The 144,179-nt window shown below is 34.0% G+C and overlaps 2 long non-coding RNA genes across 3 annotated transcripts; both read left to right on the top strand.

Annotated features, from left to right (window-relative positions):
- Positions 1-62,012: 62,012 nt before the first annotated feature.
- LOC109120543 (uncharacterized) lies at positions 62,013-65,039 on the top strand. The gene is made up of 2 exons (XR_003247143.2): positions 62,013-62,709; positions 64,580-65,039. It is a non-coding gene; the product is annotated as an uncharacterized lncRNA (long non-coding RNA).
- Positions 65,040-88,842: 23,803 nt separating this feature from the next.
- Positions 88,843-121,230, top strand: LOC138349115 (uncharacterized). Of its 2 annotated transcripts, none has more exons than XR_011221685.1 (3): positions 88,843-88,922; positions 97,953-98,031; positions 120,912-121,230. It is a non-coding gene; the product is annotated as an uncharacterized lncRNA (long non-coding RNA). The 2 variants fall into 2 exon arrangements; XR_011221684.1 differs by lacking the exon at positions 88,843-88,922 and adding an exon at positions 95,080-95,137.
- Positions 121,231-144,179: the final 22,949 nt, after the last annotated feature.

Raw genomic sequence — 144,179 nt, 5'->3', positions numbered from 1 at the left:
TATTAATGTTAAGGCTTATTTATTATAAATACTTGTAACAAACCTCGTTTTTGGCGTTAGACTTTTTGGTATTTTTCAGTTTTATTATTCTAGTTGTTGAACTTGAGATTTTGGGAAATATTCAACATTCCAAAATCGTTTAATTCCAAGACTTTGATTTGTTCAAGTAATTTTTTGGATTTTCTTCAATATCATCAAAGTAAGTACATGAATTCTTGTCTAATCAATATGTATTGTGTGATTGTTAACATGGGTAACTAAATCCATAACTAGGGTTGTGAGAACCATGGGTAAATAACAAGGTAAAAACTAGCTAAAATAACAATTCTAGAATAGTGTCTTGCATGTATTGACAATTCTTTCGTTTAGAAGTATTTTTAACGAACAAACGCATTATAAATCTCCTTGTTGCTACTTGCCAAACAAAGGAGGTAGATAATAAGAAAAGAATTATCAACGTAGATTTAGTATACACTATCTAATAAGCTAGTGTCAATTGGTGTGAAGTAACAACTAAGCCATACGTTGATTATAATGTTAAATGTGAGGTAAAGGTGAGGTTTAGTAAAGAATACACACGTATCCAAACCAAGGTGTGGAGTGAAATTCCCTAGTTGCCAGACCAAGGAATTAGTGATACATAACTTACCACTTTGCTCTAAGATACTAAGAAAGGATTGTTATAGCTAGAATTACCGTGTTATGAACCAGTGGGGAACACTTATGTCCTAGTTACTCTCATCACTTGATAAATATCAAATATTCATACTTTCTACTTATTTACATAGAAATATTCAATTCCTTTTTTTATTTAAAACCCCTCTTTTATTACCTATTTTCGAAAAGGACTTGATTAAATAGAAGTAATTGTAGGTTAAACCTAAGTCTAAAACATTTTCCTCGTGGGATCGACCCCAACCTCATAGTTGGGTTCTTTACTTGATACGACCACTTTTACTTATTTTCAAGAAGTAAATTTTGGCGTATAAACACCCCCGTCACAAAATACTCATTTCTTCTCTTGGATCAGAAACCAAAGAAGGAGAATATTTAGTCAATGTAGTGAACTTCTATGAGTAGTCATGAACACACATACCTCCTTGGAGAAGGTTTATGAACTCCACCACTTTAGCTTCCCTCTTCTTCCTAGGAAAGAACTGATCAAGAAAAGCCTTCTTGAACACTTCCCAAGTTATGGGTCCACCTCTTAAAGGCCTATTGTCCCTCCATTGGACGTATCATCCTTGAGCCAAATCCTTGAGTTGATAGTTGGCTAACTCGTCCTTCTAACTAGTAGATAACCCCATAAGATAGAGGATCTTGTAGATTTCATCGATGAACTTGTGGGGGTATTTTTTAACCATTGACCCATGAAAGTAGGAGTATTCTTCCTAGTAAAATCCCTTAGACGGGAGACCATGGTAGCAACTTGTTGATGAGCTCGGGGTACACCATCCCTATTAGCTTTGGCCATCATGGCTTGTTCTTGAGTAGTGGCGGCTTGTGCTTGGGTAGTAATGGATTGGGCCATTTGGAAGGGAGCAGCCCTTATATCCTACTCTATCAAAGGAGAAGGATTAATCAAGGCTTGGTCATCATTCACATTTTCCTCACGAGCAGGAACCTTATCACCAAGTGTAGGAACTCCCGTATTGGAAATCTCTTCTTCAAGTCATCCTGCCGCATTCCTTTGAGTATTCATATAGATTCCTCAGCATCATATATATTCCTATTCAATAGTGTGGCGTACTTCACAATTATGAATAAGAACCTACATAGACGTGGTCGAGAGAGAGACATCGACTCAAAGATATTTAACCTCATGCTTTAATACCAAGTTTGTCACTTCCAGGAACAGCCCCTAGACGTAACCAGCGGCATCGTCCTCTTTGAGGACTAAGACTAGCCTCTTAGCTTACATGATTACATTCACAGGTCAAATTTAGAAAAAAATCTAAAACTTTTCATTAATTCTACTAGGAGGTTTACATTAGACCTCTACATACACATAGTATATATATATATATATATATATATATATATATATATCGAGTATACATACACCCTTCGTATATGAATATTACTTAGTCTTCTCTTTTTATTGTACATAAGTTTATACAATATAACATAGTCATAATTGTCGTCTCATCTCATAAAAATCTAATAGCGGTATATCAAATTGGGCCTAGCCCATACATCAATTCAATAAGACCACATATAGGTCATACAAATGTTTATTACTCAATTGAAAGGAAATAAACATAAGAGTCTTAAACTCTTAACAACTCCATTAGCTAGATAGTGGCATCTCCCTCAGAAAGTGAGGACCCTACCATACTTGGATGATCAAAAGATCCAAGTCTTCTTCAAGTAATATTCCAAAGCACTTCAAAGAATGGAACCTAAATTTTTGGGAAAAAGGAAGAAATGGGGTTAGTACGCCACTTGTACTAAGTATGAGACCATATGCACACATACTTTGAAATCATGTTAAGAAAAAGGGAAATTTCATAAAGTATGCACTTTTCAATAAAAACCTTTATGCACATTCAACAAGATCATACCAACCAATAGGACATGTTCATTAAGTCATAGGCATGTACATCACAAGAACAATAACATAATGTCTAGTCAAGTCAACATGCATAGCATATAGTTGAATACATAACCAAGTAACTCTATCATCAAGTCATAATAGAAACAATCATAAATAAGAGTACATTTTAACATCACTAATGCAAGACAATTACCCATGAACATCTATCAAGTCAAAAAGTGCAATGAGTAAGCAAAACCACATAACCTTATTCAGTAAAGTAACCCAACAAGAATCATGACTAAACTCCTACTCTCATAACATAGCATTTCACAGTACATAACATCATACTTTAATAATATAGACCAACACATACTCATAAGTGACACCAATCAATATATTGAATCAACAACGTGCAAGTTCATGATATATATAACATATAGAATTATAAGCATATTCATACATAAGAACATCCTCCTAAGACTCCCTTCAAGGCTAAATAGAGAAATGTTTAGGTAGAGTGGCATAACCCTACCTAGACTAAGCTAAACCCCTTAGGTTATGTTAGTTAGAGTTCAATATTTTTGTTCAATTTACCTTTTGAGATCATCTTACCCTAACCGACATGGACCACATGAGCTGATGTGGAATCCGGTGTCAAGGAACCCTACACTGAAATAAGACGGACTACTTGCCAAGGTAGTACCAGAACATGAAAATAGCAACGTAGATCCACTAGATAGTAATCCTATGGGGCCACTTACTTCAAGAAATAGGAGATATAGTTGGGACCCTCTTAATGCTATATGAATTGTAGTATACACTCACAAGAGTACATTAGTGATCCTACCTTCCCTATGAGGGAAGGGGCACTCCTCACTCTAGTTCACTCGGTGCTAAGCTAGAGTCCCTTTTGAAATATCTTTAATGTCTTTATTAATCATCATAGATTATTGTACATCGTAGGGTCTAACCCTTGTATAACATCATTATCATCATAGATCAATAAGAATTGAATGAGTATTGTCCACTCATTATAATTCATATAGGTGAGCTTAGCACATTAACATCTTCATAAAATGACAAGGCACATTGGTAAATCATTTACCATCCTTTTAACATTTACATCTCAAGCCAACATCTCACAAATCATAGTCAAGAAATTTTAATTCAACATCATACAATCCTATAAATCCTAATACAAAGCATACTACAATACAACATCATTACTTATTCACAATTAACCATAATTTGATGTAAAGGATAGGTATCATAAGACTTACCAAGTCTCCTTCATAGTTCATTATCAAGGTCTTACTAGAAATCCTCAATTCAACCCATTTTGGGTTTACATCATGATAAGTCAATAACTAATATCATCACAAGGCTAAACGAATAAGTACATCACAATTCAATACTAGATCATAGCTTAAGATAAGATACTTAGGTTAATTCAAAACATATTTCATAACCTAGATCATCTTATCAAGAACTAGCATGAATGTTTAAAATTTACCATAATTCACTCATGATTAGTACAACAACATAATCTTGTAGTAATTCAACTAATAACCAAGTCAATTCAACCAATATAACCTAGACGATCTAAAGATCATAACCTAGGGTTAAGGGGTAAAGGTCATCTTCTACAAACTAGACAAAACCATAAGGATATATCATAATTAGGTTATAATACGTGTTAATCTATTCATAATATCCAAAAGAAATCATAAAACAATCAATTCATAGCATCAATTTCTTATTGGATGAAAATCCACTTAAAAACTCAACTTTGAAAATCAATTTAATGGAACCATTTGAGTAAAGTGGTTTCAAAGGTGAATTATATTCCATACCTCACTAATTTATGAACATTAATGAAGGAAATTTATCCTTTAAAGCCTTTAAACCCTCCCATTGATTGGTCTTCAGTGGAGTCTTCACTAGAGAGAGAGAGAAGGGAGAAGGAACAGAGTTTGGGTTTTGTGAGTTATGATCTTAGGTTAGGGTATTTATATAGGTCATTAATTAACCTAATTAGAAATCAATTAACCCACAACTAACCACCTATAAACCCTTATTTAATTAATTGGAACTAATTAAAAAATTGCAGGAAATTAGAGGACCTATCAATGAGACCACAATCGACGGATTGTTAGTCCATCGACGGTCAGTCCCTCTCTCTGTGCTGCACATCCATAGTCTTTGTTAGAAAATATGGAAATGTGTCCCTCTAATTATTTGGATACGTTTTGCCTCCGTTTGTGAACACTACCCAAGCAGTCATGACCCCAAAATGCAAGGGTCCTCCTCAAGGGACTTTGGTTAGTCCTCTGGGAGTCAACCCAGACATTTTGACCATGAATCAACATAAACACATTTTAGACACCCTTCCACTGATTTTCATCATTTTTAAACTAAAAAAAGTTAGTCAAATAGGCTAAGGCACGCTAATACCTCCTTGAACAAGTTTTCAGACGTCATGGACGCTTTGGTTTCTAGACTTCCTAAATGACTTATAATCATTATAATGGACCTTATAATAGTTTCTAGACCTTATGACACTTATGTTTGCCTCTACAAAAAACATCTTGGATTTTTGAAGTGTTACATGATCAACTATCTGAATTTCACAACCTTCCTTATCATTGATCTCAAGGATAAATTCTTCGAGAAGCAATATCCACTGATTCAACCTCATTTTACCATCTGTTTTAGTTAATAGGTACGTAATAGCTGCATGGTCAGTAAAAACAATCACTTCAGTACCTACCAAAAATGATCTGAACTTGTTGAAGGCAAACACTAGAGCTAGCATCTCTTCTTAGTCACTCTGTAATTAGCTTGTGTAGAGTCCAGGGTCTTTCTTACATAATAGATGGAGTGGAACACTTAATTCTTTTGTTATCCCAACACTGCACCTATTGCTATGTAGCTTGCATCACACATGAGCTCAAATGCTACTTCTCAAAAGCTTTCAGACACATCTCATAAAAGTAAAACTTCACCTCCTTATCAAAAATATTGTACATAGGTCTTGTAATCATGGATAAATCCTTGATGAAACGGCAATAGAAACCGGCATGCCCAAGAAAATTTCGTTCCCCTTTTATACAAATAGGAGGGAGAAATGTCTCAATAACTTTTACCTTGGCCTTATAAACCTATAAAGAAAACATATACACCTGGTCCCAAAATTATCCCGTCTCTAACAAAAAAAATGACATTTTTCTCAATTTATAACTAAGGGTCCTCACATCTAGCAAGTACTTTATCAAGATTAAGGAGACATACCTCAAAAGACTTCCCAAAGACAAAGAAATCATTTATGAACACCTCAACAAAGTATTCCACCATGTAATAAAAAATGGCCATCATACACCTTTGAAAAGTCATCGCTACAATGCAATGTCCGAATTTCATGCGTTTTAAAAGCATATGTACCATCAGATTTAGTGAACGTGGTCTTTTCTTGGTCCACTGGAACATTCAAGATCTGGTTTTAACTCGAATACCTATCTAAGAAACAATTGTACTCCTACTCTTCTAGTTAGTCAGGCATTTGATTAATGAAGGAAATGGGATAGTGATCTTTTCATGTGGCATCATTTAGTTGTAGGTAATCAATAGAAATTCTCCAAGTGGTCACTATTCTACTAGGAATCAACTCATTTTTCTCGTTCCTTACCACTTTCATACCTCCCTTCTTGGGAACACACTAAATTGGACTCACCCACTTACTATCATATTGGGTACATAATTCTATAATCTAGCCATTTTTTTATTTCATTCATTACCACTTCTTTCATCAAAGGATTTAGCCGAAATTGATGTTGTGCACTTGGTTTGTGATTATATTCCAAATAGATTTTGTGCATACATAACTTCGGCATAATCCTATTAATGTCAATCATCTTTTATCCAATTTCTTTCTTCCTCCGCTACAAGATACTCACTACTACCTGAACGTGTATTTTAGACAACTCTAAATAAATTATAGTAGGAAAAATATTGTTACTAACCAAATAATCATACTTGAGAAGATAATGTAGTGTTTTCAGTTCCAGCGTGGGATCTTTTTCGATGAAGGGATCCGATGGTTTCCCTAACTCACGATCTAATGGCTCCACTCTATTCTTGTGAACCTCTATGAGTGTCGGGTTCAAACATATATCTATCACTTGGGCCTCAATATCTCCATCTACATCATGATCCATTAACACTCGTTTTAGGCTTATTCTGGCACAGATAATTATGATTCTACTATTTTATCTACCACCGCAATAGAAGACAACTCTTCATAGAAGGAAGGCAATTATAATGCGCGGTAAATATCAAATACCTCAACCTTATCATATGCCCTCATAGTTAATTAATGCCCTAATCATGGCCAAGCACGGATGTTCCAAAATGAATGGAACTCCACAATCAGGTCCAAAATCTAAGACCACAAAATCTACATGAAGAATCAATGATCCTACTTGGACTAACACATCTTTTACCACCCTCTCATGCCTAGCTATGGATATATCTGTGAGTTAGATAATAATAATGGTTCATTTTGGACTAACAAACCCAAGATTTTGTGCAATGATAGAGGCATCAGATTTATACTTGCCCCTAAATTGCACAACCCACGGGCATGAACATTTTGCTCTATTGTAATCTACAAGTAAAACTACCCTGATCTTTTAACTTTTTGGGTAGTCTATTCTGGATTTTAGAGTTGCACTCCTCACTAAGTGCTATAGTTTCATCTGTAAGCCTCATCTTGCTGGACACAATATCCTTCATGTATTCAACATACTTTGGGATACCTTGCAAAATGTCAACCAAAGAAAGATTAATGTGAACTTATTTAATAAGATACAGAAACTTATTGAAGCATTCCTTCTCATTTTTATTTTTGGGCCTTTGTACAAATGGAGGTGATAGTTTATTTTGACGAACAGGTACCTCAACATTGGAGCATTTTACTACCCCTTCCACTTTCTTTTTTTTGGTACTTTCCTTGGCATCTCCCTTCTTTGGAGCTAGTTCCTTTAATTGCAACCCACTTCTAGTAATTACTGCATGCAATTGTTTTGGGTTTGTTTTGTATCACTAAGCAGCCCTGTTTGGGGACGCAAGTTCAAAGAATTAGCTACTTGCAAAACTTGTTTATCAAAAATCATTTGGCACATTCGGATGCTTCTGATGTTCTCTTCCTTATTATCTATTCTAGAATTAATTTATGTCCCTAATTTAGTCATGAGATTTTTGAGTAGCCATATTCCCTTTTGGTGCATTAGGATTTTCGGCTTATTTAGGATTTTGGTATTGTTGCTCAGCCCCTTTAGAACAGTATTGGTTAACCCCTTGCACCTGATTTTGTCTTTGATTTCCACCCTATAACAATTTACCATGATTCCTCCAACTAGGGTTGTAAGTGTTACAACAATTTTGCTGCACTCCACCCTTTTACCCATTACGCACATAGTTTATGAAATCTGGCTTTGCCTTACATTGTTCGATTTCATGAGCTCCAGTACTACATACCTCACACCAATGAGCTTTCTGTTGTACAACGTTTACTGGTTCATGGTTTAAAGCATGGTATTGAAAACGTAAGGTCATATTATGTTGCATTGCATCTAATTTGGCATTTACAGTAGTAGCATAATCTACATCTAAGAATTGGGTTGTAGATCTAAGAATTTCCCCTCATATCCTGGGTTCCTTCAGAGAGTCTATCGAGTAATTCCAACAAATCTTCACATATTTTACGTAGGTCATGTCCATCTGCTGCATTATTAAGCAGCACACGAGCATTATAACCTAAATCTACAAAAAGAGAGTGAGCAAGTACCTCATTAGTTTGAATGTGGTGCAGGAAAGCATTGAACATTTGTTTGAGATGAGACCATGCTTGTTACATGTCCTCCCCTTGATTTTGCTTAAAGCATAATATTTCCCACCTTAATGATGCACTTCGCTTGGATGGAAAGAATCTACTCAAGAACTTCCTTGCTAGGTAATCCCATGTAGTGATGCAATTTTGTGGCTCATTATCCGGCTAATGTTTTGCAGCTCCTTACAATGAGCATGGAAACAATGCCAGGATTAGACTCAAGATGGGAAGTATGTATCAATAATCTCTATAAATTTCCTAACATGTGTGTTGGGGATCCTCATGAATGAGACCAGTGCATCGCCCATAGGAATGGAGTAGTTGTACCATGCCATGTTTTAGTTCAAACTTACCTCTAGTGGAGGTTTCCTAATAATAGATGACACATTGTCTATGAGTGGGAATATCAAATAACAAACTAGTCTTCGGGGTAAGACGGGGGTACTTTTTGGTTATTTGGATTCTGTGAGATATTGATGTTGTCTTGGTTATTCTTATAATTTTTCCCCATAAAACCTAACACTGATTTTCCTTAACCTCGATTCATTTTTCTACGTTGTGTAGAATTCATTTGGGTTCTAAGTAAGCTTCGAGAAGTTCTCTTTTCCGAGTCAAACCTGAAAGTGAAGTGCCTGCAATAAAGAAGCTAAGATCAACTAATTAATACCTGAATATTTCAACTGTTGACTTAAGAAGATCGAATATGAATCAATTTCTAAGTCCACGGCAACGGCACAAAAATTTTCTTTCTCCCCGATATACACGCAAGTTTAGGAGGTTACGCAAGTAATATAGATTCATAAAGAAATGAGTTATCACTCTCAAGGGACTTATGATCAATTTATATTAGAGACTCAATTCTAAAAATAAAAGTAGAAACAACCTTTTAAACAACTAGTGATTGATTGTTAACCACTACTATTTTGCAATAAATAAAAGTAATAAAGATTGAACATGTGTTGAATCTCATGTACCATATTATCGACTTTAGAACTAATTTCAATTGTCAAGTTACTTATTTATAGGGTTAATTGTATGATTTTGGTTATAAACCTCTCACCGCCTACTCCAATTATTTATCGTACTATATCGTTGAGCGGGTATAAATAGACTACCTAGCGAGCATTAAAATATCATTCTATTTTGCAACCAAGCAAGTTGGTATGGGCGTCACTCATAAAAACAAATCACCTCAATCAAATGTGTCGATCAAGATGTTTATATTCTTTGGTATATCTAACATCTCCTCTCTAATTTTTATGATTAGACAAAGTATTTATCTGTAGATGACCAGTCAGGCAATACTAAAACAAGAAAATAGAAATAACTTATAATGACAATCAAGACTTAATTCAAAACGCCGTTAATAATCATCATTTAATTCGTAGCTACAACCTCAAAACAAGAGTGTTTAGCCACTCATGCTATTAGAAAACCATAAAATAAAATTGTTCATGCAATCTACGAAAAAATAGAAGAGTTTAGAAGAGAAAAACCTATTAAAAATGATAATACTTGATCTTGCACACCAAAGAAAAGTCTAATCCTAACAATGGAGCCGTAAAGGGTCTATTTATAAGAGTTGGGGACAATAGGGTCCAACTCTATTACAATTAGGAATCGTATTTAATCATGTTATTTTTGAGAAGTTAGCATAAGAGTAGAGCATCGCACCCGATTCACACAAGAATTGGGTCTCTGATAACACTGTCCTAGCGCGACACGCTTCCTGTGCGCCAACATTGTTCCTCAGTTTTAGGCCTCGCGCCTAGCGTCCTTGTTGAGACATGGTTGTTGGGGAGCCGCACTGGCTTGTTTCCTAACGTCATTTGTCATTTTCAACTCCTTTTCCTTCCTAAAATCGATCACTTCCCTTTGTATCCTGCAAAATTACTAATCATTTAGAGTAGTATGAAATCATCGCAATCTTCAGACACAACATGCTAGTTAGATTAGTGAATGTCCAAAAACTTACGTTAAAGATGGGTAGTTCGTAGTAATTGGACATATAAATATGTCTAAGATCAATGGTAACTCAACCTATGTGATTGAAGATCCCATGAAGTATGTTCATATGGGTAATGACAAGTCGACATTAGCTTTACCACTAACTAAGAGTGCTCAAATATCTATTTAAATTGAGGGATTAGTTATTTACTATTAATTTCCATCTTTAACGTAAGTTTTAGTACATTCACTAATCTAACTACGAATTACCCATCATTATCGTAAGTTTTAGGACATTCACTAATCTAACAAAGAATTACCCATCTTTTAGGACATTCACTAATCTAACTAGCATGTTGTGACATAAGATTGCGATGATTATATACTAATATACATGATTATTTATTTTGCAGGTCACAAAGGGAAGTTAGTGTTCAGTGGTGCTCGTACATTCACTATTAACTTAGTGATAATTTCCTTTAGATCACCGTTTAACTGATTTCATGTGTTGGATACATGAATACACTTGCAAGATTTGATTATAAGTTTCTCAAAATCAGTATGAATCAATCTTTATAATGAGAGATGAATTCTATAAATTTACTTAATATTTCACCAATACATATTATATCTTTCAACTTACCAGGTATATTGACCCATCTGAGAATCTGACGTTTTAATAAATCAAAATGATAATATATATAAATATATATATATATATATATATATATATATATAGATACAGAAAAATCATAATAGTTATATCAAGACTAAGAATATAAGTACATTTAATGGTTTAGAAAATATTTTTTTGTCAGTCAATCTATAACAACTATCTCTACTCGGTCCTATTCAATACATATAAAACATACTAGCACAAGAAGTTGTAACTGTACAACTCCCATAATATGGATAGATTATATATAATCTTTTTCTACAATCCTAACCAATGATATGTCCAATTTAAATCCTAGATTGTGAACAAAAAATATTATAGTTATAAGAATCGATGATTTAATCCTATGTATAAGATAAAACTCTATACACCAAATCATCTACTATATATCTAAATAGAAACTATTAACGAATATATGATCTATTAAAATTGAGAAAATATTTATTCTCTAATAAATATTATGTATTAACATTTGGTTAATAGTATATATCCCAACAATCTCCCACTTAGACTTGTAACCATCACAATTTTTCTAATGTACTATATCTAAATGCATGGTTAATAGTATAAAACCTAACAATCTCCCATTTAGATATTTAATCTTTAAAGTTGTTAGAATACTATGCCTAAATATAGGATTAACAGTATATACCCTAACAATCTCTCACTTCAACTCTTAATTATGAATTTTCAACTTTCACAGGCATTCCTTTATTTCTTATCAAAATAAAAATTACCAAGCTATTTTCTCAAGCAATTTTGTCTAGTAGTGCTTCGTCTTAACAAACTGATTTTGTACTATATCTTGAGATACCTTGTCATAAGACCCTCCAAGAGTATGATTCTTTTCAGGAGCTCAATCATAAAAGTTCTCTCAGGTATATACAAAACAAATCAATCTTCGTTATGATTCTCCCACTAAGACTAAGTACTACTATTGTAATCGCAAGTTCATATTCTTGAGCTTTAATATTTGCTTCAAGATCTTTCAATATTTAAAAATTAATAACTATTCATGAAGTGTTCTTTTAATATGCTCAACATCACTCCCACGACTTGGGATAGTATTTTTGTTACGTCTAGTAACGTTTCCCCCACTACTTAAATGCAATGGAACATTGATTCTCACATACCCATTAGATATTTTTCAACGTTTGAATTTATAATTGACTTATTTGTTATTTGTTTGTTTAATTCCTATAAAACTAGTTACTTCTAGGAACATGGTTTACTAAATAATCATTTTCAAAAAAGAAGACAATTGTGTTAACATCCTTATTTTCTTTAGAACAGTGTCTTTCAGTCTTTAGGTATCCAATTAACACACACATTCTGTTCTTAATTTCAATTTTCTTATTTCCCACTTAGCACATGTGCTGGATAATCTTATATATGAACGTGTCACAGATTAGACTTATGTCAAATCTAACTAGTTCTATAGTTGTTCAAGGTACTGAAAGACAAAATAACAAAATAACTAATAATAATTCAATGGTTAATCTTATCATTCTCGTAAGTGTCTATTTTTTTTTCTACACCAATCTATTATAGATTGTCTAGCGTACACAATTGAAAAACAACTAATGTATAAGATAAGTGGTTTATGAGCTCTACAGAGAGGTTTAGGTCACAACAATCTGATTGTAGTGACTTTATATATTTTTCATGATAATACTTTCATGTGTCTTAAATATTTTGAGTTTATCAACACATTTAGACATAAAACACATAAAAAACATATTCATTTCACGGGTAACCTTCTTGAAACTCAGAAAACTCAAATTCACCTCTTGCCATATGCTTATTTATTATACAAATCAGAATCGATTAATTATAACTTATAACTACCTTTTTTCCCTTTAAGAGGAAATATAAGGTCTATTATTCATTTTTCCTTCTAAACAAAACATACATGTTGGTAGTGACTTCACTTTTAATGAACAATAATGTCCATCCATTAAGCAACGTCAAAATTATATTCAGAATAAATGACTTAGACGCTAATGTACAAATAAGTTTCACTCAATTTAAAAGATATTTTCCCTTATGAGATAGATTAATCAATTCATGAGAGATAATACTAATAAACGAATCCTGAATCAATATACCACAAGAAATAAAATAATTATGAAACTCAATGATTGGCGAGTTGGAAATAAATATATTAAATACTCATCTCTTATTAGGTAGAAACTGAAAATAATTTCTTCTAACGTAAGGTACATGTACAATGCATTCTTTGAATTAATATTTTCTCTACCAAAAGAAAAACTTAAGTAGTACTAAGTGAGTGCGTAAAGTCTATTGAAAATATGAGACACAATACTTTAAATAGTTCATAATATTTCAAATAATTCCAAATAAAAAATTCAGGGCTCATACATATATATTCATGCATCTCGAATAGTCAATCGTTGGGATTGAAAAACTACTCATGCAATACACATGTACATGACCAATTATTCACTCCATAAATTTATACAGACCTAACTCAGTTGGAGAGTCTAATGTTAGCTTAAGTCAAGTGAAAATTCTCTAGCTACATTGATCCAGTCTTGTATTACTCAGTTTAAGAGATTTAATATAGATTATCGAAACTAGACAATTAAATACATAGTGACTTTATCAATTTCATCCGATGGGGAGGAAGGTGTAGGACAACATATAAAAGTAATATTTTACTACTATCTAATCAAATATGACCAAAAACTCACATGTCGATCCAAAAAGTAATTAATTTCTTACTAGGCATTCTTATTAATCTACTAAATTTCAGATCAATCAGAGTTTCCCTTTTCTTACCAAAACTATGATCAATTTGGTTGGAAACGTTAGTTGGCTAAAATAGAATTCAATATTTTCGCGCCCAGTATTTCTTATCATATATCATTATTTTGTGAAATAGATACACGAATAAAGAATGAAGAACGGAATTCTAAAATTTCGAAAATAAATGATTATGTATACATTGAATATTAAAATTCAAATACACGCATCATAGATATCAATGCATCTTGAACAATAAATTTTGATGAAAAACTTTTTGGGTTATGGGTCTTTTTCCCTTACTATGTGGATAAATAAAAGCCCAATTTTGATCAACCCATTTTTTGCTCATAGGCCCATTCTTATGAGGCAAATATAAGCCTATTTAGGTCTTATTTTCAAATACACAGAGAGTTCTTTCAGCAGCCAAAAAGAGAGAAAAAGAGCAGTTTTTCGCAGTCAAAATTCAGCCCTAACAGCCAACTTCAAATTGCGATTCCCGCTTCGTTTCTTGTCCGATTGAGCTGATTTTTGGACAGCATTTTATATTCATCTCAATCTTTTATTAGGAACTGACAGAGTTGCATTTGGTGGCCTGCAGCTTCAATTTTTATGTCGTGAACAGTAGCTGCGAAATTGGTGATTTTGCTCCTTTAATTCTCTAGATCTGGTGCAATCTTATTTTGTTGCTGCTCGTTGTTTGGCACTTGTTTTGTGGCCAATTTTGGAGAACAATATTGTAACTCTTCGTGATTATAGTGAAGGTTTTGGTCCCATGGTTTTTTACACTTCACATCGAAGGGTTTTCCACGTAAATTTTGGTGTCTTGTGTGATTGGTTTATTATTGTCTTGTTATATTTGTTTGGTTGAATTATTTGCTGCCTTACTATTGTAACGACCTGTTTAGTCGTTTTGAGCAGCAGATTTTATTTCTGGAAAAACTGGCTAAGTCGACGGATCCCACGACGAACCGTCATGGGCACGACGGACCGTCGTGGGGGTCTCGTTCCAAAACACTTACGATTTCTGAAATTTGGGTACTGAAATCGACTCTCTGAACTTCGTGACGGAATGGCAGGACGGACCATCACAGGCGTGACGGGCCGTCATAGATCCTTCAGTAAATTTCAGTCTCTAAACTCTGTGACGACTCTGCAGGACAGACCGTCGCAGGCACGACGGCCCGTCATAGGCTGCGTAATCCCAGACTGGGTCGAATTTCTTTAAATGTTTTATGGGACGTTTTGGACTATTCCTGCTATAATTATAAATTTAGTGGGTTAATGTTAATAATTTAACTACTTGAAGGTTAAAAGGGGTAACCTTGAATTAATTAATGGGTTAAATTCATCATCTTTCATACTTAATTATATTTCTAATTAGGGTAAAAGAAAGAGGGTTTGAATAAGAAAAAGAAAAGAACAGAAAAAGAGGGAGAAACGATCGAGAGAGATAGGAACGAAGAGGAAAGCCAAGATCTTGGGGAAATTACTTGCTTGATCACGAATCTTCGGTGGAGGTAGGTTATGTTTTTTATACTATTCGTAGTTAACTTTTAATAGGGAATGATAAGTGTTGGGTTGTATTGTAAGGTCTTCTATATGCTTAAGTGTATGTTTGCATGAATGTGATTATATAATTGTGATGAAATAAGCATGATGAAGCTATTGAATCCCAAATCTTGAAAATCCCTTGTTGATGATGATGCCTTGGTATAAAAGAAGGCTTGATGAACTAAAGTAATGAGATTGATGATGCCTTGGTATAAACGAAGGCTTGATGAATTAATAGAATGAGATTAGTGGAGCGGGTGTCACGAACCGACATGTAGAATGAGGGGATCGGGTGTCACGAACCGACACGTAGAATTAGGGGATCGGGTGTCACGAACCGACACGTAGAATTAGGGAATCGGGTGTCACGAACCGACACGTAGAATTAGGGAATCGGGTGTAACGAACTGACACATAGAATTAGGGGATCAGGTGTCACGAACCGACACGTAGAACTAGGAGACGAATGATGGGTAAATTGGTATTTATTGTAACGACCTGTTTAGTCGTTTTGAGCAGCAGATTTTATTTCTGGAAAAACTGGCTAAGTCGACGGATCCCACGACGAACCGTCATGGGCACGACGGACCGTCGTGGGGGTCTCGTTCCAAAACACTTAGATTTCTGAAATTTGGGTACTGAAATCGACTCTCTGAACTCCGTGACGGAATGGCAGGACGGACCGTCACAGTGGCATACGGGCTGTCACAGATCCTTCAGTAAATTTCAGTCTCTAAACTCTGTGACGACTCAGCAGGACGAACCGTCGCAGGCATGACGGCCCGTCACAGGCTGCGTAATCCCAGGCTGGGTCCGATTTCTTTAAATGTTTTAAGGGACGTTTTGGACTATTCCTACTATAATTATATATTTAGTGGGTTAATGTTAATAATTTAACTACTTGAGGGTTAAAAGGGATAACCTTGAATTACTTAATAGGTTAAATTCATCATCTTTCATACTTAATTATATGCTAATTAGGGTAAAAGAAAGAGTGTTTGAATAAGAAAAAGAAAAGAACAGAAAAAGAGGGAGAAACGATCGAGAGAGAGAGGAACGAAGAGGAAAGCCAAGATCTTGGGGAAATTGCTTGCTTGATCACGAATCTTCGGTGGAGGTAGGTTATGCTTTTATACTATTCGTAGTTAACTCTTAATAGCGAATGATATGTGTTGGGTTGTTTTGTAAGGTCTTCTATATGCTTAATTGTATGCTTGCATGAATGTGATTATATAATTGTGATGAAATAAGCATGATGAAGCTATTGAATCCCAAATCTTGAAAACCCCTTGTTAATGATGATGCCTTGGTATAAAAGAAGGCTTGATGAACTAAAGTAATGAGATTGATGATGCCTTGGTATAAAAGAAGGCTTGATGAATTAATAGAATAAGATTAGTGGAGCGGGTGTCACGAACCGACACGTAGAATTAGGGGATCGGGTGTCATGAACCGACACGTAGAATTAGGGGATCGGGTGTCACGAACCGACACGTAGAACTAGGGGATCAGAGTGTCACGTTCCGACACATAGTAGTAGGGGAGCGGAGTGTCATGTACCGACACAAGAATAAAGGTGATGAATCTTGAAAGATATTAATATACTCAATCTAATGAACCTAATTCCCAAATGAGTATGGTATTGAGGCTTGAGTCCTCATGTGTGAACTTGGCAGTACTTATTAACGATCATAGTACTTGTTGTTGCTACATGTTGAGTAATGTAGTTGATTTTATATTATTACTTGATATATATTGTTTTCTATTTTGAATTGGCCGATGAAATCTACTCAGTACCCGTGTTTTGTACTGACCCCTACTTGTATGTTTCTTTTGTTAAATTGTGGAGTGCAGCAAACGTGCCGTCGTCTTCAACTCAACCGCAACTCTAGCCAGTCTTCATTACTCCGGATTTCAGGGTGAGCTAATTCTTCTAGCTTGGAGTGGATCTTCCCCTTCATGTCTTGATGCCTTGAAGTTCCGGCATGGACTAGCTTTTTGGTGTATTTTAGCTTCTTAGATACTCTTAGATTAGTAATTTGAGGATAGATGTTCTTGTGATGATGACTTCAAGATTTTGGGGATAATAATAAATGTTTGAGTTTTAGAAGTTATTTGATTTATTTTGTTAATGAGTTTTTAAGTCTTCCGCAATGTATTTAGTTCATTATGTTTGAAATGATGGGGTTTAGACTGGTTGGTTCGCTCACATAGGAGGATAAATGTGGGTGCCACTCGCGACCTGTTTTGGGTCGTGACAACTATCATATTGCTTGTGGTTTTTTATCTTCTCTTGGTTGAAATCAAGAAGGGAAAGTATAGACTTGGGTATTCTTCTGCTGTTATCCTGTCAGACATTCTTTGTTAGTGCCTTGTCTTTCCCAACAAAGTGGTATCAGAGCATTGGTTATTGTTGATTGTCGTTTTGAATGATGGAGGCAAATATGAGCAAAATAGGTTGTTTAAATGGTAGTAAATATAATATTTGGAAAGGCAAGATGAAAGATCTTCTATTTGTCAAGAAGATTCATTTACCTGTGTTTGCTTCTAATAAGCCTTAGTATTTGGATGATGAAGAATGGGAATTTGAGCATCTGCAGGTTTGTGGCTATATTAGACAATGGGTTGAAGATAATGTTAGAAATCATATTGTGAATGAGACACATGCCAAAAGTTTTTGGGACAAGCTCGAGACACTTTATGCTTCAAAGACTGGCAACAACAAGTTGTTCCTATTGAAACAATTAATGAATATTAGGTATAAAGAGGGCACTTCTATTTCTGATCATATTAATGATTTTCAGGGTGTTCTTGACAAGCTGTCCGGAATGGGTGTAATGTTTGATGATGAGATACAGGGACTTTGGCTTCTTAATACTCTGCCAGACTCTTGGGAAACTCTTCGAGTTTCTTTGACTAATTCTGCTCCCAGTGGTGTTGTAACCATGGAATATACTAAGAGTGGTGTCTTGAATGAAGAAATGAGAAGAAGATCTCAAGCTTCATCTTCTTCAGCTTCACACTCCGATGTTTTGGTTACTGAAGATAGGGGGAGAAACAAGTCCAGAGGTCAGAATGATAGAGGTAAAAGTAGAAGCAAGTCAAAGTCTAAATACAAGAATATCACATGTGACTATTGCCACAAGAATGGGCATATCATGAAATATTGTTACAAGCACAAGAGAGATATGAGACAACAAAAGAGAGACGACGATAATGAAAATCGTGTTGCTGTTGTTGCTAATGATGATCTTCTTGTTTCTTGTGATGCAAATGTCATTAATCTTGTTCGTGCTGAGTCTAGCTGGTTTGTGGATTCTGGTGCTACTTCTCATGTCACGCCAAAGAAGGAATTATTTTCTTCTTATACTCCAGGTAATTTTGGAACGTTGAAAATGGGCAATAATCATGAAGTTGAAGTTATTGGCATTGGGACAGTTTGTTTGGAAAGTAACAATGGTTCCAAACTAGTTCTCAATAATGTCAAGCATGCTCCAGATGTTCGCTTGAATTTGATTTCTGTGGGATATCTTGATGATGAGGGTTATGTTAATACACTTGGTGTTGGCCAGTGGAAGCTTACTAGAGGTTTGATGGTTGTGGCCCGTGGTGACAAGTTGTCTAACTTGTATGTATTTCAGGGCTCCATGTCCAGAGACTTAGTAAATTTGGTGGAGAATGATACTTCATCAGATTTATGGCATAGAAGGCTGAGTCATATAAGCGAGAAGCGGATTGATAGTTTGGCAAAGAAAAATTTGCTTTCTGGAGTGAAACAAGCAAAGTTGAAGAAATGTGTTCATTGCTTAGCCGGTAAACAGAAAAGAGTTTCTTTTCAGAGTCATCCGCCTTCAAGAAAGCTTGATTTGCTGGAGTTGGTACATTCTGATTTGTGTGGTCCTTTTAAGGTAAGATCTCATGGTGGTGCACTTTACTTTGTGACATTTATTGATGATCATTATCGCAAACTCTAGGTATTTCCTTTGAAGTTCAAGGATCAAGTACTTGATGTGTTCAAGAGTTTTCAGGCCTTGGTTGAAAGACAAACAGGGAAGACATTGAAATGCATCTGCTCAGATAATGGTGGTGAGTATATTGGTCCTTTTGATAGATATTGCAGAGAGCAAGGCATTAGGCATCAGAAAACTCCTCTAAAGACCCCTCAGTTAAATGGTTTAGCAGAGAGGATGAACAGAACTCTAGTTGAGAGGGTTAGATGTATGCTTTCAGATGCTAAGCTGTCAGATTCCTTTTGGGCAGAAGCACTTAATACTGCTGCTTATGTTATCAATTATCTCCTGTTGTTGCTTTAGATGGTGATGTCCCTGACAGAGTTTGGACTGGTAAGAAGGTTTCTTATGATCATCTTAGAGTCTTTGGGTGTAAAGCCTTTGTACATGTTCCTAAGGATGAAAGGTCAAAGTTGGATGTTAAAACTTGGCAGTGTATCTTCGTTGGTTATGGTCAAGATGAATTTGGCTATCGTTTCTATGATCCTGTAGAGAAGAAACTTGTTAGAAGCCGTGACGTTGTGTTCTTTGAAGACCAAACAATTGAAGATTTTGACAAAGCTGACAAGGCTGATTTTCAGAGTAGTGAGAGCTTAGTTGATATTGATCCAGTTCCTTTAACTATTGCACCGGAACAAAATCTTCATAATGATGAAAATCAAGTTGATAATGAAGATGGTGATCATGTTCAGAATGACCGGTATGATGTTGTTGATGCTCTAGTGAAAGATGATGTGGTTGTCCAACAACCAATTATAGATGCTCCAGAGAGTTCTCTCAGACGATCAAGTAGAGAGAGAATTCCTTCATCTCGTTATTCTCCCAATGAGTATGTACTCTTGACTGACGGGGGAGAACCTGAGAGTCTTGATGAGGCCATGGAAAGTGAAGAAAAATAAAGGTGGTTTGATGCTATGGAAGATGAGATTAAATCCTTGCATGCTAATCATACCTTTGATTTGGTTAAGTTACCTAAAGACAGAAAAGCTTTGAAAAACAGGTGGGTTTTTTGGGTGAAACGTGAAGATGGTAATCCAGTTCCATGGTACAAAGCTAGATTAGTTGTCAAGGGATTTAATCAGAAAAGGGGAGTTGATTTTGATGAGATATTCTCTCTAGTTGTGAAGATGCCATCCATTCGTGTGGTTCTAGGCTTGGCTGCAAGTCTAGATTTAGAGGTTGAGCAAATGGATGTTAAAACTGCTTTCCTCCATGGTGACTTAGATGAAGAAATTTATATGGAGCAACCGGAAGGTTTTGAAGTCAAGGGTAAAGAGTATTATGTTTGCAAATTGAAGAAGAACTTGTATGGTTTGAAACAAGCTCCCAGGCAGTGGTACAGGAAGTTTGGTTCTTTTATGAGTCAGCAGGACTTCAAGAAGACTTCTTCAGACCATTGTGTTTTTGTGCAAAAGTTCTCTGATGGTGACTTTATTATTGTGTTGCTTTATGTTGATGACATGCTTGTTGTTGGTCATAATACTTGTAGGATTCAGAAGTTGAAGCAAGAGTTGAGTAAGTCTTTTGCTATGAAAGACTTAGGACCAGCAAGGCAGATTCTTGGCATGCAGATTGTCCGTGATAGAAAGGCCAAGAAATTGGTATTATCACAAGAGAAGTACATTCAGAAAGTAATTTGCAGATTCAGCATAGACAAAGCTAAGGTTGTCAGTACACCTTTAGCTATGCACTTCAAATTGAGCACGAAACAGTGTCCTTCTAGTGATGATGAGAAGGAAGATATGAAGAAAGTTCCTTATGCTTCAGCAGTTGGTAGTTTGATGTATGCGATGGTTTGTACAAGACCAGATATTGCTCACACTGTTGGAGTTGTTAGTCGTTTTCTTTCTAATCCGGGAAGAGAACATTGGAATGCTGTGAAGTGGGTTATGAGATATCTCTGTGGCTTTTCTAGTCTGAGTTTGTGTTTTGGTACAGGGAAGCCTATTCTTTGTGGTTATACTGATTCAGACATGGCTGGTGATTTTAATACTCGCAAGTCTACTTCAGGGTACTTGGTTATTTTTGCAGGGGGGGTTGTGTCTTGGCAATCTAGGTTGCAAAAATGTGTTGCTCTATCTACTACAGAAGCTAAGCTTATTCCTGTCGTTGAAGCTTGTAAAGAATTGCTTTGGATGAAGAGATTCTTGGGGGAACTTGGTTGTGCTCAAGAGGTATGTGCTTTATTGTGACAGTCAAAGTACTATACATCTTGGCAAGAATTCTACGTTCCATGGTCGGTCTAAACACATTGATGTGAGATACCATTGGATTCGAGATGTGTTGGATTCTAAGTTGCTTGAGCTTGAAAAGATTCATACAAATGACAATGGTTCCGATATGATGACGAAAGCTTTGCCAAGAGGGATGTTTGAATATTGTTGCATGGTCGCCGGGATGGCGGTCTCCTCCACATAGTCGTGAGGGGGAGAATTGTTGGGTTATGGGTCTTTTTCCCTTCCTATGTGGATAAATAAAAGCCCAATTTGGACCAACCCATTTTTTGCTCATAGGCCCATTCTTATGAGGCAAATATAAGCCTATTTAGGTCTTATTTTCAAATACACAAAGAGTTTTTTCAGCAGCCAAAAAGAGAGAAAAAGAGCAGTTGTTCGCAGTCAAAATTCAGCCCTAATAGCCAACTTCAAATTGCGATTCCCGCTTCGTTTCTTGTCCGATTGAGCTGATTTTTGAACAGCATATTATCTTCATCTCAATCTTTGATTAGGAGCTGACAGAGTTGGATTTGGTGGCCTGCAGCTTCAGTTTTTCTGTCGTGAATAGTAGCTGCGAAATTGGTGATTTTGCTCCTTTAATTCTCTAGATCAGGTGCAATCTTATTTTGTTGTTGCTCGTTATTTCGCACTTGTTTTGTGGCCAATTTTGGAGAACAATATTGTAACTCTTGGTTATTATAGCGGAGCTTTTGGTCCCGTGGTTTTTTACTCTTCACATCGAAAGGTTTTCCACGTAAATTTTGGTGTCTTGTGTGATTGGTTTATTATTGTCTTGTTATATTTGTTTGGTTGAATTATTTGCTGCCTTACTATCATATTGCTTGTGGTTGTTTGTCTTCTCTTGGTTCAAATCGAGAAGGGAAAGTATAGACTTGAGTATTCTTCCGCTGTTATCCTGTCAGACATTCTTTATTAGTGTCTTGTCTTTCCCAACAAAACTGACTACTCATGCAACATACATATATGATGTCAGATATACACTTTAACAAATTTTAAAGAAAAGTCAACTCAGATGGAGAGTATATGTTAATTTAAGTTAAGTGAATATCATTATCCCTAGATTCATTGATCCGATCAAATGGTGCTTTTTTTAGGAGTATTAATATAGCTAATCAAAACTAGAGATTAAATTTTAATGACTTGTATTAATATCATCCATTATCGAGGAAGGTCTAAGACAACATATGAACTTAATACTTCACTATAATACAGTCATCAAGACTGTAGAGAACAAACTCTATCACCACTATATCATAGTTGATTAATTTTTTGGTAAAATTAAATTTTCAAGGTACAAAAATTATCTAAAACATCATCTAAACATCTCAAATTACCAAATGATTATATAACAATGAGTGCTTTAAATTTGATCATTTTTTATGAACCTACCGAATTTTAGATCAATCAGAGTTCAAAATTAATATTTATCGCCAAAACTATGACCAAATTCATATTGAAAACGATTAGAGGAAAAATAACTAGATCTACATTCTTATCATATATCCATTCATGTTAACTCGTTACGTGTAATCATGTACCACATATAACATAAATAAAATCAATATAAAGAATATCATTCATACTAAATCGCATTTAATTCCAAAGAACAACTTTAAAATTATTTTTTAACGACCTCAAAAAAATAACTAGGTAACTTATCAAATTTCAGATCAATTGAAGTCTATAAAAAATATTTATTTCTAAATTTATGACAAGTAAAATTCAAGTTCAATGACCTACATTCTTATGTCAATTCATGTTAACTAAAATCAAATTTAATCCCAAAAACTACCTAAATCAATCTAAAAGATTTTCGATGGAACAATCAAATTTCAAGTAAATCAAAGAGCTCAAAAAGTTCATAACCTTCCAACTATGACCAAATACGAAAATTAACCATTTTAGGAATAGGTAAAAGATTAAAATAACATGATTCTAAATTTCATTCACTTTCATTAATTTTCTCATGAGCATAAGACATAGTGTATGTCTTTACATGGACTAAGAAATCACTAACCTTCTTACAACAAATTGTTTTTAATTAATACACTTGAAAATCCAAGATATACATTTTCTCCTTTTTATACCGGCGAAAAATATTGATATCTCTTCTCATGAATTAATAGTCATTACGAGCATCATAACTTAACTCTCCATTCATTTAAACAAATATTTACCACTAGTATTCCCTTGGAACAATTTATACATGATACATTCAAAATATTCTAATGACTCATATAAATAAATCACTTTAATAAATCTTATTTATTAATTATAATTCTCAATTCATACATTGACATAATTTGATATGTATAAACCTTAAGAATTTTCAGTGATTTGAAATAAATAAACCAATTTAGCAAAATACTATTTGCTTATCACTAAATCTTATTTTATACAATATTTATATGTATATCGGGTAATTAAAAATGTTCAATGTTCATATAATTATAATCTTTCTAATGAAAGCACAGTAAAAGATGTTCAACAAAATACAAAACAACTGACCTTGTAGTGGAATAAATCCAATTATTCAATACCACATTTCTATGGATATTTTGAAAAAGAAATAATTCCTAGACACACAATAATGTGCAGCCATCCTTCCTTGGTCTTTTATATATATATATATAAAAATGAAAAAAAAAAATAGAAACAAAACAGATTGTTTCTGTCACCAGTTAACGTGGCAATAACTTAATTTGCCATCATACAACAAAGAAAACAATACCACCAGGCAATCCAATTGCCATTCACTGTAGCCCACAAACTAATGTTAGCTTAATCAATCAGTAAAATCACACACGAGTCGAACATTACATGTCACTTACATGACATTTCGGAACAGCGGACAACAATTTTACTTTACGTATGATTTAAAACAAAGCTTTTAAATCGTGAAAGATATATGCAATTTGATATACATATATCATCTAGGTTATACATTTAGATTGTCAATTGTTGGAAAACTATATATGCTTAGCGGAAGCATATTAGGATCTTTAGTGCTTATAACATGAATAATAGATAACTAATACCATTTATGCTAGACCACATAATCATGTTATAACACATAAATTTGCTGAAATTTAATTCGATAAATATCTCTTGAAGTGTGAACAAATACCTTCAAGTGAATCCCCAAATTAGACAGATCTTCAAGAGAATCTACAAGAAAACTATGGTCGTTTATATAGTGATCGAAAGTCACATCTGAACTCTCTCAATACTTGGGTGGACAACTATCGCATAGAAAACTAATAATCTATCTAGGGTTAGAAGAATCCCTAATTATAGAGATTTATTCCAATCAAAAGAGGATAATAAAATCCACCTTATTTTTGTTGAACCGAAAAATACACGCAATTTTCATTTAATAAGAAAACTAACGCCTCCGCCTTTTCCCTTTAGAATTAGAAATCTGAGTCCTAGTTAAATATGGGCACTATAGTGACTACAAAATTAATTATTAAGGCTTCATATTATGGAAATAATTCCAAATATTTAATTTGAATTATTCATACCATATTAAATTACAAATCATTCCACTAGAAATTTGTAATTGGACTCCTCTATTTCATAATTCCCCATTAAACACTTGTGTTATTCCCTATGTTATGATTTCAGATGCTAATCAACAAACTAAATAACTGACGAATTTAACTGAATTATTAATTTTCTTTAGAGCACTGCTTAACTTATTTCATGTGTCGGATTCATGAATCAACTTGCAAGATTTGATACGATGAAAACTCATGAGTTTCTCAGAAAGGCATATCAATCAATATCAATAACGAGACATAGATTCTATCAACTGACTTATTATTTCACCAATATATATAACTATCATTAAACTTATCAGGCATATTGACTCATCTGAGAATGTCACCTTCTAATAAATCAAAAAGATAATAAGTATATACAGATCATAATAGTTATATCAAGATTAAGAATCTAAGTGCATTTAATAGTTTGGAGAATATTTTTTTTGTCAGTCAGTCTAAAACAACTATTTCTACTCTGTCTCATTCAATGCATACAAAATGTACTAGCACAAAAAATTAGAACTATATCGATCCCATAATCAAGATAAATTACATATAATCTTGTGCTACAATCGTACCCGATGTCATGTCCAATTTCCATCCTAGATTCTGAACAAAATACTTTATACTTATAAGAACCGATGATTTAATCCTCTGTTCATAAAATAAAACTCTACACACTAAATCATCATCTTTAGAAATAAATAGATACCATAAAGCAATATATGATCTATTAAAATTGAGCAACTATTTATTCTCTAATAAATATTATCTCTTAACATATGGTTAATAGTATACATCCCAACAGAATATCCTATTAAGAAGCTATTAAATATATCGGGCAAGTTTGTGAATTGGAAACTTTATTGGGTTACTCATGGCCCTATTTGTTTGATATGTATAAAGACGGAAACATCATTTCTATTGATTTGGCTGATGAGAAATGGGAAAAGATGGGGCAGCCCTTGTATGGATCGAAATAGGACATTTTCTTTGAGTTTTGGAGTGTTTGGAAGTGATTTTTCTGTCTTTTGTGATAATATGGTTGGTCATGTAGATGTTTGGGTTATGAAGGTGTATGAGATTAAAGAATCTTGGACAAAGATGTTAACTATCAAGCATCCTGATGATCTTTTCGTGGATTATGATTAACAAATGACTTGTAAGAGTTACACTTTGTGCATTTCGTCACATTCTATTGAATTCTCTTTGTTATCTCAAATATAAACAAGGAAAAATTACTAGAATATACACACTTAGCTAACATATTTTCAATATTTTCCAAGTATTTTGTAAAAAAATTACAAAAATCCCTTTTTTTTAAAAACCAAAACTCGAGATACATTTTTCTTGAAGAAATCCCAACCTTAGTTTCCCATCCATATATTTACTCCTCTAATTTCTCCCCAGATTCAGTATTGTTCAGAAATCTACAACTCACGATTCCCACTCTCAAATTTACTCCCACTTTTCTCCATAAACTCTTTTCAGTTATCACATACTTCCTCTCCATTCAACCAACTAATAGGGTAGTCTCTTCCTCTTCAATTTTTTTCGCTATTTTCTTATATTGCCTGATAATTTATGAATCCTCCATCTTTTAGTATTAGGATTACCCAAACAGTCACATCCAGGGGAAAACTCAAGTTGGGTCTAGTGTGTTCACCCGAACACCCTCGGTAAAAAAATACACGATATATATACGGTAAATCTTACGCATTTGTTTAGATGCATATATTTTTAAATACCTCAATAACAAATAAAAATAGATGGCTCAATCGTAAGACCCTTGAATATTAAGTTGCATGCCCCACGTTTGAATCTTCGCAACAATATGTTTTTATTTTTTTTATTGTTTTAGTTTATTTCTGTTTTAAAAAAAAGTTTTATTTTTCAAGCATTTTTTATTCTAAAAACGTGCCAAAAGTGTTGTTTTAAACCCAGAAAAAATTCAAATGTCCTATTTCGAAAGACTTATTTACAAGTTTATATTTTTATTTTCGAACCCCCTGAATGATAATTCTGGGTCGCCCACTCGCCACACCCACTTACCCCAACACTAAGCGACTCTTTGATTAAGAAATTCCCGACAGGGTATAAAACACTAATCCTATCTTCTTCAATTTTATTTTTTTTCTTCATCATTTCCTGATATAGTACATCACCTACACAGTCTTTTCTTCTATTTTATTTTATTTCTTCTTTATTTCATGATACATAAGGATCAGGATCCTTATTTTAGACGGTGTAAAAAATGTTCAAAATGCGGATGAAAGCGATCTACTGGTGGCTTTGGTAAGGACTTTGGATCGAGATACATGGATGACGTTTATGTTAATAACTAAAAAAAACTTGAGTAAACGTAGAAATAATGGATGTACATTCGTCTTCTAAATTGAATGTTTAGACGGAGACGTCAAAATAATTAGATTGTTGATTTTTTTTTCTCATTTTTCTTGTTCATCTTTTTCAGACATATATTAATTCAAATTTATAATGTATTTAGATGTTTTAATTTCTTAAATTAATGTATAATACCTTCATTCAAACATTATGATATATTACAATTTAATCATGTATAATGTATCGTGTTCAAATTACTAAACTATCTTACGGTTATTGTGACGATTCGAGAGCACCCCCTAGTCATAACCGGTGTATTCACCTCTTAGAGGTTTCATAAAAGTCACATGGATCATTCATTGCATACGATACTTAAAATAAATAAGAATTTTAAACTTTCTTCACACACGAAGAATACTTTCATTAATAAGCAAGAGGAACACTTTAAAACAGCTAACTTTACAATATGTCTCATTAAACCGTCTAAATACTTTTGGAGTACATCATTTGGGACTAAGCCCATACATGACTTCAAATAAATACTAACAAGACCTTAAAAGGAATATGTGGGTCTTGTTCTCGAATATATGAGGACGAGCCAAACCTTCATCTTTAAATCATAGAAACCTATCCATCATCCAAAGCATACCAAACCTCCAATCCCTAAATTTAGTCAAAAAGTGCAAAATAAGGGGTTACTACATTTAAGGACTAAGTATGGAGCCATGCAAAAATATGCAAAAACGAATATTTAGTATAGAAACATGCTTTCATGACATTTTGATAAAAACCTTCATCATAAGAGTTTAAGAGACATGAAGAGACTGGCTATACACCCTATTCAAGTACACTTAAGTGTTCCTCAAAGCCACCCTAGATAAGAACCTTTCTATTCGATATTCTATCACTAAGTAAACATTATTCATTTAAGCCATTTAGGAGATAACTAACAAAACAGAGGACTTCACGTAATTTTCTTGCAAGACCTTGGAAACTCACTTTTGCTTCTTCAAAACTTACTCCTGTCCTGTGTAGATAGCATCCCATTCAACTATTTCAACATCTTATAACACATTCAATAACTAGAGTACACATACCACATGATGAGAATAAACATTCAGCAACATAGACCTTACTAGCTAGGTATTGAATTTAGTGTCATAAGACCCCCACACTGTGGAAGGTGTTCTACATGCCAAACTAGGACACATCCCATGTAGCCACATGTTTTAGGGGATACTGAACAACTTATTTGTACTCTTGTCTCAAAACGTAAGTAGAGCTACAGCCTTAAGCGAATCCACTCGGTTCTTTGTCTTGGTTCTCATAGAGTAAGTTCATTCACATAAGTGTATTAGAGAAGGTACCATCACTAAGCCTACCAAATTAAATACCATTTCCAATAAGGGATCAACAAAGGTCTAGAGATCAAGGTTCATTAGGATAGCTCATTCATGAAACGGGTACCATGTTAGGTCTATCTGATTTACTTCAACTTTTCATATTCAAGTCTTGCACATTCATTCAGGATTTCAGACTAATATAAAAAGAACGCCTTTCTTAGGTCCACTGGCTCAAGACATACTTTAGAATACCTCATTTATCATTAAAAGAAGGTCATCAACATAGGTGTACTGATCCAAGACTTTCATTTATTCATTCTCAAGAAAGGATGTTTACAATTTCAAGTAGTCACATTCAACATAAATTTCACGTATCAAGTAGGTACAACTAGGTCTACCTAAGACGCCATATAAACATGTAAAGACTCTTCATAGTCAATCATCATCACACAGGAACATTTAGATGATTCATGCCTTTCATCACAATTAACTCGCATTATCAAAGACCACCTTCACATTAAAATCACATTATACAAGACCACACATATATTACATCACCCTTCACTTCATACCTTCATATATGCCATAACTTCTTTATACAAGGTCACATTGACTTCACATTACAAACTTCACATCATAAATTCACATATATCAGAACATGATAACACTATAATTCACATAATAATGTCGACAAGGAAATGATCACAATAAGAACAAGAAGTAACACCGCCACCATAAGTGGACCATACCAGACAAGAACAATTCTATATCAGTTCTACATTAGTAAGGGAATTAGGTCAAGTTACCATCTTCCAAAATCCAAGAACAACATTCCTTAAAATATCCAACAATTCACAATATAATTGTATAGTTAACAATTAAACTCAATTATACAACTCATTATAATCACAATTCCATCAACATTAGATGATGAGCAATAACCCAATTCTTTAGCCAAATTTGGAGATTTTGTGAGAATCAATGGTTCACCGATATTTTCATTATAAAACATAATTTAACATCAATAACATCATATACAATGATTTGAAATCATTCCATGCAAGAACCCTTGAGCTAGAGTAGAAATTGGACCTTTTCATAAACTTTAAAATCTTTGAAATACCTTTGAAATTGGATCTAAGGTGATAGCTAACCTTAGATAAAGAACTAACATACCTTGTTATAATAAATACCTTTAAAATTAAAGAAGAAATCCATTGGAATCCAAAACCTGAGCTCCGTCTTCACCTCAAGGTTCGATGGAGTTCTAGACAAAACTCTTTTAGGAGGGAAGGGTTTTGATTTTAGTAAAACTGAATAATGAATTCTAGTTGAGGCTTAAAGGTTTTAACACTCTTAAAATATATGAAAAACATAAAATGATTACCCTTCCCTTTAAAAGACTTTGGCGAACTACTGCAGAAATTGCAGGTCCATTTGACAATCACCAGACCATGGACTGTGGCCTAGTCCAGCCCTGTCAATGGGGTCTGTTGTTCTGGTTAGAGGCTCCAAAACCTGTAGGCCTTATTGACACCAAAGACTGACGTGCCACCAATGAATTGATGGTCTGTCGATTGGAGCCACCAATCATGCTGCCTGACAGTTTCTTGGCCATGAGACGGGGTACTCCTCAAGGGCCCCTTGTGGTTCCTTGGGGAGTCATACCTGGAAGTTTAACTACTAAACTTGATGTTCAACTAATATGGGTAATCTCCACATGACTTAGACCTCAAACAACACACTAACTTTAACCAAAACACATAAGAACACACTAGCACATAAACGACTAGTCTCCGAACGTCTTAGTCGTTCCTTGACGTTTGACGTCAAATACAACCAAACTAAAGAATAAAATAATTTTAATTTTAAATCAACAAGTTATGAACTCAGAAAACATATGCGTAGCTCTAGTTCGTTCTATTTCATTTTGAGGGTCGTAATATTTATTGTTTGGGATACATTAACTTAGTTTCGTGTATCTAGTTAATTTTTTTTCTTAAATTAATGTATAATATATTTTTTTCAAAACTCTGATACATTAAAATATAATCATTCACAATATATTGTGTTTAAATGTTAGTTTGATACATAAACTTAATTAGTTTTGATACTTGATATAAAACTTCAATTAAATATATCACGTATCTAGGTGTTGCTATGCGTCTTTTTATCTTGTTCAAATTTAAAAGTATATATATTTGTATACAATACCTTATGCATTAAAATGTCATACAAGTTGTGTATTATAAGCATAAATGGTGATATGTAAATGTTATTATGAGAAGTTTATTTAGTTTGAGGCAAAATGTGAAGATCTTGGAGGTATACAGATGATTCAATAAATATGAATCACACTAATACATATAGTAAATCATATATAAGATACACAACATAATGAAGAATCGTATACACAACATTCTATCATTTAAACAGTGTTAATATCAAATACAACTTTTTACCAAACATAATTGTACAAATTGTGTGTTAGATAAATAATTTTATGGAACACAATATTACATCTTTTAAACCACATAACTGATACATAATATAATGCATCAGACACAAAACATTCTATTCATGCATAAACCTAATATGTTTTGAATAACATTTACTTATTTAATGTATCTAGTATAAATACAACACTTATCAATTTAAACGAGATACATAAATAGTAATGTATTATAAATCTATTCATATCGGAAATAACTCGAAAAAGGAAAACACAATATAATAAAACGTATGAATGATCCATCAAAGCTATGCATCTCTTAAACCTTTTTGTTTGTTATATAAATGCATAAAGGTTAAATTAAAAATTCATACTCTTGTTTCATCACCTCAACGATGTATCAGATCTCCAAATTTTCATCAACTCATCAATCTTTCATTCAACTACAATGGTTGATTAGAGATTCACAAATCAACATTTTGACCAACAACAATTTCATCACTTTTTTATCGTTCATACATCAACTTACATTCTAAAATTATCGAATGTCTGAACAAGATCGATATGTTCATGTTGTATCAGTATATTTTGTCGACAATTTATATTGAAAAATTGAGTCTAATTTAGAAAGAATTGGAAAAAGAAATTTGGGATACATTAACTAGATTTTAATGCATTTTAAAATTTAAATTAGTTAGTAGCTTCTTTGATCATATACTACTATGGTGTCCACTAGGGATGTTCAAAATCAAATCGAAACTGATAAGCCGAACCAATAAAGATGTTATTCGTTTATAGTATTGGGTTATAGGTTTAGTGGTTTTGATAACAGTTTTGATTTTTTTTGTTATAGGGTTATCGGTTCTTAAGGGTTTACTATTTTTTCTTAAAGGGTTAACCGATAACCTGATATTAAATTAAATAGATATATTTATACCATTTTGTTTATAAAATCCTTGAATTAGAGTTTAACTTCCTACTTTAATTTTTGGTTATCTCAAACACTTGATTATTCTACAATGTAAAAATGTTTGCTTTTGAGCAAGATGTAACTTGTGAACTCAAGTGCATGGTTTATTTGGTTTGTCACCTTGTTTCTAAGTGATTTTCAATATTTTTTTGTGATAAATCTTAACGGTTAAACCGATAACCAAACCAATAACGATCAAAAACCTATAAACCAATAACCGATAAGTCAATATCTTAATGGTTCTATAATGGTTTAGCATCTTTACAAACCTATAACTAATAAGCCAACCCAATAAACTTCAAAATCGAACCGAACTTGCCGATACACAACCCTACTCCCCATGATATAGATGGGATGAAGAGCAATCCAAGCAACATAATCCACATTTTCCTATGATTTCCTTCTATTATATATTAGATTTTCAAGTTTTTACTCATCTCATCTATATACTGTAATGGTGGATTTGAGATTCACAAAAAATATTATTTGTCCAATAAATATTCATTATGTATATTATCAAATTTTTGATAAATTTGAATGATTATTCAATGAACATGAAACGATGAATAGAGAGAAAAAAATCAATTTTGAATATGTTGATTCCAAAAGAATTTGCATATTTAGAAGAGAACTGAGAGAAGAAAATTTAAATTTTGAATTGATTGAGGTTGTAACCATTTGGGAGAGTTTACATCAAATTGATTAGCATGATTAGGGGAACTCACATTCAAAATGGATTTTCTCTTTCCTTTATAAGTGTAACTCGATTTGTTTTGATGTATCGAAATTAATGTATCCAGCTTGTTTGCTAGGCATTTGGATAGCACTGATTATGAGGGACTTTTGTAAATTGAAAAAGAGTATGGATAAAATGTAATTTAGCTGCTTACACTATGGGATTTATGTATGCTATACTATAAACAATGCATGTGTAAAAGGTGTCTTCAAACCATATTGCTCGAGGATATTGTTAGTCATTTCCTGTAACGACCATTTTCGATCGTTTTGAGCACTAGAACTTTTATGTTAGAAAATACTTTCCGATTGATTTAAATAGGTGTTTTGGACTATTCATAATTATAACTATGAAATTAATGGGGTAGTATTATTAATTTATTTAGTTAGTGATTAAGAAAATAATATTAAAATTAATAGGGGTCACTTTTATCACTTTAATAATTGATTATATAAAAATTAGGGTTAAAAAAATAATCATAATTTGAAAAACAAAGAAGAAGGAAGAATCAGACGTGACAATAAAGAATTTTTATCTGCGGCGTCATTGAAAGAACAAATACAGGTAATATTATATCTATTAATGAATATGAAAAAAATGTCTTATGATTATTATAATTATGTTATTGTAATTATGAGATGAGAAATTGAAAAGAATGAGTTTCATTGGAAAGTAACGATTCAAACCTTCTGTGATTTGTTCGCAACTCACTTGTGGTGTCTTTTTACTATTAAATTATAATCAAATTTTGTACTATAAATTATACTTAGAATATGGGAGAAACAAATTAGAGTTATTACTTAATTCTTTTGTTGAATTTCTTTTTAAGTTTGATGGATAATATTGAGTAATAATGGTCAAAGTTTTTGATGGGAAATTAATAGATAATGATGACTATTTGAGGAATGATAATTGGCAGCATATGATAGATTTAAAGGTTAGGATATATGAGTGTTCATGCTCTTGGTGGTAACGTGATTGCACTTAGTTAATTATATTATATTATAGCATTATGATTATGCCTATTGCTATATAATCAAGATTAGGTGAATATGATTGGAAAATTAAAATCAAGTTATTATAGGAAGAAACTTAGGTGGTAAAATGGTTGATAACCAACATTAGGTTCTGGACGTGTTGTTAGTTGGCCACTGGTTTCGTAACCAGTGGCTTTCATCTTTGAATATTATAATAATTTGTTATCACATTATAGAATATATATTAATTATATTGAGATAGATAATTAAATATTAGGTGTATTGAGTTACTTGAATTTCATTAAGGTGATGTTAATGGAAGGAATTAAGATCTATCCTTAGGTTGAAATTTTGGGAAATTGATTATATAATTAGGTGAGTTTTTTGGTCTAAGCTAAACATAGACTAATCTGAGTGTTTATAGACTCGTTACCTTACAAATTGTGCATATATATACTTGATAGATTGAAAAGGTTCGGAGGCAATAAGGAAAGGAAAGACATTGGAGAAATAGTTACTTGACTTCAATTCTTCGGTGGAAGTAGGTTATGGTTTTTATACTATACGTAGTAAACTCTTAATAGCGAATGATATGTATGGGTAGTATTGTAAACCCTTCTATATGCTTAATTGTATGCTTGCATGAATGTGATTATGCAATTGTGATAAAATAAGCATGATGAAGCTATTGAATCCTAAATCTTGAGAAACCCTAATCTACTTTGTTAATGATGATGCCTTAGTGTAAAAGAAGGCTTGATGAACGAAAGTAGTGAGATTAGGGGATCCGGTGCCACGTTTTGGTACCAGGATAGTATATGAGGATCGGAGTGTCACGTTCCGACACCAGGATAGTATATGGATCGGGTGCCACGTTCTGGTACCAGGATAGTATATGAGGATCGGAGTGTCACATTCCGACACCAGGATAGTATATGGATCGGGTGCCACGTTCCGGTACCAGGATAGAATATGGATCGGTGTCACGTTTCGACACCAGGATAGAATGAGGATCGGAGTGTCACGTTCCGACACCAGGATAGTATATGAGGAGCGGAGTGTCACGTATCGACACGAGAGGAATAAAGATAATGAATCTTGAAAGATGTTAATATACTCAATCTAATGAACCTAATTCCCAAATGAGTATGATGAGGAGGCGTGAGTCCTCATTGATGTGCTTGGTGTTGTAACCAAGGGTTATGATAATTGTAAATGCTGCATGCTAAGGATATTAGTTGATTTTATGATGTTATCTGATATATACTGTTTTCTATTTTGAGTTGGCCGATGATACCTACTCAGTATTGGTGTTTGTACTGACCCCTACTTGTATTTGTTTTCTTTGTAAATTGTGGAGTGCAGCAAGCGTACCGTCGTCTTCAACTCAACCGCAACTCTAGCCAGTCTTCATTACTCCGGATATCAGGGTTAGCTAATGCTTCTAGCTTGGACTGGATCCTCCTCTTCATGTTTTGATGCCTTGAAGTTCCGGCATAGACTAGCTGTTTATGTATTTTAGCTTCTTAGATACTCCTAGATTTAGTAATTTGAAGTAGATGTTCTTGTGATGATGACTTCCAGATTTTGGGGATAATAATAGTTGTTGAGTTTTTAGAAGTTATTGAATTGGTTTTTATTAATGAGTTTAAGTCTTCCGCATTACTTTCTGTTGATATTATAATGAAATGTTAAGGTTTAGATTGATTGGTTCGCTCACATAGGAGGGTAAGTGTGGGTGCCAGTCGCGGCCCGATTTGGATCGTGACAAACTTGGTATCAGAGCATTAGGTTCGTTGATCTCATCACACAAGAACGAGTCTAGTAGAGTCTTGAGGAACTGTAGGGGGACGCCTTTACTTTTCTTTGAGAGGCTACAAGACTTTAGGAAAATTCCATTCTTTCTTTCATTCGTGCTACTACTTGAAGTCAATTGGTATCTAGGTGATACAAATTGGTATCTGAACTTCTTCACTCTATTTCAAATATGGGTACTACTAGAGTATTTGAAGTTGAAATAGCAACAACAGAAAGAAAAAAAATGTGTCCTTAGAAATAGATATATTTTCTCGATCGCAAAATGTGGTGGTAGTCTCATGTCGAGTGTCGGTTAATAAAGACACTACTATGACTTCATCGAGTGAGGGTATATTAGAGAAAGTCATCGATGCTTACTTGGTTAGAGTTAGGAAGTGTGTTATTTTTTTGCTATTGAATTGATCTAAGAAGTAAAACAAATTGTTTGGTCTAGAGAGAGAACATATTTGATAATGTTTTGCAATTATTCAATGGTTAGAAATATGTGGGCTATTTGGGTACGATATTATGGATTGGTATGATGTGTTCTAGTGAGGTATCCAACGGACTTTCACGGTGTGGCAGTACTAGGGTTATGTGGAAACAGGTACGTCGATTGTCAAGTATGAATACTAATTACTAAAGGAGTTACAAGTTGTATGACATCGTCAGATAATAAGATTTAGTGTTGCATTTACATTTGAGAAACCAACTAGTTTATTACTACACAAACTTAGATTGAGCATTATTTTGAAGGAAAATTTTAGTGGTTGAGCATTATTTTAAAGAAAATCTTCAGTGGTGGATATTTGGTACAAATATTAACACAACTTAAACTGTGCAATGTATCTTGAGGGTTTTGAGTGAGGACTGGTGGTTTTATCTTAAGCTTCAAAAGGTAGATTGATACTAGCATGAAAGACTTATAGGGAAAGAAAATCCTAGTGGGTATACTTTGGGTGAAGTAAAATGTCATGGGTTGTTGGTAAAAGGATGAGATCGATGAGTGATCTAAAGAAACAAGAATATTGACATATTGAAGGGTCTAACAGAATTTTGCACCATGAGAAGAATTTGAGAAAAGTGAAAGAATAAGACCTCTCGCATAAACCCATGGGTTGTAGTTGATGGTTTTATTGATTTTTGCCTATGAGGTTAGAAGTAAATGTGAAGGGAGGATTTTTGGCCAGTGTGGAGGCGAGATCTTCTTTTCTTGACAAGATCAAGGGAAAACAGTTTGATGACGAGAAACTAAGCCGAATTCGGGATATGGTGTTGTGAAGAGGGGCTAAAGAAGCAATAATGGATGAGGAAGGTGTTTTGAGAATTAAGGGAAGAGTATGTGTGCCCCATGTTGATGATTTGATCCACACTATTCTTACAGAGGCTCATAGTTCTGGATATTCTATACATCCTGGTGCAACCAAGATGTATCGTGACCTAAAGCAACATTTTTGGTGGAGTAGGATGAAGCGTGACATTGTTGATTTTGTTTCTCAATGCCCGAATTGTCAGCAAGTAAAGTATGAACACCAGAGGCCTGGAGGGACACTTCGGAGAATGCTCATTCCTGAATGGAAGTGGGAGAGAATTGCAATGGACTTCGTGGTTGGTCTTCCAAAGACGATGGGTAAGTATGACTCTATTTGGGTGATTGTTGACAGATTAACTAAGTCTGCTTATTTCATTCCGGTCATGGTGACTTATAATGCAGAGAAGTTAGCCAAAATTTACATCTCAGAAATTGTTCGATTGCATGGAGTTCCACTCTCCATCATATCAGATAGAGGTACGCAGTTTACTTCTAAGTTTTGGAAAACATTGCATGTTGAATTAGGTATTAGATTGGATCTTAGTACTGCATTTCACCCTCAGACCGATGGTCAGTCTGAGCGAACGATTCAGGTTTTGGAGGATATGCTTCGTGCATGTGTGATAGAGTTTGGTGGTCATTGGGATAACTTCTTACCCTTAGCAGAGTTCTCATACAACAATAGCTATCACTCAAGTATTGATATGGCCCCATTTGAGGCATTGTATGGGAGAAGATGTAGGTCTCCCATTGGGTGGTTTGATGCATTTGAGGTTAGACCTTGGGGTACTCATCTTCTGAGGGAATCGTTAGATAAAGTGAAATGCATTCAAGAAAAGCTTTTAGCGGCTCAAAGTAGGTAGAAAGTATATGAAGATCGAAAGTTTAGAGACGTGGAGTTTATGGAGGGCGAGCAAGTTTTGCTGAAGGTTTCACCCATGAAAGGGGTGATGCGGTTTGGTAAGCGATGTAAGCTTAGTCCGAGATACATTGGCCCATTTGAAGTTCTGAAGCGCGTGGGGGAGGTAGCTTATGAATTAGCCTTGCCCCCAGGACTCTCAGGGGTGCACCCTGTATTTCATGTGTCCATGCTGAAAAAATACCATGGTGATGGAAACTACATTATTCGTTAGGATTCAGTTCTTCTTGATGAGAATTTTTCTTATGAGGAGGAGCCTGTTGCTATTCTAGATAGGGAGGTCCGCAAATTGAGATCAAAAGAGATTGCTTCTATCAAGGTTCAGTGGAAGAATCGGCCAGTTGAAGAGTCCACTTGGGAGAGTGAGGCCGATATGCATGAAAGATATCCACATCTTTTTGCCGATTCAGGTACTCTTTCTCGCCCTCGCCCTTCTTTTGATCGTTCGAGGACGAACGATGGGTAAATTGGTATCTATTGTAACGACCAATTTCGATCGTTTTGAGCACTAGAACTTTTATGTCAGAAAATACTTTCCGATTGATTTAAATAGGTTTTTTGGACTATTCATAATTATAACTATGAAATTAATGGGGTAGTTTTATTAATTTATTTAGTTAATGGTTAAGAAAATAATATTAAAACTAATAGGGGTCACTTTTATCACTTTAATAATTGATTATATAAAAACTATGGTTAAAAAAATAATCATAATCTGAAAAACAAAGAAGAAGGAAGAATCAGATGTGACAATAAAGAATTTTTATCTGCGGCGTCATTGAAAGAACAAATACAGGTAATATTATATCTATTATTGAATATGAAAAAAATGTCTTATGATTATTATAATTATGTTATTGTAATTAGGAGATGAGAAATTGAAAAGAATGAGTTTCATTGGAAAGTAACGATTCAAACCTTCTATGGTTTGTTCGCAACTCACTTGTGGTGTCTTTTTACTATTAAATTATTATCAAATTTTGTACTATAAATTATACTTAGGGCCTGTTTGGCCATAAATTTTTCAAATAATATTTGGGAAAATTTTGGGAAATAATGTTTGTCCATACAATTTGCTATTATTTGGCAAATATTTTTGGCAAATATCCCAAATTTCCAAATACTAGTTTTTTCTAGTATTTGGGCCAAATCTCATTATTTGGGATATTTTAAAAATTAAAATTTACCCCAATCTTTTATCTTTTACAAAAGCACCCTCTCTAGTAGTTGCTTGCATTGTATTACATCATTTTTTACGTGAACACCGAAATAGTGATGAAATATGTAGTGAATATTAAATAATGATATGATTGTTGATGAAAAATATTAAAAATTGGCTTTAGGTAAAAAAGTCATGTACTTTGTCTACTTCACGATGTATGGAATAATTCTTGTTGCACTCACTCCGAATTACCACATTGCTTTAGTATCATGGACATTATTTGTTATTGTTGTAACGAACATTCATTGACTTGTAATACAAACTTTTAGTTAATTTTGATAGTTTTTAAAACTTGTGTGTATAAATCATATTTTTCTAATACGGTGAAATATATTTCCCAAATTTTATGGCCAAACACATGGTGAAATTTCACCCAAATTTTCACTCAAATAATATTTCCCAAGAATATTTGGAAATCTATGGCCAAACGCTAGCTTAGAATATGGGAGAAACAAATTAGAGTTATTACTTAATTCTTTTGTTGAATTTCTTTTTAAGTTTGATGGATAATATTGAGTAATAATGGTCAAAGTTTTGGATGGGAAATTAATAGATAATGATGACTATTTGAGGAATGATAATTGGCAGCATATGATAGATTTAAAGGTTAGGATATATGGGTGTTCATGCTCTTGGTGGTAACGTGATTTCACTTAGTTAATTATATTATATTATAGCATTATGATTATGCCTATTGCTATATAATCAAGATTAGGTGAATATGATTGGAAAATTAAAATCAAGTCATTATAGGAAGAAACTTAGGTGGTAAAATGGTTGATAACCAACATTAGGTTCTGGACGTGGTGTTAGTTGGCCACTGGTTTCGTAACCAGTGGCTTTCATCTTTGAATATTATAATAATTTGTTATCACACTATAGAATATATATTAATTATATTGAGATAGATAATTAAATATTAGGTGTATTGAGTTACTTGAATTTCATTAAGGTGATGTTAATGGAAGGAATTAAGATCTATCCTTAGGTTGAAATTTTGGGAAATTGATTATATAATTAGGTGAGTTTTTGGGTCTAAGCTAAACATAGTGTCACGACCCAAAACCGGGCCGCGACTGGCACCCACACTTACCCTCCTATGTGAGCGAACCAACCAATCTAAACCTTAACATTTCAATGTAATATCAACATAAAGTAATGCGGAAGACTTAAACTCATTAATAAAAACCAATTCAGTAACTATTATTTACCCAAAATCTAGAAGTCATCACCACAAGAACATCTATCTCAAATTACGAAATCTAAGAGTATCTAAGAAACTAAACATAAATAGAAAGCTAGTCCATGCCGAAGCTTCAAGGCATTAAGACATGAAGAAGAAGGTCCAGTCCAAGCTAGAAACATTAGCTCACCCTGAAGATCCGATGTGACGAAGACTGGCTAGAATTGCGGTTGAGTTGAAGACGACGGTACGTTTGCTGCACTCCACAAATAACAAGAAGAAAACAATAAAAGTAGGGGTCAGTACAAAACACGGGTACTGAGTAGATATCATCGGCCAACTCAAAATAGAAAACAATATATACCAAGTAATATCATAAAATCAACTATGATACTCAACATGTAGCAACAGCAAGTACTATATCATTAACAATTACCGTCAAGTTCACACATGAGGACTCAAGCCTCAATACCATACTCATTTAGGAATTATGTTCATTAGATTGAGTATATTAACATCTTTCAAGATTCATTATCTTTATTTCTCTTATGTCGGTACGTGACACTCCGCTCCCTCAATATTCATTAATCCTCTTGTGTCGGTACGTGACACTCCGATCCCCTACTACTATGTGTCGGAACGTGACACTCCGATCCCCTAAATCTACGTGTCGGTTCGTGACACTCGATCTCCTAAATCTACGTGTCGATTCGTGACACCCGATCCCCTAAATCTACGTGTCGGTTCGTGACACCCGATCCCCTAAATCTACGTGTCGGTTCGTGACATCCAATCCCCTAAATCTACGTGTAGGTTCGTGACACCCGATCCCCTAAATCTACGTGTCGGTTTGTGACACCCGATCCCCTAATCTCATTCTATCAACTCATCAAGCCTTCTTCCTTACCAAGGCATCATCAATCTCATTACTTTAGTTCATCAAGCCTTCTCCCTTACCAAGGCATCATCATTAACAAGAGATTAGGTTTTTATCAAGATTTGGGATTCAATAGCTTCATCATGCTTAATATAATCACAATTATATAATCACGTTCATGCAAGCATAAAATTAAGCACATAGCAGGGTTTACAATACTATCAATACATATCATTCACTATTAAGAGTTTACTACTAATAGCATGAAAACCATAACCTACCTCCACCGAAGATTCGTGATCAAGCAAGCGATTTCCCAAGCTTTGTGTTTTTCCTCTTTGTTTCTCCTCTCTCGATCAATCCTCTCTCTCTCTCTTTGTTCTTTCTATTTTCTTTATTCAAACCCTCTTTCTTTTACCCTAATTAGTATATAATTGAGAATAAAAGATGGCAATAATAACCCACTAATTAACTTAAGGTTACCTCTTTTAACCCCCAAGTAATTAGACTTATTAATATTAACCCACTAACTTTATAATTAAAGCAGTAATAGTCAAAAACGTCCCTTAAAACGTATAAAGAAATCCGACCCAGACTAGAATTACGTAGTCTGTGACGGCCCGTAGCGCCTGCGATGGTCCGTCCTGCTGCTCCGTCACAGACTTCAGAGACTCAATTTCTCTGAAGAGTCTGTGACGGTCCGTCCTGCCATTCCATTACGAAGTTCAGAGAGTTGATTTCAGTACCCAATTTTCAGATTTTCTAAGTGTTTTGAAACGAGACGCTGCGACGGTCCGTCGTACCCATGACGGTCCGTCGTGGGGTCCATCGCCTCATCCTGTTTTTTTTCAGAAATTAAATCTGCTGCTCAAAACGACTAAACAGGTCGTTACACATAGACTAATCTGAGTGTTTATAGACTCGTTAACTTACAAATTGTGCATATATATACTTGATAGATTGGAAAGGTTCGGAGGCAATAAGGAAAGTAAAGGCATTGGAGAAGTAGTTACTTGACTTCAATTCTTCGGTGGAGGTAGGTTATGGTTTTTATACTATATGTAGTAAACTCTTAATAGCGAATGATATGTATGGGTAGTATTGTAAACCCTTCTATATGCTTAATTGTATGCTTGCATGAATGTGATTATGTAATTGTTATAAAATAAGCATGATGAAGCTATTGAATCCTAAATCTTGAGAAACCCTAATCTACTTTGTTAATGATGATGCCTTAGTGTAAAAGAAGGCTTGATGAACGAAAGTAGTGATATTAGGAGATCGGGTGCCACGTTCCGGTACCAGGATAGTATATGAGAATCGGAGTGTCACGTTCCGACACCAGGATAGTATATGGATCGGGTGCCACGTTCCTGTACCAGGATAGTATATGAGGATCGGAGTGTCACGTTCCGACACCAGGATAGTATATGGATCGGGTGCCACGTTCCGGTACCAGGATAGAATATGGATCGGGTGTCACATTCCGACACCAGGATAGAATGAGGATTGGAGTGTCACGTTCCGATACCAGGATAGTATATGAGGAGTGGAGTGTCACGTACCGACACGAGAGGAATAAAGATAATGAATCTTGAAAGATGTTAATATACTCAATCTAATGAACCTAATTCCCAAATGAGTATGATGAGGAGGCGTGAGTCCTCATTGATGTGCTTGGTGTTGTAACCAAGGGTTATGGTAATTGTAAATGCTGCATGCTAAGGATATTAGTTGATTTTATGATGTTATCTGATATATACTGTTTTCTATTTTGAGTTGGCCGATGATACCTACTCAGTACTTGTGTTTGTACTGACCCCTACTTGTATTTATTTTCTTTGTAAATTGTGGAGTGCAGCAAACGTACCGTCGTCTTCAACTCAACCGCAACTCTAGCCAGTCTTCATTACTCCGGATATCAGGGTGAGCTAATGCTTCTAGCTTGGACTGGATCCTCCTCTTCATGTCTTGATGCCTTGAAGTTCTGGCATAGACTAGCTGTTTATGTATTGTAGCTTCTTAGATACTTTTAGATTTAGTAATTTGAAGTAGATTTTCTTGTGATGATGACTTCCAGATTTTGGGGATAATAATAGTTGTTGAGTTTTTAGAAGTTATTGAATTGATTTTTATTAATGAGTTTAAGTCTTCCACATTACTTTCTGTTGATATTATATTGAAATATTAAGGTTTAGATTGGTTGGTTCGCTCACATAGGAGGGTAAGTGTGGGTGCCAGTCGTGGCCCGATTTGGGTCGTGACATTTCCCTTTCATGCTCTACTTTTATGGAGCAATAATTTTGTCTTCTACTCAAAAGGGTGTAATAGATATTTAAAATATTAGGTCTGGTGGGGTGATAGGCATGGGGATGCAGATGAAATGTGTTGGAGTACGGTGAGGACACAATCAATGTGGAATGACAATTAGACCTTGTATTCAAGCTTCAACTAGTGAAGTCATTTTCACAGAACATTTTCTGAAAACGTGGATTGTCATAAGTTGTGCTTGTGGATTATTGTTATCACGTCCCATATGCATTTTGTAGGTAAACAAATCTTATCTATTTGCTACTGGAGTATACTAATATGTCTAGTCATTTCTTTTTTCTTGTAATATGAGATACTGCATAATAAATCCCAAAATGCACCATCAAATTTATGAAATTATGGATTCACAAAACCATATCTTGAGTATGTGCGTGGTATTTGATCCACATTTCCATGTTTTGAAGTTACTTGATTTTATTGTTTTTGATTTTTCTATAAAGTCGAACGGTTATTAGGTTGTTGATATTTTAAATGAAGAAAATATCTATTCTTGGTGACCCCTAATTAACTTGCCTTGGTAAAGCCAAGGAGAAAACAGAATGTGCAATAAACGGTGTAATCGAATAAAAGTTCTCTTTGGACGGAAATTGGTTACATCATGTGAGGCACAACAAATTCCGGGTATAGGAATTGATATTTTTCTTCATTTGGTTTACTATTTTTCCTACGAGTTACTACACAGTAACTTGAAATAAGAATGAATCCTTTATAATAGAAGCTTATCATTTGCCAAAATAGGAAAAGAGGAGCTTGATGTAGGTACTCTGCTAAAGGGACACAAACCTTCTGTTAAGTCATAATTTACAAATGTGTTATTTAACTTGACCTCATGAAATATTTATGTCCAGTAACTTTGGGTGTGCTAAAATTAACACTTCAACTTATATAAAGTAAACGAGTTGTCACATGAGTCCTATATATATTAATACACGTACGACATCATGTAAGAGTCAGATTTTCATGTAGGATGTCATGTAGGATATGTGTGTTATCTGTTCGATTCTATATAAGTTTAAGTGTTTACTTCTGCACACTCAAATTTCGAGGGCTTGTATGTGAAATGAGGACAAGTTAAAGGGCATATTTATGCCTTCTATAAAAAGGTTTAACTTTAAACTTTAAATCAACTTACTACTCATTTTCAACATCAAAATAAGTTTGACGCCTATCGATGCGTACGACCTGTGACTTCATCATTAATCTTAATTTCCTTTTGTTTTAAATGATAGACTACATATATAACTTAAAGTTGCACCATCCTGCCATCAAATTAGTTAACTATCTTTTTATATTTGTTACTATTGTTCACTGCATCGAAGTTGAATGGATGAACCTTAAACATGCATGCCTCAATTATATTTTGTAAGTGAATCGGTATGAAACTTATCTTTTTTACTTTTAAAGGTAGAAAATTTCTGATGAAAATAACTTTTTCTGCGTTATAAATGTAGACCATGCATAGGAATGGCACTTCATGTCGTGCCTTCTACATATAAGTTGTTTCAATTATGTCATGTGATGTATCCATGTGAATTTTTTATTAACTGTTGCGTATTATTGAGATTTCAGGAAGTGAAAGTTGCTCACGCCGACTGCTTGAATCAAAATGGTGAAGAATGAATTTTTCGAGCTCTGGATGTTCATCAAAGGTACTCTTGCTTTGTTGTAGCTTTGGTGGGTCATGAACAACGTCAAAAAATCTTCTCCTTCCCCTGTATTACTTTTCTATTTTGAGATTCGTTAGAACTACAATATGAATCTCCCCTGAAATTGAATTGACCACTAATTTTGAAGGAACTGAAGTAACATCTCTTTTCCATTCAAGAATTCTTATGCATTTTCAACTCTTTAAGACCCCGAGAAATGTACAGATTCCTTAAAAAAGACATACTTAAAAGATTCTTCACAACAAATTGGAAGCAGAAATTGAAATAATCATAAAATCATTCAAATTATATAGAGAAGTAACAAGTCTATCAATGTCTGCATTTTCAATATTTGTGGTTCATATTAACTATTTCATCACCTAGTCGATCTACATCTTTAATCAGTTCATAGGCGCGCCTTGAAATTGAAATAATCATAAAGTCATTCAAAAGAAAAATAGAAGTAACAAAGTCTATCAATGTCTGCATTTTCATCATTTGTTGGTTCATTTATTTATTCCATCACTTTGTTGATCTACATCTTCATTCAATTTGTGGGTGCGCCTGCATCTTCATCATCATTCCGTTCATTAACTCCTTATATTGAACATCATTTTACTCATTAGCACCTAAATCTTGTTTATTAGTGCTTCTATCTTGATCATTAGCATCTAAATCTTGTTCATTGACACCATATTCTTGATCATCATGATTTTTACAAGAACTAGTTAATTGAACGCCGTTTACATGTGTGCACCTTTAATTAATGATAAATATACATAAGAAGAACAAATTATGACTTATTTGGTACTTCTAAAAATATTTAAGCTTTTGAAGTAATATTATGTCACATTTCGGTCTTAAAAATTATTTGAGAAATAAGCAATTAATAATAAGGATAATATATAGAAAAAATAATTGGTTTGCTTATGTTGGAATTCTTACCCCCAAATTTGACCAAGGAACAAATATATATTATATGTTCCTTTGCAGACAACAACAATTACATTTAGTAAAGCAAATAAAATAATGTCACAATATTTTATCTGGAAAAACCCCAACTCATAAAGGGTAAAAATCATGACCTCCACCTCTATAGGATTTAACTCCACTACAGTAAATCTGAGCCTCAACAAAAAATATAAACTTATGTAACCTAAGGAATTATAAATTCTAATTATGTTACCAAATTAGAAACTCTATTCCTAGCTACCCGTTTAAGACTCATACTGTCTTTCAAGTTTTTCAAACTTGTTAGATGAATTTTACACATTCTTGAATGTAACCAAAACTCATAATTATCATCATACAACTTTTTACTCACAAACTGGCAATACTCCCCAAGTAAATCTCAAACTCTTGATCGTGTTTTGATCTTCTCTCTATGTAAGTGCACAAACTTCATTGAAGAATTTATTGCCCTATTTATTGAATAAATCTCCAGCAAGTCCTTGTTCGTCTAAAATTTTTCTTTGTCACTACCACTCCTTGTTAAACTCAACTTGGAATCCGATTTGTCTTTACCATTAGAAAGTAAACTTCTTTAACTCAACTGCTACTCAAACTTCTTATTCGACATAGTTTAGGTAATATGTTATTTCCCAAAGCAGCTTGGATTAGCTGGAATGTGGTGTTACTGCTACAACTCCTTAACATTGCCATTGTTACTTCAACCTTTCCTTAACTTTGCTATACATAAAAACAACGAGACTTTAACTGATTCACCCTTTTTAACTATGACAAATTTAATCTTCCTTCATTGAATAGGCAAGTAAATACTTAAGGCGTAACTCATATGCACATAACTCATATACACGCTGCTTCCCCCTTTTGACATTAGGCAAAAACTTACAATATATGCATATTCATGCCACAAGTCATTATAGAACATCAATCATAAAAAACACCAAACTAAGTCGTTAGTTATGTCATGAATAAGACATAAGACCATTATCCACACAAAAACAGAAATGTCTACTAAAGAATTATCAAGTAATAACACAAAACATAATATCCTGCACAAAGGATTGGTGTTTAGTCAGAGGGTGGCATAAAAGTGGAAGAATATGAGAGGAACCCTTAGTGAGAAAATTAAATACACTTTTTATATGCCCAAAATTAACGTCTCTTTCATGTTGCAAAGCATCTCGGTCTGGACTAGTTCTGTAATACTTCAAAAGTCTAATGTCTAATATAGAGACTAACATGAGATTCTAAGAGGGTAAAACTAATTCTAAGTTAAACATAATATATATAAGTCATTTAGGAGGTTTTATAATCAAAACGTCAAGGAACGTCCACGACATCCGGAAACTAGTTCAAAGGGGTGCTAGTGTGCCTTCGCCTATTTTACTAAATTATAGGAGTCTGAATTCAATGAAATTTGGTGATAAGGTGTATAACACGTAGTAGAGTTATTTTATAGTCAAAAATTCCAGGTACGGATCTCCAGGGACTAACCAAGGTTCCTTGAGGAGGACCCTTGAAGAATGACTAAAATTTGTCTAGGACAATAGCCATCGGCGCGGGCCAACCCACGAGGCGTGGTCCAATCGACAGGGTGTCGATGGCCATTGTCGATGGAAAATTAGACAATTTCTTGGGAAGTCATTTTGTTCAGTCTCAGTTACAAATGATGACTGCACATGACGGCCATGAACAATGCCCGTCGATTGACAAACGGCTAGTTTGTCGGGGTTTCATCCGTCAAGACATTATTTTGCTGCACGTTCTAAAGTTGATTAAGTTAATTTAATTAAGTGTTTAGTTATTATGTTGGGGGTTAAGGGATTCCTATTGAAATTAGATAATGACCCCTATAAATACCCCAAACCTAATTAGACTAAACCCAACTATTATAATTCCAAAAATCAAATGGCTCTTCTTTCTATCTTCTTTCTCTCTCTCAAAGAAACTCCATTGAAGACCAAGCAAAGGAGGTTTCTAGGTCTTAAAAAGATCAAGTTTTATCCATAAAACTTCATGAATTAGTAAGGTATGAGATTTGTTTCACCTTTGGGATTCTTTCCCCAAAGGGTTCCTTCAAATTGATTTTAAAAAAAAAGAGTTTTCATGTGGGTTTTCTTCTATTATGAAATTGATCGTCTAATTGACTTTGCTTTTGATTCTTGTAGATAATTATGAGCATAATATAATGTATTGTAATCCAAGTATTATAGTTATTGATTAATTAGCCTAGGTTATGAAGTAGATCATGAATTTTACCTAAGTCTCTAACCCTAGGCTATGAACTAGTGATGAATTATTGTGTAGTGATTTAATTGACTTCATTATTGTATTGATTACCATTGAGTTATGAAATTACACACATTTTTTGGGTTGAATTGGATTATTGATGATAAAATCGTGATGATGGCTCATGAAGGAGATCGGGGTAAGTCTTATGATCTCAAACCTTTACTTCAATTATGATTACTTGTGTATAGTGATGATGTTATATTGAAGTATATCTTAAGATAATATTGATTAGGGTTGGTATGATGTTGAATTGTAATGTCTTGATTATGTGATTGTGAGATTATGCTTAAGATCTATTGATATAAGGTTAGTGATAGAGTACCTATTTGCCTTACTATGACATAATGATGTTAATGTGATAATCTCACATGTGATGGTTTTAATGAAAGGTGTTCTCATGCAATTTCTATTGAGATATGACTATGACTATATAAGGGATAGACCCTATGACCTAAACCATGTTATGATTATTAATGAAAGTCATTTCAAAAGGGACTCTGGATTAGCACCGAGTGAACTAGAGTAAGGAGTAGTATCCCTTCCCACATAGGGAAGGTAGGATCACTAATGTACTCATGATATTGGAGACTATAATGTATGTAGCATTAAGAGTGTCACAACTATATCTCCTAGTTCTTGATCTATGTTGCCCCCATAGGAATACTAGCTAGTGGATCCACATAAATTCTATGTTCATGTTTTAGTGCTACCTTGGCAAGTAGTCCACCATCCTTCGGCTCATGTGTTCTTCGTCGGTTAAGGAAAGATGTTCCCGAAAATAAAATGAAGTAATAATGTGCAACCTAACTAGGATAACTTCAGGGGTTTGACTTAGTCTAGGTAGGGGTATGAGACTCTACCTATACATTACACTAGTTAGCCATGAGGGAAGTCATAGATGGTTGTTCCTATATGATTATACGTTTATAAATGTAAATGATATGTATATGTTTATATAACATGTTAGTGATACTATGTGATGTTGTTGTCACTTCTGAACATGTGGTTAGTCTATATTGCTAAAGTATGATAATATTTACTCCTAAATGATATAGTGTGTGAAGTTGGGAATCGCTCAATGTTCTTGTTGATTTTACTTGCTTGAGTGAGGTTATGGGTCCTTACTTGACCATTGCACTAGTGGACTTAATAGGGGTGTGGACTGATGGTCTTTCTTTGGTTATGACTCTATGAACTCTTATACATTCTTGTTGATATTATGACTTGATGATAGAGTTATATTGATTATGTACTTAATTATGATGCAATGCATGTTTGACTTAGTATTGTTGTTCTTTGAATTACATGGTCTTGACTTAACGAAGATGTGCTATTAACTTGTATTGGTGTTTCATTGTGCATAAGGTTTTTCCAAAGTAAATTATCATGTTTTAATTAAATTTCCCTTTTTGGCATGACTATTATGTTGAATGTGCATTTGGTTCTATACTCAGTACAAGTGATGTGCTAACCCCGTTTCTCCCTTATTCCCTAATATTTTAGGTTCCGGTCATTGAAGGGTTCGTGATGACATTTGAAGAAGACTTGCATCCTTATTCTCCAAGTTGGGTAGGTCCTCAACACTTCGAGGACAATGCAACTTCTACCATTGGATGTTGATTACTCTTAAAGACACTATGTTCATTCTCTTTCATTTGAGCACATGATTGTATATCCTATATGTGGATTTATTGGTATTGATGTATGGGCTAGGCCCAATTGTTATACTCTTGTTTAGATGATTTAATATGAGACATACGTTTTAAGACTATATATATATATGTGTGTGTGTGTGTGTGTGTATGTGTGTGTGTGTGTTTGTGTGTGTGCCATAAAAGTAGAAAACTATGTATTCTTACTATACGAAGGGTCTATGTATACTCGCTATAGTATATTATGCATAAGCGATAGGTGTAAGTAAGCCTCAATGTAGAAGTAGTTAAATTTTTTAAAATTTTCCGCTAATTTAACCTATGAATGCAAATGATGAATGTGAATAGGTTAGTGTTAGTCCTCTTCGAGGACGATGAAAACCAGTTACTTCTAGAGGGTGCTCTCCGGATGTGACAAACTTCGTATAAGTACATGAGGTTGAATATCACTAGAAAAGATGTGTCATTAAACAACGTCTATGTATATTTTTATTTATAATTGTGAAGTGCGCCACGCTTATGAATGAGAGACTATGTGATGCTTAAAAACTCTCATCTTCTTGTATTCCTATATCGTGCCTCTAGAGTATTATTATATGCTTTCACCTAAACCTTGTATCATTGTTAGAGGTATGAATACTTGAAGGGCAGATTGTACAAGGACCTAGGAAGAAATGTATAATATGGGGGTATCAATACAACCAAGTGCCTCCACAAGACAACAAATTGCCTCCACTTGAAGAACTTGCAATGGGTGATCAAGTTCAAAATGCTCCTCCACCGATGACCGATAGAGATATAAAGGCAATTTTTCTCACTTTAACTCAACCCATGACCTCTCAAGCTAATTCCATCACTTCTCAAGTCCAAGCCATGAAGACCCAAATGAATAGGGAGGTTGGAGCTAGAGTTCCTCAGCATACTAATAACATGGCCTCTCGTTTGAGAGACTTTATTAGAATGAACCCACCTATGTTCGTTGGGTTGAAGTTGAATGAGAACCCTCAAGATTTATTCAATGAGGTCTATAAGATTCTATATTCTATGGGTGTGACCTAAATTGAGAAGGCCGAGTTGGCGGCCTATCAACTCAAGAATGTTGCCCCAACTTGGTATGTGCAATGGAGGGATAATAGGGCACTAAGCGGTGGCCCGGTGTCTTTGGAGATCTTCAAGAAGGATTTCATCGATAGGTTATTTCCTAGAGAGATGAGGGAAGCTAAGGTGGAAGAATTTATCAACCTTGTTCAAGGAGATCTTAGTGTTCTTGACTACTCTTTGAACTTTACTAAGTTGTCCAAGTACGATCCATCCTTGGTTTCAAACCCAAGGGATGAGATGAGTCATTTTCTTATGGGGTGTACGATGACATGGTTGAATAATGTCATTCGGCTTTGCTTCATGATAATATGAATATCTATCGTCTCATAGTTTATTCTAAACAAGTGGAAGGAACTAGGTTAAAGAGAAAGAGTAAGGAGGGAAAAAAGGCAAAGTCTTATGAAGGTTGTTCCTATAAGGGTAGGCTTGACATTCGAGACAAGCCTAGGTTCAAGAAGAGGTTGAGGTTTTATAGTATAGTTCCTACAAATTTCCCGAGGATCATGATGATAGGGTGTGTAACCGTAAGTCTCACAATGGAAGAGGTAGTAGTTCACAAACTAAGAAGCCAACTTGAAGAAAGTGTGGCAAGAAGTATTATGGTGATTACCTAGTTGGGACGGACAATTTCTTTAGGTGTGTCAATAGTGGCCACAATGTCAAGGATTGCCAAAATTTGAAAGGGAAAGACAAAGGAAGCGGAAAAGCTGAAGCTAGTGGTTCTAATGTGGATCCTCCAAAGAAGAATCACTTTTATGCACTTAAGAGAGTTCTCCCGATGTGGTGACCGATATGTTACAAGACTTCTATATTGATGTCTATTGTTTACTTGATCTTGGTGCTACATTATATTTTGTTACTCCCTTGATGGCTAGAAAGTTTGATATTTTACCCAATATCCAAAATGAACAATTCATGATAACTACCCCTGTAGGTGAGTCGGTGATTGCAAAGAAGGTATATAGAAATTGTTCGATAATGTTGCCCAATAGAGTTACTTATGTTTAATTTGTAGAACTTGATATGGTCAATTTTTATTTAATCTTGGGGATGGATTAGTTGCATAATATTTTTTTTCTTCCATTGATTGTGGAATAATAGTTGTCAAGTTCAATTTTTCACATGAACCCATTTTAGAGTGGAAGGGGGGAAATTCTATTCCTAGAGGTCGTATAATCTCTTGTCTAAAGGCTTGTAAAATGATCTCAAACGGTTGTTTATATCATATTGTAGGAGTCAAAGATTTAGACTCGTAAAATCCTCCCATTGAGTTAGTCCCCTTAGTAAAGGAATTTTCGGAGGTCTTTCCTAATGATCTTCCCGTATCCCTCCCAAACAGGAAATTGATTTTGGTACTGATTTGCTACCGAATACCAACCCCATTTCAATTCCTACTTATCGTATGGCTTCAGCAGAATTGAAAGAGTTGAAGGCTCAACTCAAAGACGTACTAGACATAGGCTTCATTAGACCTAGTTTTCACATCCTAAGACCAAACCTATAAGATATGGCCCCCTCAGAGCGCAACTAGCGTACTTTACCTCTCGGAGGTTTTGTACAAGCCCTTCCGTATCATTCATCACATATAAACATACGAAAAGTAGTGCAGAATCAAAACATTTCACAGGAATATCTTAAAATATCTTTCATATTAAAATCATAAAAACTCTATGTCTCAAGATATGTCATTCTTAGACTCAAGAATACTTGGGACACGACCCATACAATAAGAATCTAAGAATACTTAGTCTACTACAGTAATTTGAAATAAAAGACATACATATGCCATCAAGTTAATTGAGGACATACTTCACTTTGCTTGAACGATATCTAGACTTTAATCTTTCCTTCATGATCCTTCTCACCTTCCACCTACACCTTTAGATATAACAAAATGTATGAAATTTGTACAAAAATTTATTAAAACATCATATAATACTCATAAGAATAACATATATAACCTTAGAAACACTTTAGAATAGGCAATTATGCACAATTTAAGGAACATTATAGTGAACTCATGTCAAAATATAGTGAACTACCTTAATCCTTACAGTGAACTATTATAATGTTACATTAAGGTTCTTTAACCTCACTTAGGATACTTTCTAGCATGTAATCCTCTCACCAAGAGCAATCCTAAGACTCACTTAATTAAGACAAAGGGAGACCGCCCATAAACCCTCTCAAGGCGCACCATAATGATCCTTAAGATCACCAATAATGAGATACACACAATTACAATATACAAAGCACATGAACATGATATCCTCCTGCCAAAGGTGATTCTAAGTCTCACTTGAGTGAGTTGTGAAGCGACAACCCATACAATTCCTTTACACACATTTAATAGATCTTTTAGACTACCTAGGATAGAATCATTCTCACTTAATACAATAACATACAGATGATATGTCATTCTCCTTCAAAAGTATATCAAAAGACTTACTCAAATAAATCAAGAAGATAACGTCCATGATTGACCTCTTCAAGATTACTTAAAAAATACATAAGACTACCTAAGGCTTACATAATGTCTAAATAATCAACCATCTTCCCTAAATAGAATCATTCTTAAGACTTATCTAGGTAAGATATGAAGTGACCATTCCTATACCCCCTTCAAACCTTAACTAGAAAACCCTTACCTACTCTAGATAAGTACTTATTCATTTAACATACTTTATTAACTTAATTCATTACATTCCTTATTAACATAAGTAATTACACTGCTTATCTCATTTAAGAGACATCCATCACATAAAGGATATTCAAGTAATGGTCTTGGACAAGACTTAGGGACTCTCACTAACATCTTCAGCCTATTGTATAATATCTAGATAGCGTCCCATACCGCCACCTAAACTTCACAGAACTTCTCCAATACTATTAGGTATCACATATAATGAGAATAGGCAATAACCAACATAGATCATGGTAGCTAAACATGGTATCCGTAGTTGTAACCTACTACAATGAGGGTGTTCATGTTGCCAAGGGTAGAATTAGTACACATCCTATGTAGGCACATGGTTAAGGAATATGAAGGGATTTTATGTACTCTGGTTTCATTCTCAAGTAGAGGTACATTGTACTATAGTCTCCATCTCAAGTAGAACTACTTCCCGTAACATACTCACTCGGTTATAGACTTTTTTCTCATAGAGTAATTGACATTAAAGGATAAGATGAAGAGGTTCCTTATCTAGTTCATAACCTAATCATATTCACCCTACCAAAGAGGACCACTGGGATACCTTTCAATGGAAAAGAGGATAGCTCATCATGACATTCCTAAGGAGTATATGACGCCATTCAAGCTAATCAAACGTAAGTCCATCATTCATTACATGAAGGATACAATTACGGCTTTCAACTTCAATGTTCATAACCTTGCCACTAGGTTCAAAGTTTCACATAAATACCCTCTTAATATCATTCAAGGTCATATGTAATTCATACATCCAAGACTAAGAGGATTTATCATCCTAATTCAAGACATTACATATTCACATTCATAAATGTATCAAGTAAGGGACACAAGTCTACTAACACAAGACACAACATACTTTACATATAACTTTTAGCATATCATTGTAGAAGCACATAGGCACAACCACCATCATCTTTAGGTCATCCTATTCACTACTATAAAATCATAAATATAACCATTATTTAATCATATAGTCAAGTAGTAACAACCATGGATCAACTCTAAAACTATACACATAAAGACATAGTCATAGTCTAACATGATCACCTAACAACATCCATAGAAGAACACATACTTTCACATAACTAACATGTAGGTAGATATGATCATACATCACATAATCAACCACGCAAATCATTAGAATACTTCAAGTAGTGCCAACAAGGGCATGATCAACATAATGCATAAAGTAACGTCGACGAGCCCACATCAATTGCAAGTAAAGCACATAGCACCGCCACCATATGTATAACATAACAATGACAATATAAATCAAGTATAATTAACATAAAATAAATAGAATTAGTCCATTCTACAACCAATCAAGTTTCGCCACTTCAATCCACAGATAAATCCTCGAATTCAATACCATAAGACCCTTACCCATGACCATCAACAACTATTCAATAAATAAACTATGATAATCAATGAATCTAAGTCAATTAAATATAGATTTATAAATCTAAGACCAATTATAAATCAATTAAATAAAACTTTTACATCATTCAATAGTCCATAGAAAACTATACTAGAATTCATAAGCATTAAGACAATATCACTTAACCCATTAAATAGTAAAAAACTAGGGTTCATCAATTACATGAGTTCATAGGTTATTTGAGTTAAAATAATATATTTTATAAAAGTTAAACCAATACTCAATGCGTTAAAACCTTTAATGCAAGAACCCATGGATAGATTTCAATTTAGAAAACTCATATTTTATAAACTCTTGGAAAATCACTTTGAAGATTTGCTTTTTTAGGAATAGAGTTTCAAGGATAAAAAACATACCTTATTGATTCCAATACACTAATTTTATGAAGAATCACTACTCAGATCTCCAATCCAAGCTCTTCCTTGAGTTTTTTGTTCAATGGAGTTCTAGAGAAGTTTTAGGGATTTCGGGTTTTGATTTTGAAGAATGAATTCCCCTAAGTGTTTAAGTCATAAAAACATGCTTAAAATAACCAAATTACCATTAATTAACCACCCAAAGTCTTATTTGGATTTCACCCCTTACATTACAATGAAGCTGCACAGGTAATGCAAACCAAATCGACGGACAACACCTACTGGGCGTCGTCCAATCAACGGCCTGTGCTGGTCATCGTCATTTTGGACTGAGCCTTGAAAATGGGGCTTAATCTCCCTAGGCTAATCACCCTTCGACTCCACCACTTACGGGGCGTCGACCAGGCCACTTGCCGTCGTTTGCCATCAGTAGGAGGGACTACATTGGGCTGTGTTGGCTACCAACATAGGTCCTTCCTCAAGGACCCTTGGATGGTCCTTGGGGATATTCACCCATACGTTTCCATACCGAGTATGATCCTATACGGGTTTAGTACCTCCCACATAAATTTTAACCAAAACGAACAAATAAAACTTGACAAAACATGCTAAAACACACAAGGCTATTTTGAGGCAAACCTTTCGAGCGTCCATGGATGTTCTTGGACATTTGATATCCAAAATTAATTATACTCAACAAACTTCCTATAAACACTATAATAAATCATATAAAACCCGCATAATCTCATGAAACACACATGTAGGAATATAACCACACATGAGGTACATAGGTGACTTAGTCGTCGAACGTCTTAGTAATCTCTTGACGTTTGACTTCAAATGCACCTAAAACTCTAGACACTACCTCAATACCAAACTATAGCCCAATTTAGTAACTTAGACCCTCATTACAAACATGTTAGTCTCTAGCTTTACCTTAGAAATTTTTGAGTTATTACACTACTATTTCTCCATGGGGTGCGCCGGTATTATTTTTGTAGATGAAGGATGGGTCCCTTAGAATGTGCATTGATTTTCGCCAAATTAATAAAGTCACTATAAAGAACGAGTATCCTCTACCTTGGATTGATGAATTGTTTGATCAACTCCAAGGGGCAAGCTATTTTTCTAAGATTGACTTGAGATGGGGTATAACCAACATAGGGTGACCAAAAATGGCATTTCAAACTAGATATGACCACTACGAGTTCTTTATAATGTCCTATAGTCATACTAATGCCCTGGAGACATTTATGGATATCATGAATTGCGTGTGTCAAAGTTACCTAGATTCACTTGTCATTGTTTCTATTGACGACATCTTAGTATATTCAAAAAAGGAGGGTGAACAGATGGATCCTTTAAGGATAGTGTTTTAAGTGCTTAAGGGGAACCAACTATTTACCAAGTATATTAAATGTGAGTTTTGGTTGATTTTATTAACATTCTTCATCATATCATCTCTAGTGAGGGGTTTAAGGTCGTTTTAAGGAAAACCAAGGCGGTCAAAAATTCACCTACAGCATTAACTACAACTGACATTACGAAATTTTTGGTTCTAGCGGGATAACATTGGAGGTTAGTGGATGGTTTTGCATTCATTGCATCTCCATTGACTATTTTGACTCAAAAGAGTGAAATTTTAGTGGTTGAAGGCATATGAAACAAGTTTCCAAAATGTTGAAAGAGCGGCTTACATACGCTTCTGCGTTGACTTTACCGGATGGTACTAATAGATTTGTGGTGTATTTTTATGCATCCCAAGTGGGCTTGGGTATGAAATTATGCAACATCGGAAGGTAGTGGCATATGCTTCTGGACAACTTAAGGTCCTAAGATGAATTATCAAACTCATGATCTTGAGTTAGCGTCCATGGAGTTTTCCTTAAATATATGGAGGAATTACTTGTATGGTGTCCATGTTAATATGTATACCGACCACAAAAGTCTCCAATATGTGTTTACTCAAAAGGAGTTAATTCTCTCACAAAGGAGGTGGTTGGAATTGTTGAAGGATTACGACATGAGTGCTCTTTACCAAGACGGAAACATCAATGTGGTTGTGGATGCTTTGAGTCGTATGACCATGTGTAGTGTGTCTCATGTAGAAAATCTAAGAAAGACCTAGTGAAAGACGTTCATAGGCTGGCTAGATTTGGTGTTAGATTGGAAGATTCTCCAAATGGTGGTTTTATGGTCCATCATAACTCTGAATCTTGAGGTGAAGTCTAAAAAAACCTTTATTAACCACTAATGGAGTTGAAGGAATCGATTCTTGGTAAGCTTAATTAGTCATTACCCTTAGCGGGGGATGGTGTCTTGAGGTATCAAAAAAGGTTGTGTGATCCCAATGTTCATTACTTGAGAAATCGGATCCTTGAGAAAGCTCATGGTTTGCGGTATTCCATACATCCAGTATCTATAAAGGTGTATCATGACCTTAGAGAATTGTTTTGGTGGAAAGGCTTGAAAGTAGATATAGTAGAATTCGTTGCAAAATGTCCAAATTTTCCAACAACTGAAATTTGAACAACAAAAGTTGAGTGGTTTATTTCAAGAAATCCAATTTCAGACTTGGAAGTGGGAAGACATTAATATGGATTTTGTGATATTATCATCAACTTTCGAGGGGGAACTACGTTTGACCTCATTCCTGCCTCAACATGGTACGTAGGCGCCACAAGAGTTCGGTCATATCTCCCGTGAGATTTCTATTCTTCTTTACAATAGAAACTGAGACAGAATTTTTGAGAGGGACTCAAAAATTCTCTAAAAGAAGATTTTTTTTCTCAACAAGCCAAAATTGAAGATATTTTGAGATCTGAAACCGGGACAAGATGTTTCAGAGAATCTCAAAAATTCTGTGACTTACTCATCGGAAGATAAAGATGAAGCTGAGACAGTTAACTGGCACAGTTTGAGGATCAACTATAGTTTGTCAACAGTCTAGGATGAATTTTAAAAATCTCCATTGAATAATCAGATATACCTCAAAGCATCACACTCGAAGAAGTTCATTAACCCTGACGTGGCAGTGACCCTTTTTCTCAACATACTTCTTTTGTAAAATTTATTTTTCTTAAAAATTTTCCTTTTATGTTTGATTTGTTTTAGCGTAAAATATTTTGTCTTATCCATCAAGACGTGGGAGATCAGGAAATCAACCGGATATAGTAAAACAAGGAGCAACCAACTGATGAAATTGACACAGATCAGTTCGTTTTAAAAACTTACAAATTTTTTATGGACGCAGGTTTATAACTTTGCCTTGAAATCAGCAAATTCCTCTGATTGAATGAATATGAAGAAGTCAAGGAAGGAGAAAGCTCTCCCAAAATTAAAGGTGTTCCTTTAGATGTAGGAATTATTTTATATTGCATATACTGGGAGCTTGGGAATATGGGGGTTTATTTCAGTCAATTTCCAATAACGTGAAGTCTAAAGACGTCCAGCTAGATTCAAAGACGAATCGAGCAAAAAATAACAAGAAAGAGTTCACAGTTTCCTAAAGGACGTCATCTGCATTAATATCAGATTTGATATTACTACTACCCGAAGGGTCATTTATTTGTATTGTTGGTTAAGATGATACACCACCTGAAGGGTCATTTAGTTATATTGTCGATTGAGATGATATACCGCCAAGAGATTTCATTTTATTTGTATTGTCAATCTTGATGATAAACTACCTGAAGGGTCATTTTATTGTATTGTCGGTCGAGACAATATCATTACCCAGAAGGCACCCAGAAGATAACTATGTTGATTGATTGAATCATTATCTTCATTTGGTACCAAGGATGGCATCAAGATTTAATATTCATGCATCGCAAAAGATCATGCATCGGGAGTCAATACTCATGCATCACGAAAGATCATGCAATGCGAGGTAATTAAATACATCGCGAGCCAATATTCATGCCTCGCGAAACATCATGCATTGCGAGTCAAAATTAATGCATCATGAAAGATCATGCATCGCGAGTCAATATTCATGCATCACAAAAGATCACGCATCGCGAGTTAATACTCATGCATCGTGGAAGATCATCCATCGTGAGTTAATATTCATGCATCGCGAGAAGATATTTATGCCTCACGTAATGTTATGCATCACGAGAAGATAGTCATGCCTCAAAGAAATTAATGCATCACAGGAAGATATTAATGTCCAACAGAAGATCATGCATCGCGAGTCAATATACATACTTCGCGGAAGATCATGCATCGCGAGTCAATATTCATACATCGCGGAAGATCATGCATCGTGAGTCAATATTCATACATCGCGGAAGATCATGCATCGCGAGTCAATAGTCATGCATCGCGAGTCAACATTCATGCATTGCAAGTTAATAATCATGCATCGCGAGTTAATACTTTATGCATCGCGAGAAGATATTCATGCCTCGCAGAAATTTATGCATCACGAGAAAATATTCACGCCTCACAAGAAATCACGCATCGCGGGAAGATATTCATACCCCTTAATAAATCATGCTCTGTTAGAGAAGGAATCGCGCATCTCTAGGGAAATAATTATCCATTGGTATTAACTGCATCCTTTTATTTTGATAAAAATAAACATCTGGAAGAGCATCAAAGACAACATCAAGAGAAAATATCAACAATGCATCAACTTTTATTTATTTCAACATCAAATGAGAAGTACATGGAATATTATATTGCAAACATAAGGCATGAGCTTTATTTGCTTTACGTCAAGCCAAATCGAGTTGACGTCAAATGCTGAAGGAGAGCAATTAAGTGTCAAAACGGTAAAAGACACTATATCCCATTTGAACCACATTTTTATACTGACGAGTTTTATCTCAGTCTCTGTTAAGAGAACCCGAAAGGGTGAATTCTCCTAAAAAAATGGTGCGGACGACATCAAAAAGGATGCAGCACAACATGAAACTATTTCTTAACAGCTAATCGGGACATAGTCCAAGAGGATTGTCAAACTCTTAGGACGCGAGCGAAGGGGTGACTTCCATCACAATCAAATCTCACCCCTATCAAAAGGCATGTGGTTTTCTACTTTGATTTTTATCATTTTCGATCTCGCATCTGGAAATTTCCGTGCCTGCCGGAAGTAAGTTTCCAATCTGAGTAACGATACACCAAGAGTTTTGGAAATTATGTCCATGTTAGTTCTTAATTATGGGTGTGAAGTGTACTACATTCATGGATAAGAGGTTACAAGCCTCTTTTTCATATTCGATTTAATTTGTCACTTGTCCATAGCCAAAGGTTATCTAGCATAACAAATTTTCTCTTCCACCAGTTGAGTCGAACTACAAGCAGCCTGATTCTAAGGTTCAATGATCTGTAGGCGGGCTCAATGTTGAAAACTTGGCTGTGTTCCAACATTCACTCTTAAATACCATTTCCGAGCATCTCAATCCCTTCATAGTCCGGTATCGAGATGACTTTCGAATTCTTTTAAAATCGTGCATTAAATATAGCGTATCTAACTATAGGTGGACTGAATTCTCATATAGCCTGAGATATGTAGGAAACACATTTCAAGGATTCAGCCATAATTCCTAAAGTACGTTCCCGAATCCTTTCCTAGAGACAGATATGTGGGTCGATCAAAATTGTATTACTCAATTTCATTTTCCTTGAATTCTTTTCATAAATCAAATTCAAACAAGGGACAGTTGTTGACACCCAATTTCGACCTCGACAATATAAATTTATTAGCGAATTTATTAATTCTAAACGGTTTTGAAATAATTAGTTTTATAAGGTTTAAAGTTTTTTCTAATTTTTTTTCACATTAGTCTTATCTTTTGTAACTTTTAGTTAATATATATGATTTACATAATTATCTATGCTTAGATGTATTCGAAAATCATCTCAAAAAGATTTTACTTTGTTTAAATATTTTACTAATAATTTAGTTATATAATAATTTCATTTCTTGGATTAGTTATTTATAGTTAAATCGATTACTTCTTTTGTTGAAATTAAGAAGCTCGTTTTAAACTAATTCATCGAGTTTAATGTTAACCATTTCCCCATTCAATTCCAAATTTGTTAAATTAATATTTGGTTGCAAAAAGACCAAATTTGGCCTCCCTAATGAATTTAAGCTAGCCCAAGCCAATGTTTTTTTTTAATCAAAATTAAGTAAATAAGTCAATTCTCAGCCCAATTCTCCAACCCATACCTCTTGACCCGGCCATATAAAGTTTTCCTTTGATTTCCACCAACATAGAACGCAATATCAAGGTCTACCTTTTCAAATGGTCGTCTTCACGGCGTCTTCACGCCCGGTCGAAACGACAACGGCAACTTCAGCAAAAAGACATTTGCTCGATCCAATGCACGGAATAGACGAAAATTAGTTGATGTTCATGCATCTTCAGCCTGGTACTGCCGCCGTACGACTCTCTACAATTCCAGTTCTTTTTTTTGGCTGGATAAAGCCACGCCAAATCGTTCTTGCTTGCACAAGATGATGCCACGTCAAGCCGCGAGGACGGAGGATTAACTATGGCCGTCCATGTTCCTTTCATCATTTCAAATTTTGGCCAAGAAATTCATTTTATTTATCAGAGCGGTTCTTTAGTGCAGAATTTTGAATTTTGAATCCTGGGAATGCCTTTTCTACCCTTTTCCCTCCAATCCCAAAACCTAATTTTTCAACTATAAGTAATCTTTTGCATTCATTTTTTTTTTTGGGTCTTCTTGGAGATATTTTTTATCTCAAGCATAGAAATTACACAGGTAAATAACCAAAAGGCATACCAGAATACCTTTCGAAAAGAAGGAAGAGTTAAATCCCGATCTTTAGCTTGGGGTGTGTTTAAGTTGCTGTCTGGGTTCCTCGATTACCTTCCATTTTGCGTTTGGTGTGATAGTTGTTGCCCTATCAGCTCGTCGTTGTCCTAGTTCCTGCCTCGAAAAGGTTAACTTACTTATCCCTTGCTAGTTCCCTTTTGCATCCTATTCGATTGTTTGAAGTTCTAAATTTGATTGTGTGACTGTAGTTTGATTTTTGTTCGATTTTCCATTAATGGGATACAGAGTTATTATTTTAACATACATGGACAAATGATAATCCTTTGTTGATAAGCATGCCATTGTATTATTAATATTGTTGGAGCTGTTTTTTTTTTCTATCGTTTTCTTTAGGTTAATTATCTCAGTCTACTGTTGATTTTTTATATATATATTTTTTATTTATGCTCGTTTGAGTAGCTGTTAGTATTTCTCTTGTTCCCGTTGTTCATCATTTGCTATAGGTACTCCCAGCGTTCTTTGTACTTTCGGTAGTGTCTCCATCTTGTCTCATTGCATTTTTTTAAAAAAAATGTGTTGTTTTTCAGTGTTTAATGGAAGAACATTCTTGTCTCTGCAATGTGCTTGGAAAGTGCGGAAATGCATTAGACAGTCGCATATTTGGGTCCCTCACGGATACAAGTCTCTCTGTGGGGTTTAGTATTACTTTGAAGCATGTTTAGGTTTATGACCATCACTAGTTTCTGGAAAAAATATTATTTTTCCTTTCTTTTGATCTATCGACTTCTATGATTGCAGCTTCTGGTTGTTCAATTGTTTCGAGGTAGCAGATTTTTGTGGAAGGAAAATGGTGTTGTTTTATATCTTTTAGCATTTATAGTTGTTGTATTCTTAGTTTCAATTTCGTTCTCTTTTAACTATTCTCTCCAACTTAGCTCTTTGGTAGCATATTTCTCTCATTAAAGAAGTTTGGATTGCCTGTTCGCTTGTCTTTTTCTGTTGTGTCAAGTTAGTGTTATTTAGCGTTATTCATGTGTCGTGTTAGCGATTGCTTTGAATCCCATGTATCACATTTCTGATTCGTCTGATTGATTTCGTGGTTTCTAGAAAATTTAAATTCGGTTTATTGAAAACATATCATGTTTTGCACTAAAAATCATATATATCATTTTGCTCCTCTATAGAATGAATGCCATAAAATCTGGGTTCCTTTTTCTTTCAAACACTCTGCTGACTGAAATCTAGGAGAAAACTTTGTTATCGAAGTATATCGATTTTAAACTTGAATTGCTTTAAGAATCTGTTTGTTGTGATCCTAATGGAAGTTCATGAATAGTTTTATTCCCCCCCCCCCCCCCACCCACACACACACACACTTTCACCTTAATTTTGATCAAAAATGCTTATAAATTTGCCATTGAGTCAATAAGGCGCAGTCCCCTACAATTTTCCAGATCGTAATTTGCTCCCATTTATTACTATCTACCATCTCGCCTCGTATGAGCTGATGTTATTTGAAATCCATAAACATCTTGATTTCGTGTTGATGGCGATAGCGAGTGGTTCTCAGTTTAGAATTTGCTTTTGGCTAATTGCAGTTCCCTTGGTGTTCGGAGTAGTAGACGGACATGTAATTTTTAGGCCTGCCCTTCCATTTTTTTTCTTTGTTTTTAAATATCATCTTAGTTGTATTACCTGATGCATTGCATTTTATTGGTTGTCTCTATTGGTGTTTATTTATATAAATTATATGGAATCAGTCTACACCGTCTCTGTTTTTGTTTGCTTTACTCCAATCTGTTTAGGAATAGTTCATTTTCCATCTTTGAGATACTTGATTTGAAGTGGGCCCTTCATTTATTTTTATTGTTTGTTATTTTTTTTTTATTTTTTTTGTTTCTCTATACATAATTTGGGTATTGACCACTTTGATTATTTTGTCCAGTAATATGACCTTGTACCATATTGGTAGACATAAATTATTACAGTTCGTTAGCATTTCACTTAATTACTAGTTGAATCTCCTTTTTCTTTAGTTGCATGTGAAATCAAGTTGAGTTCTTTAAGGACTCATCCTTTCTCTTTGCATATCGAAGATATCCATAAAGGTTTGAAACTTCCTTTATCGAGATGGTCAGCCCCCTCAAAACATGACGTACAGGTCGCGAAACGAAGGGTAGAACTATAGAAGAAATAAAGAAGGTGACCACGAGTCCCATTTTATGTCGTCCCTTTTTATTTTTATTTTGTTATCTTTGAGCATAAGCCCTTGTCGTCTTTTATTTTCTATTATTATTGTATGTTTAGTCTAGGACAGATACAAAGAAAGTGGGCCTAAAGGCCAAAACCAAAAATGGGCCCAAACACCGATCCAGGCGGACAGAAACCGGGTTTGGGTCAAACCCAACTCTCTCTCTCCCCCTCTTTTATTTTATGTGTACTTATCTTCTTTTATTTGTCGATAACTTAAAGTTGAAGAATCCAAATTACCGCAAATGCCGTAAATGTTTTGTCGATTTAAAGTTAACTTCAAACGGATTATAAAAGAATAAATGAAATTTTCAAACCAATTTCTACTTAAATAGTAAAATTAAATATTTCCTTTTTTAAACAACTTCAAATAATTCTCGCTTAGACAATAAGATAGTTTTCAAAGGAACTTTAGATTATAATAAGAATCCCTGAACTCCTTTAAAAGTTTTCAAAATGATTTTTCTGTTTAAATCTTTTGAAAACAGTAGTTTGCTTGATTTTTCTTTAAAAATTAAGTGGCGACTCGAAAACTATAAAAAAAAATTCATAATATAATATTTTCTGAAAACTTTGGTAGAAAATGTTTAAAATAGTATTATCTTTGATTCATAGAATATTATGATTATTGGATTCAATTAGTGATCATGGCCATTGGTAAGGGTCTTTGAGTATTGTGTTGGATGATTTAGCTATGGATTGGAGTTGTGAGATTGGAATGGAGGTATGTTGACCTAACTTTCTCTATATTGTGTAGTATAGTTCTTAGATGATGATGATGTTTGGTATGGTCCACTTATGGTGGTGGTGATTATGTGCTATACCTGTGAATTATGTTGTCTCGTCAACATTACATTATGAATTGTGAAACAATGTGGCCTCGTCATCATTACTTTATGTATTATGGATTTATCATGTTGTAACTTGAATATGTTAGTATTGTGAGATTGTTGATGAGTGCGGTATATATATGGCGTCAAAGCATGAGTTCTTTAAGTTGATCATGTGTATCTCTAGTAGGCTATAGTGAAGTCATTATGTGTATTACTTGATGTTGAAGTATGATGATTCTTGATGGATTATATGAGCCTTGTGATAATTTAGATGGATGATAAAATAGTAGGGAATAGGGTGACCTATAAATGACATTGTTTATTCCTATGTACTTCTTGAATGATATGATATATGTGATATGGTGAAGTATATGTATGTCTTATTTTGATAGACTTGTGTCCCTTACTTGATACATGTACAATGTAAATATTAGTTCTCTACTTAGTATGCTAAAGCTTCTTAGTCTTGTATGTATGACTGACATGTGACCTTGAACATAGTTAAGAAGGTCTTTTATGGGGAACCTTCAACCTAGATGGAAGGTTATGATATCCTTGATGTTGAAAGCCATAATGGTATCCTTCTTATGTGAATTGTGGACTTAGGTTTGATTGGCTGGAACGGCATGAAATCATCCTTAGGAAAGTCATTGAGCTATCCTCTTGACCATTGCAGGTAGCCTTAGTGGACCCTCTTTGGTAAGGTGTAATGTGATTGGATTGTGAACAAGTTATGGTACCGATCCATATGCTCCTTATTGAAATACTGTAGGAGAACAAATTCTAGCATATAATGAGTATGTTAGGGGAGTTTCTCTAAATAAGATGACATTAGATAACAAAGAAACCCTTCATAGTCCTTAACCATGCGCTTACATGGGATGTGTCCTAGTTCTACCATTGGCAAGTGAACACCCTCCATCAGAGTAGGTTCATGACTCTATATTCCATGCATAACTAGTATTCTCTATGTTGTTTATTGCCTATTATCATCATATAGGATACCTACAAGTGTTGGAGAAGTTCTATGGAGTTAAGGTAGTGGTATGGGGCGCTATCTAGACACTGCACGATTAGGCTTTCAAGATGTTATTGTGTTAGTCCCTAGGTCTTCTCCAACACTATTATTTGAATGTCCTTGAATGTTAAATGTCTCTTGATGAATTAATGAAGATAAAGACGGAAGTTAGAAAGTATGTTAATGAATAAGTACTTACGTAGAGTAGTTTAAGGATTGCTTAGTTAAGGTGTAAGGGGGTATTGGAATGGTATCTTCATGTCTTACTCAGGGAAGACTAAAGAACAACTTTAGATAGGGAAAATAAATTGATAAATTAGACATGATCTAAACATAGGTAGTCTTTAAGGATTATTTAGGTAAGCTTGAAGAGGGTGTATGGGCGGTCTCTTCTTGTATTACTTAAGTAAGTCTTTTGATAACCTTTGGGAGGAGAATGTCATATTATATTCTATTATGTAAAATGAGAATTACCTTATCGTAGGTAGTCTAAAGGATCTCTTTGGTGTGTGTGAAGGGATTGTATGGGTGGTCGCTTCATAAATCACTTAAGTGAGCCTTGGAATTACCTTTAGTAGGAGGATCTCATGTCTATGTGTTTTGATGTATGTTTGATGCTATATTGTCATGTGTGAGTTTTATATGATGTTAAAGTGAAGTCACTGTAATGCTTACTGTAATGTTATTGTAAATGCATCTAATTTAGAGATGACTTGTACTTTATTCTAAATATGATGTGTGGTATTTAAATGTGATTAATATATAGTTATAATATGAAGTTTTAATCAAAAAGAGTATGTTTCTCATGAATGTCCATTTCTCATGATTTTATGTATTATGTTATACTTAGTACATGCATTGTACTAATTCCATACATTTTGTCTATTTCAAAGGGTGTAGGTGGAACATAAGAGGTGTCTTGAAGCAAGGCTTGGAATCTAGACTTTTTCAGGCAAAATTGAAGTATGTCCTCACTTGACTCGGGGACATTACTATCTTTAGACTTCTTTTATTCAAAGTATTGTAATAGACTAAGTTCTTTATTTTGATTGTATGGGTTGTGTCCCAAGTTTTCTTGAGTCTAAGATTAGCGTATGTTAAGACTTAGTATTTTCCTATGGTTTTATATGAAAGATATTATGAGATATTATTCGTGTGAAAGGTTTTAGTTCTGTACTACTTTTCATACATGTATGGAATGAACGATGTCATAGGTCTTGTACAAGACCTCCGAGAGGTCAAATACGCCTTGTCGCATTCCGAGAGTGACATGTTTACTAGATGCGCTCTTGGGATGTGACAGATATTAGTGACATAGTATTTGTTAACTACCATATTCCATCTATGAATAGAGATTCTCGAGAGAAAGTTAAGAAAATCAGCTTGTTCTTCGCCATTGTCTAAGGTATTATTTTTGGGGACATTAGGTGAAAAGGAGATTTGTTGGAGGACCAGGTGGTCTAATTTTTACAACAAAATCAATTGCAGTCTCACACCAACTCAAGTAGTAGGGAGACATCATTCAACAAATTGAGAAAATCCTACATCAAATTAAGGCCGAAATTCCCAGCGCCCAAAATCAAGTAAAAAATAAGTCATATTCTAAAGATGAAGATGATAACAATTTTTAAGAGAATTTCCTGGTACTTTGACATAACAAAAATGAAGTCACCCATGACATCCTCAAAGTTTCTCTAATTAACATTATGTTCCTATGCTCTTTCAATTTTCTTATAGATTTCATGTCCCAGGGATAGTTGCACATAAATTTTCATTTTACAAACCAGGTGGACACAAAGGACTCCCATGGTTGTCTATCAAAGGCCATTTGGTATCTTGGGTGGTTTGACCCAGTTGTAGTAGTTGAGGGTTTCTTTTTGACAATTGAATTTGTTTGTTGTTGAGAAAAAAAAATTAAATGGTTCTTGGAAAGCTGATGCTAAGCTGATGCTTCAATCTCATCAGGCGAGCTTAGTTCCAATGCTTCAATCTCATCCCGTGTGCTTAGTTTCAATAATTTCATTTTCTTTTTTCTAGATATAATCACCTACCCTGCAAGAATTCTCAAGTAAGAAAGTTTGGGATAGAGTGTGAGCTCTCCTTGATATATTCTATATCAAAATCAAAAATAGATAAAAATCGCTTGCCATCTAGCAAATATATGCTTAAAAGCAAGATTTTGTACATCCTTTTGCAAAGCTGATTTTGCACCTTTATAATCAATGCGTAGTAAAATTTGCTTTTACGATACCTTTTGTCAAGTATGAGTGGAATGTTATGCCATTTGGACTTAAGAACTTTCCTTTGGAATTTCAAAAAATAATGAATGATATCTTCAATCCCTTCTCAAAATTTATCATAGTCTTCAATGATGATGTCTGAGTATTCTCTACAAGCATTGACCAACGCTTCAAGAATCTGAAAGTTTTCTTTAATATTATTAAAGATAACAGCTTAGTTTTGTCCAAAACTAAGTAAAGTATTTTTCAAATTAATATAAGGTTCCTTGGGCACAATATACAACAAGACAATATTGTCCCTATCCAACGGTCCATACAATTTGCTGATAAATTTTCTGATCAAATTCTTGATAAAATCTTGCTTCAGCGATTTTTGGGGTGTGTGAATTGTATACTGTATATCAAAATCATAAATAGATAAAATAGTTTTTCATCTAGCAAATATCTGCTTAGAAGCAAGGTTTTGTACATCCTTTTGCAAAACTGATTCTGCAGCTTTACAATCAATGCGTAGTAAAAAAAAATTGATTTAGTACATCAAATTGAATTTTTGAGATGCATAAAACAATTGCAAAAATTTCCTTTTTAATAGTAGAATAATTTTGTCGGGCTTTATTCCAATGCTTAGATGCAAAATGTAATGATATGTCCCTCCATAACCTATGTCAGAAGCATTTGTATCAACTATTTTTGAAAGCAGAGGGGTCAAGAAATGATAAGCATAGAAGATCCTTTGCTTTTAGTTTGATTTCCCTTACAAAATTTGTGTGGATGTTGGTCCATGGGGGAGGAGGTTTCCTTAGTCTGTCATGCAGAGGTGTGTGTATATATATAAAGTGTAAAATTAGGTCTTAAGCCTAACTCACACCGTCCAAGCTTTATAAGGAGTCCACTCATCTCATTATGTGAGACTTTTGTTATTCTTTGATAAAAAGAGATAAACAGAATATAATTTTTATTCTAACTACATAATATAATTTTCTGACGAAGTCGATCGACACCCCTTAACTTCATGTAGCTCCGACACTAACTCTAACTTGTATTCCCCCAAAATATTTTGTCATGATAAGAAAATACACAATTAAAATAAATAATTATTGTATAAAGAAAACACACATAGTTTGTACTTCATTATGTTTTACTAAACAACTTCAATTTGGCTGAAATGATGGAGTTCAAGCTATAGAAGCATCTGATGATGCTTGCATTAGGGTATACGATATACATGACTACATGACATGTCTTATATATAAATATAAGATGCTTTAAGCCTAATTGTTCTTCTCATAAAATATGAGTCATGTTTCATTTTCAAAGTTGTTTGAGAAGAAAATAGACAGTTAGAAACACATTAGTTGAAGGAAATTATCATTATACTTATTGCACTTGTATTCCTTGTGGAACCAAACATGTGTAATAGAAAAGTGAGATTTGTGAATTTTAGTCCCAAAAAGAATAGATTGAAAATAGCGTCAGGGAAAAAAATTAAGCTGACTTAAGAATTATACAAAAATTAGGATTAGTATTTATTGTAACTTTATTTAAATTTGAAAAGAAAGAACGAATTTGAGTAGGAATAAAATGCACACAAATATTTGTGGTTGTGGGGATTTTGTCTTTATAAAGCGTTTTGATCTTCCAACACTTCAAGTAAGCTGTTTCTTTTCTTTTCCTGTTGTTTTAGAATTCTTTAGTTTAATCTCCTTGCTGTAATTTTCTTTTCTTTACGTAATTCGTTAATTTTATAGTAGAATTTTACTATATGCTTTGATAAGATTCGTAGTATTTTAAACTGGTCTCTAGTAATTGAACCAATTGGGTTAATTTTCTTGAACTGAACTTGAAACCAGTGTCCCAAACCCTGGACCATATTACATGTTTCGAGTTGGACGGGTCAAGATGAGCTCAATTGAACTTCTTTCTATGACAGTAATTTGTCTCCAAATATGTGTTTTCTTTTGCTGTATCTTCTTTATTTTGTTGGATTTCTATATTCATAATGCCTTGTCTATCTAAATGTCAATAATCATGTAATGTAAAATTAAGGTTTTTAGTTGTCCATACTTTATAATTGTATATTCTAGATGTCTGTGTTAGCTGAGACGATGAGTTCGACAAAGATGTTAGGCAAGAAGAAAGCTCATGAGATGCTGATACTAAATCTCTCTCCACATTTAAGCGCTTAAAAGTTGATGCTACCCGCAATTTTTCTGAAAATTGTCGTTCATTTGTTTGTCAACACAATGGAACCAGAGAGATCAACCCTGAATTGCCATCCACTACAAAGACTGTAATATTCGAGACCACAAGGAAGTTTCGTGAGAATTGTGGTCCATTTGTTTGTGACAACAACAAAACCAGAGAGATCAACCGGAATTTCTATTCAATACCAAGCCTATGAGATCCGATACTAGGAAGAATTTTCCTGAGAGTTGTGCTCCGTTTGTTCGTGAAAATAACATAACCAGAAACGTCTACCCGGAATTTCCATCCAATACCAAGCATGTAAAAGTAGACCCTAGGAAGAGTTCTCCTGAGAATTGTGTTCGTCAAAAGAAGAAAGGAAATGATACTCAATGCTATGTTGATGGTGAGAGCAAAAGTTTTTCTGGAGATATGGCTGAGCCAAGTAATTTTGAGGAAACTAGTTCACATGGTGGTTCAAGTCATTTAAATACCTCATGTCGACCTACTAATGGAAACCAACCTTTGAAATTGAAAGAAGAAAATCTTGTTTGTGATGAATCTACTCAACAACATGAAGTATTGGTTAGTCACGCTCTCCAAAATACATGTTTTGATTTATAATAGATGAGCCTATTGAAAATGATCTAGAATTGCCTGGTATTGTTTAACAATAAAATATAATCAATGCTCGAAATAAACCTAGTAAGGAAATAAGCCAGAGAGTTCACCATTTAAGAAGTTTCTGACGATGAGTCTTGGAGTAGGGTAGATAATGAGGAAATTTACATTTTAACATGCTCCAAATGGAACTCACTAAGATCAGGTCTCAAGAACCAAAGTACTGATGGTAAGAAACGTGGCAAGGAGGGCGAAATCATACACAAGTGCTTAGATATTTTAGAAGATGTTGTTGATTTAAAGCCATTGCCCGATATCATACGTCCTTAGACGCACAATGAACTGATCAAAGGCCAGTATTTTGCTTATAAGGATTGGGATCAATATGAATCTGTGGTCATGAAGAAGCAAATGGATCTCGGAGTTTCTCAACAAGATTTAAGGAATTCTGCTGTTATGTGTGATGTTTCTTGTCATGGATTGACAACTGAATATGAACATATTGATAAAGTAAAAGAAGTTAGAGAGACTCTAAAACGTTTTGATGACGTACATACTAAACTTTTGCGAGAATATAAAAGCAGAGAAACCTAACTTTTGTGATAACATAAAGCAGAGAAACCTGAAGGACTATCCTAAAGAAATATCCATATAGAGGTAGCATTGACTTTAAAAAATCACAAAAAGTCGGTAAATTGTGAGCGGACTTTTGGACATGTTCCTAGATTTGAAATTGGGGATCAATTTTGGGTTCAGGGCAGAACTAGTTACGATTGGTTACATAACAATTTCGGTTCAGGGAAGAACTAGTTACGATTGGTTACATCACCAATTTATGAATGGTATCAGGTATGTGAATATTTGCAAAAATATGTTGCAACAACCATCGTTGATTCTGGACGGTACAATAACGAAGCCATATCTTCTTAAGCATTCATTAATGTAGGTCAAGGCAGAAATCCAAAAGTATCTGTTAATGCGAGAGTTGAAGATAAAAACTTAAAGGGGGTAATATTGCCTTGAATAATTCCATGGACATGAGATGTCCGGTTAGGGTTATTTGTGGTCCAAAAAGAGTGAATGCTAAAACAAGTGATATAATATACATGTACAATGGGCTCTACATAGTGACCAAGTGTTGGGAAGAAATAGCTCAACTGGAAAATATGTTTTCAACTTTGAAATAAAAATAAATCTTGGCTAACCAAAACATAATCGTGAAGTAGTGTCACAGCCAACAGGTTTAGTCAATGTGAATCATTTTCATGTTAAAAAGGCAACAAAATTAATTATGCAGGCGGAGTTTGTTGTGGACTATGTGTTGGGTTTTAAAGGTGTAAACAGGAAATGAAGGGTTGTGACTCTCCTGAAGGGTTTTCACTTTACCAGAGGGTTGTGACCTTTAAGAAAGGTTATGACCTTTATAAAGGGCTATGACCGTTTGAAAGGTTGTGCCTTTTCCAATATGTTGTGACCTTTATAGAAGGTTGTCTTCTTTACTAATAGTTTTGAAATTTACCCTTTGTTGGCTATAAATAGAGAGGTTGTCTCTCATTTTTCAGAATTGAATTCTTCCCTTCTTTTGTAAACATATCTTACAAAACAAAATCAATCGATCGTGTCTGTATGTGTGATTCGTTGCTGTCATTTTGTATTAGTTGAAATTATTGAAGTTTGAGGTACCGCAACTTCTTTAATGGTTAATTTATTTTACTTGGGAGGAATTAATTTGTAATCTCGGGTACTTGAGGGGACTAAAGTTTTTAAGGACACATAGCGGATTCTGTGGACTCGAATAGTTCTTTGTCTTTTTCTTTTTCTCTTTTATATCTTCTGGTTTGCTAATTTTAATACATGAGATAACACTATGATGTCACACAAGGAAAAGAGAAGATACCCATTCATGTTGTCAATGCAATAGATGATGAGAGACTCTCATCATTTACCTACATAACCAACATACAATATTAAGATTGGTATTACATCTCTAGGCCTCAGGGTTGAAATTGCACAAGTGGATGCTCGGATTCCGAGCAATGCTTTGTGCTTCTAGGAATGGAGGTAAGATTCCATTCAATATAAGAGGCTCTATTATTAGAACACAACCTCTTGGTTATGAGTGTGGCCCTTCTTGCAAATGCCCCCTTCTTGCAAAAATTGAGTTAGCCAACATGGTCCTCAATACTAAATGTAAGGTCAAAAATACATATTGTTAATCATTATATGTCTCATATTTGTTGTTTATAGATATCTCTTTTTAGCATGAATTTTATAGAATGTACTAAATAATATATTTTATTTTTAGGATTAAATTGGTGGAAAAAGAAAAAAGTTTGGAGCTAAAACGAATTAATTATGAAAGGTTGAAGAAGAAAATCAAGCAGACAACTTAATGGATTAACTTAAATATAATAATATTATTTTATATGCAGCTAAATGGAATTTGAATTGGAATTAAAGTTTGCCAAAGCCTTTGTTCTAGGGCTGTAGCAAGTCGTCAATACTTTTTAGTGTTCTTTTCTTCTTGTTGTTTTCTTAGAGATTAGTAGCTAAAAACCTTGTTCTGGGGTTGTAGCTACGAATTGAATGCTGATTATTAATGTCATTTTGAATTAATTTTTGATAGTCATTATTAGTTAATTGTGTATTATGTTTTAGTATTTCATGTCTGATCACCATGAGATACATCTATTGTCTAATCTTTATATCGAGAGAGAAGAAGTTAGATAGACTAGAGAATATAGAGAGATCGACCCATTAGATTGAAGTGATTTTTGTTTAGGAGTGACACTCGGACGAACAACTTGCTTGTTTATGAAATAAGATGAAATATAAATGTTCGCCAATTAGTTTAATTATCCCCGCTTAGCAATATACTTAGATATCTAATTGAAGTGGGCTGTCTTAAGTGAATAATTGGATTAGTATAATTTAGTAAAAATAGTTAATTGGCAGGTTCTTTGGGATCGATAATATGGTTCTTTTAAGAGCCACTATATTACTTGCGTGTGCAATTGGGAGCAACAAGTTTTTGCGACGCTGCCGGGGACTTAAAAATTAAAAATTCTTCTAGTTTATAATTTTCTTTTGGTTTATCTATTTTTATTTTATTTTAGTTAGTTTTTTTCTAAATAATATATTATTTTTTCTTTTTTCTTTGAATAATTTGGTACTCTTACTGATATGAATGATTGGGATAAATCGTTGTTAGGTGATGAATGTCCTTTAAGTCATATATGTGGTCGTCACTATATTCATTGGAATGGTTGTCGTAGAACTTATTCTCTTCCTCTGAACCCCTATTATGATTCTTCTATTATTTATGATGTTGGTAGGGGCGATGAAGCAAATAATGCAGAACAAGAGGCGCATGAATGTACAGACATATTGGAAAAGGTTAATTCAAAAATCACCGAATAGATATTTGAATGCACAGAAGGGTAGAAAGAAATCGTGGAACTAGAATATAAGCTCGATGTTCTTCAATCAAAAATTTCAATCCGAGATGATTTAAAAGAGATTGGGGCATAAAAAGGATAAAGTTCTGGAGAAAAAAAGATAGTGAGCCAATATTGGATACATAGACGAATTCAATTTCTAAATATTGAAGAGTCTATATGTGATGAAATAACATACTTGACAACCCACCTGATTGAAGAAAGAGTTAAGCTCACACAACAAAGCGATCAATTTTTCTCACATATTCACTACTTAGAGGATCACTTGAACAAAAATATTGAGGCGTTTGAATCCCAATTACCAATTGTTGTGGTTTATGACCAACTTGTGGAGCAAAAAGAGGAACTTCGACCATTAAACTACAACTTATTACTTAATATCAATGTTGAGAAAGAGCGCAAAAGTGAGAATGTTGTAAATAATGTCGCTTTGGAGTTGAGACAATTTGAATCCCATTCAAAACACTTTTCCATAAAATTTGAACTAATGGATAAGTGTATTGATGACGAACAGGGATCCTACATTCTAAAGTTTTTTAGTCCACGTAAACAAAACAACATTACTCACTTTAGGACCAAGTAGTGCAAGATGCGATATAAATTACTTGGTTCCTTTATCTTTATACCACCCCATTTGACAGGAGTAGAAAAATTAGATGCAAAGTTAGGGGTTAATCTCATAAGTTCAAAGTGGAAAAAAAGTGGTGAATTTATTTGTGTCATGCCGCGACGTTAAATTAAGCGCTTATTGGGAGGCAACCCAATTTATAGTGTAACTTCTTATTGTTTTTAATTATTTTGTATCATTATTTTGTTTTGTTTTTATAGGTTTTTGCGAAGTTTGATTATCAAAAAATTAGAGCTAAGGAGCACGTTGGTGCTTAACTATGGGGTAGGTACGATCCTTGATGAAAATAAAGAGAACATGCTAATAGCTAGGCCTAAAGGCCTCACGGAGTTCTAATAACTCTTGTTTTAAATTTTATTTATGCTTTGGGGACATAACATCTTTTAAAGTGAGTAGTGGATGAATTAATTCCTAGTCTTTATTGTTTTGAGTATTTTTCTTAGGATGAATTTCATGGCTTTTGTTTTCATTTTTTCCCCTCAGGATAGTCCATTTGAACCGAGTGTCTTTTATTTTTTTAGGAATATTTTTTTTAAGTATTTTTTAGAGATAAAAGAAAATAACCTTTTGAGTGGTGCGGTACTTGCTATTTAGTTATAAATTTTTAGTACTAGTTTCTTGTAAATGCTTGATTTAATAAAAATGCAAACTCGTTGACACCTAAACTCATGGATGTAACTTTGTGTATAGCTTATTTTATTTTGTAGTTTTTTTATGATCTTGTCTCTCTTATAAGTGGAATTGATCCATCTGGATAGATACTTGTGCCATAGATTGTGAGATTTTATTCATTTCATGTTTTGCATCTTAGTCTAGAACTTGCCCTTCACGTTATTGAAACGAAATAAAAGTGATGTTTTGTTCAGGAGATGATAATAAGCTTTTTTTGATTTGTATGGTAATTTTAGCCTTTTCAGATATTAAATCACTAGTTAGCCTTTTTGTGCCTGTAGCCTTTTGTTGGTAATCATATTTTTCTCTTGACTATTTTCTTGAATCCCTAGTTTTCGCGCCTTGCTTCCTTGAGCATTATAGCATAGACTTATTCTAATAATCAATTCTGAGAAAAGGGGATGGTTGAGTCAAAAGGTAATCAATAATAGCCACAAAGTGCTTAAAAGCACTCTTTAAAAGAATGTAATGTAAAAAGCTGGTTTCCTTGATGATGACCCTGGTCCTTCCAAGGGCATTGTGCACCTTAACACATGTAAAATACATAAGTCGAGGGTGGTTATTCGAAAGGAGAACTTCTAAACAAAAAGAATTGAAACATTCATGATATAATGCGAATAACTTGTGAAATAATTGTTGAATAGAGGACTAAAAATAAATAGAAGAAAATAATTGGAGATGAAGTCTTAAATTGCAAAGTGCTTAGGAAAGTATAAGTCACTATTATAAAGTTTTTGTACATGTCCCCTAACCTACATCGCAACCCGTTAAAATCCTGTTCGATTCTATCCAAGCGTGCTTAAATTAGTGGAGATATACATAATGGGCACTCGTATGGTTCTTTGTACGTCCATGTTAATATTTTTTGTAAGTGTGAAAGTGTTCTTGATGTGAAGTCCTTAATTTATATTCAATTTATATCCAATGTGAAGTTGTTACACAATGGATAGGTGATTTCATTAGCGTTTTTTGATAAGAGTAGGTGAGCAAACTTAAATTTGATGAGTTCAATGTTTTTACTTAAAGTTAGGAGGTTAGAGGTTTGTTGTTTATTTAGTTGTTTTGCACAATGATTGAGAAGTGTACTTGATATTTTGAAATTGATATATGACATAATTGTTGTATTAACCAAAGTGATGACATTCCTATTTTGATTTATTTGTAATGAGTTCAATGTTGCTCGAGGACGAGCAAAAATTGAAGCATGGGGTGGTGATGTGAGGTCAAAAATACATATTTTTAATCATTATTTGCCTCACATTTATTATTTATATATGTCCTTTTTTAGCATGAATTATATAGAATTTGCTAAATAGTATATTTTATTTGTAGGATTAAATTGGTGGAAAAAGGAAAAAGTTTGGAGCTAAAATGAATTAATTATGAAAGACTAAAGAAGGAAATCAAGTTGACAGCTTAATGGATTGATTTTTTTAATATAATAATATAATTTTTTATGCAGCAGAATGGAATTGAATTGGAATTGAAGTTTGCCAACGCGGCGGAGCACTGTTACGCATACATGAATTCATAGCGGTTTGGTTTTGGAAGCACAATTAGTTTTGAACTCAGTTATTTTGTTTAGGTTTTTCTACCTCTATAAATAGTCCATAAAAATAATTATTATGGGAAAAATATAGGAGGAGAAATACAGGGCATCAAGTAGAAAGTCGTCAATACTTTTTAGTGTTCTTTTTTCTTCTTCTTGTTTTATTAGAGAATAGTTTCTAAATCCCTTGTTTAAGGGCAATAGCAACAGATCGAATGTTGATTACTAATGGCGTTTTGAATTAATTTTGATTGTCATTATAAGTCACTTCTATATTCTTATTTTATTATCTAATGTTTGATCACCGTGAGATAAAACTGCTGTCTAATCTTTAAATCGAGACAGAAGAGGTTAGATAGACAATAGAATATAGAGAGCTCGATCAACCCATTAGATTGATATGATTTGGGTTTAGGAGTGACTACCGGACGAACAACTTGCTTGGTTACGAAATATGATGAAATATAAATGCTTGCCAATAATTTACTAATCCCCACTCAAAGATGTAGTTAGGTATCTAATTGGAGTACGCGACGAGAGGTTTGTAACCCGACTGATACAATTAACCCTATAAACCAGTAACTTGACAACTAAAATTAGTTCTAAGCCAAAGATATGATACATGCAATCCAATATATATTGTAGCCCTGGGATTTTCTAACCATTATATGTAATTTTATTATTTTTTTATTCCGTCATTCTTTTCTTTTGGCTCTCTTGAGTAAACAATTAGTCCAGTATAATTTAGTAAAAATAGTTAATTGATAGTCCATTGGGATCAATAATCTGGTTCTTTTGAGAGCCACTACATTAAATGCGCGACCACGTACACTTGCGTGTGCAATTGGGAGAAATAAGTGTTTGGCCATTTGTAGGTTTTTATGACTGAATCGAGAGGATGGGATTTGAGTCCACGAGATCATGTCTCATCCAGAAGTTTTATCTGTGAATATGTTGGGGACTTGCTTGATGAAAACGAAGCTGAAAGAAGAATATATAACGATGAGTACTAATTTGATATTGGCAACTATGATGAAGAAATCTTGAAAAGGAATCCTACACATAATAATAACCTAAAAGTTGTGTCTGATTCTTCGCGGAGGAAGGATGAAGATGGCTTGACCGTTGATGTAGTGAAATATGGGAATGTTGGAAGATTTATCAACCATAGTTGCTTACCAAACCTTTACGCTCAAAAAATTATGTATTACCATGGTGATAGGAGAGTTCCTCATATAACTCAAAAAATTATGTATTACCATGTGTTGGGTTTTAGGAAGTGTGAATGGGAAAAGAAAAGAGAGAATATGAAAAGTGAGGGAACTACTTTGGAGGGAAAATAAAAAGTCATTTGCAAAATCCAAATGAAAAGTCATTTCTCCCATATCGGCAAAAGAAATGGAAATTGTTGTCCGTATAGAAGGAAACACTTTCATTACTTCTTAAAAAGAGATAAGAAGAAGATGCCCCCTCGCGCCGTCGTCGTCGTCGCTCGGCTCGGCTTTGGCTTTGGCTTTGGATTTGGATTTGGATTTGATGTGATTGATTGATAATTTTTTTGGACAAAATTTATTTAATCAGTTTTTGTTAATCAAATAAATCCTGTTAATGTTATCTCTTATAAATTTGCGGGTAACGGTAACATTCCGAAAAGTTGTTACTTTTTCGAAAAGTCGTTACTTTCCTAGTTATTTTTCCTAACAGACACATTTTTTTGAAAAGTTGTTATTTTTTCCAAAAGACACAACTTTTTGGATAAAATGGGTCTGAACAGATTTCATTGAACAGACATGTTCCTTGTTGAAAATGGCTATAAAAGGAAGTCAATTTTTTTATTTTTTCATACACTAAAATTTTTTCTTTCTCTGCATTTATTTTTTCTCTCAAAATAAAATCAAAGTGTCGATCGACTGAGTCTGTGTGACTTGTTGCTGTTCTTCAGTTCGTTGAAGTTAAAGAAGTTTGAGGTACCGCTATTTCTTTAACAGGTTTAATCCGTTTTATCTTGGGAGAAATTAATCCATAACCTTGGGTACAGTGAGGGGATTAAATTTCTTAAGGACACATAGTAGTTTCTGTGGACTCGGATTAATTCTTCTATTTTAAATGTTTTCTACTTCATCTTGTTTCTGTTTCTGTTCATTAACTTCATAAATACAAGTTATTGTAAGAATAACAATCTTAAGAAATTTAACAGTTTCTGCATTTGAGGTTTCTGGAGATTAAAACCTTTATGGTTTTCTACTCTGCTTAAATTTTTAAAATTCATTCGATTAACGATTAAAAGAACATAAAAACTTTATCGTTAAATCAGAAACAGTTTGTGTAAAGATTTGTTCTTTACTTTTAGTATTTTAAATACTTAATTTATCTGCCATTTGTGGCAGAAAAAAATTGACTAATTCAAGTCAAACAAATGCTGGAACAGTAAGTGCTGCAACAACAACGGTTGCACATAATCGTTCAAATGCTGCCTTAGCACCGGCTGAGAAACCTGCAAATTTTTCTGGAGTCGACTTTAAGAGATGACAGCAAAAGATGTTTTTCTATCTCACTAAGTTGAGTCTGCAGAAGTTCATCAATGAGAATGTTCCTGTTATGTCAGATGAAACTCCGGCTGATGAACGATTCTTGGTAACAGAAGCATGGACACACTCAGATTTTTTGTGTAAAAATTATATTTTGAGTGGTCTGCAAGATGATCTGTGCAATGTGTACAGCAATGCCAAAACCTCAAAAGAACTCTGGGATGCTTTAGAAAAGAAGTACAAAACAGAAGATGTCGGAATGAAGAAATTCATTGTGGCAAAATTTCTGGACTATAAGATGATAGACAGTAAGACTGTCGTCACAAAAGTTCAAGAATTGCAAGTCATAATCCATGATATCATTGCTGAAGGTATAAATTTATTTAATGCCTATGTTAGAAATATTAAGTTTTCCCTTAATACTCACATAACCTTTAATGTAGGATTGATTGTGAATGATGCTTTTCAAGTGGCTGCAATTATTTAAAAGTTACCTCCATTGTGGAAGGACTTTAAAAACTACTTGAAACACAAACGTAAGGAGATGACTGTTGAAGATCTCATTGTAAGGTTGAGAATCGAAGAGGATAATAAGGCTGCAGAAAAGAGGTCACGTGGTAATTCAGCAATATCTGGAGTAAATTTTGTTGAAGAAGATTCCACAAAATTAAAGAAAAGAAAGAAAGCATCTAGTCCAAAAAGCAATCCTCCTAAGAAAAAATTCAATGGAAACTGCTTTAATTGTGGTAAACATGGTCATAGGGATAATGAATGCCGGGGTCCTAAGAAGGACAAGAAAAAGAAAGATCAAGCAAACTTTGGTGAATCCAAAGGAGAAATAGATGATCTCTGTGCAATGCTTTCAGAATGTAACTTGGTTGGAAATCCAAGAGAATGGTGGATAGATTCTGGTGCCTCATGCCATGTTTGTGCCAACAAAAAATTATTTTCATCATATACTCCAGCACTTACAGATGAAAAATTGTTTATGGCAAACGCCGCTCTTGCAAAGGTGGAAGGAACTGACAAAGTCCTATTAAAGATGACATCAGACAAGGTGGTGACTTTGAATAGGGTCTCATATGTTCCAGAATTGAGAAAGAATTTAGTTTCAATTCCAGTTCTGACCAAGAATGGATTTAAATGTGTATTTGTTTCTGATAAAGTAGTAGTAAACAAAAATGATATGTATGTAGGAAAAGGCTACCTTAGTGATGGCCTTTTCAAACTCAATGTAATTGCAGTTGATATGAATAAAGATTTTGCTTCTTCTTACTTGCTTGAGTCTAAATGTTTATGGCATGAATGTTTGGGACACGTTAATAACAAAACCTTGCGAAAACTGATTAACTTAAATATTTTGCCAAAATTTGAGTGCAATAAATCAAAATGTCAAATTTGTGTTGAATCTAAGTATGCTAAGCATTCTTATAAATCTGTTAAAAGGAATTCAAATCCTTTAGAATTGATTCACACTGATATTTGTGACATGAAGTCAACACCATCACGTGGTGGGAAAAAGTATTTCATAACTTTTATTGACGATTGCACTAGATATTGTTATGTCTATTTTCTAAATAGTAAGGATGAAGCAATATATGCATTTAGGCAATATAAAACTGAAGTTGAAAATCAGTTAGATAAAAAGATCAAAATGATCAGAAGTGATAGAGGTGGAGAATATGAATCTCCATTTGCAGAAATATGTTTAGAAAATGGAATAATCCATCAAACTATTGCTCCCTACACTCCTCAGTCTAATGGAATTGAAGAAAGAAAAAATCGAACTTTAAAAGAAATGATGAATGCATTACTTATAAGTTCAGGTTTACCACAAAACTTGTGGGGAGAAGCTATCCTTACAACAAATTAGATACTTAATAGAGTGCCTCACTCAAAGACAAATGTAATTCCATATGAAAAATGGAAAGGTAGAAAACCCAATTTGAAATATTTCAAAGTGTGGGGGTGTCTAGCCAAAGTCCAAGTTCCTATAGCTAAGAGGGTAAAAATAGGACCTAAGACTATGGATAGTGTATTCATTGGATATGCCACAAACAGTAAGGCATGTCATTTTTTGGTTCATAAGTCCGAACATCCGGATATTCATGATAATACGGTAATGGAATCAGATAGTGCTGAATTTTTTAAACATATCTATCCGTATAAAACTAGACTTGAGTTATCTAGTGGGGGATCTAAACAACCCAGAGAAGAACCAAAAGAGAATGAACAAAATGAAGAAAGTCCAAGACGCAGTAAACGTCAAAAGACATCTACTTCATTTGGATCAGATTTTGTAACATTTCTTCTTGAAAGTGAGCCTCAAACATTCAAGGAAGCAATGTTTTCTAGCGACTCAACCTCTTGGAAGGAGGCTGTTAATAGTGAAATTGAATCAATCTTAAGCGATCATACTTGGGAATTGGTTGATCTTCCTCCAGGGAACAAACCCTTGGGTTCAAAATGGATCTTTAAAAGGAAGATGAAAGACGATGGAACTATTAACAAATATAAAGCAAGACTTGTTGTCAAAGGTTTTAGACAAAAAGAAGGTCTTAATTATTTTGACACATATTCGCCAGTGACTAGGATTACATCGATTCGGATGTTAATTGCACTAGCTGCAGTATACGGTCTTGAAATTCATCAAATGGATGTGAAAACAGCCTTCTTAAATGGGGAGCTTGAAGAGGAAATTTACGTAGAACAACTTGGGGGTTTTGTAGTTCCTGGTAAAGAAAAGAAAGTGTGCAAACTTATTAAGTCACTTTATGGGCTAAAACAAGCACCAAACAATGGCATGCAAAGTTTTATCAAACCATGTTGTCAAATGGATTTAAGATCAATGAATGAGATAAATGTGTTTACATTAAAGATACTCCAAATCAGGAAGTTATTTTATGCCTATATGTAGATGATATGCTTATAATGAGCAAAGACATTGCTAATATAAAAGCTACAAAGTGTATGCTTGCCATAAGTTTGATATGAAAGATTTAGGAGTTGCTGATGTGATATTAGGAATTAAAATTCTTAAAACTCCTAACGGTCTAGCATTGTCTCAAAGTCATTATATTAAAAAGATACATGAAAAATTCAAATTTTTGAATTTTAAAAGGAAAAAGACTCCAATTGATGTAAATCTTCATCTTGCAAAGAATAAAGGCAAAAGTCAGTCTCAATTGGACTATGCTAGCGTATTGGGAAGCTTAATGTATGTCATGAATTGTACACGACCAGACATAGCTTGTGCTATTAGTAAACTGAGTCGATACACAAGTAATCCTAATCATAATCATTGGTTGGAAATGAAGAGAGTTTTGGGATACTTAGATGACACTCAAAACTATGCTTTTCATTACAACAGATATCCAGCCGTTCTCGAAGGATATAGTGATGCAAATTGGATTACTGGGTCAACTGAAACAAAATCCACAAGTGGATACGTTTTTACTATTGGTGGGGGAGAAATATATTGGAAATCATCCAAACAAACATGTATAGCTCGCTCTACAATGGAGTCTGAATTCATTGCTTTAGACAAGGCAGATGAAGAAGCTGAATGGCTCCGGAATTTCTTAGAAGATATTCCATTTTGGACCAAACCAATGGCCCCTATATGCATACATTGTGATAGGCAAGCTGCAATTGGAAGGGCTGGAAGCATTATGTATAACGTCAAGTCTCGTCACATAAGACGAAGACATAACTCTGTGAGACAACTACTCTCTAGTGGAATTATCACAATTGACTATGTGAAGTCAAAAGATAATGTGTCGGATCCACTTACAAAAGGCCTAAATAGAGAGGGAGTTGAGAAATCATCGACGGGAATGGGACTATGGCTGAGAACAAGTCATCGTGGCGGTAACTCTACCTAGAAGACTGGAGATCCCAAGATCTAGGTTCAAGGAGATAAAGCAAAGTCATTGATGACGGTTCAACATTGTCAAAGCAAAAAAAAGTTATTATTATTATTTTATGGTCCATTCTCATGATGAGACAATGTTTAGTAACTAGGATAAAGACATAAGGACTTTTTAATGTTTCTAAGTTTGATACAGGGAATATCAAATGGTGTATATATGGGATAACACATTTAGAAATCACCTATGTAAGTGTGAAGTAGAAGCCGCTTCAAGGAGAATCCGGTAAGGCCAGTTCTTTAAGCACTTACTATCCAAGATGTGTTCATGGCTGAAACGAACAAAACAATGAGAACTAAGAACAGTTCAAAGGTTGATTGTGTAACATATGTTGTCTAGGTATACACCAAAGCTCGGCGGTTCAAAGATATCAAATCTACTGATTGACCGAGTATATCCGATTTATGGTCACTACGGAAAGTTTAAAGGGAAACCTACTTATCCAGATGTGATTAACATTTACCTACAAGACACACAAGTTTTTTCATGCATATGTTTTAACAATAGCCTTCCCCATTCATGTGGGGGATTGTTGGGTTTTAGCAAGTGTGAATGGGAAAAGAAAAGAGAGAATATGAAAAGTGAGGGAGCTACTTTGGAGGGAAAATGAAAAGTCATTTGCAAAATGCAAATGAAAAGTCATTTCTCTCATATCGGCAAAAGAAATGGAAATTGTTGTCCTTATAGAAGGAAACACTTTCATTACTTCTTAAAAGAGATAAGAAGAAGATGCCCCCTCGCGCCGTCGTTGTCGTCGCTCGTTCGGCTCGGCTTTGACTTTGGCTTTGAATTTGGATTTGGATTTGGCAAATGATGTGATTGATTGATAAATTTTTTGGACAAAATTTATTTAATCTGTTTTTGTTAAATCAAATAAATCCTGTTAATATTATCTCTTATAAATTTGTGGGTAATGGTAACATTCCGAAAAGTTGTTATTTTTCGGAAAAGTCGTTACTTTTCAAAAAGTAGTTATTTTTCCTAACAGACACATTTTTTCGAAAAGTTGTTATTTTTTTCAAAAGATACAATTTTCTGGATAAAATGAGTCTGAACAGATTTCATTGAACAGACATGTTCCTTGCTGAAAATGGCTATAAAAGGAAGTCAATTTTTGATTTTTTCATACACTAAAATTTTTTCTTTCTCTGCATTTATTTTTTCTCTCAAAATAAAATCAAAGTGTCGATCGACTGAGTCTGTGTGACTTGTTGCTGTTCTTCAGTTCATTGAAGTTAAAGAAGTTTGAGGTACCACTATTTCTTTAACAGGTTTAATCAATTTTATCTTGGGAGAAATTAATCCATAACCTTGGGTACAGTGACGGGATTAAATTTCTTAAGGACACATAGTAGTTTCTGTGGACTCGGATTAAATCTTCTATTTTAAATTTTTTCTGCTTCATCTTGTTTCTGTTTCTGTTCATTAACTTCATAAATACAAGTTATTGTAAGAATAACACCATGTTGATAGGAGAGGTCCTCATATAATTGTTTTCTCTTATAAGAGTATTGCTCCATTGGAAGAGTTTACTTATCACTTGTTTATGATAAAAGTAGTAATCAAGAGAAAAAATTGTAGATATGGCTCTTGGAAGTGAGAGGGGAGAATGTACTAAAGAATTACTCATGTTATACTATCCCTCTTGACATTATGTTTAAAGTATAATTTTATAATCTTTGCACTCGTCATTTACGATTCACTAGGGTTGTGTATCGGTCTGATCTGTTTTAAAGTTTATTCGTTATCGGTTTGTTCAAATGCTTCATTATAGAACCATTAAGATATTGAGTTATCGGTTTTTGGTTTATCAATTTTTGATCGTCATCTATTTAACCCTTATGATTGGACCCAATTTTTTAGAACCACGTAGAAACAAGGTGAAACCCCAAACAAACCATGAACATGAGTTCACAAGTTACATCATCTTCAAAATCAAATATTTTTACGTTGTAGAATAACCAAGTATTTGAGACAACTAAAAATAAAAGTAGAAAATCAAACTGTAAGTCAAGGACATTATACACAAAATGATATAAAGATAATTATTAAATTTACTATTGAGTTATCGGTTAAACCGTTAAAAAAAAACTTTAAACTATTATGAACCGATAACCCGATAAAAAAATTCTTACAAAACGGCTAAATCGATAATTCAATACTGATAAACCAATATGTTTTTTTTGGTTCTGTTTATTGATTTCGGTTCGGTTTTGAATAGTCATAAGATTCATAATGCGTAATATCCTAATTTTTTATGACACCTTTGTTTGGTATTGAATGTACAAAACATAAAATGGTCGTATAACCAAATGAGAGAGTTAATACTTATCCCGCCTCTTTTTTAGACTTGCTGTTACTTACCACCCAGGTTGGACCAAAATCCTTAAAAAGAAATATTTATCTTAAATTCAAATGTCTATTTTCCTATCAAGTAGTGAAATTTGTACATGATTGCAACACTTGTAATAAAATGTATGTGTCCACTAGTAGTAAATTAACCAGGTCCCTTGATAGAATGTAACTGCAGAAAGAAATAAAGTCAATGTAAAACAAACATTTACGTGAAAACCCCCTTACTCAAGGAAAGCGAACACCATGTCTTGTGCTCACAGGATTTTAAACCCAACTCCATTTAAATATAAAAGGAGCACAGGTTCAGATTATGGAACTCTTGCAACCTGTGAACTAAAACTCTGTAATCCCTTCTCCATACTGCAACAAATATACTACCGGCAAAAGAACTAAGTAATAGTTCTATTGCCCACTAAACCACCTAACTCTTGTCGACCTAGACCTCAATATCTCAACAAGGCTACCTCTAGCATCAAACTCAGATCTCAACGATCAGGTAATAGAACTAGCAGCAACTATATTGAACCAAGCAACAACTCAGTTGCTCACTGCACCAACTAACTATAGCTAATATAGAAGCAACAACCATGTTCCCATTACACCAACTAACTCTAGTTGATATAGACTTCAACAATCCGACATAGCTAACTCTACCTAGGAATCGAAAAACTCAATAAGGACTTCAAACGATCTAATTCATTTATAGATCAGGATAGATATTACAAGATTAAGCTGAAATATATGCTCTCACAACTCCGCTCTGAAATATATGCTTCTTAAATATTCTGATTTATAAAGGCTTGTGTGTGATAATGGAGAATAGACATATTATAGGATAAGAACAAATACACAAAAGAATCTCATTTGTTAAGGGCTTCTTTTACGGTGGGAGTCGTGAACCAACCACAATAGTTTTTGCAGGCTTTTGGACAGTTGTAGCTTCTTGTACGGTGTTGGAACTAATGCATTACACCTTAATATTTAGTATTTAAATATTCTCTCTTAGTTTTTAAGATGTTTTTTTAGGACGTTGTAAGACATTTATCTATTAATTTATTATACATGTATCTAGTTAATTGTGCAAGATTTTTTATTTTCTATTTTGAGTAGTGTAAAGGCAGAATGGTCTGGTGGACCCTTATACTTGTATAGGATTATATTCTGGACACTCTTACTTACCCTTTTGTCATATGGACCCCTAAACCCATCCAAACCAAACATATTAAACACTTCTTTTGTTGTGGTATGATGCTTGTTGCAGAAACAAGTACGACATTGGCCAAAAAGAAAAAACAATAATCCATGTATGATATTAACAGAACATTAAATTTTAAAATAAAAATAAATGAAAAGAAAAAACCAAGGGGGGGGGGGGGAGTCATCTTTTTTTCATTCCTCCACTTTAATTTCTTCCCCCACCCCAATCAAATTCACCCATCATTTTCCTTGTTCTTCTTCTTAACACCAATTGAGTGTCGAATATGGTTATTTTTGAGGGAGTGGGTGTTGGAGGAACTTGAGAATGATAATATTTGGAGTTGGGGCTTAAGTATTTAGTGAAGGAAATTGTTGGAATTGTGATTTATAAGCCAAAATTGTTATTTAAATATTTTTTTGAGATTAGATTGACTACATCAGGTCTTCATCGTGAAGACCAACAAAATTAAACAAAAAAAAATACAATACAATCAACACAAAAAAAGAGATTAGTAAATCAAAGGAAACAATAAATGAGACAAAAATTGAAGAGAAACAATTGAGAAAAAGACAATAGAAAAGCTTAAATTTGTCGAACAATGGTGTTGAGTGAGAATAGAGAAGAAGAAACTGTAACGACCATTTTCGATCGTTTTGAGCACTAGAACTTTTTATGTCAGAAAATATTTTCCTATAGATTTAAATGAGTGTTTTGGACTATTCATAATTATAATTATGACATTAGTGGGGTAATTTTATAATTATGTTAATTGGTGGTTAAAGAAAATAACGTTAAAATTGATAGTGGACCACTTTTATAACTCTTATAAGTAGTATATTAGATTAGGGTAGAGAATAATTTGTAGAAAAATAGAAAGCGGTGTGAATAAAGAGGAAGAAACCGACGACGGCTTCAGGTGAGAAACTTATCAAACTTTCAATATTTTGAGATTGATACTTATATAAATTCATATAATAATGATGTAATAGTTAGATTTATGATGATAAGGTTGCATGATTATCGGTGAAATAAAAAATATTAATTGATCTTTAGATGATTATTTTATAATGTCAATTTAAGAACATCCTTTTGTTTAATATTTTAAGTTCAATATTTCTTTGGACAAAGTAAATGATGCTTGCTGGAGGGAATGAATTTTATCAATTTAATAGTGTGTGTGTAAAGAAATTAATGAATTTTATCAATTTAATAGTGTGTGTGTAAAGAAATTAGAATGAAAGTTGGGTAACGATAACAGTTGGACGATTAGGGATAGCGCATTGGGATTAATGATGGTAAATTAATTAAGGGATAATGTTAAATCAATGAATAGAGATATGGGATAAATTATGAGAAATTGGAATATGGTTCCTTTTTGACTCTCTTCTTTAATGAACCTATGTGGTTAATGTACTGGTAGCATGACATGAGGTTGTAATCATTAATGGAGTTATTATAATATTGAGTTATATCATTAGTTTTATTATTAGTACCATATGGATTGTGAAAGGAAATTGGATAAATTGAATTGAAATAGTTAGGAACTAAGTCACAGTGTAGTTTGAATTTTGGGGGAATAATATAATTGTTGGATATGAATTACAGGTGGATTAACAATATAAAATGATTCTTGTAACTTTTTGGAGACAAATTGGCATCTTTAGTCATTAGCCGTGGGATGCTAATAACTGGATAAAATTTGACAATTATTATGTTATGTTTGGAAGTGGAAGGAATATGATAATTGAATGGCATGAAAGTATGCTAATTTGAGGAATTAAGATTTATCCTTAGGCTTGAACTTTAGTAAATTGATTATAAAATTGGATGAAGGTTTTGGGTCTAGGCTAGACATAAGTAATATAAGTGTTTATAGACTTGTTAACGTATAAATTATTCATATATAAATTGATAGATTGAAAAAGTTCGAAGGCATTGAGGAAAGGAAAAGTATTGGAGAAGTAGCTTGCTTGACTTCGATTCTCGGTGGAGGTAGGTTATGGTTAATGCTATTTGATAGTAAACTCTTAATAGTGATTGATATGCATTGAATGATGTTGTGAAGTTTTCTATGTACTTGATTGTGTGATTGTGTGGCTTGGTCGTGTGTTTTGTAATTGGTCTGAAATCCCGAAACCGTAGAATGTTTTATTTTAAACCATCTCTATCGAAGTAATGCCTTGGATCGAAGTGTCACGTTACGGCACAATATTCTTGGATCAGAGTGTCACGTTCCAATACGGTATTCTTGGATCGGAGTGTGACGTTCTGACACGATATTCTTGGATCGGAGTGTCACGTTCTGACACGATAATATTAAAGGAAAAACATGTTGAATTAATGGAAGGTACTCAATCTCAAAGAACTGAACTACAAAAATTGTTTGGTTTGGAGGCATGAGTCTTCATGTGTGATCTTGATATCATTGACTTATTACGAGCTTACTTTAATGTTGTTGATATTTGTTCATGTTGTTTGTTGTTTATCACTTGTTAAGTGCTATAGTTGAGTTCATACTATTACTTATTGTATTTTATTTACTATTTTGGGTTGACCGATGATTCTTACTCCGTACATGTTGCCTCGTACTGATCCCTACTTGTTTTCTTCTTTGTTTTCCTTTTATTAAATGCAACGAGTGTAGCTATGACTTCTGATTTCCCTCAGCTCTAGCCAGCCTCCCGCATATCAAGTTACAGGGTGAGCTATCCATTCAAGCTCGTGTTGGATTCTCTCGGTCATGACATGATGTCCTATACTTTCGGACACATGCCATTTTATTTTTTATTTTAGTGTATTCGATATTCTTAGACTTTGTATTGGGGATTAGATGTCCTTGATGTGATGACTATCAGATTTTGGGATGATAAGTATTAAACTTTAGAAACTTATTTAAATTGGTTGCTTAGTATCTTTTGGAGCTTCCGCATTATTGATATTATTTATAGTTGAACTATTGGTATATGTTGATGTTTAGATATGTTGGTTCGTCCACCAAAGGAGGTAAGTGTGGGTGACACTCACGACTCGTTTTGGGTCATGACAAACTTGGTATCAGAGCATTAGGTTCGTTGATCTCATCACACAAGTAAAAGTCTAGTAGAGTCTTGTGAAACAGTAAGGGGACACCTTTACTTTTCTTCGAGAAGCTATAGGACTTTAGGAAAGATCATTTCTTTCTTTCTTTCGTTCTACTACTTGAATCCAATTGGTATCTAGGTGATACAAATTTGTATCTGAACTTATTCACTCTATTTGAAATATGTGATCTACTAGAGTATTTGAAGTTGAAATAGAAACAACAGATTGAAAAAAAAATGTGTCCTTAGGAATAGATATATTTTCTCGATTACAAAATGTTGTGGTAGTCTCATGTCGAGTGTCGATTAATAAAGACACTACTATGACTTCATAGAGTGAGGGTATATTAGAGAAAGTCATTGATGCTTACTTGGTTATAGTTAGGAAGTATGCTATTTTTTTTATTGAATTGATCTATGAAGTAAAACAAACTGTTTGGTCTAGAGAGAGAACAAATTCAATAATGTTTTGCAATTATTCAATGGGTAAAAATATGTGGGCTATTTGGGTACGATATTATGGATAGGTATGATGTGTTCTAGTGAGGTATCTAACGGACTTTCACGTTGTGGCAGTACTAGGGTTATGTGGAAACATGTACGTCGATTGTCAAGTATGAATACTAATTACTAAAGGAGTTACCAGTTGTATGACATGGTCAGATAATAAGATTTAGTGTTGCATTCACATTTGAGAAACCAACTAGTTTATTACTACAGGAACTTAGATTAAGCATCATTTTAAAGGACATTTTTAGTGGTGGATCTTTGGGACAATATTAACACACTTAAGTTGTGAAATGTATCTTGAGGGTTCTGAATGAGTACTGACGATTTTATCTTAAGCTTCAAAAGGTAGATTGATGCTAAAATGAAAAATTTATAGGGAAAGAAAGTCCTAGTGGATATACTTGGGTGAAGTAAATTGAAGATTTAGCAAAAAAAAAAGTGCAGATAAATTGGGTTAATCTCTTGAATTTGATTGGTATACCTAAGTTTAAGGCGCCAGATCGAGGAAAAGGTTCACTTCATGGTGATAAAAGGGTTCACTAAGCATGATGAGGAAAAAAATCGTGAGAAATTGTAATTGGGATGAAATTATATAATTAGGATTTGTTGGTTAAATAAATTTTGTACGTAATAAAGACTTGCGAGTATCTAAGGTTGTGATTTTCTACTATTTAATGAGTAATGTGGGTGTATAACAAATTTTAAGAGATGTTGGGTCAACGCTCGAATAGAATTTAAAGGAGCTGGAATCATAATTAAAATAAGATAAAACTTGTGGGATGTGTAGCCTTAAGAAAATAAGTGAGAGAAGGAATATTTTCTCTGATTGTAAGAACTAAAAATGTATCTTCGAAGGGGTTGAGAATTGGGTTCAGATGCGCATAATTTTATCTATTTTGTTTTGGTAAGGTAATAACATAACAGGTTAATCAGCTTGGTTAAAAGCTATTGAATAGAACTTAATAGAGGAGTGTACACACGTTCAGCTTGAGTGAGATTATAAGTTCTGTTGTACTTGTTGAATTTAGAAATGAGTAGGGTTGGACTTTTAGTGAAGCATATGGTATGGTTGATGGAGAGGCAATCAATGATAAGCTAAGATAAGGTAATTATAGAAGTCTTCAAAGTATAAGCAAATGTATATACACAAGGGTATTGGGTTACACAATTGGACTTAAAATTCAAACATTTCATTATAAGTCTGCATTCTTGGTGATATGTTTTTTTTTCAAGGTATGAATTTGTAAGGTAATAAATGATTGATTGCATCGATATTAAACATATAGACGGACTTATGCATGTTTGAGTAGCAAAGTTAATAGACCTAAGGAAGAATTTCACTTTAAAGTGTTGGGTTAGAATATAAGTTAAAATTTCATGGGTTAATGATACAAGGATAAGCTCGATAAGTGAGCTAGAGAAATTAACAAGAGTCTGATATATTGAAGGATCAAGATTTTTAAAATTTTGCACCATGAGAACTCTCGTATAAATTCTTGGGGTGTAGTTGAAAGTTGTATTGATTTTGCGTATGAATTTAGATATGACTGTGAGATATAAATTAGTTTGGTACAGACATAATAGGAGTTATTTATTGAATTTATTAAAGATTGAGCTTTGATTTGGGTGACAAATAGTGAGGTATGAAAATTTAATATTTTAGATTTCTCAAATTGAGATAGATGACTTAAGAATGATGTAAAAGGTGAGATATAATTCTACATGGTTATTAAGAATAGATTGGGTTAATGCTACTATATTGATGGGACTACATAGAATGTTAAGATATGTTACAGACACATATAATGGTGAATAAAGGTTTTGAGCTTATAGCATATAAAATAATTTGAGTGACCAAGAATTTCCTTAAGTGTTGGCATGAGGTGAGTGATAGTTTAGAATGCCAACTAAATCATGATATGTGAAGGTGGTGTGAAGTTGACTTTGAGTGTGATTTAATAGTTTTATGTTGATGAAAAGGTTCTATCAAATTTAAAATTAGTGTTATTATCCTTGCTTGGGAACTCATATTTTTTTCATGAAATGCTTGAATAAAAAGAGATGTAACAAGAGTTTGAACATCCAATTGATAAGAATACTTTGATACTAACGGTGATTGCGAGTAAGGTAGATGGATGTTGTAATTATGATGTTCGTTAGTGCTAAGAATGTTGCCTTCAATGGATGTGGACTTCGATAGGACTAAATTGGTGATTGTGGATAGCTAGAAAAATCAGAGAGATAGACTCAGTTGAATGAAAATGTGTTATATGAGCACATGGTAGGAGTATTTAGAGTAATTCGACCTTGGTTATGTACACACTAATGTGAACAACTACTTCATTTCGGGTTTGATTTAGAGTATGATTCATTTTCTACGTCCACATGTGTTTTCGCTTCTATCGGTGATTCCCTCGTAGCGGATCGGGTGTATCATTTTTGCGATTTTTTTCTTGGGTAGGATGTTTAGGCATACTTGGTTATCTCAAATGACAGATTTGGTGTTTTCTTGGGGCTATTGAAGTATATCTGGTTCTACATACAACTGTACTTATCAGAATGCATATGAGAGCTACCATGAAAATTTACAGTTGTGCGATAGACTTAAGATCTATCTCATCATTAGTATCATGTTACGACTTTGTGTTATTAGAGATTATGTATGATTGCGTATATCTCTTAATGTGTGGTTACTTGATCATTCTTTTTTTAAAAAAAAAAAAATTGGATTAGATAAGTTTGAATCTCCATTGAGGAGTACTTCATGTATAAAGATCCAATTTATAACTTAAGCTCATGGAAAGTTTATGTTGTGAGAAGAAAATATTGACAAAATTTATGATGGTATGTGCACTATAAGTGCGCGGTGGTTGTTTCAAGTTCGCCACAGATTATATCCCATATTGGTTTTAAGATTTTATCATGGCTACGTGAGAAAAGATTCCACCAAATGGTTGTGCCAGGGTCCTTGAGAACATGTTGAGGATGCGAATACGATTAACTTGGTGGTTATTGAAAATAGTTTTGTTATTAGTCGAGTTTACATGCAATGATAGTTATCATTCAAGTATTGAGATGACCCTATTGGAGACATTGTATGAGATTATGTGTAAGCCTCCAATTGATTGGTTTGATACTTTTGATATGAGTCCTTGGGAATTAATATTTTGAAAGAATCATTGAGACAAATACCCTTCCTACTCTCGCCTTTCTTTTAATCGTTCGAGGACGAACGATGGGTAAATTGGTATCTATTGTAATGACCATTTTTGATCGTTTTGAGCACTAGAACTTTTTATGTAAGAAAATACTTCCCTATAGATTTTAATGGGTGTTTTGTACTATTCATAATTATAATTTTGAAATTAGTGGGGTAATTTTATAATTAAGTTAGTTGGTGGTTAAAGAAAATAACTTTAAAATTGATAGTGGACCACTTTTATAACTCTTATAAGTAGTATATTAGATAAGGGTAGATAATAATTTGTAGAAAAATAGAAAGCAGTGCGAATAAAGAGGAAGAAACCGACGACAACTTCAGGTGAGAAACTTATCAAACTTTCAATATCTTGAGACTAATACATATATAAATTCATATAATTATGATGTAATAGTTAGATTTATGATGATAAGATTGCATGATTACCGGTGAAATAAAAAATATTAATTGATCTTTATATGATTATTTTATAATGTCAATTTAAGAACATACTTTTGTTTAATATTTTAAGTTCAATATTTCTTTGGATAAAGTAAATAATGCTTACTGGAGGGAATGAATTTTATCAATTTAATAGTGTGTGTGTAAAGAAATTAGAATGAAAGTTGGGTAACGATAATAGTTGGACGATTAGGGATAGCTTATTGGGATCAATGATGGTAAATTAATTAAGGGATAATGTTAAACCAATGATTAGAGATATGGGATAAATTATGAGAAATTGGAATATGGTTCCTTTTTGAATCTCTTCTTTAATGAACGTATGCGGTTAATGTATTGAGTAGCATGACAGGAGGTTGTAATTTTTGATGGAGTTATTACAATATTGAGTTATATCAGTAGTTTTATTATTAGTACCATATGGATTGTGAAAGGAAATTGGATAAATTGAATTGAAACAGTTAGGAACTAAGTCATAGTGTAGTTTGAATTTTGGGGGAATAATATAATTGTTGGATATGAATTGCAGGTGGATTAACAATATAAAATGATTATTGTGACTTTTGGGAGACAAATTGGCATCTTTAGTCATTAGCCGTGGGATGCTAATAACTGGATGAAATTTGACAATTATTATGTTATGTTTGGAAGTGGAAGGAATATGATAATTGAATGACATGAAAGAAGCTAATTTGAGGAATTAAGATTTATCCTTAGGCTTGAACTTTAGTAAATTGATTATAAAATTGGGTGAAGGTTTTGGGTCTAGGCTAGACATAACTAATATAAGTGTTTATAGACTCGTTAACTTATAAATTATTCATATATAAATTGATAGATTGCAAAAGTTCGAAGGCATTGAGGAAAGGAAATGTATTGGAGAAGTAGCTTGCTTGACTTTGATTCTCGGTGGAGGTAGGTTATGGTTTATGCTATTTGATAGTAAACTCTTAATAGTGATTGATATGCATTGAATGATATTGTGAAGTTTTCTATCTACTTGATTGTGCGATTGTGTAGCTTGGTCGTGTGTTTTGTGATTGGTCTGAAATCCCAAGACCGTAGAATGTATAATCTTAAACCATCTCTATCAAAGTAATGCCTTGAATAAAGAAGGCTAGATGAAATATTATTAACAAATGAAAAAGTGGTGATACTAAATGATAAACTAATGATATTATAGGATCGGAGTGTCACGTTCCGACACAATTTTCTTGGATCGTAGTGTCACGTTCCGACACAGTATTCTTGGATCAGGGTGTCACGTTCCAATACGGTATTCTTTGATTTGAGTGTCACGTTTCGACACGGTATTCTTGGATCGGAGTGTCATGTTCCGACACGATAATATTAAAGGAAAAACATGTTGAATTAACGCAAGGTACTCAATCTCAAAGAACTCAACTCCCAAAATGGTTTGGTTTGGAGGCATGAGTCCTCATGTGTGATCTTTATATTATTAACTTATTACAAGCTTACTTTAATGTTGTTGATACTTGTTCATGTTGTTTGTTGTTTATCACCTGTTAAGTGCTATAGTTGAGTTCATACTATTATTTATTGTATATTAGTTACTATTTTGGGTTGACCGATGATACTTACTCTGTACATGTTGCCTCGTATGAGCCCTACTTGTTTTCTTCTTTGTTTTCTTTTTATGAAATGCAGCAAGTGTACCTATGACTTCTGATTTTCCTCACCTCTAGCCAACCTCCCGCATATCAAGTTACAGGGTGAGATATCCATTCAAGCTCGTGTTGGATTCTATTGGTCATGACATGATGTCCTATACTTTCGGACACATACCATTTTATTCTTTATTTTAGTATATTCGATATTCTTAGACTTATTATTGGAGATTAGATGTCCTTAATGTGATGACTATCAGATTTTGGGATGATAAGTATTAAACTTTAGAAAGTTATTTAAATTGGTTGCTTAGTATCTTTTGGAGCTCCGCATTATTGATATTATTTATAGTTGAACTATTGGTATATGTTGAGGTTTAGATGTGTTGGTTCGCCCACCTAAGGAGGTAAGTGTGGGTTCCACTTACGACTCGTTTTGGGTCGTGACAGAAACGGTCTTTAAAGGTAAAAATCTAATTTTTGTAAGGTGTCTCGCGCTCTAGTTTTGTATGTATCAAATGCTCCATGTGGAGTCTTGCCACATAAAATTTTTTGTTTAAAATGATGTGTTTGCATGGTTTTAGGGGTTCAGATGACAAAGGGTAAGTAGAAGGTTGTACAATACAAACAGATAAAAGTATAAGGGTCCACAAGACCATTTGTTCTAGTATAAATAGTGATGTAGTTTATGATGGTAATAATCTTAAGTGGCCTTAAGTAGACTATATAAAACTTGCGCATTCTCTAGATAATATTCTCCTTATATTTCCCATATACTGAACTCGCAGTTTCGTCTGGGGATCAGGTCCAAAGTTTGTTTTCAATCCTAAAACTTTAGAAGCTCATTCACAACTTAAAATATCAACTTGATTCTTTTGTAATTGCAATTCATAAGTAAAATTTTTCATTGAATCAACATGAAAGGATTGTTCAGTTAATGGAATTTTGTTGATTCTCTTCGTCTTCTATACATGTATGCTTATGGCTTTGAATCAACAACTGGATTTTTTTTCATTCATCTTTGCTCTTGGAGTTGATCACTGAACTCAATTTTTCTTTGTAACTAGGTTTTTGGCTTGCCGTATTTTGGAAGTTTTGACAGCTTTTAGGACTCTTCAAACGGACTCAAAGGGACTCTCTCAAAAGGTTCGGAAGAACTCTCAAAACTTAATCTTTACTTTACCTTGAATTTGAATCTTTTTAATTCAATGTTATTATTCATTTTAGGAATTATTTATAAGTGTTTATAATCAAAAGAAATAAAGATACACTTTAAATAAACTCAAACGGGTCAACCAACGAAAAAAAAGTGGGGGCAGGCGACCTTGGCGCAGGGCGCCAACCCGTTGAATCAGAGAGTTCTTTTGGGCGCACTGAAGACGTGTCTCCCTAGACTCTTGAGCGCATTTGGGGCGCGTCGTGCTAGCATATCCCCAGGCATGCTTTCGGCAAATTCCCCTCTCATTTTCTGATCCTAAATTACTTTTATTCGATTTCTTTTATCAAGGTATCCTTAGATTCAATTACCCAACCTAAGTAAACACTATTCTACTCCAAAGAACATTCCAAACCATCACTTTAACCTCAATAACTCATCAAAACACTAACAAGACAAGATTTTTATTTAACCTTAAAAACACCTATCAAGAACTTAAATCCTTCAACTTTTTAGAAATGAAATTATGCTGAAGATAACATGTTTGGCGTGTGGGTGAACTAACCCAACACTATGTAAGCTCACATACCTCTTTGGGATTAAACCCATGGAGAAAATCCGCAACTAAACTTAAGAACGTCGACGAACGCTTCATCCTTTCCTTTTTTCTCCTCTTTTATCTTCTTTTCTCTTCTTGTCTCTTCTTGAACTCTCAACTAAAACCCTAGGTGTTTATCAGGATTATAAAACTGAACCTAAAAGTATTATATCCCCTAAAATATTACTAAAAATGAATTAAATCTGATTGGATAAGGATTGGACAAAAATACCCCTCACTATTTCCGGCTAACTTTCCTTAACTAGACAAGCTAACTTTAAAATGTTATATCTCACTCATCCGAACTCGAACCTTAGCAAACTTTGTTGAGTTGGAAATACAATTCAAAGATCATTCCTATCGTATCTTGCAGAACATCTAAATCATTCTGCTGTAGGAGTTATGGTCATTTGAAGTTGACCCAAAATCATACATAGCTTAATTTGCAAAATTTAAGATTTTTCTATTTTAAATTTAATTGTTTTTGGAGTTCAAGGTTCTAAATATAGTGAACTGACCTTAATATTAAGAAATATTTTTTAATTCCATGGTAAAATGTCACACACTACGAAGAATGGTTCGAGTCTTAGCTCAAAAATTTTCCGAGGTGTTACATAGGTCATAACTAAAAATAGTTTAATCTACAAATTTTTTTAAATAAATCTAAAAAATCAATCCAAAGGAAAACTAAATACCACAATCAAAATATGATTTATCTGCGCACAAACTTATGTATTTGGCCATTGTTATAAGAGCCCATCATATAATTATGTTTTGGACCACATTGGAACATCCCAATCATATGAGCTAAGGTGTGTGTGTGGATTTAATCCTAACAACTGGTATTAAAGCTAAGGTGATTCAACACGATCACTGAAGATGGATAGTTCAAAGCTTGGAATCGAGAAGTTTGATCGATCCGATTTCAGTTTCTTGAAGATGCAGATCGAAGATTATCTGTACCAGAAAGATCTTCACGAATCGTTGATCGATATGAAGCAAGAATCCATGACATAGGAGCAGTGTAAGCTCAAGGATCGCCAGGCACTAGGGTTGATCTAGTTGACTTTGTCAAGAAACGTGGCATTCAACATTTGCGATGAACAAGGTATATTTGATGCGTAGATTGTTCAATTTACAGATGTCTGAGAATGGATCCGCTTCTGATCATATAAATGAGTTCAATATGATTGCGAGTCAACTAAGTTCTTTGGATATTAATTTCAAAGATGAAATTAAGGCATTGATTTTGATGTCATCTCTGCCCGAGTCTTGGGATACTGTTGTTGCTGCAATTAGCAGTTCCCGTGGATCTGAGAAACTAAAGTCTGATGAAATCTGTGATGTTGTTCTTAGCAAAAGTATTCGCAAACGAGAAGTGGGAGATTCATCGGGTAGTGCTCTCAGTGTTGACCGAAGGGGGAGAAGTAAGACAAAAGGCCAAAATCAACATGGTTGATTAAAATCAAAGAATCGAGGAAAATCTCCGAATAGATCAAACGTGACTTGTTGGAACTGTGGAGCAAAAAGACACTTGCGCACGAGATGTACAAAGCCAAAGAAGAAACAGAATTAGAAATCAGGAGATGATAATAATTCTGTAAATTCAGCACAGGACATTGGGGATGCTCTAATCCTTAGTATGAACAACCTGGTTGAATCATGAATTTTGGAGTCTGGTGCATCTTTCTATTCGTCTCCAAGCAAGGAAGTTGTTCCAAAATTTTAAATCTGGAAATTTTGGAAAAGTGTATCTTGTTGACAATAAAGCCTTAGAGATTGAAGGAAAGAGGGATGTTTGCATAAAGACCCCCTTTAGAAACAAGTGGACATTGGAGGATGTCAGATATTTTCATGGGCTTATGAATAATCTGATCTCTGTTGGTTAGTTTGATAGCACGGGATATGTAGCAGAGTTTTGGGAAAGGTTCGTGGAAAATTATGAAAGGTGCTATGGTAGTAGCTCGTGACACCAAATTTGGAACCTTGTACACCACTGCAGGGTGCATTAACATGGCCGTTGTTGCTGATGGTGCTTCCGGTTCATGTCTGTGGCACAACACACTTGGACACTTGAGTGCTAAATGAATGAAGATGCTGGTTGCAAAAGGAGCATTAGAGGGTCTGAAATGTGTTTATATGGGTCTTTGTGAGAGTTGTGTTATGGGAAAACAGTAAAGAGTAAGCTTCACAAAGACTCCTAGAGAGCCAAAGAAAGTGTAGTTGGAAATGGTCCATACAGAGGTTCGGGGACCATCTCCAGTATCATCACTTGGAGGATCCTGATTGTATGGTACCTTCATTGATGATTCCAGCAGGAAGGTATGAGTTTACTTCTTGAATCATATGTCCGATGTGTTTGCAACGTTCAAGATGTGGAAAGCCGAAGTTGAGAATTAGACCGGTTTGAAAGTCAAATGCCTAAGGTCTGATAATGGAGGAGAGTATGACAAATTAGATTTCACGGCATTCTGTGCATCTTAGGGAATCAGATTGATGAGAACAATTCCTGGTAAGGCAAGGCGGAATTAAATTGCTGAGAGGATGAACAGAACATTGAATGAGCGTGCAAGGAGTATGAGGATACACTGTGAGGTGCCCAAAACATTTTGGGCGGATGTTGTGAGCACACCTGCATACTTGATCAACTGGGGACCATCATTTCCTTTAGGGTTCAAGATTCCAGAGGAGGTGTGGACAGGAAAAGAGCTCAAGTACTCACACTTGAGGACTTTTGGTTGGCTTATGTTCATGTCGATCCAAAAAAGAGAGACAAGCTTGATGTCAAGGCTGTGAAGTGTTACTTCATAGGCTATGGTTCTGATTTCTTTGGTTACATGTTTTGGGATGACAACAATAGAAAGATCCTGAGACATTGTCAGGTGACATTTGATGAGTCTGTACTGTACAGGAACAGATAGCAGAAGGTTGTAGAGATTACAAAACAAGTAGGAGTTGAGGTTGAGTTGGAGAAGAGTAACCCCATAGATGTTGAAGAAGATACTTAACCAACTCCTATTGAAGAATCTGAAGTGGAGCAAGTTATATAAGATAATATATAAACTTAGCGTACCTACAATCGCTTAATTGATGGCTCTCTTGTTTTAGCTACTTACTCTATAGGTAAGACTTTCATGAATGACACATGAGTAGGTGCTAAGGAGATCATCCATAACCATCAGGGCACCAGATAGGTATGCACCTTCATTACACAATCTATTGCTGACTGATGAAGGGGAACCAGAGTCTTTTGATGAGGCCCTACAAGTGGAGGATTCGATCAAGTGGGAGAAATCCATGGATGATGAGATGAGGTCACTTAATAAAAACGACACATGGGTGCTGGCTGAGTTACCGGCAGGGAAGAGAGCTTTGCTGAACAAGTGGGTGTTCAGAATCAAGACTGAACCAGATGGAAAAAGAAGTTTCAAGGCTTTTTTAAAGGTTAAAGGATATTCCCAAAGGAAAGGTATTGATTATGTTGAAATATTTTCTCCTGTTGTGAAGTTAACATGTATTCGAATTCTGTTGAGTATTGTTGCATCGGATAATTTGCATGTAGAGCAAATGAATGTAAAAACAACATTTTTACATGGAGATCTAGACAAAGAGATCTATATGCAGTAACCGGAAGGATTTGTTGTTTGAGGCAAGGAACGCATGGTGTGCAAGCTCACCAGGAGCTTGTATGGACTAAAGCAAGTACCAAGGCAGTGGTACAAGAAGTTTGACTCCCTCATGACCAAGAGTAGATTCTGCAAAGCTGAAAAGGATCCTTGTTGTTACTTAAAGAAATACACTGATTCATATGTCTTTCTACTCTTGTATGTGGATGATATGTTTATTGCAGGATCTAGTATGGGGGAGACTAACAATTTGAAGACAAGGTTGTCTGCAGCATTTGAGATGAATGATATGGGTCCAACGAAGAATATTTTGGGGATGAGGATTTCTCGGGATAGATGTGTTGTCACTATAAATCTATCTCAGGAGTTGTACATTGAGAAGGTGTTGAGCAGATTCAGGGTTAATGATGCTAAACCCAAGACTACTCCATTGAAAAATCACTTTAAATTGTCAAAGGACCAGTCACCCAAGACAACCGAGGAGCGTGAGCACATTGCACTTGTTCCATATGCTTCAGTAGTTGGGAGTTTGATTTATGCAATGGTATGCACTAGACCTGATACAACACATGTAGTGGGAGTTGTTAGCAGGTACATGGCGAACCCGGGGAAAGAGCATTGGGAAGCTGTGAAGTGGCTTTTGAGATATCTGACATGTACATCCAGTACTTCACTTTGTTTTGGCAAAGGAAAGGTGGCTCTACAGGATTATATGGATGCTGATCCTGGTGGGGATGTGGACTCGAGCAAGGGTACATCTGGGTACATTTACACCATAGGTGGAACAGTAGTGAGTTGAATGTCCAGGCTTTAGAAGTGTGTTTCTCTTTCATCTGCTGAAGCTGAGTATGAGGCAATATCTGAAGCTGCGAAAGATATGATATGGCTGGCAGATTATCTGTAGGAATTGGGAAAGAAGTAGAGCGGGAAGATCTTTTACTCTGATAGCCAGAGTGCCATACAGTTGGTGAAAAATCCAGTCTATCATTCGAACACAAAGCACATTAGAAGGCGGTACCATTTCACTTGCAGGGCAGTGGAGGATGGTGATATGTGCTTGGAGAAGATAGAGGTTGCAAAGAAACCGGTAGACACGTTGACAAAATGTGTTGATGTTGGGAAAGTGGGGTTATGCAAAACCTCTGTTGGTCTTCTGTAGTTGTTGCTACAGATGTGGCGGTGCGGTAAAGATGTTTATGATGAAGAGATTTATTTTGAGAATGTATTTTTTTGATGACTGAATCAGTCTCCAAGTGGGAGAATTATTAGGTTGTGGAGCTTGATTAATATTTGATGAAGTGTCATATATTAATGTTCACGTGGTTCAACCTTTATTCTCCATTTATTCTGTACTATTTATTCTCCATTTATTCTCTATAACCAAATTTTAGGCTGTACAATTTATTCTCTATAACAAAAAATACTCTGAATTATTAATATATACCCCACCGCCGTGGAAGTTTGCTCACGGGGTGTTACCACAAAATATTAGTTTCTCTCTTCTCTCTCTAGATCTCTCATCTCTCTCTCTAGAAAGTTCTTGTGTTCTTCATTCATCAAGTGTGTGTGTGTGGATTTGATCCTAACAGAGGTGGTGGCAGAGATGGAAACTAGAAGGAACAGAGCAACGTAATTTCTGGGATGAAGATATGCTATAATAATTTTAGGAACTTTTTTTGAGCAATCATGGATTCCATCTTATTCATCACACTGAACGTCACTACAAGGTCTTATGATCTTGTTTTTCTTAGTCTATGCTTGTTTGCTTATGTCAAAGAGAGATTAGATGTATAAATTATTGCTATATTATTGTAAGATATGTGGAATGAAAGATTGAAGAAGTTTGAGGAGGAACTCAAAATAATACAAAGTATGAAGACACATATATACCCCCAATCACTCTTGAGAGATAGGTACTTCTAAAAATTGATTTGCTAATATATTCACTTTTTGTATATTACAACCATGATAAGCTTTGAAATATTTAGATTTTGTGTATTTGGTTGATTATTATTTGGGAATTCAACCCAGATTGCACACTCTTATAACAATGAACAATTGGGTATGGAATTGATATTTAGTAATTTAGGGGGAATTTCTTAGTTCAAGCTTATGTCGTATTTATAATAATTTATATTTTTTCTCTTGAATAAAATGTTTTTAGTAGATGTATTACTTGTGATCATATAACATGAGGGTCTTATTTAGGGCTTCTTCATGCTAAAATGTAATATATTCGTTAAGTTTGACAATTGTGAATTATGAATTTTGAGTCATGGATATTTAATTGCGATTAATCTGAAATTACTTTCTAAGATCGGGTGATCAATAAATATCCACAATATTTTTTCTAGTATTTAACATAAAAATATTAAGTGTGGGTAAAAAACAATGGTTGCCCAAGATCATAGTAACATTAATTTAGGTCTCCGCTATTCCCTACTATGATAAAGACCATAGAAGTCAAGAGAGGAGGTGTCGACTAATGTTTATCAAATTAAACAATTTCTCTATGTGTATTTTATTGGAGTTACAAATCTCCTATAAAATATGATATGTCAAATCCATACATGTTTGGGTAGGATATTGTAGTGTTCATGGAAGTGTGAAGTGGAAAAAATTTGCAAATTGGTCGAGTGATGATCAGATGTGGCTACACTTAGTCACTAAGAGGATTCCCCTGTCGGTGAACCACACAGACGTAATATTTCTTCAGGCCTTGGTGGTGGCGTGCGCGGTTTCGGGCATAGAGTTGAATGTGGAGGCCGTAAATTATTTCGAAGTGTAAGATGTTTTACCGAGGCAACAAAAATGACTTCTTTCTACCTAGACACGTGACTTCGTTGTGAAAACAGGCAGCGGTTCCTCTCTTAGATACTGATGAGGTACTTCCTATGGATCCCCCTTCACCCTCTTATGGTTAGACATGGCACTATTTCCCAAAGAAAGAGGAGGAGGATGGACAAGGCCAACAACAGTCAAGCGTCTATGCAATCGAACGACAAGGGAGGCGACAACACCTAGCCGACCAGTCTCAGCCCCCACTCTCAAGTTCATGGGTCGAGAAGGACGTGGCGGCTGTCCGGAGGAGTTTGAGGAGCTCTGTTGCTGACACCACTCTAGTTCCCCCCCAATATTGCCTTAGAGGTCGAGATGCCCTGTCGCAAGATATGCACAGAGAGGAGGAAGGTTCTTGAGAAGGATCATCTTATAGTATGGATATGAAAGACCACGAGGATCATATTCACCTATGTCACATGTGGACAAGAGATTCCCTGAACCGAGAGAAGAGAATTCCATTTCTTCACTTTTATGGAAGAGGTCATGGCCATACTGGTACATCGAGAGGATCTCGATTATGATGAAGACACCTCAAATCCCAAGTGTCTTGATTTGATTCTTCACCCTCTTTGGGTTTCAAATTGGAACATTACTTTGTCCTATCTATTCGCATTTCCCTACTTATGTAAGCACGTGCATGCTTGAATTTACTGTTTTATACATACTTTAGTTAATTGCTAAGGTTTATGAATTATTGTTCAATTGTTCAGTAGTGGTTGAATTTCAGGGATTACTCATGATACGATTAGGGGTCTATATATGTGACTATGGAATAATAGGGGAAATAGGCTGAGATTCTGTCTCTCTGTGTCCCGCTCAGGTGGAAGGAATCCTGCACAGTGGTCTCATCTTGGCGGGAAAATCCCTCCCTTTTGGCCTTGACATAAACAGAACCAATGCCAACAATTTTTTGGGTTCTTCTCTTTTCTAAGCCTCTCTTATATTCCCTGGATATAACTAGGCATACAAGATAATCACCCTTATCTAGGACAATTGTTGCCTACCCTGAGTCAACTCAACGATACACGCTGCAAAATACCTTCACGTTACTTTAGCACTACAACATGTTTGTCCCCAGTATACACCTATACATTCATACAATTATTAGTTGGTCGCAACACACGTACAGATCTTGTCTATCGCTCGTAGATTATCTACACCCTCGCACCAAACTTAATTATGGCTTTCCTCTCTCAACGAGTCTCACTGTACATAGCTAGTTACCACTTGCATAATTTCAACAATCCAGCCAGCATATTAGTCGTATTAAAGTTCAGACACGCATTTTTTGTGAACTTAATTATATCATCACATCCAAATAATTACAACCTTCACGTTAACAGTTAATTCAGACGACAAGAAGCACACATTCAAATTTTCAAGTAATAATTTAGCCAAGTCCAGATTCTTAATTAGTTCATTCCATAGATGACCATTAATGATCATTCATACATTTATACAGCCCCTAGGGCCAGATAAAAATTGAAACCTTCTTAGTTCAAATTTACATTTCAACCGTAACCACAACGTCTAGTTAACATCATTGAGATACCAATTGGAATCGGGATATACCAAAGTAACTCAACTTATACTACAAGGGACAGTCGCAAGAAAAGAGAGAAAGGTTAGGACAACTTCACAGAATGCTTCATAGCTTCGGAAGGATTAGATGTGCATGTCAAAACACCCATACGCATTAGTCTTCTCGACACATTCTCTTGAACAGGGAAATCGATAACCTGACTTTTGATACCAACTTTTCATGACCCAACCCACAGTGTAGTGTGGGTACCTACTCTAACACCTATGTAGGAGAACCCTCATGTCCCAATAGTTAAAATCAAATGGAAAATTAAAGGAAACAGACAAACAAAGTAATTTTATGTAATATTTTTTATAAGCAAGAGTTTTAAATGACTCAAGGTGAAGACTTGTAAGGAAATAAACATCCCAGAGTTCTAGTCTAAATAGATACAAGATCTACTAAGAGTACATAACACCAGAATATGTATATGACAGAGATCTCAGGATATGTAGGAAAAGTAGAAGATGTTGAAGATTGTCTTTGTCTTCACCTATGAAACATCACTGAACATGCATCCAGACTTTGCCAAAAAAAGCATCGCAGCAGTAGTATTAGTATAACCACACATACTGGTAGGCATAATCACTCAATCCGAAAACCCACCACATGATATAAGAAATTAACTGGCTAAATATGCCATAAGGCTAATCGTTCCTCCGGCCTAATATTACAAACCGCCACAGGTTCTAACTATACTTGCTTCGTTCTTGGTCATAACTAGTCATTGTATCCCTTTTTAAAAGGCATTTCACAAGTAACTACTCACTAAGCTGGTCACCACCCACGACAAGCCTTCACTCAACTCCTATACACTCAACTTATAAGCCCATATTTCACCTATCAAGAATTACTAACCCAACATAAAAAATAATAACCAAGACTACATTTTAGCTAACAAGGATAGCACCAAAATCCTTAGCTTCTCTTACCCTGCTACAACTAGGTTTGGGTCTCGACTATTCAAAAACCACTATACCACCTGATACCTCAACCTCACTTTAGCATCGAACCCACACATCATAGAATATAAATAAGTAAAGACGACATTCTAAACATTCAAATATCGAACATGTGCAATATTGACCACATCTACGAACAATTATATCATTTCACAATTATTAAAATATGCATATATGGCAAGGCAATGATCCTCTCATGGAACCCAAACTCAAACAGTTCGTGTACCGGTACGTGGTACCCAATCTAGTGTTTATACCTGAACTAGGCAACCAATCTTTCATATATACGGAAACGTGGCAACTAATCCAAGTTAGTGTGTTGGAACACAACACTCAAACCATTCAACAAGCCACAATCACAATCACAAGTATATTCTCAATTCATACAATCAAGTCATAATTCATGTCATACAACGGTTCACCCAACCTCATTTACAACTAGTGTAATGAATAATGCAACATTCACATACATACACGTACTATAATAAGGAAAGAAGAAAAATACATCACACAACTTGAAATTACAATCATCATCTCAACCCTATTCCAAAATCTAGGGTTTTCTCCTATGGTATATGCCTAATGTACAACTTAAGGATATACATATAATCAACCCTTGTTTGGTGCACGAAAGTGTAAGCATGAATTATATCATCATTTCATCACACTATGCGGTGAATAAAAAATTCAGAACTACTCAATAAGTAAACCTGGCATACTTGGGCGCCAAGCATTTGTGAACGAATTGTAGATAAATTTTTGGTCTACAGATGACAAGACGGTGGATTTGACGGAAATTCTTCAAGCTATCACCATCTCCACGCTAGAAATCTCTTCTTCATTCTTTTCCAAGCTTAGAGCAGCCTTTGGAGGCGGTTAGGGTGGTTTATGTCTAAAATAGGTGTTTTATGAAGAAAAAGAAAGTAGAATTTAGCGTTATTTACATTTTGTCTCGCCTACTCCGTTGTGGTGTTACCGCTCTAGAGGTATCCAGCCCGCCCTGGCAGGAAAGTGGCCCCAATATTTTCTCAAAGTTTTGTTTCTCCTAAATCGTGATGGTTCACGTCGTTACACTCTCTCTTGACGATATGTACTGCACGTAACCTTAATGGCCTTGAACTTCAAGCCAGCCAGCACTTTCCAACGTTCAAGTTGTGCTCTTTCTACAATTCTTGTTGAACAATGCGGCAAGAATTTATTCTCCGACACGTTTTGAATTGTTTATATTTCTGTTACATTATAGATTATTCTGTTGATATTACAGGATATAAAGTACAAATAACTTTTATACATATGATATATGAGTATACGAATTTCATACAATTTTTATGCATATTTCTTATACATATTTCATGCAAAAAATAATATGAAATCATACAATTTGTGACTAGCAATTATCTTTTTTTTTAATTAATAGTATACCGATTTCATCCCACTATTATTCATAATTCCAACCAATATAATGTTCAAATGGAAATTTAATACTCGGGCCATAAAAAATATAAATTTACATTTGATCTTACTATAATACAAATTTAAAACATAATTTATGTCAATTTATATACCAGAATCATACGAAAATTTAATAATACTTCTAACAATTAATTGTCATTCATTAGATAAACAGTATGCAATATTCATTCCAATATAATATCAAAATCGTATCAACATGGTATAACCAGTATACCAATTTAAAAAATTAAAGAATTATGTATTGTTTAACTAGAAACATCCAAAAAAAACTTCATACCAAAATCTATATCAATTTCGAACAAAATTTTTGTGTAATTTAAAAAAATCGATGTTCATACCAAAAAATGCCATAATTAAAGTTATTATACGCTAAAAAAATATGAATTTTTTTCTACATATCACTATTATTAAATTTTCTTTTCTAACCATTTAATCTCATGAAATGGTTAGAAATATCATGTATTAGTGTAATTAGTGCACTTATTCATTGTTTGTAATGTAAATGCTAGAAAATTATTTGATGTACATAACGAATGTTATGTAAGGAATTAACACATTATCATTCAAGTTATGCCAATAAACTCACAAAAGAGGTGACTCAACACACAGAAGATGTGTGACTTTCTTTGAGAAGAAAAGACGAGCTTCAATAAATTTATAATGATCAATCTCCGAGACAAAAATTATCTCTTTATGTAGATGCATAATATTTATTTGATCTACATAAAACCGTGTAACAAATAGGCTATTTGTTTATATTTAGAGGCACAACAATATCTTGACATTAAAAGAAACACTCGTAATCAATTCTGCAAATCATGAAGAAATAACTCTGACTATGAAGTATGTTGGGATTGTGTTTGGTTGGAATCATTACCTATCATATTCAGAAAATTATACCATAGTCGGGTGTACGTCCTATCACACTTATGTTATATCAAGTTATTCTACAAGACAATCAACAAAAAATGATAGTTCCACAATATGATTATTGTTATAACTAAGTTGAATAGGCAATTTACATACAATAGCGAGGTTACGAATAATGTAATTTTTAAGATTATATTTGATTAAACTCAAAGCCTCATCATATCAATGAAATTATAAAATGATGTATCCGAATGATTTTAAGAATGTCTCATCTTCGTGAATGTTATTTTATCACAAAGACACTATAAGCTGATGACATTATCACAAGAAATGAAGTGGTATAGTTATTAGGGGGAGTATATTATACATTGTACTCTTTTTCTTAATCAAGGTTTTGTCCCCCTATGTTTTTTAAAAAGATTTTTAATAAGGAAACTAATAATGTGTAATAAAATATGTGTGTACTCTGTGACGAATAAGAAAATTTTTCATCACTTGTCTCCCTATTGTTATTTATTTACTCTTCTATATTTCTTGTCTTATTTGAATTTAGTTTATAGCCGAAAATAAATATTTATGAGCTCAAAAATTTAATCAAACAAGCCATTGTATTACGTATCCTTGTCCACAAACTAATCAACTCAAAATATTGTAAGAAAATAAATTAATATGGAACAGAAAATTACTATTGTATTCATTTTTATGATTATCATAAAATTGTGGTTCGAACATTTGAAAACTGTCTGAATTGAATTAGTTCAACTAAACTTTTATCATAGTCTACTGAACTTAGAAAAACAAAAGAATTATGATTTCAAATAAAATGAATTCCAAACAATGTTTTGAGATATAAGTAAATGAGTACTTAATAATGTCACGAATCAAAAGGACAGGAGGGTTTTCCTTCGAACTAGATTGACAATAAATACACTATATACATAAAAGCTATTTTTAATGTATATATAGAGATTTTGAATCTCTCAATACAAGACTAAATGTTGACGTTGTGGTTTAGTGAGAAGTTCCATGTTCAAATTTTAGTCACTAATTGCTCGTTGTTGAGCCTTGGTAAGAAAAAAGGAAAAATTATATATAATAAAAAATTAATAAATCAATTTAAATGTCATAACCATATTTTATTAAATTGTGCCGTGTATTAAATTGTTTGTCGGTTACCTCTCTCCCACAAACTCTCGCTCGCCACTCTCTCTCTCACTCCATCTCTCGTTCGCACCCTCTTACTTTTATACAAACACAAATGTATAAAATGTGTTTGTGTTTATACAAAGCGAGAACAAATTGTATATATACATATATTTTCGTTCCCTCTCTCCCCTCTCACATATCTCGCTCGTCATTCTCCCAGATCTCGCTCGCCACGTTTGCCTCTATCACCTATACACACAGAAACAAAATGTTTATATTGTGTTTCTGTTTGTATGAAGCAAGAGAAAATTGTATATACACATGCAAATATATATATCTTCGTCCTATACACTTACAATTATACAATATAAATATTCTTCGTCACAATAATCTTTTGTCTTCCTCTCTTTCTCGTGTTATACATACACAAATTATACAATTGACTTGTAAACAACTGCTTTCTTATGTATATGTATAACGAATTATACAATTCATTTTTTTGTATATGTATAGCGAATTATGCATATTTATGTTTGTTAAGGAGATCAATTATGTAAATTTTATTATAGTATACAAATATGAATTTTGTATTTGATATATGTGAAAGTTGCTCTAAGAAAAGCTCATTGGGAGTGTTTCCCCCAAAAATGGGCTTTTAATATCCTAATCATAATTTATCAAACTCCAATATAGATATCGAACATGAGAGGAAAAAAAACTCGTTGATACTTTCTATAAATTATATAATAGTTTATTTAAAATGTGATATTTATCGCAACAAATTTATAAGTCATATCTCTTTTAGTCAGTCCAACCTAATTCAAACGTATCTTGTTTGTTGTTTTCTATTTATAGACTAACCATCATCTTAAATTTAGGCTTTTATATAAAATAAAAAAAACAGTTAGAAGAAGCATGTGTTTGGCATGACTTTATATACACTAGGATTACTTTTAGTCATCATCTAATATTGCTCCTCTGACTCAAAAGGAGATATACTTCCTTTTTGTGTAATAGAATTGAAAATGACGTCTTCCCAATCTTGAAATATTGGTCATGAAGCAATATGAAAATGAATTTATATATAATTCCTTCCTCCTAAATTACATACTATTATTTAATTTAATATGAATTTTAAACATAAAAGAATTTTCAGAGACCTAATCAAGCACGGTTGAATGGCTATAACAAATTTTACATTTATATGTCAAACAATTGTGTAACTACAAATATTTTTTGATAAAATTTTCACAAAAAAATTATATATGAATATTCTCAAAATATTTTGTATTTTATTTGGCATTATTTGGATTGTACATAATTTGCAGATAAGTGTATTCTATCACCACTAGAAATATAAATCCTTCTCCAGGACCGGGCTCAATATTTGTTAGTCATAGACTCTTTTTACATAATTTTTAAATGATATATATTTTTCTATATGTGCAAATTTACGAGGTACGGATAAAATTTAAAGAGTCAACCTATGTCTTTCAAATATTTAAATGTGTTAATTTTTATAATTTATAGCGTGGCATAAAATATATATTACTTGTTGTAAAACTAAAGCAACCAAAGACAAGAAATATAAAAGAAGATAGCAATAGAAATAGCGAGACAAGAGATGATAGCTTTTCTTGTTCAAGTATTCACCAAACCTTCAAGTGTATACAATATGAATTCTTATGTCTCTATTTATAGTGTAACATAGAGACATATAAAAGGTTATTTATAAACATGACAATAACTTTAATATAATGGAGGAGGTTATGGAAGTGATAGGTTACAAGAGTAATGGGTATAAAAATAAAGGTTATGGATGTTATTATTATCTTCATAATGGAGGAAGTTATGTAGTAACTTCTTGGTGTAGTGTACATACACATTATATCATTTTATAATACTCCCCCTTGGATGTCCATAGATAATATGCCTCGTTAAAACGTTACAAGGAAAAACTCTATCGGTAAAAATCCTAATGAAGGAAAAAGAGTAAACATATCTTCTAATACGCTTTCAATGTTTCCTCGTTAAAAACCTTACGTGAAAAATCTAATTGGGATAAAACCATGATTAAGAAAAAGAGTACAACACATATTTTTCTCTCGCTGATAAAAACATTATTTGATATCTCAGAGACGATGCGTTCCAATCTTGTATAAGAACTTCTCCAATATTGATGTTGATAATCCATAGTAAGTATGTTTATAAGATTATCATTTGAACGAGTCTTTTAAACGTTTATCTCACAATTTTATTGAAGATCATGTATGAAAAAAGAATTTTGGTGAAATGTGTTTTGGCCGGTGTCCTTTGATTATTTTCTCCTTTCAATCGAGCTATATATTATTTTCGTATGTGTTGGCTACAATATTACTTTCCAATGGAAAATCACATACTTCCTAAATATGATAGGTCATGATTCTAACCAAACACACTCCCGACTTACTTCATAATCAATGTTATATTTGTATTATTTGAAGAAGTGGTTACTCGTGTTTGATTCTTTTGAATGCCAAGATATTTTTGTGATCAAATAATATTCAACATCTATATAACCAAGTAGTTTCTGACTCGGATATTGATCGTTACAATTTAAATGAAGCTGGTCTTTTCTTCTCAAAGAGAATTACACATCTTCTAGGTGTTGAGTCACTTGATTTATTAGTTTCCTGGCATAGCTTGAATGAGAATATGACAATCCCTTCACATAAATTTTGTTGTTCATAGCAAATAATCTTCTAGCATTAGCATAATGAACAATCTGTAAGTGCACCAAATGCACTAATGCATGTCTTTATAAAACATTTTCATGAGATCAAAAAGATTCTTTCTCTGTTTTTAAGGAGTCTCAAAATCATTGGATACTCAATGGAATTGCTTTAAGACCTTTTCAAACCTTCAAGGATTTTCATATACCGTAATAGTATAGTTAGACATAATAATCATTCATTATACATATTCAAGTATTTTATCCATTTCCAGACTGATACAAGTTTCATTACATCCACCACTAGATAGTATATCTCCATTTAATAATGTCAGGATTTTTGCAAAATATTTTATGCCCCGAGGCACAAATCGCAATTTATATCTTATGGGTATACTTTCGCAGAATGATTCATTTGTACCACACTGACATTATATATTGATCCATGAACTATAAGATCAAAAACATCACTTTTCTATGTGAAAAAAAATATACTTGAATAATGTTAATCATTTATCTGTTCACACTATATGACAGATTCAAATTTAAGCTCCCCATAACCATTTATAGGATTGATATTACTTAATATCAAAGATACCATCGACGGTCATTTTGATGTTGATTCCAATACAATATAACTTATCGATATCTCTTTATTTTTTGTCATTTTTAGGTACCTATACCTTCGCCAATGTTTTATGAAATGTTATGCCATAGAGCTCTTTCAAAGCACTTACCTTATTATCAATGATCATTTTCATAGTCTGCTCATCTAATTCCTCAAGGAGTTTTACATTTGGAATAGATTGGTCTATCAAGCTTTTGGAGCACCATAGCCTCTGCCATTCAAGGACTATTTATTGGAGGATATCCAACTTAATTAAAATATTGGTCAACAAATACATCTGACAAATTACTTGCAACATTTTGCAAATGAAATATCTTTTGAACTTCAACTTTACATATTCTAACGAGAAACTAGATAATTCACCCTGCACATATCTTTCAGCTGCTACACATATCTCCCCCTAATGTTAGTAAATCTAACATTTACCGTCAACCTCATTTGGGGTTCCATCTTTGCATTTTGTGGATCAATAAAATAATATGCGTACATATCAAATTTTTAGATAAAAATTATTTGGTTTTTGACACTGAACCAATTGTGTTGGAAGAACCTTGTTGGATTGATGCATGCATGTTAAATATTTCATTGTAATGATCGGGAGCACCTCCTAGACGTATCTGTCACCGTCGTCATCGGAGAGGACTACGACTAGCCTCTTAGCATTCATCATTACATTTCATAGGTTAAAAAGTGCAGAAAATTAAAAGTTTTATATATATAATGAGGTTTACATAGACCTCTCGCATACTACATAGAGAACTTACTTAGACTCCTCGAATTTGAAGCTTGCATAGGCTTCTCATTTAGACAACATAATCGATGCATAGAAATTAGTCTAATACTTCATATAATTTTGAACCATCTAAATGAGTACAAATCTTGGACATAGCCAATACAAAGTCAACATGCCAATATAGGCTTACATCAATATTAAAATTATAAAGGAATGAACCATGTTTATATTACAATACAACTTCTAAGCTAGATCATAGAGAAGGTTACATGCTCCAACATGAGGACCAATACTTGGAGAAAAGAGTCTAAGTTTTCTTCAATTGGACTTCTAGGAACTCAATAGCTGAAACCTACATATTTGTACAAAATATAGAGATATGGGTTATTACACCACTTGTACTAAGTATGGAACATATGCGCATAAAACATTGAAATCATACTTAAAAGGACAATTTTTTTCAAATCCATGCTAAGTTAATTTGAAAAGACTTTATGCACAATCAAGAGCACATATGAAGCAATGAACACATATTCATCAAGACAAGACCGTATACAATACAAGACCAACATCATCAGTAAAGTCAAGTCAACATATATAGTAGCATATTGTATCACATAACAAAAACAAATCCAAAAAATTGTCATAACAATAAAGCATATATAAGAGTTCATAATATTAACACATATGCAAGACCCTTAATCAAAACCCATTGCCAAGCATACAAGTGCAATGGTCAAATGAAGTCCCATAACCCCACAAAACTAAGTAAGCCTAACAAAGGATCACAAACAATCTCGAACATCATATAACGTAACATCATGAGTAGTCATCATCATATTTAGCAATATAGACTAATAACATGTACATAAGTAAAACTAACATCATTTACAATCATCAACATGAAAAGTCAACATAGGCATATAATTTACTTTATAAGAGCATAAGAAAAAACTCCTAGTACTTCCCTTAAGTCCAACTAGTGCAATGTATAGGTAGAGTCTCATACCCCTACCTAGACTAAGTCAAACCCCTTAATTCACCCTAGTTAGTGTTCACTTTATTACTTCATATTACTTTTGGAAAAAATTGCCTTAACTTACATAGAATACATGAGCTAAATATGGAATCCGGTGTCATAAAACCCTACACCAAAAGAAGGTGGTCTACTTGCCAAGGTAGTACCATAACATGAACATAAGATTCTAGGTAGATTCGCTAGCTAGTATTCCTATGGGGACAACATTTTTCAAGAACTAGGAGATATAATTTAGAACATCTTTATGAAAAATTGCATTTTAATGTCCATCTCATGATCACCATTGTGAACCTACCTTCCCACATTGGGAAGGGACACCTCTCACAACTAGTTCACTCGGTGCTCAGCTAAAATGTAAGACCCTCAAAATGAGTTAGGGTGTCTAGAGCCTCTGTTGTGCCTATAATCTTTTTAAAATGTTAATTAATTGTTTTAAATTATGCTTGTATGATTTTAAGTCTTTTGGAAGTCAAACGTCAGGGGACGATCAAGACGTTCGATGACTAGTCACCTAAGGGGCCTTATGTTTTTTTATGTGCTTATGTGTGTATCATGAGATTATGAGGTCCTTAAATGAGTAATAATTATATTTATAAGAATTTTATATAGTTTCATGAGGTTTGTAGGTCAAACATCCAAGAACGTCCAAGACATTGGAAAGTTAGCGTTGTGCCATGTATGTGCGTTTCTTGATGGTGCCTTGCTTGTTTTTACATGTTGCATGTAATTGTTTTGGGAGAAATTGATGTGGAATGTCCTTAAAATTTAAATTTTCATATTTAATTTTGAAACGCCCGGGTACGACTCCTCAAGGTCCCCACAAGAGGCCCTCAAAGAAGGACCCAAAGGCTGTCGAGACACTACCTTGGCTGTGTCAATCGACTGAACCAAACAACGCCCCGTTTGTTGAAAAACAGACTGTTGGTGGTGAATTCTTCAATCAAAACTTATCCTGGGGAAGCTCAGCCAAAGAAAAGCCGAAGATCCAATCGACTGAAGCCACAGACGGCCCGTCGATGAACCTATTGGGCATCAATTGTAGCCGTCGATGGTGGCCTGCAACTGCTGCCTAGCAACTATTTTATTTGAGGGGTGAATGGTAAATTCATCCAACGCCTAACCTGACCCTATTAGTTTATTTGGTTATTTTTTGGTGCATTTAAGTGATCAAAAACGTGATCAACCTATTCCCATTTATATTCACACAAATTAGACTTTCCCTCCAAAAACCAATCCTCTCCAGAAAAATCCATTGAAGGTGAAGCTCAAGAAAAACATGGAGCTTGGACTCCTATGGTTTATTCATAAATTTTTAGAGGTTTTATTCTAGATAATGTTATGGTGATCCTTCATCTCTATTTATCCTTCCATCTAGAGAATTAATCTCAAAGTTTTCGAAGAGAAAAAATGATCAAATTTCTTATTCTTAAATCTAGCCATGGGCTCTTTCTAAAAGAGTTTTTAAGTGTTTAATAATTATGAATTGATGATAATGTATTGGTTTTAACGTGAATTTCAATCCAAATTGCATTGTGAATCCATGTACCTTCCCATACTCGATTTAGCCCTTGCATGGCATTGTGATCGTGGATTGTTATTGGTTGTATTGTGATTGTATTATGTTGAATTACTTATGTATACTGTTTATTATGTAAATTGATGGTAAATTATGAGATATTTTATCCATGTACATTGATGCATTGAATACTTGATCTCTATTTTTCTATTGATTGTTAAAGTATGGACTTCACTGTAACATCAAGTCTATAATACATATATACATGATTCATTTATGCAAAGTTAACTGTAGCTACTGCCTTATATTGATGTTATTAGTGAATTGTGGATAAGGATTAATCTACATGTTTTAGCCTATTAATTGATGATGCTAGCATGCTTATTGTGAGATTCAATTACGTTAAAGTAATGGTTAGCTACTGCCTACAATGTAATGTGATCATGAATTATATGTAATGGATCAAATATGTATCAATTCATGATAGTTTGAAAAGGATTAACCTATGTAAATTTATCCTCCATGAATTCCTAATATGAAGCATGTTTACAGTGATGTCGAGTTTATTGGCAATTGTCGTCGGATCTCGTTTAGGCTATGATTTCTTTAGCTACTTCCCTACATATACATTATTGATGAATTTTGATTGATGATTCATGACTAGGAAAATTGGTTTATGATATCATGACCTTGTAACAACTTGTACATGGTTTCATTCACGATTAAAGTACATTTAGCTACTGCCCTATACATGTATTACTGATGAAAAGGGTGTATTGATCAATGTTGATCAAAAGGGTTGATGAATCGGTAAGGTCTACTCTTCTCCTTTACTTCTCTATAGTATTGTTGATGAAGCTTTGTATGACATTGTGTAGTATGGTCCACTTATGGTGGCGGTGTTTACTTTCTTGTCAATGTATATATGATGTATCATGGCCTTGAAGGAAAATTATACTATGAAGGTGTGTTGGTGGTGAAACACCCTATGCGAAGCCTATGCCTAGTTTCCTATTCTAACTATGATCTAGGTTGTGTTTCTAATGTCTTGAGCATGTAAATTTTTATGTTAGGTTTATGTGTACTTGATGCCTATGATGAGGTCTTATGATTCTATATGAGAAGTAAAGCTAATATAGGTGCATAAAGACTAGAGCTTGTTGTAAGAATGTTGTAAGTCAACAAATGAGTCTTATGCTATGCTAATCATTCTATGATATTGTGTGATGTATCATTCCCTTTGATAACTTGATAGGTGTACTAGTATGGGAAAGGTGTGGGACCTTATATATGCATTGCACATGTGTGCCTTGATAGGATAGTTCCTAGGTTGGTCTTCCAAGTACTTGAATAGGATTGTATGAACATGATATGAATATGTCTTATATGGTAATGATGTTAAGTATACAATATGATTGAAGTATGAATATGCATAGTGTCTTGGTGTGTTTATATGAAAGGATTCCTCATATGGTTATACCTATAGACTTATGCATTGATAAATGAACATGTGTGACATTTATGTGTTATATGAAAGGTTTGCTCACATACAAGTAAACACACACATGTATGAAGATCTACTCATTGTACGGGCCTTGAAAGGTGTGCTCATGTGTACCCTACAACTAGATAGGTGTTTCCATATGTTATGTACATGTGAAAGGGTTTATCACACGATTTAGGTTGATAAACTCTCATCTATGACCTATGAGCTAAGCATATGAGGAGATGACTCTCCTAAAGCCTAATTTTATGATATAAAGTTAATAAAGGCTTAATAATAAAAAGGAAACTTAGCTTAGCACCGAGTGAACTTGAAAATGAGAGATGTTTGCTTCCCTTGGAGGAAAATTCACCATTTGGGTCCTCATAAGGTGTTGACTTCCCTTGGGGGGAAATTCACCTATGGTTCCACATAAGGTGAGGACTTTCCTTGAGGAAAATTCTCCAATGGTTTCTCATCAGATGAGGCTCCAATTTCCAATGAGCATGTAGAGGGTTATGTATATCTCTTAGTTCCATAAACTATGCTTACCACATAGGATCTAGAAAGTGACTTCACTTAGTATGCTAGTATGTGTTAATGTTCTACCTTGTCTAGGTAAGAACTCTTTCCATTGGTTTAAGGCTCTATAACACCAAATTCCATGTTTAGCATCAATGGTCTTATTATCGGTGAAGGCTATAGTTTCCCTAAAGTAAAACGAACAATTGAAGTAAAGTAAGGACCCTAACTAGGATAACCTAAGGGTAGTTTCTTAGTGTTGGTGGGGTATGTGACTTCACATATGCATCGCACAAGTGGCTCTTGAGGTAAGTCCTAAGAAGTTATTTAATGAATGTGTATACGTACATGTTCCTTATGAATGACTTTGTAGTATTTGTCTACTTGTTATGAAGATGTGCATGGTATGAGTCTATATGATGTGGTCTTATCCTTATGTGCATTAGTGGGTCTTAATGACTATATGATGAAGGTCTTGTTAGAATAAAAGAAGTTGTATATATGGCCTTGTTGATGTATGAAATAGAGTATTAAGGCTTGTAGTCTCATGATAGGTTTACTAAGTATATGTAAGGTTATGGGGCTTCACATTGACATTGCACTGTGGACTTAGATTGGGATTTGAGTAAGATCTTAGAATGTTCTATGTGAAGTGAAATTTATATATGTGAATAATAAGTAAAGTTCATTGTAATGCCTTATGATCTTTACTTGAATGTGTTTTGTAATGTGCTATACGTCTATGATGGTATGTGTAAGCCTTGGTAAGTTGTATGTATGTTTTATTTGTCGCCTTAAGGTGATGCATTAAACCAAGTATCACTAGAGGGGTAATTGGGAAGTTAAGAAGTAAAAAGGGAAACATATTGTAAAGTGGAAATAACTCACTGTAAAGTAACCCCAAATGTGGCTTAATTCTATGTATGACTTTATATGATGTTTAACCTTTGAATATGTCTATATGAACTATGTGAATGATATAAATTCTATTGTATAAAGGTTTTATGAAGATTTACTCAAAAATACATGAAGTGTGATTTCAAGAAAATGTCCCTTTTAAATACATGTTTTTGCGTGATTGTCATACATAGTGCATTCTTGTACTAAATTCATTCTTCTCTACTTTTTACACAAAATGTAGGTCATGGATGCCTAAAGGATGTCTTAAATGGTAAAAAGGTTTATAGATGATTCCTAAGCTTAAGGAAAGGATTCCTAAGTCATGTTTTTACTGTAAAGGATTCATTCTTCTCTACTTTTTGGACAAAATGAACGTTATGGATGCCTAAAGGATGTCTTAAATGGTAAAAAGCTTTATAGATGATTCTTAAGCTCAAGGACAGGATTCCTAAGTCATGTTTTTACTGTAAAGTGTAAAGTATAGTACTTATGTTTTATGCTATAAGGGTCGTGTACCTATTGTACTCTTATGATGTTAAGTTTAGGATGGCAAAAAAAGACTAGAGTATTTATATATATATATATATATATATATATATATATATATATATATATATATATATATATATATATATATATATATATATATATATGAAGTATATTTTAGCCTATGATGTGCTAAAGATGTTTTAAATTTTTTTCTAAATTTACCTATGACAATGCGATGAATGATAACCATGGGCTTGTATAAGACCTCCGAGAGGTCAAGTATGCCATGTTACTTCTAGGGGGTGCCCCCGGATGTGACATAAAGTCCCTTTTTTGAAATGTCTTTAAGCCTTTATTAATCATCATAGCTTAGTATAGGTCATACGAGACTAAACCCTTGTATATAATAATCATTAGCTCATTTGGAATTGCATGAAAACTTCCTTTCAATACAACCCTTATATATGTGAGATTAAAACATTATCATCATAATGTCATTGTAAGGCACATAAGTGATTCACAATCAACCTTATATCTTCATACCTCAATCATAATATCACAATTCATATAACCAAGACATTTAAATTACATTCATCATACCATAACCTATCTAATCTAATCACAATCAATACTTCAATTAAGCATCATCATAAAGTACAAGCCATCACAATTGAAGTAAGGATTCAAGATCATAGGTTTTACCAATTTACTTTCACGAGTCTTATTCCATGTTCTCACAATTAATCAAAAATATTCATATATTAATATGCATAATAACATCATATAATAGTAATTAACACAATAATTAAGTTAATTGCGTCATCACTATTCAATTCAAAATTCATAACTTAGGGTTAGGAAAATAGGGTTCATTCATGATTTTTTCTATAGATTTAGGTCCAACATGAAGGACTACCCTAATTAATTAATAATCAATCATATTGTGTCCATAATAATAAAAAGAAACCAAGAAGAATACCATTTGAAAGATTAATTTTTGGATAAGATGAAACCTGTGTTTTTATTATCTTTTGGAAATCAAATTTGATGAATTCTTTGAGGAAAGGAGCCCCAAAGGTGAAGAGCTTCCATACCTTAGATATTATTGGATATTTATGGAGAGAAAGTTGAATCTTGGAGTCAAAGTGACCTTGAATTGATCTTTAGTGGAGTCTTGGGGAATAGAGAGAAAAAGTAAAGAGAAGGAAGAGGATTTTGATTTTGGGAATTGAAGTGTGTTAGGTTAGTTCAATGAGGGTTATGTATTTATATAGTACCTTAACTAACTTAATTTACCCTCACGTAATTACTAATTAAAAACCTAATCAATTAACTAATTAATTGACTTAAGCTAAAGCTTAAATTTGAAAACCAGGACAAACGACGGCATCTCGACCTACTGACTGTATGTCTATCTACGGCCCGTGCTGGCAAGTCATCGATGAGTTCAAAGACGGGTTTTTGCGGCATTTTTGGTAAATGACTAAGGCATTAACTACGGATCCATCAACACCTCGTCGATCAGGCGACGACTCGTCGATTGGTCTCGTAGGTAGCCACTGTTTTTACAGATTTTGGTCATTTTGGAAGGTCCTCCTCAAGGACCCCTAGGATGGTCCTTGAGGAATCGTTCCCCCAATATTTTGACCCTAAACGTATTTTAATACTCATTTAACACCTTTCTACCAAATTTCATTGAATTTCGACTCTTAAAATCCCATGAAATATGCCAAGGCACAGTAACCTCTATATGACAATACATAGGAAGTCATGGACGTTTCTTATCGTTTTAACTCTAAAACATCTTAAATGATTTATATGCACTTTTTTAGGTCTTAAAATAGTGTTCTAAGTATTTGTTCAACATGTGAGGCTCTAGATTAAGTTTTGGACTTCGAGAATATTACACTTATCTCATATCAAATTTTATTTAAGTGATTGTTTTCATAATCAATGGTCTAGCTATAATTGGAGGTATACAAATTATGCTAAACCAACCGGCATTATAGACATTATTTTATAGCTTGAAACTTTGCTCTTCATTTAATAATTCACGCAAACAACCTTACAAAACCAATTTGTAAGTTGATACAAATGAACATGTGATCATACCATAGATGCATCTACTAAATCATAATAGTAAACGGTCACTTGACTGTTGAACATGCCCCATATTCACCTTTTTATATGTTCCCAATATTTTCAGGGGATAGAATCCCAATCTTAACTTGTACCATGATCATTTTATCACGAGAAAAAGCTACAAAAAAGAATTCTTGAATATAGCCACATGAATTCTCAATTTTTTGCATCACATTTGAATGAGAATGACAACCGATTATGCCAACTAATATATATTCTAGTGAACTTTAATTTACTTTTTGTATGTGACTCCACCATTATGCCCATGTTTGTATACAACAAACAAGAAGAAAAAATAGGTATCTGATACATAAATATTTATAATCCCCTTTTGTTATAGTAATTTGAAGATATTAAATCTTCTCAAAATTTATAGTCTCAACATAATATTTTTCTTTTCAATTCATCCTAAACTTTAAAAGTTTCTTTTGAGACTCACTACAACTTCAATATTATGAATAATTTCATTTCTTTGAATAGTAACAAATTAGCCACTTTGGAACTCTCAATTAAATTTGTGTACTACCACAAATTTTACAACTTCATTCCTATGATGACCATTTCCTTCAAGAAAATTATTATTATTGTCATGGTTAAAATTATCACATGCAAGACTTATTTCTTGACAACCAGTGGCAAATTTGTTTTGTCATAACCACAACATTTATAGGAAAGAACTATTTCTTTCTTTTATCCTTCAATAGTTCATAATTTAACGTTCACAATTTTTGTGTAAAGTATATGACTAAATAGTTATTTATGTCAAAATATTTCTTTTCAATATCTCAAACCTCTCGTGAAGGTGAAATGTGACATTTATCCTACAATTCATGGACATGTTCTTATCCATAAGAACACAAGTCACATTTTCTTTAAGAAATGGACCATAATCATTTGAACATGCTCCTTATGTTTTTATTAGAAACTCATTTTCATACATTTACGTTTGTCAAATTTATGTGACTCACCTCAACATCGCTTTAAGAGACCAAATGTACCCAATGTGCTCTAACTTTGTATTCTTTTATTTGATGGGGGATTTACAATTTTTTTCAAATTTGGGTTGAGCCAACAATAATGTTAGCAATGTATCTAATAACCTTTCACACAACTTTAATGGAAAAAATTACCTTCACATTTTGAAGGACAATCTTAAGAACTCATACTGTTCTTCCTTTTCATTACCATAAGATAATCATTAACATGTTACCACACTCATATTCATACATTCAACCACTTGTCATTTTTTAGGTATATTATGTACTACAATCACATTCACATTAAAGAATGGACCAATTTAATTGAGCACATTTCATGACTTTTAGTCAAAAGTATATAACTTTATGTTAGTCATATCATATTATCACTACAGTGCATTAGGACATAAACCCAATGTCTTACCCATATATAGACGTCTTTGCTCTTAAATCAATGGAACTTGAACCTAACTTTTTATTATCATGGTGCAGCAAGAATTTAACTCGATGTCTTACCCATTTGGTGCATGAAACCTGAATTCACCGTTTTACCCTCAATTAATTTATTATAAACCAAATACATTACCAAAAAATAAATATGGAATATCATAAATAAAATATGAATTTGACTAAGAATTGAATAAAAATTAACAATACTAATTAATTAGAACAACATGTTGTAACCATATAAAAGTCCCAAATTAAAATAAATTCAAATGTTTTAATAGTCCTTCTCAATATTGTTATGAAGATTATCATAATTAACCAGACATTTTCAAATAACAACAAAATAAACTTTGTTAATACAAATTATATACTAATAACTCAACAAGTAAATATTTATATAAAAAAATAAGGAGGTGCAAAAGTTAACCAATAATGATAATTCAATTAATATGTATATGTCACATAACTCAATACCTTATCTTTTAATAAAACAAGACCGTGAAAACAATTTATTTACAAATTATAAATTTACAAAACTAATTTTACTTTTTAGATATGTAATTCTGTTAGTCTCATATAATTTTACGATGGTAAAATTAAACTAATGATGCACAATAAAAAGAAAAATAAAAAATATATTATATAGTAATTTATCTTGTTTCTGAGAAATAAATAAACACAAACATTTTTACCTTCTTTATACAATCTTTGTTTCAATCCTTCAATAGTATAACAATCGTACGGATAACGTGCACTATTGTAAAACTAAAGTTAAATAAGACAAGAAGTATAAAAGATGATAACAATAGAAATAGGAAGACAAGAGATGAGAGCTTTTCTTATTCAAGTATTCACCAAACTCTCAAGTTTATACAATATGAACCCTTATGTTGCTATTTATAGTGTAACATAGAGACCTATAAAAGCTCGGTCATAAACATGACATTATTATAAATATAATGGAGGAGGCTATGGAAGAAAACAATTACAATAAATGATTATAAATTTTGAAGTTATGGAGGTTATGATTATCTTCATCATGATGGATGTTATGTAGTAGCTTCTTGGTGTAGTGTACACCCACATTATATTATTTTATAATCTTTTGTACAAGCTTTTGTGGTACCTGTATATTATTTAATAACATCTTTTGTTCAAGTTTTTGTGGTACCTGCAGAATTTTGAGAATCAGTCGATTTTTTCTAAAAATATATTTAATTTTGTAATAATAGAAAAACTAAAAAGTATAATAAATAAACTAAACTGAAAAATATAGAAACTAAATAAATGCTCATGGCTAGGACCAAGCACATAGATCGAGAGGTGATCGAGAGGTGTCTGCTTCTACACTTCTCCATATAGTAGTAAAGTAATGTACTTTTTAGTGAAAATATCCTTCTAATAAATCCAGCATTGAAAATTTTCCATGTGTCGTATATTCATTTTCCCCCCAACTTTGTCAGTTATTGCATTACTTTGGGTTTTACATCAAATATTTTATGTTATCTTTTCATTTAAAATATAAAAATTATAAAAACAAAAATTAAAAACAAGATGTATTGAAAACAAGAATTGAGTTTCTTTTACTGTATGTTTAATATAAAGAAAAAATGTTATCGAGAAAAATAAAAAAAATTCTTACTTATTTTTTGTTGTTTTAAGTTAGGCATAATACATATATTGGACCCTAAATTTGGCTTCAAATTTTTACTTTGACCAACATCTTTCATAACGTACAAATAGGCACTTTAAGTATTCAACTTTTAAATAAATAAACACATGAGTCCTACATGACACAATACACTTAGGACACCACGTAGGACGAAAAATGACATGTAGGATGACATGTAGGACATGTGTGTCTATCTGTTCAACTTTATATAAGTTTAAGTGTCTATTTGTGCACATCCAAAGTTGAAGGGCATAACTATGATTTGAAGCCAAGTTGAACGGTACATTTATGTATTATGCCTTTAAGTTACAACACATCTGATGTCTTTTATTTAATGCATATTACATATATTGGACCCTAAACTTGACTTCAAATTTTAACTTTGACCTCCAACTTTAATGACGTCAAATAGGCACTTTAACAATCCAACTTTTAAATAAATAAATACATGAGTCCTATATGGCGCAATAAACGTAGGACACCACATAGGACAAAAAATGATATGTTTGATGACATGTAGGACATGTGCGTCTATTTGTTCAATTTTATACAAGTTTAAGTATTTATTTGTGCACATCCAAAGTTGAAGGGTATAAATGTAATTTGAAGCCATGTAAAATGACAGATTCATGTATTATGTCTTTATTTAAGGTTTTGATGTCCTTTTGCATGTAACGATATTCTTTTAAGATTTGAACTTATGTGGACCCATGGTAACAACTTGAAGATTTAGCCCATTTTCATGGTGCTTTTGTGATTTCAAAACTTTGCTTTATTCCAAGAGAACTTTTAACTTTGAAGATTTGACTCCAAATTGGATAACTTTGCAATCAATAGATTTGACTCTAATATGAAGGGAATCAAAATTTATATATTGTCTAAAATAAGAAGGGTTTTGCAAGTTGAAGATTAGCTCGAACTCAAAGTGTTTCAAGACATACTATTTAGGTTTCTGTTAGACCCGTAAACTACTTGATCTAAGTAGGTGCAGACTTGTCAAGGACTTGGGCATTGGTCTTGACATGAATGGGCGCAAAACAGTTGCAACACATGTTCAAGGTTCTTGGGTGTTGGCAAAGCAACTTGAACATGCAAGGCTTATGTGCAGGCTGGAGTCATCGGCAAGGCAGCGTGTTGACTTGCCATGGCAAAGATGTGAAGACTTGACAATGGCAAAAACAAAGGCATTTCACGTGAATTGCTGAAATAAAACTAAGTGCTGGAGGGCAACTAAAATATTCTAATGTATTGGAAGCTGGCTGAAATATTCTAAGTGTTGGAATGTAGCCTTAAATATTCTAAGTGTTAGAATATGAATATTTCGTTTGGATAAGGATTTATTGAATTAGATTCTATCTGTTACAAATATAGTTGTTGGAAACTTTAATTTGAATCCTCTGATGACAAGTGTCAGACATGTGTCATTTGTAACTGCGGCATGTAACTGCCATGTGCAGAAATTTTATAAAGGTGGAAATTTCATTTAAGACTATGGAGAGTGATTCTAGCCTTGCATAAATTCGTGAAGCCTTTTCTTTGTATTAATTATAAGATTAATAAAGGTTGGAATGAGTTCCTATACATTTTGTTCGTTGTTTAACTTTGTTGCTTAAGTATTTCTATACTTCATCAAATTTGTGTGAGTAAGATAAGCTTAGTGTTGCAAGCGTTTGCAGGACTGCCTAGGGTGACGTTCGGTAAAAATAAATTGACCCTCTTTCAATTGGTATCAGAGCACTATTGAACGATGGTGAAAAATGCAGAACGGTGGGAACTGGCACGAAAAATTGAAGCATTCGTTGGGATTACAGATAATACTTTGGGAGATCCTTCGTTTGTGGATCTGTTGACACAAATCGTTGATTTGAGACTTAACACTGAGAAAGATCAGGGGGAGATTGGTGCATATCGACAGAATATTGATAAACACATCACTGAAATCTTGAATTTTCGTAACACAACTACACAATAACTTTAGAAACTGTAGAATGAAAATGAAAACCTTCGTGCAGAGATCGTTGTATTGTGTCGGGCTGTGGCAACGTTAAGTCCAAATCATGTTGAACCATCTAAGGTGGTGCAAAAAGTGCTAAAGAACTGGAAAATTTCATTTGGAACATGGAACAATATTTTACTGTTGCAAGGGTGCCTGACGCTGACAAGTTAAACATTACCACAATGTACTTGACGGGTGATGCTAAACTTTGGTGGATAACTCAAAATGCAGATGATGTAAGTGTTGATCGTCCTAGAATTGATATGTGGGACAAGTTAATGAAAGAAATCCGCGAACAATTTCTTCCTAGCAACACCTCTTGGCTTGCAAGGGATAAGTTGAAAAAGCTAAGGTAGACAGGTTCGGTGAGGGAATACATTAAAGAATTCACCTCTGTGATGTTAGACATGAAAAACATGTCTGATGAGGATAAGTTACACAACTTCATTTTGAGTATGCAAGGCTAGGCTCAAAACGAACTTCGGAAGCAGAATGTAAAAAATCTGCCTGGGGCAATTGCTGCTGCATATTCGTTGGTTGATTTTCGGACAAATCATCCTTTGACAGATGTAACCTCTACTTCAAAAACTAAGAAAAAGAATGATAAGAAAGGGGAATGGAAAAAGGATAGTCGTAAGGACAGTACAAACGACAAAGGAAAGGCACAAATAAAGGACGGTAAATACAGGCCAAAGAACAAAGATGGTAATTCTAAGGGTTGTTGGACTTGTGGTGGTCCTCATTTGGCCAAGTCTTATCCAAACCGAGAAAAAGTAAACGCTTTGCTTGATGGAAATATGAATCAAAGGGAGGAACATGAGGAAATTGTGGTTGCAATGGCAAATCCATTGGGATTTTCCTTCAACCACATTACGTGGGTTAATAATGTTGGAGAAACGTCTAGTACTTCAAATCATTATGCTTCCCTAATTCATATACAAATGACAATTAAAGAACAACATGTGATGGCGATGGTTGATACAGGAGCAACTCATACGTTTGTAGATGTGAAAAGTGCTACAAAATTGGGGTTGAAGTTGTCTAAAAGACCTTCCTACATCAAAATAGTGAATGCTAAGGCACACGCCATTGTGGGTATCGATTATTGTGTGTCTATGTCGATTGAAAGTTGGGTGGGAAAACATAATTTGATGGTGATGCAGCTTGGTGAATTTGAGATCATACTTGGGATTGATTTTCTAAGGAAATTCCAGGTTGTTATGTTTTCTCACTTAGATGGAGTGATGGTCATGAATGGAAGCAATGGTGGATTTCTTAAAGGAGTTCATCCATTTGGGAATGTTAATAAACTTGCAAAGAAGAAAGACAAGGGAATGTTCTTGTCTGCTAGGTCAATCGACAAAGGGCTAAAGAGGGGTGATGACACTATACATGCTGCCTTGGTTGAAGTGAAACCTGATGTTAAGATAGAAGGGCCTGGTTGTGTTGCCGAATTTCTTAAAGAGTATGCTGTTGTTATGTTGCCTGAATTACCAAAGAATTTACCACCAAGGAGGGATATCTATCATAAAATTGAGTTGCCTCCTGGTACGGTATGGATCATAAGGAATTGGCTGAATTACGTAAACAATTGAATGAGTTGTTGGATGCTGGATTGATTCAGCCATCTAAGGCTCCATATGGTGCCCCTGTTTTATTTCAAAAGAAATAGGATGGGACGATGCGAATGTGTGTAGACTATAGGGTGCTGAACAAGGCAACTGTACAAAATAAGTATCCGGTTCCATTGGTGCAGGATTTGATGGACAGGTTGAGTAAAGCATGCTGATTCACAAAACTTGATCTTAAGGCAGGCTACTGGCAGGTTAGGATAGCAGAAGGCGATGAACCAAAATTAACGTGTGTAACTAGATATGGTTCATATGAATTCCTTGTAATGCCATTTGGTCTAACTAATGCTCCGCAACATTTTTCAACTTAATGAATAATGTATTGTTTGACTAACTTGATGACTTTGTTGTTGTCTATCTAGATGATATTGTCATTTATAGTCGAACATTGGAAGAACATGTTAATCACTTAAGTTTTGTTCTATCTCAGTTGAGAAAATACACACTTTATGTTAAGATGGAAAAGTATGAGTTTTCTCAACAAGAGATAAAATTTTTGGGGCATCTGCTTAGTAAAAGCAAAGTACGAATGGATCCTAAGAAAGTGCAAGCCATTGTTGATTGACAGGCACCTCATCATGTGAAGGATTTGAGGTTGTTTCTTATATTAGATAACTATTACAGAAAATTCATTGCTGGTTACTCAAAAAGGGCAGCAGCTTTGACAGACTTGTTGAAGAAATATACGAAATGGTTTTGGTCTGAATGATGTGATGAAGCATTTCATAATTTGAAGGAAGCTATTGCATTTGAACCAATACTCAAATTGCCTGATTTTGAGTTACCATTTGAAGTGCACACTGATGCGTCAGACAAAGCAATTGGTGGCGTATTAGTGCAAGAAGGTCATCCTCTGGCCTTTGAAAGTAGGAAATTGAATGATGTTGAACAGAGATACTCAACACATGAAAAAGAGATGGTTGATATTGTACACTATCTACAGGTTTGGAGAGTTTATCTCCTAGGTACTCGATTTGTAGTAAGAACCGAATGTAGCAAATACATTTTTCAAGAATCAGAAAAAGTTGAGTCCTAAACAAGCATGATGGCAAGAATTTCTAGCAGAATGTGATTTCGTTTGGGATCATAATCTAGGAAAACACAACAAGGTTGTTGATGCGCTGAGTAGAAAAGAAGTATTTGTTGTAGTATATTCAATTTCAAAACTCGAAACTGATTTCTATGATAGAATCAGTATGTGTGATGCAAATGATTCAGTGTGTGTTAAATGAATAGGTCAAGTGCAAGATGGCACAATGAGACGGTATTGGATCGAGGACGATCTGCTCTATTTTAAAGGGGGAGGATCGTTGTACCTAATCAGGGTGGTTTGCGCAAAAACTTAATGAAAGAGGCGCATGATTCTGCTTGGACTAGACATCCAGGTGTTGAAAGGATGTGAGCTTTACTATCTCGTGTTTATTTTTTGCCAAAAATGGAAGACGATATAGAATCATACGTCAGGACTTGTCATGTTTGTCAAGTTGAGAAGAGTGAACGTAAGAAGGAAGTAGGTTTGATGCAAACTTTACCTGTTCTTGAAAGGGCGTTGCTATCCGTAAGCATGGATTTCATTTATGGATTCCTTAAGGTAGATGGCAAAGCATCTATCATGGTGGTAGTTGACAGGTTTTTGAAATATTCTATTTTTGTTGCTACACTTGAACTACGTTCATCTAAAGTTGCCACTGATTTGTTCTACAAATATGTGGTTAAGTATATTGGTGTTCCGGCTGATATTCTGAGTGATAGAGATATAAGGTTCACTGGTAGGTTTTGGACAGCTTTGTTCAATATGATGGGAATTGAGTTAAAATTTTCTACTGTAAATCATCCACAAACGAATAGGCAGACGAAAATAATTAATCACTTGTTGGAAGAATACTTGAGGCACTATGTGACAGCAAGTCAACGGAATTGGGTGGCAGTGTTAGAAACTGTGCGGATCTACTATAATCTGCACACGTCGTCTGCAACAAAAATGAGCCCTTTTGAAATTGTTTTAGGCAAACAGCCTATGACGCCACTAGATGTTGCCAAATCTAAAAATTTTGGAAGGTGTCCAGCAGCACACAGGGTTGCAAAGGACAGACTTGAATTGTTATCTGAAGCACAGGATAGCTTGCGCAAGGCTTAGCGGCACATGAAGAAGTATGCTGATCAACATCTTTATCTCAGTTGAGTTCAATGTGGGTGACAAAGTGTTACTAAAACTTACTCTACAAATCTGGAAACAGATTGTAAGTAAGAATAGACATCGGGGTTTGATTCACTAAATATGATGGTCCATTCGAAGTGGTGAAACGAGTGAGTGAAGTTGCTTATAGATAAAAGCTTCCAGAAAGGTTGAAAATTCATCCCACTTTTCATATGAGTTTCTTGAAACCTTACTTTGTAGATGCAGATGATCCGGATAAAAACAGGTCAAAGTGGGCTCCTCCATCATTACCTACACGGTATGATGCTGAAATCGAGAAGATCCTTGATCACCAGGTTTTAGGCACAAGTAAGAAGAATACTAAGACAAAATTTGTGGTTCGTTAGAAAGGCAAGAGTGCAGGTGATGCAGTTTGGGAGAAGGCGAAAGATTTATGGCAGTTTGATGCTCAAATCGAGGACTATCTTAAAACAATCTCGATGAGAAAATCGAGTTCAAGTGGTGCGGGTGGTCTGTTAGACCCGTAAAATACTTCATCTAACTACGTGCAGACATATCAAGGACTTGGGCATTGGTCTTGACATGAATGGGGGCAAAATAGTGCAACACATGTTCAAGGTTCTTGGGTGTTGGCAAAGCAACTTGAACATGCAAGGCTTACGTGCGGGCTGGAGTCATCGGCAAGGCAGTCGTGTTGTCTTGACTAGGAAAAGCTGTGAAGACTTGACGATGGCAAAAACAAAGGCATTTCACATGAATTACTGAAATAAAACTAAGTGTTGGAGGTCATTCCCTATTATTGTCTTCTTTTTATTGGTTAGAGTGTTTCTATAGCAACCCCAAGTTATTTATGACTTGTTGAGACTAACAATCTGGTCACCTGGTTATTTGATTGACATTCATGCAAGTGTTCGTGTATTGGAACTTCTTAAAATCAAAAATTTGAATATGTTCAATGGTTGTGGAAGACTTCATTAGAATGTAGTTCTAATAGTTTCTTTCACTTCGGAATGCCCAGTTTAGTCTAGAAGGATATTTGGTGCAGATCTCATGGATTTTGAGCTAATCTTGAGCTTCATTATGGAAGTCCTCTTATATAGAGTTTGGGTGTGAGATCAACTTTTTTAGAAGACCTCGGTGGGAAGTTAGCCTCTCTATTGAGTCCGAAGTTAGAATTTGGTGGGTAGCATATTTCATTTGCATAAATAGGGTTCTGAAAGAATCTCGATGACCCATCGCAAATTCTGAGAACATGGAATTCTAGCTTATGTACCAGAATCATGTGCAAGATCCATCCACCAGCATGATCGTGATGAAGTATCCACAGTCGCGCATGACATTGGACCTACTAGTCGCGATCGCATGGCCTTCTAGTAGCAATTAAATTTTCTTTTCTGTGAGGGTTTAGCACTTTTGGTCAGCATGGTCCCAAGGATTAACCTTTGCTATTGATGCGTAGGCCTTTTGATATGTGGGCTGCGATCGATACCCTTACTTCCACGATCAGGATAAGTAGTTTCACCTGTATTTTTAAATAAACATTGGTCGTGAAACAACTCATATTTCACAATCTCAAATTGTGATTTTGAGAGTTGTAGAGATGCTCTAAAGGTTATTTGAGTTGCGTGTGGTCCGAAATTTGCATGGCTAGTTTTTGGAGTGTTCAAGGCAGTGCAGGGAACATTTATTTGAGGTAACTTATGTCCAGAAGGAACTATTTGAACTCATTAAATTGTGGTAATTGTGTGAAGTGTTGCATGAGCTATTTTGATGTGGGTTCATAGATTGAATTGTATCATCAAAATTCACTTTGATTTCACCCTCTAATTGTCAATTACAAGAATGACGTTTAAAACCTCAAACATAAAGTTATGCTCAAGAGTTTCTCTCTTTGTATGTTCTAAGTGTAAAAATTAATAAAAGATCAGAACTCTAATTTTATCACCGTTACAAACTATTTTACCTATTCAAAAATATTTCTCCACGTCTCATTCACTAAAATAATTCATGCTCGCTGAACTAACTTAGAAGATCACCTTTCTTGTCATTCAACTCGCCCTCACTAGCTCCCGGATTAAGGTGTTTGAACCTTAGCTGGCGGACTCGATGGACCATGTCTTTCACGTTTTGTGGATCACCAAATATCTCCTCTATTCACTTTTTAAGCCGTCACTTTACTTCCGAGTACTCTCATGTTCGTCCATGGACAACATATTTACCTTTTCCCCTAGGCTGATCGAAGATGCAATTGTTTTTTGCGCATTGATTTTAAAACATGGACATTACATTTATCCGTTTTGGCAAGGTTCACCCTTTTGGTAGATTCTCCATTTTATCTAGGAGATTATTAGGATGCGATTTTTTACTATTTTTAAATGTATCTGCGTTAATTCGAACAATTCATCCTTGCCTTTACCCTTTCCTTCATAGCTGTAAATCATCAAAATATCATTATAATAGGACAAATTTGGCATTGAGGATAGGAATTGTTGAACTAAATAGACTCCAAATGAGCGTAAATCTACCACTTATCAATTACCAGACTCATCGTTTCGAGTTAGCGTTGGTAGTGTTTTGTTTAAAGATTTGGAAATATTACCTTTATGGTATTCATATATGTGTTTACCAAACACAAGAGCTTAAAATATATGTTCACCTAAAAGGACTTAAATCTTCTCTAAAGAAGGTGGCTTGAGTTACTAAATGATTATGACATGAGTTTGAATTTATCATCTCGATAAAGCGAACACGGTGGAAAATGCTCTTAATTGACTATCGATGGGTAGTGATGCTCTCATTAAGGACGGTAAGAGAGAGCTAGTTTATGATGTTCATAAATTGGCCTGATTGGGTGTTCCATTGATCTATTCTAACGAAGGTAGTGTGATGGTTCAAAATGGTTCCTAATCATCTCTTATATCAAATGTGAAGACTAAGGAAGATCTCGATCCACAAATGATTAATTTGAAGAAGTTTCTTTCTGAAAATACATTGAGGCTTTCTTCCATGGGAGACTTTGTGTTCTTCAATACCAAGGTTGCATATATTTTTGGAAGGTTGACGAGTTGAAGAATCACTTTACTATAGAATCTTTTAGTTCTCGGTACTCTATTTTCCCGAGATCCACAAAGATGTATCGTGATTCATGAGAAGTCTATTTGTGAAATGGTATGAAGAAGACTATTGTAAAATTTGTGGCTAAATATCCAGATAGTCAACAAGTGAATGTTGAGCATCAAAAACCCTGTATTTTGACTCAAGATATTTTCATTCCTACTTAAAAATTTGAAGATTTATATATTAACTTAATTACCAGTTTACCTCGTACCAATCGCCAGTTTGACTCAGCTTGAGTAATTATGGAGTGAATGAAGAAATCAGTTCACTTTCTTTCCCAATAGACTTTAATTTTAGCCGGGGAGTATGTCAATCTTTAGATTTAGGAAATGGTGAGAATACATAGAGTTTCCTAATCTATTATTTCCAATCGTGGTATCTAGTTTTCACCTCTGTTTTGGAATTCATTTCAAAAAGGTCTCGATACTCTATTAAAGCTTATCATGTCTTCTCATCCACACACCACTGGAAATGCCGACCATATATGTAGACCTTGCAAGATATTTTGAGATCTTGTGTGATTAAATTTAAGTTGGAATTGGAATGAGCATTTTTCTATGATAGAGTTTGTTGAATATAATAGTTATCAGTCTAGTATTAGGATTACATTATTTGATGATGTCTATAGTACGATATGTAGGTCTCCTACTAGTAAGTTTGAAATTGGTGATATCGCTTTGATAAGGCCCTAGATGGTGTATGAGGATACAAACAAATTTTGCCTTTTCCTGAGAGGCTAAAAATGGCTCAAACTCGACAAAAGTCTTGTGCCGATATTAGTAGAAGAGATTTTCATTTTGATGTTGATGATTGGGTTTACTCAATAATTGCACCCACAAAGGGTGTGATGATATTGATGAAGAAAAGGAAACTTGGTCCTTGTTATGGGGGTCTATATAGATTTTGAGATATATTGGCAAGGTAGCTTGTGAGCTAGATTTACTTAATGACTTAACATCGGTATATTTGGTATTCCATGTCTCTTTGTTGAAAATGTGTGTTGTAGATCCGTCATAGATTGTGCCTTCATATAGTTTAGGAGTAATAGAAAGTCTTTCATATGAAGAGGTTCTGATTAATATTCTAGATTATCAAGCTAAACAATAAAGAAATTGCTTTCGTAAAAGTTCTTTAAAGGAATCAACAAGTTGAGGGTGCTACTTGAGAGTTCAAAGACGATATGATGACCAAGTATCCTCATCTCTTTCCTCCCCTACTCTTCTAGCTTGAGGCATTAGTTCCTCATGGTTATTTCTTTCAAATTCATGTGTTTTAGTCATTCTAATGTTTTCATATGCACGCATGTTCATGAAAACAAAACTCGCGTTTATGTTATGATTTAGTTTGGAGTAAATTCACCTTGATGATATGCATTTCAATGAGATTTTCAATCATGTTCGAATGTTAGTCTCCCTGTGACTCTATTAGTGATAGAAAAGTTCCCATTCGAGGATGAATATCTCTAAGGGGAACATATTGTAACACCTCAAAAATTAGAATGTTGAATTGAAAAGAAAGGTTCCATTTTTTGGGCTATTGCATCAGACCCAAGAGACCCATCTATGGTTCGTACAAACATCTAGGGATGGTAGATGACATTCATATGAACTAAGTTAAGATTTGAGATAAATTGAGTTTCTGAAGTTGGGTCTACAGTTGACTAGTATGGGTCATAAGGTTTATTATGGGTTGTAATAGGTGCCCATATATTTGATTCAAACTTGGTGAATTTTTTGACTCAAAATTGAGAAATAAGGGTAAGGTCTAAGGATCGTACACCAAATGACTCGTCATAGGCCAAAGATTTTAGGCTCCAGTAATTGATTCTATGATTGACTAGTAAGGGCCGTAGAAAGGTCTACAAATTGTAGGTAACTTTCACAACTTTTAAAGTAAGGGTATTTTGTTCATTTCGTACCCACTTAACCCCTAAACTATGTCGTGTTAGATCTATAATTGTCCTATAATAGATATCACTTTTACAAACTAAGCTCATTTTTACTATTCACCCAAAATCCCCCAAATTCTACAAGTCGTCTGCCTCAATTCTCTCTCAAACTTAAGGTGAAGAACTAGGGTTTCAAAGGATTGCAGGTCTTAGTCTATTTTAATTCTTGGGTTTTGATTATCAAGGTATGTGAAAATTCAGTAATGGATTCTATTCTTCCATTAAGTCCCAAAAGCCCTTCAATCTACAATTCAAATTCATCCAATTAAATTAGGGTATGTCAATCTCCAAGGGTCTTTCCAATCATGATTTAATTGATGGTATTCTATATTATTATTCATAATTTAACCTAATTACATAATTTGTAATTTATTTCATATGGACCCATGCTTTATACTTTGATTTTCACCTATGAACTATGATCGTGGATTTTATGCATGTTTTATGAAAGAATGAAGTTATCCTTTAAGGATGCTTTTAAGTTAGGAATCCTTTTTTGACCTTTTAAAGTTAGCACTGAGTTTAACTTAGACACCTCAACTGGACAATGTTCATTTCAAACACCTCATAAAAGGTTCCACTATGTCAAACATGTCAAAGTGAGTGTGTTACATTCAAAAAATGGGGCGTGAAAGTCTGCATTTAGAAATTTTTTATTGTATCTTCTTTTCTTCTCCATTTCTCAAGTCACTACCTCCCACCATTTTCAAGCTTAAACTCCTTCAATGGAGGTTTGACTTCTTTTATTCAAATCCATTAGATGTTTAGGAATAGACCCATTTTAAGATTTAACCATTAAAAAAGTTTGACAACTATAATTTCAGATAAAATACGATTCAGTAGAATAGAAGGGAAAGAGAATGAAAATAGTGGCGGTTGTGGATCTCCATTTTTTCTAGTGAACAAAGGAATGGAAATACTTTTCAGATCTCAATAAATAAAGTTGATGGTGATTGAAAATTTTTATAATTTAAAAAAAAAATAAGTAAAGAATTTAAAAAATAAAACATAAACCAAAAAAGAGAAAAGAAATAATTGTCCTCTTCCAAATCATAAAATTTTTGGGAGATGACAATCAACAGGGGTGGCGTGGTGAGGGTCGGGTGCTTATTCATTTTTTATACAGAGAAGGCCTTAAATGCCTTCTAAATATTTGAATTGGTACAAAATTACCCTTCATCCACCTATCAGCTTTAAAATACCCCTGACATTCATCTTTCGGCTCAAAAATACCCTTATCTCTAAGATCATGCTCATCAAGTGCATGGAAAGTAATATTGTACCAAATCTCATAGTTTAAGGGTATTTTAGGCCCTTTTTCGTTAAAATAATTTGAAATTACTTAATGTATAAGCTCATATTATTAACTTGATTTTGAATTTCATAGTAAATTTAAAATTATTAAAAGGTTAGGCATTTATTGTCTACACTCCTCCCTCCTCGGCCCTTTATTTTCTATCTCTTCCATTTCTTTTATTTGAATCTTGTACATTATTATGTTCTATTTTTAATTTATGACAAACAAGAGGAGGAAAAGGAAGGAAAATAACAATGCATTCACATAGAAATAATTAGCTCAATAAAATATGATTAATTAAGCAAATATGTACAAATATTACATTTTTCTTATGTTTGTACCCAAAATTTAAAATAAAAGAATAAAAATAATCATTTCTCTTATCCGCACCCTCATGCCATAAACAATAATACTAATTAAAAGAATATAAATATGTGAAGTTATTTCAAATTTTGAGTCCCAGATATCATAATTAAGAATAAGAGATAACAAGAAGGAATAAAAGAGAAAATGAACAAGACATTTGGACAATTGCGGGAAAATTTTATATAATATTATTTTTTATATGGGCAATCAGTCGGGTAAGTATGGATATTGGTTGGATCCCTATTTATAAGTTAAGTTACGTTATAATAAATTGTGGTCGATTTAAAATAGGTCAATAAGAAGATATCATGAAATTAATTATTTTTCAATATTATTATCTAGTGTATAGGGTCAAAATATGAATCATAAGTTGCTTTATAAAAAAATAATTTTTTTAAGAATATCCTTTTTATCATTTATTTGAGACGTGTTTAAATTTGTACCAATCACATTAAGAAATATAATAATTAAAAATTTAATAATTTTACCTCAAGGGAGTTATTTAAAATAACTGAAATTATGAGTCAGCAGATTAACATCAAGGATACTTTTTAGCCAAAAGGTGGACGTCATGGGTATTTTAGGGTCGATAGGTGGATGAAGGGTAATTTTGGACCAATTCAAATGCTTCAAGGGCAGTTTAGACCCTTGTCCGTTTTTTATAATTGGTCAAACCTACTTTTTGTAAAAGAAAATTATTTGAAAAATATTACCACATGTCATTGATTCATTGGTCATTTTTTATCATTACTTAAAATTCATTAGTGAATAATTATGTTGAATACCAAGGGAAAATGTCGTCATTTAGTTTTTTAATTTACATGTCATTCGCGAGTATAACACACACACATTATATATTTTGGTTGTTGTAAAAAAGTTTCAAAACAACACAATGAAACCCTACATGAGGTGTCTAAAATGAACATCACTTCGTTAAGGTGTCTAAGTAAAATGTGATGCCAATTTTAGGGGGATACCTATGGTTTTGTCCTTTAAGTTACGTATCAATAATTTATGAAAGGTTTTCTCACAATTTGAAAGGAAATAGTGATTTTAGATTCTTAAGGAGGTAAGTGTATATATGAACAACTTTATGAAGTTATACTTTTTAAAGGAGCTAACTTATACACGATATTATGATTTGGATTGGTATTTTGATTATTGTCTTTCCTAATTTTGTGATTTCATAATGGAATTATCTATTTTGTTAGAATTTTACTTAGCACCAAGAGAACTTTGATATAAAGACTCAAGTAGAGTAGTCTTTAGTAGCAATCTCTAGTTTTAAACTATGTGCCCACATTTGATTGTCTTATGTGACTTAGTGGATCCACATAGCATTAGTGATATGATATAAAGTTATACCTTGGAAAGTAGACACTCCATTTTTCGTGTGGGAGTTACATTGGATTTCATGTTGTAGCTCGCATGGTCTTGTGTCAATTAAATTTAATATCCACTAAAGAACTATGATATTTCCTCAAACCTTTGATCATTACAGCTTAAATAATGTTTAGCTTCTCTCATGGTTTTGACGACTCTACTTTCTATGCTAATTTTAAATGTTCTACTTTGTTATGCATTACATATTTTAAGTCTACTAGAATATCATATCTATGTTTACGCATATTTACTCATACTTAATACTTTCAATATGTTAATGCATTCTTGTTGTTATAATTTTTTATAATATACGACTTGATGTTCCTCCTCCCACTCGTGGCTAAATTTAGATTCCTATTCATTATTGGATTGGTGAGTCGCCTAGTTTGAAGGAAAATACATGAAGACCATTTATTGTTTTTCTTGTTTACTCTTGAGACTTTGTATGTGGTGTGTGAGTAACTGATGAGTCCTAGATTTGGACTCATTTGGGGTTTTATTTTGATAGTTTTTTTATGTTAAAGACATGATCTTCGGTATGTGTATTAAGGAGCAGAACAAGAACACTAACAAGCATAAAGGAACAAAACAATCTGAAGAAATGGAGAAAAGCGAGTACGCTGATCATCAAGACCACTCGGTGGCTCGCAGAGTGGCTCTTCAATCAGCCTAAAATTTCGATGAGCTAAGCCTGAAAAAGGAATCAAGTCGGCGACAGGATATGGAAAATGGTGAATCATCGATTAGCTCCGCGATGACAAGATGGATTGCCCAAAGTTGTAGGACTTAAGGATGTTGAGAACCAATGGATAATGGTGATTAAAAATAGGAAAGGTGGTTCGCTGAAACACTCACCAAACCCGACATACCTTCCCTAATTGCATTTCATGGGTAAGTTTTGGCAACTATAAATTGAATTTCGATCTATAAATTGAGGAGCTTGCTACCATTTAAAATAGTTTTCTTCAAGTTTGAGAGTTTTCTGGTAGACTTGAAGGCTTTTGGAGACTCTATTCAGAGATTTTGCAAGTGGTTTACTAATTTTCTTTAATTTTTAATATTGTAAAGACTTGAATACTCTTACCCAGTTAATGGTGAATCAATTTGATAACTGTTTTTACCTTTTATTATTTTTTGGATAAAACCCCAATTTTTGGGGTGTGATCATGTGATTATGGGTTAAATTAGCTTATGCATTTTGTTAATTACTACATTAAAACGATAGTATAGTGAGTTTGATCATAAGGTGAGGTTTAATCTACGAATAGTAGTTGCAAATGTAGTTCTAATATTGTATTTTTAGCTTGTTTGAGAGATAAGTTTTTGGACTAAGGCTGGTGATTAATAATTCGTATATTTGTTTGATCTGGGATCAACTTGAGAGAGAGAATTCTAAATTAATTCCTACCCATCTAGATTGAGAGAGTGGATGAATTAACGTGTGGGTTGCTCTTAATTTCTACGCTTTTTATGTTGGAAACAAATCGCTTGAAGCAGGAATAGACTCTAGAGAAATCTATTTCACTCAAAGTCTAGCCTACCACTAATATTTATCTATATATTAATAATTACAATGATCCATATAGTGAATTTTGCATATAATCAATCAAATCCAGAAAATTCTTCTTCATATTGTTATTTCAGTTTTATATGACTACTTTGTAGTTGATAATTGCAAACAATAACCTCTCATCTGACATTTGTGTCACTCCTTTTAATTTGTTTCATGTCTTTTTCAATAATGTCAATTCCTATATATAGTTAGATCATGTTTGTACTTCTTAGTTAAATTTGAACACGTACTGCTTCTTGTGGGTTCGACCCTTACTCATTTGTTGGGTTCTACACTACTTAACACTCATTTGCACTTAGAATTAGATGAGGTATGTTTGAAACATTAATAAAAATGGCATTGATTCTTGGTGTTGTTTAAAATTCTTTTAGTAAAGTTAAATTTTGATCTCTTTGGCTGTAGTGAAATCTACTTATTCTAGTTATTGGTTTTGTGTTGCTTGTATTGAACAGAGGAAGAGATAAACAACAATAGGATTAATGATAGACAAGTGGATCACAAAGATGATGTTAGAAACCTCAATGATGTAAATGATCCAATTCCATTGGGTGGTGTGGGTGCGATATGTCTACCTCCAACGAAAGGAAACATTTTTTTTCACATGACTAGCACAATGATTCAGCTTCTACAATTGAAAGAATTATATGGGGGTTGGCTCATGAGGATCACCATGAGCATATTTGAAACTTCGTGAAAGTTTGTGGTCCGCCCTTATTTAAGAACATATCACAAGAATCATTATGTCCCATGTTGTTCTCATTCTTTTTGATGGTTCAAGCCACCAAACAGTTATCTGAGTTACAAAGGGACTCCATCACCTCGTGGGGGTGAGCTGATCATAGTATTCCAAGTGAGAAACTTCCCCACATCGAAGATGATGACACTTAGAGATAGCATCCAAGGTTTTAAATGCTTGGAAGGTGAGCCAATTCACGAGATATGGTAGAGGTTTAAGAAGTGGGTGTTGCAATGCCCGACTCCTGGAATTCCAAATTAGGTGCTAATGCAATACTTCAACATGAGCCTCGACTTGGTGAACATAGGAGTTGCTGACCATCTTGTTCCTAGTGGAATAGTGCAGCAACCCTATGAAGTAGCATTTCAACTCCTTTATTGCATAACCAAGATCAATAGGGTGAATACTGAGTCTCTCCTCTAACTTTTAGAACGACAAAAGCAAAGATCGAAAAGGATCAAGATAGAGACCAAAACATGGCCAAAATGATGACCCAACTGGATATATTGGCTAAAAATGTCATGGATTTTTGTACAAAGAGTTACATGTTGTGGGTGTTAGTGGAGTAAACCACGATGAATAACGATTTGAAGCATTGTACAATGAGGAAGTGAACTTCCTAGCAAATCAAGGAGGAGGTTATCGTGCAAACTACCCAAGACCGGGTGAAAATCAAGGTTGTAATAGAGATGAGGGCTGGAGATACCATGACAGCGATATGTGTGATCGTAAACCACTTGGAAAGAAAGAGAGAGTGATAATGACAGGTTCGTCCCTGCCCATGAGCGTCAAAAGCCCAAGGAATCTAAAGTTATCTGTATATAAGATATTCTCTCATACATTCTCCAAAAAGCTTAAGGGTCAGACGAAGTGTTAAAAGAGATGAAAAAAATATCTCAACTCTCAATCAACACAGTTACCTCTCACTCAATCTCAATTATGTAGTTGGAGACCCAAATGGGTCAAATTTTTTCTCATTTAAAACTAAGACAACAAGGAGTATTGCCTAGTGACACAATGGCAAACCTCAAAAATGAATCTATATTGGGTATTTTCGATGTGCAGTGACATTAACTAATGTTCTTCTTAGGAAGCAACCCAAGTTTTTAATGCTTTATTCTTTTATTTTGAATAACAGGTGTTGATTGTGCAGGTTGAAAACTAAAAATTATTTGAACATGGGTAGTTTGGAAAGTAGAAGTCCAGTTGGCGGCCAGTCGAACAAGTAGACGAGACCCCACTTAGACCGACGTTGGAACCAGAAATCTTTATGGGGACATCTGTAAGACTCGGCAGACTAATGCTTAATCGGTGACTCGCCAAACAGGTCGGCGAGTCCGATTTTATCCACCATTTGAATCCCTAAATTTGTTGGAGGTCCTGTCAAACTCATTGAGGAAATTACCACTCGGTGCATCACCAAGTAGGTTTTCGAGGTTGACTTACTCCGCTGATGGTCCTGCAACTGAAAGGATTTAAATGCCAAATAGTTTAACATCTCAAAATCTTTCATCTTCTCTCATTTCTAGATTTTGTACCTTCTCACCCGAACTTGAAATCTTTAATACTTTAACGTT

The sequence above is a fragment of the Solanum lycopersicum genome, chromosome 6 (genome assembly GCF_036512215.1).
Source record: "Solanum lycopersicum chromosome 6, SLM_r2.1".
NCBI lineage: Eukaryota > Viridiplantae > Streptophyta > Magnoliopsida > Solanales > Solanaceae > Solanum > Solanum lycopersicum.
This window is presented reverse-complemented; position numbering and strand designations above follow the sequence as displayed.